This window comes from Struthio camelus, chromosome 3 (genome assembly GCF_040807025.1).
Source record: "Struthio camelus isolate bStrCam1 chromosome 3, bStrCam1.hap1, whole genome shotgun sequence".
In the NCBI taxonomy this organism is placed as follows: domain Eukaryota; kingdom Metazoa; phylum Chordata; class Aves; order Struthioniformes; family Struthionidae; genus Struthio; species Struthio camelus.
The window spans coordinates 11,106,208-11,244,896 of NC_090944.1; the positions used below are offsets into that span (position 1 = coordinate 11,106,208).

Sequence of the window (138,689 nt, forward strand, 5' to 3'; positions counted from 1 at the left end):
TGTTGTCTTCCTAGGCATATGAGACATGAGGGTGGCTGGACTGCTGTCACGCTAATATGGTCTTGATCTTGACTAGAGCACCTATGTTCCCCATAATCTAGCTAAACAACAACAAAATGATATGCGTCCTGCTCATCACTTTTGATGGGGTTCAGGATCTTCAGTGTCACAAAGGAAAACTGTTAGTAACCTGTATTTGAAAGGAAACCTGCCATAATGAGCATTTCTCTGCCTGAGACCTCCAGGAGCATGGCAGCCTGCCCCATCGCCCATGGGGGTCCCCTGGCTGAGGTGCCCCCAGGCACTGTGGGGACCAAGGGAGGTGAGCGGAGGGGGTCAGCTGGCTTTTCCAAGCTCTGAACTGTAAGCATCTATTAACAGTTAGCTTTTTGGTTCCACTAAGTGCACTCAGCCTGACTTGGTTTTATTGGCATCACCCATCTCCCAGTAAATGTGATAAGAGAGTCTGATTAGCCATAGCATTAGGACTAGGCTCTGACCTAGTCTCCAGCTTGGCTACTTACAACATGTGCTTTCCACACCACACTTCCAGGCCCGGGAGGGTCTAATGAAGATTGTTCCTGTACTTCATTGTTTACATTTAAGCAAGCATCAGAATTAAGACCAATTTAGCTTCCTCTTCTTTTCATTTTCTTTTTTACCAGGCTTAGTCTAAACATGCATCTCAAGAAAGAGACTTTTTTATTGCCAAGACAACACGTGATAAGAAAAGATCATCTGTCTGCGAAAAAATTACTTCAGTGGGGTTTGGAAAGTGGTCCCAAGGGTCTGATTCCAGCGCAGACTCAGCTCCTATTGAACATTAAAGAATTATAGCCCCATGATAAGGCACTTTCTTTTATAGTTTTTTATTTCATAGCAATAGTCACAGCTTAAAGATAAGAAGAACACACATTTTGTTTAACTAGGCTCTTGTTCCTTGGTTTGGGGCTCACTGTGAACTGGCATCCATCAAACTCTTTTGTGATTTACACGAATACCTGATTCATCTGATAAGGGAAAGTGTAAGTCAACACAGTTCTGTTGTAATTGGGTGTTACCTGTTTAGATACTGGACTGCTATCTCAGCATCAGTTCACCGGCCTTGCTTGACTTTACCTTTCCTTGCTAAGTGCAAAGAGAATGTCTCTTGGTTTTGTCTTGGCCCACAAGTGTTGCAACAAGCTGAGGAAATGCGTTTCTCTTCAGTCTAGTAGGGCAGGCCAGGAGAGGCTGTAGGTGCTAAAAATCAGAGTGCATTCAAACAGTAATGGAAAAAATTACAGAAGAACAATCCTCAGTGAATCCCGAAATCACCACTTGAGGTTCAGCACAATCCTTGACTGGTGGAGTCTGCAGGGTCTAGCAAAGAACTACTACCATATGCTCATCTTGCCGATATAATTAATCATTTCAATGTACATCATTTCATACTTCTAATGTGAAATAAAATTGTTACTGCTATGTGTATGATTGAAGCAATCTGTGATCCTCACCATGTCAAGACCTCTTTGCACTAGGTGGTACAGGTACTAAGACAGCCCCAAGCCTGACAACTTTGCAACAGAAGCAAACCAGAAAAGGGTCATGGTAGAGGAAATGAGGACTGCCATGCAGCAGGACTTCTGGGAAGAGAGTCCATGCCGCCTGCCTTGTCCTGTTCCACCTTTAAGTAGGTGCTAGTGTCCCAAGAGACGCCTACTTCCTTTACTTCTAACAAAATAAGAACACCTGATCTTCCAACACAAACGTGGCTGGAAACAAAAGAAGAAAGAAGGCAAGACAGCAAACAGCATGAATCTCTGTCTTGCAGTTTCTGAGGGTCAGAGGCTTATGGAAACGAGATGCAAATTGCTAACAAAAATGCTCATTTTGGATAAGAAATGCCCCAGCAGCTGCCCAGCGTTGGCTCTCCCTCTGTCTGATGTCTTTAGAAGAGCTGAGCTTAGGAACCTGAAGTGGAGAAGAAGCCTAGAAGAAGGTCATTAGCAGCAAGATGACCTCTTCTGCCTTCATGCTGAGTTTTAATATTAGCCCACAGCTTTCCATGGTTTCCTCTTGCTAAGCCAGTGCCCCACAAAACACCCTGGATCTGGAAGCAGGAACCGCAGTGCTATGGGCAGCAGCACAGGACTGCAAGGATCTCTCGGGGTGCTGTCAGAGGGGCCAGGAGACTGTTAGGCCAGAAAGATCCCATATCAGGGCTGTGGAGGGATGTTTGAATGCCACCTCCTTCCCAAAACAAAAGGTGAATCTGTGTGATTTGGCAGCTCCTTGCTAGGATAATACAGGAATGCCTGAAGGTCTTTTTTTAGGCCAAATTCTCCCATTGGTGTGAACCCACCTGGCTGAGCCCCGCTCATCCAGGTGCTGGGCTCTTTCACGCAACGGGTCTATGGCTCACCGGAAACATTGACTTGACAGTGCTGGGCCAAAGTCCCTCTCCATCTTGCAGGCTGCGAGTTGGGTGGGCACCTCCTGGCATGGAGAAATTGTGGCTGTGTTGGACGCAGGTGTCCTGAGAGGTCGGGAATGTTTGATGCTGAAAGAGGCCTGAAAAACGCCCCAGTCTAAGGAGATGAAAAGGCAGTGTTGTGTTGGCTTGGTTTTATGAGTTTAAAAGAATTTCTTGGCCAACACGCCGTCAGAAGACAAGCATTTTATGGTGGTGTATAGAGAGACAGATATATAGATATGTATATACATACAATGCTAAATATACATTTAGCACAGGAGGGCTGCGGTTTAAGAGGATATTTCCTGGCTTAGTCTAATTCTCTCACTAGACATTTTCCTTCACACTAAGTGAAATTCTGGCTGAATTAAAGAACCACTTTTGCTCTTATCTGTTGCTCCTGTTATCTAACTCCAAGGGAAAGGCTGGGAACTGAGAGAGCGCCAGGGCATACCATGTTACAGCTCGCCTTCCCACTGTTCCCCCAGGCCTGCATCAAACGCCCGGGAAGATCTGTGAAAAACCAGCCTCTCACTCTCACTCCAGCCGTACAGGGACAACAGCAACGGGACAGCCACAGAATAAGTCACTTTTCCAGAGATCTTGCTTCTCCCGGGGGGATGGGAGGGGTCTCAAATCCCCCCAGCCCCCAGGAGCACCGAGGGAGGACAGTCCACCTGGCCGAATCCAGCCTCAGATTCAGTTTGCGGGTGGGCTGAGCGTCCCCTCCACTTCTGCTCTCTTTCCAACCCAGGAGGTGTTGAGCTCTTGGCCATAAGTAGTCTGCAAATTCCTACCAAGTTTGAAGAACGTGCAAATACCTTTCAAATATGACCCAATACTCTTAAATTGGTTAGGCTAGTCCCAGGCTGTTTAATTTCCTAGGGTGACCATAGCTTCAGAGGAGAGATAGCAGCGCCAGAGATGACGTGGCCTGTTGGAGTTTATAAAGTGCTGCCCTGAGAGCTCTTCAGGCCACGGTGAGAACCATACCCACGCCTAGTCAAGGAAGCCCTTGACTAAGAAACCTCTTTAATCCTTGGCTTTTTTTATTAACGACTTGGCCTAGAGTTATTAACATATCTTTGGCCAGGTTGTCTCCAAGTCCTCCCTCAGCTCAAGGGATCAGCCCCATCCGGGCTTCTGGTTTTGTTAGTCTCAGACTTAGCGACAGTGTGAACTGTGCCAAGAGGGGCACTTCTCACTCAGGCCAGATTTGTTTATTGGGATTTGCATTGTTATTGCGTTACTTGTCCATTCCCTAAACTAAGGACACACTTCCCAAGCAAATATGTCTACAGGGGAAAGTTTTGTTGCTCTATGGCTGCATCTGCACTGCTGGGAACAGGGGTAGTTAGAGCTGCCTTGAGGCCAGATCAGCTACCAGTCCATTTTGCTCACATGCAGGGCCCTCAAAGGTATCCCTAACTCACCTGCAGCCCAGCACCCTGGAGCACCCCATGATCTCATCTGGCAGCGTCAGGCAAAAAAAAAACAAACAAGGTCCTTCCTTACAGGATCTAGACATCTTTCTAAAAAGGGCCCTGCTCCATGGACAGCAGCAGCTTGTAGCAACCCCAATTGCAAAGGCAGTGTGTATGGATGCCTGATACTGGGTGTCTGGAGAAGCAATAATTTCCAAGATTTTCCGGAAACGGACAGGACAACATTAATGTAGGTCTGTGGCAGACAGAGCATAACTTGCCATTATGCCACTGGGTAGTTCTGCCTGTAGAGAAGTGTCTGAGCAGGTATTTCCACAAGTGAAACATGGCTGTGGTCAGGCTTCCACAAGGGAAACAGATGTGGGTGGCTGAGATGGTGCTGTGAGTGCCCATGTTTTTGTTACTGCTCCTTTCCTCCTTTTCTCGCAACCCTCTTCCTCATTCATGCCAGTGCAATGCCAGCTAAGTCTAACCAGCCTTCTGCGGCGGGAAGAGAGGCACACAGTCCTGCATGTTGGACTGGGGTAGTTCTGCCTGTAGAGAAGTGTCTGAGCAGGTATTTCCACAAGTGAAACATGGCTGTGGTCAGGCTTCCACAAGGGAAACAGATGTGGGTGGCTGAGATGGTGCTGTGAGTGCCCATGTTTTTGTTACTACTCCTTTCCTCCTTTTCTCGCAACCCTCTTCCTCATTCATGCCAGTGCAATGCCAGCTAAGTCTAACCAGCCTTCTGCGGCGGGAAGAGAGGCACACAGTCCTGCATGTTGTCCCAGCTCTGCCCTTAGCCTCCTGGGAAATTTTAAGTCACCTGCTCCAATTTCTTCATCTATAAATCAGGGGTTTCCACTGTGTAAAACATCTACTTCCTCTCAGATCTGCTGATGAAAAGTGATATATAGTATAATACAATACAATCCAATACAATACAATACAGTACATACAATACAATGATGGTGATCAGAATGACATTCTTATTCCCATTTGAAATAGTTATAGATCTAGTCCAATCATTCAAAAAAAAAACAAAAACAAAAAACCTCACCTTTAATACACTGATCTGATTTAAAAAGAATCAGAAACTCTGAGTTAAAAAGCAGGTGGGTTTTATCACTTCTCTTTTATTATTTAATTTAGTTGGAATGTCTTTCTTTTCTTTTAAGATGAATGAACATTCTGCTGACAGCAACTCCCTTGCTTTTTGCTTTCAGACTAAAATTCAGGAGGTTTTTCTGGGATTTTCTGTTAAAAAAAAAATCTCAGAGCAGAAAGTGTGTTCAGTTGCTGCTATGGCCCTAAAAATATCTGGCTAGAAATCAAAGTATCCATTTGAGGAAGTTATGCCATGAGGGGAAGTTGCAGCCCAGAACATCTCTGGTCTTTCCTGCTATTGCAGATGCCCGGTCTTTCAAACATTCACGTAAATCTGGGCTATGGTAAGCACAACTTTAGGACCCCTGGTACCAGGCCAGCATCCCTAACAAAGTCCGGAATCGAGTGCCTGGGCCTCTTTAAAGTTATGCTGAATCAGGCCAAGTGTGCCCTGGCTAACTCAACCAAAGTGTGGTTTTGTGCTAGCTGATCAAACTTGTGCTGCTGGGAGATTAGCCAGGATAAACCACCGCCTTGTTTTGCTGAGAAATATTAACCTAACTGATTCTAGCATGACCACACCACCATGTTCATGGGACTATACCCTAAACTATGAGCAAAAGGGTAATTATCTTATCAAAAAATAGTGCCTTCCCCATTACATTTGAGCTCAAAGAAACCCTGTACAATCAAGGAAGGTAGGGTGTCAGCTGGAGAAATGTATACCCCCAGTCTGGGGAGTATTCATAATCTTAAGGAAAGTCTGAGAGCATACAAATCAGCTCCCAGGAAAGGAAAGTGTCAGAGATACAGAGCTGGCTGTACTCACATCATGGAGCTGGTGTCTTGTCAGCATGCACTTGCAGTACATCTTCAGCAAACTTTGTCTCTCAGACAAGGGTGGAGCGCAGAGCCTGCGCCTGCTAGCACAAAACTCCAGTTAATAAACCTTGACACAGCATATGTCTCCCTAAGACTGACCACTTGCTCACCCACTGCCCAAAGATACATATGTAACAGCACCCCCTGGTGATATCTGCCAAAGGCCTCAGTCGCATGAAGGTTCACCCTGTTCCATCCTCCCACGTGAATCCAGGGGGCTACTCACTGAAGTAAGACCAAATAGCTGTATATTCGGCTAAAAAATGAAGCCTTGCAGGGGTCTGGTTAGTATGGCTCTCATAAATATGTAGAGCAGAGAAATTGGCTTGTGTTGTTCCCGTCCTGCTTCCAAAGACATAACACTGCTGGTAAAACCTCAGGGCTTACTTTGTTTAGGTGAAGATGTAAACAAGTGATCACCGGCGAAAAATGACCTCAGCTATAGCTGAACAGGGCTAAACCTGTGGATATTCGATATTTGCTAGTAAAATCCTTTATAAGCAGGAAGCATGTGACGTTACCTCTAGACAAATATCCTCCTGAGCATGGTTGTGAGAGCTGAAAGCCCTCCAGCTAGCAGAGCACACGCTGCTTCTTGACAACAGGAGACCTCCCAAACTTCTCCAGGCAACCTTAGGTTATCCCATAAAAAAAAAAAAATACAGTCACTTCTCTTTTCTGAAAGCTCCTTGCATGGACCTGTCTGACCAGCCACGGTCAAGGCCTTCATCCCCTTCTTCTCTTGCTCTCCTCAGACTCCCCTCCCAGATCATTTTCCCCCACCTCCAATTTCTCACCCTCCCATCTCCTCTCTCCCATCACACCCAAGTCCTACCCCAGCCCCTCTCACCCTGGTCCCTGGCTCCCTCACTGTGAAGCGCTCCCTTGGAAGATGTCAAGGGACCTCATCCCACCCTGTCCTTCAGGGCAGCAACCTGCCAATCCGAACAAAAAATGGATCAAGCAGCTCAATCTTTTCTTTAGACAGAGCGGACTGTCCGTTGGTGCCAGTGAGAATCGGATCATGGACTTTCCTTCCTCTTTTGGTGGATTATGAAACTTTTTCTTGCTGTAGCCAGAGCCTATACTCTCTAGAATTAACCTCTGCATCTTTAGGTGCAACAGTCGTGGGCTCTGCCACTTAGCCAGGAAATGAATGCAATTTAAATTAAGAGCTGCTCCATTTTGCAGCTGTCTGATTATTTCTTTTGGTTTAGCGTAATCCAGGCGGAGTGCTCCTGATCTAATCACGGGAACTTGCACTTCACGATCCAACTACAGCCAAGTTTCTGCGCATTCATCTTACTCTGATGGAAACGTTCAGATGTGTGGACTGTGCACTTGGCTGAGAGCTCTGAGCTCAGGGATCTCAATCTAACCCAGCCTCCGTGCAAACGGGTGCAAATCGGTTCTCACAAGACGCGACCTTGTGAGAGCAGATTTCACCCAGTGGGGAAAGCTGAAATCTTTTTGTTTGGGGGAAAAAATAGTGTGATTTTCCACAGACTAAACCATCTACTCTGCCTTTAGTCGGTCTTACAACCTGTCCTCGGTTCAAACATGCAAACAGCTCCTAGCTCAGCACTGCTCCGAATCGGAGTCTCTCTGTGCTGTAGTTTGCACTAGCAGCAAGCTGGAATATGCAGGGTGCAAATACTGCAGGACGAGATATGTAGGTGTATCAGACAAACACTTCCACTGAACAAAAATTTGCCTACCTGCTCATTTCTGGTTTTAACTGATTCTGACTACTTACAAAGTCCCATTCAGGTGTCCTTTGCAAAAGCTCCTGAAGTGTCTAGGCAGGGAAATTAAAAGAAAAATAAAAAGGGCAGTTGACATTTGGCAGAAACTTTTCCTGAGAAACTGCTGGTAAAGGAACAAGTTACTCTGAGGGAGATTTGTGCAAAGCCTGGTTTAGCCTAGGTTCCCATTTCTAGTCTTGAATGGTGCATTTGCTGTCCCTAGAGACATTAGTCTAATGATCAGACTATAGCATCCGAGTGCCTTCCCCCTCCAATCACCTGAGCAACCACTTGTCCTTCTGCAAGGAAAAATTAGGGGTACTTTTCGCAGAAGTGCAGGAAATGCCACTTCACGAGCACAAAATACCCATTCCTACTTTTACTTAAAGATCTCAACCATCTGCCAAATCTGGTTCAACCTAATCAGTAAATTTAAATGCTCTCAGGATAAATGTGCTGCAGAGTTTCATTTTTAAAGAGCAGGCTGTAGATTCAGAACTAATACTAAGCCGATTGTCCAAAGCCAAAACTTGCACAAGTCTGGGCTGAGAACTGATGGTTTAAGGACAGTAAGTTAATACATTTTGATAAAAGAGTCCAAGACATCTGCTGCCTCTCTTGCAGGGAGGTTAGCTAGCACTGTCTCCCAAATGACCCCATCGCGTTGCACTCTCAGCAGCTCAGTTTTTCATTACCTGCAGGAATTGGCTACCTGCAGTAGCCAATTGCCTGCCAACACTTGCGGGGAGAGAAACCAGCTCGTGGGGTCTGTCTTGCATTGTCCTGGCTAGACAGCATCACCCCATCTGCTCCTGAAGCCTTCCTTGCAGCGCTGCTGCCCAGAGTTTGGTCACGTCCTTGGATTGTCCCCAACCCAGATAACTCCTCTGGTGGTTTTGTTGCCACAGTGGCACTACTGAGACATCACTCTGAGCATTTTGCTGAGCTCTAGCTACTGATAGATGTATCTGCAGGCTTGTTTAGGATACCCAGGCTTCTTTTGATCAATGGCTTGATCTTTGTTTGCACAGTCCGAAAGACTAACATCCCTCACCCCTTTCCCCGCATGGCCAGCAAATCCAGCTGGCCTTCAAGAGAGCTGTGAAAGGCCTCCGTAATCACGTCACAGGCTATTTGGGGCTGCACCTTGGAGGTGCCTGGGGCTGGGGTTGTTCATGCACAATCCAAGAGTGGTGGTAAATGCCCCATTACCTCCTCTGGCTTTGCTGGCGTGACCTAAGGCAAACCTCTCTTTGTTTTTTGCAAGCAGGGCATGGGGACGGTTGTCCCCTCAACTCGTGCCATCTCAGAGGCCAGCTAGGTGGACAACCTACTACACGCAGTCAGAGATTCACCACCCACACCCCAAAGCTGCCTCTTCAGAGCACCCGCAGGGGTTTTATTGCCCCTATTTTAGCAGAGTTTCTCATGGGCATGTAGTGGCCTCTCCAAGGTCTCAGGGTAATAGAGAGCTAAGGTTGCTTGAGCTGTCAGCTGTGGTCAAGTCATCCTTCCCCTCCAACAGCACTGTAAAGGCCTGGCTGAGTTAGAGCATTACTGTATTAACAGCTGAACACTGGAGTCTCAGCCTGAGACACCTTCCCACGTAAAGCCCTGATATCTTTTGAAGACATGAACATTTACTTAGCTTTATTTACCTAGCAATTCTCGTCTAGTCAATGGAGCAGAAATAGGCACATGCAGAGGTCTCCATGAGATCAGGATTAATCTGACAGGAAGGGAAATAGGTGTAGGAAAAAAAAAAGGACGAAGGGGAGAAAAACGTAAAAGTGAAGGCTCACTGATGGTCCGCGCTCCAAAATAGGCCAAATCTGAAGGGTAGAGTTCTTCCCCAAATAGACCTCTTTTTCAAAAATAACAGTGTACGGCACTGGGCTCAAGCACTGAATCACCAGCAGAGAAAAAAATGAGAGTAGGGAAAGAAACAACAAGAAAATTGAATACAAATCAGGAAAATCTCTACATGGAGGTTTTCACCTCCTTTTTTTTTCCAAACACGAAAAATTAGAAACTAGTCAAGAATTAAAAAAAAAAAAAATCCATGCCCAGCAAATGTTATTCTCACCCTCTGCCATGTGTTTAGCGTTGGTGACCAACTTTGTACAAAGAAAGGAAATAAAGCCCATTTTACAGAAGGGGCACCTGGTCCAAAGACTCAGCTAGACCCACCTAACTTCCTACTCTTCTCCATGGTGTCTAAACTATCGTCAGTAACCCAGAGAGAGGGACAGTACCTCCACCTGAGAGACACCCATCTCTCCGTAGTGACTGCAGATTTACTCAAAGCCCCCCAAGGCAGAGGAGTGGCCCTAGCATCCTCAACTATGTCTACACCTGTAAATTTATACCAGAGTCAGGGCTTGTTCCCTGGAAATGGCCACATCCATGCTATGAAACACCATCTTCCAAGGTGGAGTGGTCACATCCAAAGCGCTCTATGGTCTCAGTGTGCTCCCACAATCAGTTTGGGACATATCTGTCTATCTGTCTATCTGTCTTCAGCTGACGTCCATCACCATGCCCTTCCACGGCTGAACCTACGAGGAGAGATCCCGCCTCGACACCTGGCAGGAGACCTTTAGCAGTGAGATCATCCTTCCAGTTCATACTGGAGCGAAGCAGAATCGAAGCTGTTTGCTGCCACTGTCTCCTGGTGGGACTCTACCAGCTGCAGTCTACAGACCGCTGGAGACAGGGAAAGGACTAACTGCAGAAGATGAAGGGCCTGACCCTGGTCTTGCTGCCACCAGCTGCACATTAGCCCAGCTCCCCTGACTGCAGGTGACGTGGTGCATGTGTGACTGGATTTGATCCCGGCTAAAGATGAAATTGAGCCCTCCATTCTGCACTTCATAGGAGGTGTCTGGCCAGCAGAAGAAAGGAGTGGATAAGATAAGATTTCCATGGTTACAAATTACCCCTGAATTTTCTCATAGCCTTGAATGCCTGAGGAGCAGAATAGTGATGGCGGGAGCAAGTCTCCTTCCCCAGCAGCTGCAGACCCCAGCTGTGGCAAGCCAGGAACAACTGTTGCTCAGGCCTTCAGCCAGCGTAACGGAGCAGGTTGTGTTGCTTTATACAGCGTGAGCTCTGGTTTTCTGGGCACCTTTTAAAATGCTCGTACTGGTTTCCCTGATGGCAACCCAATTATCCAGCTCCAATGCATGGCTGCTGCCCAGCTCAGCCTGTAGACTGGAACAGATCCTGCTTCTGCCCCACCTGTATCTTGAATGACAGCACCTCCAGGAGCAGTTTATTGAGATGTGTAACTGTTCCTGATTCCCCTGCCTGCAGTTTAAAATATGGCATATTAACACAAGTCACCTCTGATTTTGGCGTGAGATCACAGGGATAGAGAAAGCAGGAAACCAGACACAGAGATAAGGCTCAGATACCCTTTTTTGAACAGTTAGTCAATGGAAAATGAAGCATTTTAGGGTGCTTTCAAATAAAATCTGTGATTTACTCCAGTCAACATATGAAGATGTGCAGAACAAAGGGCAAGAACTCTGTTCCTAAGTGCATCTCACCTAAAACTTTAAGGCCAGGGCTAATAGGAGCCAACTGCAATGGAGCTGGGATAAAGCTGAGATTTGCTGCAAGAACAGGTGAGTTCCAAAAAGCCTCTGCAAGGAGAGAGAATAGAAATGTGAATCCTGTGCAGGCGAGTGAGAAAAAAAACATCGGAAAATTCTTTGTTAAAACCTTGCCTGGGTGTTAGTGGAGGAGAGCTGTGACTCTCTCATACTTTCAATAACATTTGCCCTGGTAGATGAAAAGCTAGGAAATAAAGAGTTAAATTCTACAATGGCCCTGTTGTTCTTTTTGCCTGCAACAACAGAAAATGTAACATCTTTTGGCTATTCTGTATTCCTCCTGCTGCAGGCCATGGCTTTATAAAGCAAAGGGCATGCAATAAGAAGATATAAATTAAAAATTGTTCTCTATTCTCCGTACGAAACCCAAGAAGAGAAGGTTTTTGAAAGAAGAAATACATTTTTACCCCAAGCTAAGAAAAATATTTCCAGACTTTCTCAGCTAAAATTACCTCATCAGTGAGCTACCACAGCATATCTGAACTCATGCTCATGCTGCACTGTTCTTTCAAAAACAAAACCCAACCTTAAACATAGCTGAAAACAATTAAATATGTTTAAATTCTTTGCTTATTCAAATAAAGCTTTTTTAAATTGAGTTGAAACAGCAATTCATCCAGAAATGTCTTCAAATCTTCTTCTTCTTCAAAAAAAAAAGAGATCGTTGAAAAACAAGACTGAAAATTGAACCAAAATATTGCACTTTGGAGCTTTGTTCAGCCAGAAACAAGAAACATTGAACTTTCCCATTTGCTGATTTTATGAATTCTTCACCTTCCAGCTTGAACACAAAACACTCTTTTTCTTCATTCTTCGAGGGGAATTTCCACTGAACTAGGAAGTGCATTTCTGACTCAGCTCGACTTCTAACATATATATTTTCTAGGATGAACATCAGAGGTACAGCTCTATGGCAGTCTGCATAGAAAGGGGTTAAAAATTCTTCTCTTTGCACATCAGAAAAAGATGGCAAGTCAAAAGAGTGTATGTTGAAGAGGAGTCCTCCGCGGGTGCACGCAGCTAAAGCTCCACAGTGGTTTGCGAACCCTTGGGTGTTAACAACTGGAATATGCTCGGATGCCTCCAATGTCCCACTGGCATTAGAGTGATCCTTCACAGCTGTTCTGCCAAAAAAAAAAAAAAAGTCCGGCGTTAAGGCACAGGACTAAGTGCTCTGTGAGAGATGGGTCCTGTCCCGGATCTGCTATCCCCCACAAGCCTTTTAATCTTCCTTTCCCTTGTCTTCCCAGATAATAAGATCTACCTACCCCACAGTGTTGTTCTGAGGCTTAACTTGATAATCTTTATAAAGTGCCCAGGGATCCTTAGATGGAAGGAGCTGTAGAAGAGCGAAAAAAGAGAAAAGGAAAAAAAAAAAAGAGAGCCGGCCTGATTCTTCTCTCACATGCCCGGGGATGGACTCCCAGGGAGTTATAGCTGATTAACACAGGCAGGCACGAGATCAGGGTCAGGCCATCAGTGTTAGCTGCTTCTCTTGGAAGTATCATTGCAGAGCGCAGGAGCTGACTGGCGTTTACCCCATTCGGTTACCAGCAAGAGTGACGCTGGAGAGACCCAGGCTTTTGCAGCCCATGAGGCTTCTGCAATGCCTTTGCTGTTGCACACTGAACGAGAGCAAAGTCTCCTTTGCCCCCCTGGCTTTAAATGCTGTTAGCACGTCTCTTCACCAGTGCAATATTCCCCGTATAAGCAACAGTGGAGCTTGTGGCTACCTAGATGGGATGCCTCTGCCCAGGAGCCCTGAAAGATTAGGGAAGGGCCTCCCAGCTCGCTCTAAAAATGGTCAGAGTTGTGGGCAAAAGCACATACGGTTTTTCATAAAGGTATCAGTTGATCCAGCAAAAGATACACCTTCTCCCTACACACCTGCTCTTCTTTTTCTTACTACTGTTTTTACATTAATAGCAAGGAAGTTAAGCCAAACAAATCCCAGACTGGTTGGGGACATACAAGACCCCAGGAGCCAGAGCACAGGATGTTGTTCCGTGTCCAGTTACGGCAGATATTTCAGTTTCCTTGATGACAATTGATGAGGATCTCTGCCATCACATCCCTCTCTACTAAGGAGGGCCAAGGAGGCTCCAAGGCTGGTTAATTAGCCAGACCTTTGCACCTGGAAAGCCCTTTGACTTGTCAACGAGGTTGAGCCTGAGCTGCTCCCTCCCGCAAGGCAAGAGCTAAATACACCTAATCAAAGAGCTAAATACACCTAATCAAAGCACTGCCTTCAGTTAGGTACACTGTGAACTCGTGTGACTGCGTGTGCAAGTGTGTTGTGGTCTATAGATGGGTTTATCTTTACTTGTGTCTTCGCCATCTGGAGCAATAGATAGACAGACAGACAGGTGGATAGATAGAACCACAGAAACAGATAGATGGATCGACAGAACAACAGCAACATACAAGTCCAGACTTCCCTCTCCTCCAATTGGCTTTTTTTTTTTCTTTCCAGTAAAAACTTCTAAAACTCAAGCAGTGCCCAGGAGTCCCCCTCTCCTCTCCTACACTGTTAGTCCCACGGATTCAACGATATTTCTCCTGATTTGTGTGATCTTAATGGAGATGCTCCAGAAATTAGAGGTGCTTCTGTCTCCAAATGTGTTGCTTAACGGATATTACTGTTTATTAATAATATCATAATATTTATCATAATATTGAGAATAGTATTCTAATAGTGAATAAGAATGTGGGCTAATTGGTTTTATATTTGCCAACATACTAGAGTATTCCTTCCACGGAACTGGAGTTCTGCCTAATGATAACAATCTCATTTCATGATAAAACGCCCTCTCGTGTTTTGATACCTTTTATGATTACAGAGCGCTGCATATTTTCCTGCTTTTCCCCACTACAAGGCCTCAGACAACAAAAGGCTACTTTCACCCAAGATTTTCCAGTCTATACAGCACTCCCAGGTGGATGTGAATCTGACACTGATACGTCGAGATTAGAGCAGTACGAGCACTCTGCCGGGATTTGGGAGCTCTGCGTGTGTGTGTGCCACAAAAGCTCTGCCAGAGCCAGCCCGCGTTTCAGCAGAGTTAAGGGGCTGTCAGCTCTGCTGCTCTCGAGTAATCCCAGCGCATCGGCAATATTAACAGTAGGGGTTCCTTCGTTTAAATAGAAGAATCAAATAAACCCAAATGGGGAGAATCAGAACAGTGGGCGGGCCTCTGCTCTTCCTGATCTGAAATGCAAGTTTGAAGCTTTATTTGTACAGCCATAGGAATCTCCGTAACATATTCCGAATTCCTGCTGAGATGAGCTAATCTGGGGAAGTTTGCAATGTTCTTGGCTAGAGAACAGCAGCACGGGGGCGCAGGGGGAAGGGGGGAGATGAATATTTTTTATGGAATATTTATGGAAAGCTAGATGGACCTGTAATTAGGAAACAAAGAGGAAAACGCCCATGATATCACCTTGACTCCAGAAATCATTGTGTAGATCACATGCAGTTAATGTAATCCAAAGGATTTCTGGTAGGAACTTGGAGATTAATTATTTTATTAGCACCAGCTCTGCTTTTCCAGCCTCTGATCTAAACACCCCCGACGTCAAAGGAGCTGAGTCTTTCCTGGGTTCAGGTGTCATAACACCCCTTGAGATGTGCGAGGCTTTTAGGTCCCCAGTCCCTACGGCAGTTTGGGTGCTCCTTTCTTTTTCAAAGCTGAGGCTGAGGGGGATAAGGGGAGCCTGTGTGAGGATCTGCCGAGTCCCAGCCCAGTGCCCTGAGCCTTAGGGTGTTGCTTTGTGACAGATCCAGGTTGAAAGAGGAAGACTCCCAGAAAGCTCCCAGCTGCCTGTCCCTTGCTGGAGGACACAGCCAATGTCAGATCACACAGTAACTCTGCAAGGGAGGGTTTTATTCTTCCTCACTGGAAAAGACTAAACTTTTTTTTTAACGTTTTTTATTTAAAATGTTGTCAACATTTTGGTTTTTTGACTGCCAGTCACTCCAATGCAGTCCACTCCAAGGTCAAACCAACCTTCAGCACTACCACTCAGTCCTGCCAGCGCTACACGCACGTGCAGCCTTGTTCATTCTTTGCTCAAGCGAGAATGTTTCACACGGATTTGGCATTTGCCGGTTCAGCGCGTTGGGCGCTGACCATCAGTACGAAAAACTGATGTTTGGCTTTGGGGGCAGGAAAAACTACTGTTTAGCAGAGTAGGTGGATTAGCTCAAACCCTCGCCACTCCAAAGTTTCTCAGCGCCAAGAAAGAAATGGTTTTTCGGTCCAGGAGGAAAGCGTCCGATGGGGCACCGCATCCCTTTACAAAACACGGAGGATTTGGGCGAGGTTTGGCCGTTTCTGATAGTCAGCAACCCCAGTTCCACCCCCCCCCCCCCACACACACACCCCGCCGCCAAAGCAAAGCCCTGGGCTGGCCCCGAGGTGGCCGGTGCGCGGAGCCTGGGGCGGGCAGGGGGAAGCCTCGCCGGGCCCGGCCCTTCCCGGCGGCGGCGGCGGGGCGGCCCGGGGCGCTGACCCCAGCGCCGGGGAGTCTGGAGCGGAGCCGGCCCCGCCGCCTCGGGCCGCCCGCTCCGCGCCGTCAGCCCACACCTCATCAATAGGGGCTGACAGCCGGGGCCGGGGCCGCCCCCGCCGACGGCACCGCCGCCGCCGCTGCTGCTGCTGCCGCTGCTGCAGCCCCCGGCCCGGTCCGGCCCGGTGCGGAGCCCCCCGGCCGTCCCGGATCGGTGTGCCGGCAGCCCCATAGGCGCGGGGAGGGTGGTGGGGGGGAAACAGCCCCGGCAGCCCTATGGGTTGGGGGGCAGGCAGCGGTGTGGGTCAGAGCGCAGGCAACTCCGTGGGCCCAGAGGTACAGGCAGACCTGCGGGTCGGGGTGCAAGCATCCCCATGGGCCCGGGGGTGCAGGCAGCCCCGGAAGCGTGCAGTGCGGTCCGTGTGGGGGGGGTGAAGGCAGCTCTGTGGGTCAGGGGGTGCAGATAACCCCATGGGTCCGGGGGTCCAGGCAGTCCCACAAGCCCTGGGGTATAACATCCCCACAGGTCCCATCTACAGGCAGCACCACTTGTCGGGGGTACAAACAGCCCTGCGGGTCTGGGTTACAGAGTCCAGGCTACCGACAGCTCTGTGGGTCAGAGGGTTCAGATCAGGGGGTACAGACAGCACCGCTTGTCAGGGAGTGTAGGTAGCCCCGGTTACAGACAGCCCCATGGGTCAGGTCTTAACGGAGAGACCCACAAATAGATTTACACAGGGTACAGATAACACAGAACAGAGAAACAGCAACAGATATGGATGTGCAGAGAGAGAATTAATAGCCATAGGCACATCAGTAGATAGGCATGGACTCATAGGTGGATAGGTAGATACCATAGATAGACACATACAGGCATTTATGTTGGTAGACAGACATAAAGACATGCACAAATAGACACATAAATAATTAGAAAGATACATAGATAGATAAACAGATGGATAAATACAAATATCGACTAAAGTTTCGCACTGCAAGGGCTCTAGCCCACACATTCCCAAGCAGCTCAGCCTTTTACCTGGAGCTACAAGGCTATTTTAGTCCCTCCAACATAGGAAGTGGCTTTTTATTATCATTGTTATTATTATTATTCACCTATAAATCTCACCACCCTCAGACACCAATAGCTGTACTCCAGGCCTGAACTGTGAACCGATTTCTAAAAGCCAAGAAACCAATTTCTCCAGTTTGCTTAATAGTTTATTATATATGTATTTTACATACATTATTTTATTATTATTTGAAATCACCTCATAGTAAGAGTGGGCAATGCCATTCTGTGGGCTCCAGCTGGTACCCCACAGTGGCTCGGCGCCGGCGTGGGGACCCCAGCTAGGACACCAGTGGGCAGCCCCACGCAAAACACGAGGCTGCCCACGGGGTACGTGCCGCCGCGGGGGCTCCCTCCCCCCGACCGTGACGTGTGCCCATTCATCCCCTGGGTGCGCGCCGCCCCGGGGGCTCCCCCCACCCCCTCACGCACCTGGTGGTGACGTGTGCCCCATTCATCCCCCCCCCGCCGCGCCGGCGGCAGCAGGGGATCCCCCACCTGGCTGTGACGTGCGCCCGCCGGTTCCCACGCACTCGGGAGCGCCATTCATAACCCGACCAGCCGCAGCGGCGGGGCCCGCCGGCGTTTGGGGCGGCGCAACCCCTCTTTCCTGGAAAGGGCCCCACTCTGCGCGGGGCTTTCGCCACTCCTCGCAGGTTGCGCAGACCTCAGAGGGCAAATACGAGAGGCTCCCGGGCCGTGAAACGCCGAGCCCAGAGACTCCAGGCTCTGTTCGCCTGATTTGGACCGCAAAACTGAACAGAAATGTCCTCTCCCTGCGCCAGCCGCAGCACAGATCCCCTGCACGGCGCTGTATGCACGCGTGCACTCATGCGAGCCGCGATCTCGGCACACGCATCCCCATGCTGCAGCCCCTGGTTCCCTCTGGGCAGGGGAACATGCGTCCACTCCAAAAGTCGCAGTTCTGAACGGATTCCTGACCCTCATTTCCCCCAAATCCCCCAGGCGCTGTCCCTCGCCACTCTTAGCCTCTCTCCCCTCCTGCTGCTCCGGAGCACGAAACGCGGCTCCACACTCACCCTCTCCTCGGCACTCACTGTTTTCTCCTCCGAGGAAGTTGTCTGTATTTATTGCCCTCGGGGAAAAGGCAATAACATAACATTGCGGGGGAGGGAGGCGAAAAAGGGTTAAAATATGCCCCTGAATCATCGCTAAATCATGATGCGCTTTGGGCACCCCTCTCCAAAGCGGTTGTACCTGGCTGGAGGAGGCGGGGGGGGGGGGGACAGGGGAGAGGGGGAACATTTTAAGAGCGCTGTCGGCGTGTAAACAGATGTGACGTTTGTTTAGGAAAGTGTCTCTGAAGGTGTGACGAGAGACTGCGATAAGTGTGCGTGCGGGGGTAACTCTTCCCGCCAAGCCAGGGCCCCATGCAGCTCTGACACCATCCTGCCCACCCCTTGGTTGCTGGGGCGGGGGGATATTTTGGGTTTTACCCCCCCCCCCCCGATTCCGCCCTTCCCTCCAACTGTAGGGTACCTGCAGTAACATATGGGCTTTACTTGGGCTGGGCTGTCCTGGCATGTGTGTGTGGGCAGGGGTGCAAGCGGGTCCCTGGGTGCAAGGGGCTGCCGGAGCGAGGACTGCAAGGCTGGGGCGGGGTGGGGGGGGTGGGGGGGAGACCAGGCTGTCTTTGCCTCTCCCGGGTCCCAAAGTCCCCCGGCGTGGGAGGGTAGGGGTCTGCCCTGGGAGTCCTCCGCGGGGGTTTGGGAAGCACACACGGGCTATGCTCCGTGGGGCTTGTGGGGGGGGGAGGGGGCTGCACCCCTCCCTTTCCATCCGCAAATCCCCCAAAAAGGCCAAGGGAAGGGGCCGGGAGGTGGGTTGGCTCGGCGCAGCCGCCCGCGCCGGGCCGTGCTCCGGAGCCGGCGGGGAGCGGTGCCTCCCCGAGACATCTCCCGGGCTGGCCGGGCGCCTCGCCCCCGCCACGGCCGCCCTCCCGGCCCGGCCCGGAGGGGTCTTGCAAAGGCTGGGGTGAAACCAAGCGATTCTATTCGTTAGAGAGGAAAAAAAAAAAAAAAAAAGTAAAAAATTCTGAGCAGCTTTCGGGCTTTCAAGCCTACCCTGGATTGCATTTGGGATCCCCTCGCTAGATCGGATGCAAGGCATCCCCTTGCAAACCTCGCGGGTGATATCCCCGTAATCCCGACCCCCTATAGATATAGGCTGCCTGCCTGAACGCCGCCGCGTTGCGGGATCGGGCAAGGGCATCGGCCCGGCGCAGCCCGGTCCCCACACGCCGCAGGGGACGGAGGCGCCTCTGCTCCGCACGGGGCTCCGCGGGAGCGGCCGTCCGCGCCGGCGAGCCGCGCTCGGGGCGCGCACCCGCACCCCTTCCCGGGCTGCAGGCAACGCGCCTCATGAAGTCGTACCAAAACACCCGTGCACGCTTGGCAGCACAGCAGCTGTACTCATCCCTTTTGCTCTGCTAAAGTGATACTTTCCTGCCGCTTTTCTTTTTTTTTTTTTTGGACCGGTTATTTTTTTCATGATTTTTTTTTTAAATCCAATTCTCAGCGCGGTCCCGCGGAGAAACATGTAAATACACTTCTTTCTCTCTCCTTCTCTCCACCCCCAATTGCTAAAGTTTTTTTTTTTCGTTATTCACTGTCACTCACGGATGCATCAATCTACATTTACAGCTCTAACTCTAAATCTATTGAACAATTAATTTCGATGCAAGAAAAAAACGGCATCGTGTCGATTTATTTCCTTCCTCGGGGCGCAGGGGGGACTGGGAAGGAGAGTGGAAAGGACAAGATTTGTTTTGCAATGTTATATTTAACTTAATTTCGTTAGCCGGCTTGGTTTTCAGGAAAGTACATTTTGTAATCACAGGAAAGGGATTCTCCGAGCGGAGAGCAGTGATTTTTTTTCTGTTGTCGCCCCGCTGAACTCTCCTATATCCCATTCTCTGCTTTTTTGCACGTTTAGGAAATAAGGAGAAAAGCTGTCCCAGATGCATCAGTTCCCTCCTGTCTGTTAATTTGCGCGATTCGCACCACCGAGGGGTTCATCTCCTGGCTCCACGGCGGTGCTTTGCATCCGGGACTAATATTTCTCTGCCGAAAGTGGCTAGATCCAGCCACACACGCGCAAAACCTGTCACAGGAATTTCGCGATTATTCCTGAAATCCTCCCGGCCGTGCAGCTGACACATCGGGGATTCCTGGAAAAGGCTGTGCGATAAAGCGAAGGCAGGCAGGTCCTTGAAATGTTGTCTGCTCCTGGCAACGAAGACACAGGCTGCTTGGGCATTTTGAAATGGAATTAATTAATTTTTTTACTTTTTTTTTTTTTAAAAAAAAAAAGCGCTGGTTTTCTGTAGAATTTCAAGGAGCTTCAGAAAATCCGGTCATACTTCTTTGGTAGAGAAAAGAACGGCCAGAGATTTTGAAACGGATAGAGAGAAATATGTTTTGTCCCTTGGAAATGCGGCACTTCTGGATACACAGCTGCTTGAACAAAGATAACGATATATTGAATTCTCTCTTCCTTCTCTGTATGTCGATAGCCCTGTATTAATAGGCATATTTATAACACACAAACAGTGATATAAATTACACTGTGCATTTATATAGGGGCGCACATATATGCATATATGTATATACCTAGTGCATGTGCCTGAGTGTCTAACATGCATCATGTTCCATCTATATACAATATTTGTATTTGTATAACCACATACTTACTTGCCACGTTGATCTATTCAAATTATATATACCGTGTGCTTAAAATATAAATAGCTATAACGCACATAGTGTTGCCGTTGCTTATATTTATACCTGTGCTATATTTATGCGCCCGTATTTATAGATCCGTACAATATTTATATCCGCGCCCACGACTATATAGATGACTACATTTGTGTATTTGTCCGGATGTATTTCTAGCCGCGTTTTTAGCGTCTACGAGTGCCGGCAAGCATCCCCGGCGGGCAGGATCCCCCTCGCTGGTGTTTCCCGTCTGTAAACTCCCTGCCCATTCCCATGTGCTCCAGAAATACTGGATAAAAAGGGGAAAAGGCTGCGGGCGGCTCGGGGGACGAGGACGGGGCAAGCCCGTGTCCTGCGGGGAGCGGTTCCCACGGTGCCGGTGCAGCGCCGAGCGCTCGCTTCGCCTTCCAGCCCCGTTTCGATCAATCCCTTTCCCCCCTCCCCCCCCCCCCCCCGCTCCCTAAAGTCCGTCGGTTATTTTAGATGGAGCGAAAAAACCCTTCAGCCCGAGATTTCTAATTCCCCCGAAGATTTTTTTTCTTTCGGAGCCACAAAGCGGCCGCTGCCAACACTCCTGCCTCCCCCCCGCCCCCCCCAGTTAGGTCGGACCGCCAAATCTCTGGGCACTGCGGAGCACCCGGGAGGAGCCCAGAGGTGCCCATCAGCCCCGAGCGGGCAAACGCCTGGATGTGCCAAAACCCATGGAGAAGGGGAGGTTAACGTTATTAACGTTATTAACGTTATTAACCAGCATTATTCCGGGGCCGGGGGGCGGGTGCAGGACTGGCTCCGGTTGTGGGAACCCCCCCTGGCTTCGCAGACCCTCAGAGAAGGAGAGGTCGTGGCCACCCCAGGGTGAGATGTGCTCCCCGGGATGGGGGAAAAAGGGCGTTGTGGGGGGCAGAGCCGCCCTGGGGAGGAGGCATGGCAGCCCCACCTGGGATGCATCCTTGGGGGCAGACCCCACCAAGGGGCTGGCAGAGACCCCCCCCCCATAGCAGTGGGGTGCGGGTCCCTGCGAAGGCCTGGGCAGGGGCTGTCCCCATGTTACTCCATTAACCTTCAGACCTGATGGTCTTCTGCACCGCTGGGTTGGGGGGCAAAGCATGGGTGCCCAGCACGGGTGCCTTTGCGGGGGGGGGGGGGGAGAGGCAGCACCCCTAGAAAGGGTGGATGGAGAAAGAGGGGGGGGTGGCTGGGACCTGGCCACTCTGATTTTGTGCAGGAGCTTAGAGAAATCGCCCTGTGCCCCCAGTCTCCCTAGGGAAGGGGGCTGCCTCCAAAAGGCTGGGTGCCCCCCTGCTGAAAATGCTATGGTTTTTTTTTTTTGCAAGCTGGCCTCCCCCCAACAGGCACGGGTGTCCCTTCAGGTGTGCGAGGACGTGCAGAGCAGGGCTGCCCAGCTGGACTTTGCCTGCGGTGCGGGGCCGGCCGCGTGTGCATGCTCGGGGTGGTGGTTTAATTTTATTATTTCATTTATTTATTTATTTATTTCGCACGGCAATGAAACCTGGCGCCTGGCTGATGGTGCAACAGATACCAGCTCCCCCCCCCCCACCCCCACCCCGCACCGCCTTTTCCTCCCATCGCCGCCCACTTCCACGTGACGTGGGCAAACCAGTCAGCGAGTGGGACTGGGGAATCTGGCTGCACTGGGGAGTTGGGGGGGGGGGGCAGGCAGAGCCCCATTGACCAGCCCCATTGCTCCCTGTGCTTCCCCCCCCACACCCCATGGAGGAGGAGGGAGCCAGGGGGCTCAGACCCAGCAGCCCTCTGCCTTCCCCATGGAGCAGGGGCTGCGCTGCCCCACGGCCTTGGCCCCTGCCGCCCCTTGCCCCCCAGCACCGAAGGTGGGTAGCGCTTCTCTGTCGCCTGCACGCTCTTCTCCTGCTCGCCGCCGAGCCCCTTCCTACGGGCCTCCCCGAAAGCTTCCTCCTATTGTTTCCCCGGGCTTGAAAACTGCCTCGATTTTGCTTTATAGACAAATTAGTACTATTATTACTATTATTATTATTATTATTATTACTATTACTATTATTATTATTATGTTTAAGGTGCTCACCAACAGGAGGAAAATTCACTCCGTCTCTCTTTCTGCCCGTGCATTCTGCTCCTCTTTGGAGAGTCCCGTGGAAATGATCCATCCTAGGTTGGCAACCCGCACGCAGAGACACCTACACACGCGCGCACGGCACGCACACACGCGCCCGCTGCTCCTCCGTCCCCTGGGCTTCGTAGGCAGCAGAGCTCCCCTAAACGCCCTTTCTTCCCGGCTCGCTTCCATCCTTACCCGTTCCCAAAGCGCCACGGGACTCTGCCTCCGGCTTCTCCCCCTTCCCTCAGCCGCCTGCCGGTCTCCCGCTGTCCTCCCGGGTATCAGTCCTTATCTCCTGGTTATCTCTTCTGCTGCTAAATTCAGCCCGGTGGAGGGGGTTCAGCCTGGGGAATCTGCTAGTCAAATCTAAATCAGTTCCAAGAGTTATTTCTCTGGCCGTAATTCCCCCTGTCCAGGCCCACCCGAGCGTGAGACCCAAGGATCTGCGCCCAAAGCAGAGGCTCAGATCGTCTAATTCCTCCCTGGGCACTTGGCGCTCTTTGTGAAGGGTATTTCCCTCCCAGCTCCCTCAACAAGCGTTTTCCGGGGTCTCACCTTCACCCGCCGCATGAAGGCAACGCCAGGCCCCTGCCCGCATCCTGCGGCCTGCAAAACGCCTTAAAACCAATCCCTCCACCCCGAGCCAAGGTCTGCATCGGGCACCGCCAAGGGAGCCCAAATCAGAAACCAGCCGGCACAAGGAAAACAACCTCAGACACCCAACATGCCCGCTCCGTCTGGCAGCTCTAGGAAACGCTGCCCTGGCCCTGAGCCCCTGCCGGGCCCACGCTGAGCCCCTTCCTTGCAAACTCAGCGTTTCTAAGTTTATTACTTGCGCCATGACACTGGGGCTACTAAAAACACCCAGGGAAAGTAGTTGAGGGAACGTTTCCGCGGGGCTGGGTGGGCACCGCTTTCCCTCGGCACGGGCCCACTCCTGACACGCTCGTCCCCTCTCGAGCGGGGCAGGGGCGACGGCGTTGGGGCCGGGGGGGGCTCGTGGTTAGTGCCTCGTCCCCCTTCCAACCCACGCGTGTCCGTGACACCACGTGGGAACAGCTTAGTGGGGGGAACGGAGGGGACACGCGTGTGAAAGGGCACCCGGCAGGGGTGCGGACACGCGTGGGGGGCGTGTGCGGGGCCGGGCCAGCCCAGGTGCTAAGCTAGCCCGGTCGACACCCCCCCCCACCTCCACCCCGCGGCCTTCCTCCTCCTCCTCCCTATTGTATGCCTAATTTAATCCCCCCCCCCCACCTCGCTTTCCTCCGCAGCTTCAGACTCCGGGTCGCCTCCGATCAGCCCTGATGGCAGCCCACATCAAAAGCCGGCCTCGGCTCCATTAGCAACTTAAAGGACCGGTCGTACCTGCGGGACAAAGGTTTTGCTCCAGGGCCCGAGGCGAGCAGAGCCTCGCCGGTCTCTCACCTTCCCGGGCTCCCCCCACCCACCCTCTCCCCCCCTCCCCGCCCCACCAGCCCTGCTCTAACCTCCTTATCTCCTCCGCCCCGAGGTGGGCTCCCAGCCCCGCGGCCGCCTCCTGCATCCCCGGCAGCATCTCCCGTCCCCTCTGCCTGCCCGGGAGGTGTTGTTGGACGGGGAGGGGAGGAAAGGGGGGGGGGGACGGCTAGGAGGAGGGGAGGAGACTCGCCGAGGTTTTTAAGCAGCCCAGCCCCACTTGAGGGGGGGGGGGGAAATGGGGGAGCCGATGGATGGAGCCCGGTGGGAGAAGTTAATTCAAGGCGGGAGCTAAAAACTTTCTTCCGAAGGGACCACGAACTTCTTCTTGCTTTGGGGGCACCGAGAGGCCGGCCGGACCTGGTGAAGGTGGGGAAGGTGGGCGGCGGGGCGGCGGGGGGAGGTGGAGGAAAACCGCAAGCGCTGGTGGTTTGTCGGTGTTGGCTGGAAGGCAGTACCCACGCGAGACCGCTCGGCCACCGCTCGCCGCATCTCCGGCACGGGAAAGTGGAGGCCGGGTTTCCCACCCTCTGGCCAGCGCTCTGGATTGTGCCGGCGAGCCCGGCTGGGGTTTGGGGGGGCCCGTTGCGAGATGTACCAGAGTTTAGCCATGGCGGCTAACCCCGGCCCCCCGGCCTACGAGGGGGCAGGTGGCTTCATGCACAGTGCGGCCGCAGCGTCCCCCGTCTATGTGCCCACCACGAGGGTCACCTCGATGCTCCCCAGCCTGCCTTACCTCCAGAGCAGTGGCTCTTCCCAGCAAGGCAGCCCCGTCTCCAGCCACTCCATCTGGACTCAACCCGGAGCCGAAAGCGCCGCTTACAACCCCGGATCTTCTCACCCGCCTGTGTCACCTCGGTTCTCCTTCTCCACCAGCACCCCCATCCCTGCCACCTCTTCCCGGGAGGCCGCGGCGGCTTACAGCAGCTCCTTGAGCCTTTCTGCTAACGGGAGGGAGCAGTACGGCCGGGGCTTCAGCAGCTCCTACTCCAGCCCTTACCCGGCTTACATGAGCCCCGAAATGGCCACCACCTGGACTTCCTCGCCCTTCGACAGCCCCATGCTACACAACCTGCAGAACAGAGGGACGCCCGGAGCCGCCAGGCACGCCAACATCGGTGAGTGCGAGCCTCCAGGCAGGGCCGGGATTGCCGACGGAGGGTTTCACCCCAACGGCCCCCGCTAATTTTGCACCCGCACCCTTGCACGGGTAGGACCCGAGGCGCAAAGGGCAGGACGGAGAGCTGTGCTTTTGGCCAGCGCGGATTCGGTGAGAGGGGGACCGTCTCCGCCTGAGCCACCTTCCTGGCCGCAATACGCTCGGCTGCGAAATACTGGGGTGCCCACAGTGCTGTCGGTGCCCCCCTCCCGTGCACGCACGCTCTTCCCTTTCTCTGCAACACCTTGGCCGAAGAGCGGCCGTTTCGAACAAAAAGGCTGCAATTAAAAAGAGGGTAGGCCTGGGAAACTGCACGCCCAACGCCTGTGTAAGGGCCTGCTCCAGGTGGTGGGAGCCGGGCACGGAAATAACTCTGTGGGCATTTAGGGACCACGAAGGGGGTGACTGCGGTATATAGGAATTACGATGCTCCAGAGGTAGCCCCTTCCCAGAGCTGCTTGGGGTGTAAAAAGGGCTCCGTTAGGGATTGAGGGCAGAAGCGAAGTCTGGCCCGGACACCCCACATCTGCCTTTGAGTTGTTTTGTGTTACGTCCTTTTTCTTTATTTTATTTATTTATTTATTTATTTGGAAAGTTCGGTTAGGCGAGACCGGCTAGGAACAAGGGAAAGTGAAGGGCAAAGTGGCACCGAGGGGAAGAGACCGGAGAGAAGGGGAAAAAGAAACGGATCCGCATTTATCGCAGCGTCTTGCATAAGACAGCTTGGCCCGGCTTTGCCTTTCGGGGGGGGGGGGGGGGCGACTCACAGGTGGTTGAGCACGTTTGAGCGAGCCGGCCTTGAATTTCTCCCTGCCGCAAATCCCAACCCTAAACTCTCTCAGGCCGATCGAGATCTCGGAGCCGACGCGCTGATTTAATTAAGCGCTTCTGGTTCTACACCCAGAAATTGACCCAAAAGTGTTGCCTCTATATTTTGTACCACGGAGAAAGGGAGAAGCGGGGAGAACAGTGGCATTGTCAGGGAGAGAAATGTGGGGGCCACCTTCAGTTTGCGCTTTCCTAAATCATTTTTTGTTCCGCGCGCTCTTTCTATGGAAGCGTTTGCGCTTGCTTCAGAGTCGGAGTTAAAAAATAGAGAAGACAATGACTCAGATTTCTCTGCAAGTATCTTTTAAGATGCCACTTTTTAACCTGCATTTTGGAGTGTAATTTCTCCTTCTTGCCTGCACAGATTTTCTTTATCGTTATTTAAAGAAGCTACAGAAATGAAAGGTGAACGTTGGTGAAAGTCTGGCCCTCGCCGTGCCTTTTGCTTTTCTACGGGCATTAAGGTTTGCTTAAAATGGGGCACAGAGCACCTTTACGGAATAAGCTCAGGACAACCAGGCGATGTTTTTGAGAAGCGTTGCAAAAGCAGAACGTGTAGGAAAACCAGGAATTATTGAATATTATTGAGAAGGACAATTGCGTTTTCGTATTTGACTACCGCATAATCTCTTCCTTGGGAAAAAAATATAGACCTTTTCCCAGAGTCTCACATGGGCTCTTAATAATAAAAATGCTTGAAAATGAAATATCGCAAGGGAAGAACTACATCGACAGAAATACATGGCAGCTTTTAAGGCCTCGGCTATTTTACGTAGTGATTTTGGTGTCTCAAGCCCTGCGTTAAGCAGTGGTTTGTGCTGCAGGTCTCTCAATCAGATTGTGACTTTGGTGCCAAAGACCTTTTTTGTCTGGGCTCTTTTATAGCAGCAGGTAGTTTGTACGCATTGAGCCAATTCAGTAAATGTTAGCGGCTGCTTTTTTTGCTGTCAGCAGGGAGGACGGAGCCGGGACCTTTTCTAAAGCGAAGTCCCGATTCCGTTGCTGGATTCAAGGTGTTGCGTCCCGTCTCGCAGCGCCGAGGGAAGCGCAGCATAAGCGGGGGTTTTGTTTCGGTGGGTCTGCTTGAACAGACCCTGAACGTGGAAACAGCACTTGGGTTTTAAATAAAAAGTGCTCATAGTAAAACAAAAAACATTGCTCAAACAGAAAGCGGCTGAAAGCTGGAGCAATTCTGAATTCAGTGTTAAAATACTAATGGGCATTTTTTTAAAAGGCAGCTCCCCCGCTGGGTAGTTTAGGGCCCAAACCTGCCCCGTTCCCCTTTCTGCCCCCCCGAGTTTTGTCGGTGAGACTTGGCCACGGGTGTTGTGATGGAGCCGGGCTTGTTTCCAGGGGGTCTCTTTTCTAACCGGGGGGGACGCTTGGGGCATCGAGGTGCTCGGATGAAGCGCCCTGAGGGTGCCGCTTCTGAGCCCAGAGAGGGGATCCTTTGATGAGCAAGGGTGCAAACCCCGGTGGGGAGAGGCTCAGGACCACCTTAGTAGCACAGCCAGGTCCGGCTCCACGGCCGAGCAGAGCCCCGACTCCTTCCGTGGACTTTCTTTGGGATCGAAGATATTTTTATTCCCTCCACGATGAGGAATCTGCAGAAACACAGCCTCTCCTGCAAGGCTATAGTAAATCAAGGTCCTCTAGTGCTTTTGCTTCCTGGACAAACTCTTTGTAAAGAGCTAATTCTGGGGCGTCATGAGGACCGATGCAATATCCAAAATATTATTTTTTAATAATTAAGATCAAGTCTATGCAGGTGTAGCTGGATATACAAAGATACGTAGTCTGTGCAGTTGTGGACGGTGTTCATTCTCCGCTGAAAAGCTACGCCATGGGGAAAGAAGCTGAGACAATCTGTACTCAAAGATGATTAGAAAATGAGACTGAAAAAAAAATTATAAAGATCTTGCTTATCAAGCCAAATGATGGGAATTTTGGCCCGGGTTAAAAATTGCCAAATTTAGCTCTGTGGTATAAAATGCTGGGGAAGGTGGAAGCATAAATCACATGGGCCTATTTGAAAAGCTTTCCTTGGTGCGAGTTCAAAATGCCTCATTTGGGCTTTTCAAGGTACATTTGGTGAATGATTTCATACCCTGAAGGGCAGGATCAGACCCAGTGGCTGAGGCCATGAACTTGCTCTAGGCATTCGCTTAGACAGGGTTATAATGAATTCCCGACTTAATGATGCATGAAAAGAACCCGCTGTAAAGTCTCCTTCCAGGAGCCTTCCCTGCCCGCGCCAAAAGCCGTCTCCTCCGCGAGCGCCTCTTGAAACGCGTCCCAAAATCAGCGCAGACGGGACGTGCCCCTTCCCCCTTCGCCAGGCAGGAGGGAGTGTGGATTGAGGGAATCCACATTGGCTCAGGAGGGGGAATCTGCCCCAGCCCCATCCTGCCGGCAAGGGGCACCCGGTGCTTTTGGCCCGGTGCCGCTTGCTGCCTCCTGGAAAGGCTGTTTTACGTTGAGGATGGAGGGCCGGATCCTGCTTTTTCATCCTGACTCGCCGGGTTTTTACTTCTCGCTTGCCTGCTGGTGCAAACCTCGGGAAAGCAGAGCGTTTGCTGCTGCTGCGGGATCGCGCTGGGAGCGGGGGGAGCAATTTTGTCAGTCTGGTCGGGAGTCAATCAACACCCAGGTTTGTGGGCATTTCTGTTTGGTTTTTCCCTGCGAGGCTAAGTCGACGCCAGGGTCCCCGAACAGCCATGATTTGGACGCAGCAGCAGCATCTGGAAAGATCAAAGCCCTGAGCAGATATGGGGCTCGGTAGGAAAATGTCTTCTCTACTGCTGGTGGGGGAGAAAGGGGCGGCGGGGGCGGGGGGGGGGGGAGATTTTGAACCAGATCTGAAGGTTTCCCATAGGGATGCTAAGAGATTTGCCCTGTAGCATCCCCAGGCTGGCATTCCCGGTGACTCATCGGCATTTGTTACAATCCTCTGCCCTACCAACCAGCCCCATATCATTCCCCGCACACCTAAGGGCAAGGTATCTGCTCCCCGGAGCGCAGCCGCTCCGGGAGCACATGCCCTGGGGCAAACGTCCTGAAATACGTCTCTGGATAGACCAGAGCACCTCTGCTATCTCTGCTATCCGTGCGATGAGGCCAGAGGATAGATCTCTATTTCGCACGTGTGCGTAAAGGGTGAAACGCGCAGGGTATGGAGTAAGGAAAGCAGTCCCAGGATGCTCCGCTCCTGCCTCGTTTCCTGTTTGCAGAAAGAGCCGTTAAGGCAAAACGTATAGTTCATGGCCCTCGTTTTCCAAAATTAGAATCAAATGTTGCATGACTGACTCCTGTCACAGGGGCCAAGGACTGAAGTCACTGGGTCTGGTCCGTCACAGCTTTCCACAGGCCCTTCCAGACACCCATCAAGCCCCAGTTTAGAAGTGGCTGCATTTCTCACTTCGCGTCCGCCAGCGGGGAGGTTGGCCCAGGGCTTTGTTCCTCTGCGGGTTTAAAACTGCCTTCTGCTTTCCACCTAATTTAATTGTCACCAGTTAGTCTCATCCTGCCCCTCTCCCCCGTCAGCTCCCATCCCTCTGGACGGCTCCCGAGGGCGAAGCAGCTGGATTTGAGGGGCCTGATCCTAGCCCCGGTGCGTTTTGGGGGACAAAACGCATAGAATCAGGGCATGGGGATGCAAAACCTAGCTCAAACACGCAGCTGCTTTTTGCCCCAGAAAAACCCAAAGCGTGCGTTTTAAATTGTAAATTAAGCAACAGTAATAATAAAAATATGATCAAGAGCACTATGTTGCCTTTACTAATAACAATACCTTCACTGGCGACTGCACTTTATCCCCTACTACTCACCACAAGTGTGAGATATTACGTAAAACGGCTATGGGGTGGTATATAGCATATTACAAATGCTTTTTTTTTTTTTGGTAAAACAGTAATATTTAAAGCAATGGATAGTGGTAGTGAATCTAAGACCTTATTAAGCAAGGATTATTTATTTTTCTTCTCCGTACATATATGCATGTGCGTGCCTTTATTCCTATAACAATAACGACATTTTTTTTTAATTTAAGAGGGCAGCTTGTATTTTGCTCTCTCTATATTTATTCCCATCAGTTTGGGGAAAAGGGGCTAAATCCTTGGAAACAGATGAGTGTTTATCAGGCGGTGTTTACCAAAGGAAATTGGACCCGATCCTGCTGTCTCTGTGCTCTTCTGATGATGGAGAAATCTTGGCTCAGCAGACAGAGAGGTGCTTCTCAAGCCAGTTATCCCGAAGGCAGTGGGCTATTTTGAACAGGCAAATTATCTGACTCTCGATGGCTGTAAAATTAAGGATACTTTAAGAAGGATGTATTAAAAAAAAATCAAATAAAACCCCAAATCAGGTGAAAATATAGCAGAGGTGAAGTAAGACTAGCAAGCTTTTGTGCCTGGTGTTGGCAGCCTGGTGCCGCAGGGGAGATGTGTGCAGCAGCTGCTCAAACTAAGGGAAAAAAACATGCAATATTAAGGAAAATCCAATTTAAAAAAATCCTTGAAAACTCCAGTGCAGGCAGTGCAATCTGCTAATGTGCCGTCCCGAAACCTGCAGAGACCTTGCTTCTCAGCGATACAGGGCTCTGGACTGAAATTTTTGCTCCTCGAAACCGGCAGAGTTCCCTACCGGAGCTTTGCCCATGTAGGAGGAAGGGGTGAAAATGATCGTTTTTTTCTTGGGCTGTTGTAGGTTTTGTCCCCAAATTTCCTGCTTTGCCTACCAGTCTGCTACATCCTTCCCTCCCTATAATTTCCTTATTAAAAAGAGGATGGAGAAATGCGGCAGTCAGGACCCTCTCCCCGCTTTGAAACAGTCCCTTTGGGCACTGGGGAGAGGAAGGTGAAAGCGACCGAAGGTTTTGTGTGGAACACGGCTTTTGCGACCCTTTTATAAAAAATTCACAGGAAGTGTCTGCCTTCCTTTTTGGGGTCACTGGTACCTATGAAACCGGCTGATGACATGTGTCCGGAGCCCAGATCATGGGCTTAAATCGGCCAGTTTTGCCCACGTTCGGAGGGCAGATGCAGAAATGCCGATTTCTGCTGGGACGGTCGCGTCGGCCAGGATTGCAGCGACGCGTGATCCCCAACCAACTCAACCGCGCTGACAAAATCCCTCAGTTATAATGACAAGGCGGAACTGTTACTGGCACGACTTATTTTTGGGGGGAGATGTTTCATTTTGCCTGTAGAACTGAAGAAAGGGAGATTTGCTGTTTGGATATGCCAGATTCACCATCTCCTCCAAAATATTCATCTTGTAGATGGATCTTTAATTCACGTTGCCTTCTGACTGTCTAGCAGGAAGGTGTAAATATGCCTTTGTGTGTAATCGTGAAATACTTAAATAAGGAGGAAAATTTGGGAGAGCTTGTTCTTAAATCCAAAAATAAAACAAATTATGAAAGCAAATTTTGTCATAAGGTTGAGTGGAGGTCTTCTTACTTTGGGGATGAAAAAACCTTTTGAGACAAAGTTACCTTACAACTATATATTAATCATCCAGATGGCAAAATACTAAAATTGCTCTAACGTTAACGAGTCTTTCCCAGATGACCGGTCACGGTGGCTGGTCCTAGCTGTAAATACATCTGTAATGACAAATTAAAAACAATTATCTGCCATTCCAGAGCAGTGAGGTCTTTATAGTTGGGTGCTTGTATGTGCGTCACAGCAGTTGAAAAAAATTCCATCATCATTGCTTTCACAGTGATCGGTATAATTGTTATTAAAAATCTCTTTTGAAACTCCTGAATTTCTGCTATTAGCAATTGCTGTAATTGCCCTGATAGTAAGACTTGGCTTTTCTTTGCAGCGGGACAGTATTTCGGGAGGTCAGTTGTTGCTTGGAAAATCGGGGCTACGCGTAGTGTTCTTTGGAAAATCGAGTGTGCATTAGAGGTCCTTGCAGCACAGTCGAATTCACAATATTTCCCTTGTTATTTCACTTTTTTAAAACACTCAGTGCACTTGGTTATGATTTTTCTTTAAATATGATAAGATGGAGCTGGATTTTCTCATCCAGAAAACACAGGCAGCTGGACCCTCGGTAGAGCCAGCCGGCTACACTAGGAAAGAAGATCTGGGCAGAGATTTTCAAAGTTGGACGTAGATCTGACCCCGTCATCAGCTTTGAAATGTTTCAGCTTTCTGGTTTTAACAAGGCCTGGATTCTAAAGCCAAGTTCAGATAGTGTCAAATAGCAGTAAAAATATATTTTTTTTCCAAAGGTGCCCAGTGATTTTTTTTTTTCCAGTTATTTGCCTGCACAGAGACATTTTTGGTTAATTCACTTTGGCCAGTCTGTGCACCTAAAGCTCCTGTAGGATTCACCTTCTGTCTGAGGGACCAAGGTTGTGTCCTTCTCATATCTCTCTCCTACTGAAATAACCTTTAGTGGATACACATGAAAAATTGCGTTTTGGATGGAAAATGGAGCCGTTGCAGGATCGGGCCCATACAAGAAGCTTGCATAGGGAAGACACGTAGAGTAGAAACGCAGCCCCTTGCAAACTATTTGGAGATCTACAGCTTGCCTCTGGTAGGTAAATATCCCATTGCACAAGAAAGCCCCCAAAAGCCAGTGGATCCTTTTTTTTTTTCTTTTTTTGGAAGGTGGCCACCGGATTTATCAGTCACAGCATAAAGGGATTTGTTTTTTTTTTAATTGTTAGTGACCCGTAAAGCTGATGATCCCCTTATCATAGCCAGCTGGGCTCGAATACCTAGCACCAGTTTTGGGAAGGAGTCGGAAACTCCGTTTGTTCGTGGAGGAGGGAAAAATAATTCATGGAAAGTAAAAGGAAAAGCAACAGCTTTCCACTGGCAGTGGAGGTGGGGAAAAGGCAGCCAGATCAGACATCCGACGGGGCTGGTCTCCTGTCTCCACCAGGGACTGGTACTAGACACTTCTGAATCCTGGATAACGAAATAGCTGCATGGAAATGTTTCCTCCTAATCCCCAGGAATTAGGTTGGTGTCTGCCAGGGAGCATTTCGGGAGAGGTCCTGCAGCGGGATGCTGCTGCCTGCTCTTGTTCTCGCTTTCCCCTCCCAAGGCTCAGCAGAGCTTTCGGCACGGCCCAGTTGATGTTTATAGCCATAATGCCGTGTTTATGGTGTGCTGGCATATGGGGCCGTGTGCTTGTTGCCGTGCAAATACTGAACTGTCAGATGCTTCTAAAAGGTTAAAATCTGAGTAGAATAGAAGAGACAGTGGGCAGACAGCGGGCAGGAGCGGGCTGGGAAAAGGAGACAACAGCACTCCCACCGAGCAGTATTTTGCCAGTTCTTTCTTTTTCACAGCTTGTGCATGATGCTTGCCTGCTATGTCTATAATAGGAAATAAAACAGGCCCTGGACTGTCCTGTGGCCTTGAAGGCAGATAGGACAGTGTGGCATCCATGCAGCTCCAGGAGCTGGTGGCCTTGCCCCTGCTGCCCTTCAGGAACAGTCCCTGGTCGGAGCTGCAGCTGGGCCGGTGCCCTGGCCTTTTGGGCCAACAGAGACGGGCCTTTGGGGCTTGCGGTCTCTTCTGGCTCTGCATACATCTCCAGACAGCATTGGAGCCCTCCCTGTCTGTCCCTTAGCTGTCCACCTCCAGCAGCTGCTGGCCCTTGTGCTTTGGTGTGCCTTGGGTTTCCTTCAAGCTCCAGTTTCTGGAGTTATGTTACTATATATGCACCTCTGCTTTTGCTGGAGGGGGAGGAAAACAGCTCTTCTGGACAAGAGCAAAGCTGGGAAACCCTGATTCCTAAATGCTCAAACTCTAAAACAGACATAAAAATGATCCACCATTTATTATTTTAAATTCTATGAGTTTCAAAGCCAAGGCCTTGGGTCTGAAAGCTAGGGAGCCATCATGCAGGGCTTGCAGTGTTGGAGCTGTAAAAAACAGCTAGGAGGTGAGCCCCAGACATCAGGACTCCTCTGAATGATATGTTTGGCCCCAGATGTCTGAGATTATTTCAGGCAGGGAGTGCTGGTCCTGAGGGTTGGCTGCCCAGGGGACACGCTGCTGGGAAGGACGCTGAGTTGGGACATGCCTTGGTGAAGCGGAGCATAAGGAAGGCAGCTGCCTCGGGGAGCGTCTCCTCCTCACGCTCCTTTGGGCTGGGGGGATGCCCTGCTGCCCTGGATCCTGAGCAGGACCAAGGATTTTCTCACAGGCTTTCTATTCTCAGTCCTTATGTCTCAAGAGCAATGAGGTTGATCTTTGGTCTTGGGATTTACCCTGACTCTGTGGTTGTGAAGATCAGGCCCTGAAGGTTTTCCCTGTTCCCAGCACAAATGGAACCATAAGCAGAAGCCAGAGCAGCTCCCCTGGGTGGAATAACCCCAGTCGTGTCCCCTTTTCTTTTGCTCCCAGCCAGGAAAGAGCACGGTTAGCTGCATGCCTCTTTGCCTCCCCTCCCCAGCCATTTATATTTCTAAACCAACATCCAGTCAGACTCTGTCACCTCCCTTCATGCGAAATCAATAACAACGGGTGAGCAGGTTAATTATAATCACAGAATAAACGCCGCAGTCTCAAAGTTCACTCAACTTTAGCAGCGTTTCAAAATGAGTGGACAATGCCAAGAAACTTTCATTGATTCCTCCAGGGCAGGTGTGGGAGTTTGAACCTGTCCCCAAGCTGATCTGATTCAAGACTACTCAATTTTGTTCCTTATCTCGACTTTCGCCTATCTTATAATGTCTGTTATTTTAGATAAAAAGTCCAATCAATTGAGTTAGAAAAACTGCAAGTTATAGGTTGCCCTGATAAGTTTGGTACCTGCCGCTTTATTGGCCTGGGCTGCAGTTTCTGTGCTTGTCGAGATCTGAACTGACCTTTTCAGATACTTTATCAGTGGCTGGGAGAATCGCTCTATCCGCCCGCCCCTCTCGAGGGCCGAGTTGACTTATCGTTCAGAATAACTAATAAAACAGGGAAAAAGAACGGGCAGGGGTTAGACAAACCAACTGTCCTGTGTAACATGATGAACTGTAGTAAACACCTTTCTGTTTGTCTCTGGCTGTCTTCCTGTACACAAGCCAGAATCTAGCCTAACTTACTTTGGTGTAACTCCTCTCTCTGGAGTCTCTGAATGGTGTTTGCCAGCACAGCAACTCAGAAATGGACTCAGAGTTTATATCTAAATTTGAGAACTAATGAAAACCGGGGCAGGGGCTTGATTATGAACATAATTGTAAATATTATTTAGCGCCCTCAAGTTCAGAGATGGCTTTTAGGCATGTGGAGCTAAATATAACCTACATATTCCTATACATCATACATATTTATATGTGCTATATAGGTATATCTGTTATTTATGTATGTGTGTATAAATATATATTTATGCATTTACATATATATAGTTCTATACAACTATGTTCTGTATAGCCACAGAATAATTCCAATAGAAGCAAAGAGAATCAGTTTGAGAAGGCTCCTAGCTTGCTAAAATACCATTCCTTCTTAAGGACGCAATATATGCCTATCTAGGTACATACATGTTCAAGTATATATATAAAGTATACACACATACATACATATGAACAAGATAATAATAATACAAAAAATCGTATTTCTACAAGCAAGATTTTACCCATTTGGCTTGGATCTTTCCCTCTGATCTGCATCAGTCTGAGTCCAACCTCCTCAACCCTCCTGAATTTCTGGAGTTGTAGAATTGTGGAAATGGTGGTTAGAAGGGACACCTCCAGATCTTTAGTCCAGCCTCCTGCTTGAAACGGGGCTATTGCCAACACTAGGTGAGGTCAGTTGTGGCTTTGTCTAGCTGAGGCTTGGAAAGTCCCAGGGATGGAGATTCCTCCACCTCTCTGGGCACCCAGTCCAGTGCTGCGCCACCTCTTAATGTAAAAGCTTTTCCTAATTCCCAGCCTGCAGTTTGTGCTGTTGTCCCTTGTTGTATCATCTCCTGGCACCAAGAAGAATTTGGCTGTGTTGTCTGCATATACCTTGCTAGCTTCTCCCTGAAGTCTTTGCAATGATCCCAAGCAGCACCAGTTGCCTGAGCCCAGAGCTGGCACTGGCATTGGTCCATTTGGGTATTTGATGGTCCCCTGATCACTCATCTCTCAGATCAACTCTGTGCATGGGTAGGATACCACAACTGTATTCAGCAGTGGCTTCTGCATCCTACACAGAGCATGTGTGCCAAGAGAAGGTATGTGCCCTCCTTATTCTGCTTTGATGGCTTCAGGCCAGACTGGGCACACAAGACACATTGGCTCAGCTCCCACCTTTCTCTCTGAATTGCCCCCAATGGTGGGCAGGAGTATGAAACCTCGGGTAGGTGCAGAGGGACACATGCCAGGGAGAGGTATCTAGGCAGACAGACAATTGCTGTGGTAGGATCTGGGTATATGGACACAAACCATTGGGTTACTGTGGCTTGAGGAGTTACAGCCCATCAACTGTGTGGCAGTAGTCTGAGAGGGCCAAGAGCTCATGAAGGCTGTATCATGCTTGACGGTGAAATGTTGCCAGCTCCCAGGCAGTCGTTAGCATAGCTCCCTGCACAGTTTGGACCCAGACCAGCCCAACCTGACCCAAGCATTTCCTGGTGCAGGTCCTACGAAGCAGCTTGGATGTGATCACTGCAGTTTGGAGGCTGGGAGTGTCTGACTGTGGCCAGAATCTGCTTGCTGCGCTTAGTGTCAGAGAACAGGCCCCAGTTCACCAATTAACTGGTAGCCATATGGCCAGTTCCCATGGCTAAGCTGCAGAGCAGTGGGTTGGCATGCCTCCAGAGCATATCTGCTTGCAGTTCCCTGTGGCTACCTCCGACATGGCTGCTTGTGTGCCTCTCCTCAACTCAGAAACAGCCCAGGTGGGATCACAGCATCAGAAATCCCAATTTTTTCTTGCCTCTGACTCTCCACATTTCTCCCTGTAGCCCCTTCTCCTGCAGTCATCAAAGGAGAACCTCTTCTATGGGACCTCCATTTGGAGATGGGATACACTTCAGGGAGGAAAATGCTGTTGCTGTTTTTCCTTTGTCAAAGGAGAGAAAGACCAGTTCCAGGTCCCTGCTGCCAAACAGACCCCTAATTGTGGATGGCCGCTTCCTGGACATGCTCTGGGGTCTCCACGATAATCTGCGATTTGTTAAAAAAAATTTGGACAGTCAGTAAGTAGAGGAATCTCCTGTTTATCAGAAGAGCCTCGGATATTTATGACTGAAAGAATTGAAAGTATGAGTAAGAACGAGGAGGTCATCTTGGTGGGTGGGATCAAGCCTGCATCCCAGAAAAAAGAAAGCAGACCTTGGAGTTCACTTAAGTACAACTCTGCAGACAGAAGTTGCTCTAGAATGTGTTGCCACCAAAGGGGTGGCCAGCAAGTGCTCCAACCAAAAGCAAGTTTTGTTGTGTTTTTTTGGGTAAGCTTTCAGCAGGATCCATTCCCTGATCTGCTATACCACATGATCTCATGACTGCTAGTGCCACAGACACTGATGTCGCGGGAATAAGCGGCTAAGGACAGGTAGGGAGAAGGAATGGATCCTCCTCTTCTGACTGTAGCTTGGGGTTGTGTCAGATTCGGGGACTGGGGTGACTGTGGTGTAAAACTCTTGCTGTGTCTCTAGTCAGCTTGTCATCACAACAGCTCCCGACTTGCAAGTGTATGTATGTGAGTAACTTCTTATGTGTGACTGGTCTTCTTGTGGGGCATGAGAAAAGGATGGCATGTCTCTAAAGTAGCATGAGGAGTGCTTGTCAGACTCCCAACCCATGTGGAGATACAGGACCCTACACCCTCCCCTACATCCTCAAGGGTGCTTGTATGCCTGCTTCCTGTATAGCAGACTGTGTAGCTTGTGGATGTGGGCCACTGTACTTCAGTGTGTGAGTAGACAATCTCTCTACTCAGCTCTGGCACAACCATGGGCTCGATGGTTTCGGGCCTGGTAGTTTTGGACCTCTGGAGAGCTGTCTATGCATTTCCAAACGACCAGGTTGGCCAGTGCCCCGGTACTGTCTTCTGCCACTTCCCAAGACCATGCGTTAAGGTGTCCCCAGAGCACTGGGTCAGATGTTATCCACCTTCCCTTGCAGTGGCTGTGTGGGCTTAGGTTCTCCCATCACACCTCGCTCTGAGCACAGCCTGTCTGGAAGGTGCTTGGGTAGTACCTTTGTACTTTGATGCAGTTTGTCTGAATTTGCTTTAGAGGAATCAAGCCCATTTCCATGCACTCTGCTTCCATCCACTCCTTGTCACTACACATATAAAAGGCCTTTGAAAGTTTTCCTATTGCCTCCCTTCAGTGAGGCACAGAAGAGCCTTTTTCTCCTTCTTGTGGGGAAAGAATGGTGTCATAAGAAGATGAAATAACCTGCTCAAGGAAAGCCTGTAGCAGAATCAAGACTGCACTCAAATTCAGGGCCAAGATTTGACCAACCTTCCTGACACATCCCTCTTGCACACCTGTTTCCATGATCTCAGCTGGTCCCTTGGCTGCTTTTGCCTCCGCTGTCCTTCAAATGAGGGAAAACACACCCATGAAGGCAAAGAGTATGGTTGGCTGTTGGCAGTGGTGTGCGCCATAGGCCTTGGCTTGTTGCAGGCAGAGCAGAGAGCTTTGCAGGGCAGGGACACAATGTTCCCTCTGCCTTGATGTGAAACATTTGGCTTGCAGAGGGTTCCTCAGGGACAGTTTCGCCTGGGCCTTTCACGAGGCAAGGAGAAAACAGATTTCTTTGCCTTTTGAAAAGTGGCCTGCGGCTCAGCCAGATTATGGGTGAAATGTTTCCTAAACATTTGAAGTGGGAAAGTTGTTTGACCTGAGAAGCCAACTGAGTAACAACCATTTTTCGCACTGTAGATGTCATCCGATGTGTCAGAGGAAACCCAAAATACTCTAGGACATTATCAAGCCATTTCTGTGAAGCTATCATAATGATGCATTTGGTTAACAGTGGGGAATTTATCCCCCTTTCCTGAAGATCAAAATCATACAGGTGATGTCTTCTGTTCATCTGATCACAGGAGAGTGGGGAACGGCATTCCCACCAGCACCCAATTCAGTGACTATTCAAATGGGCATTGTCCTGCTCTCCTCTTGTCAACCATGTCCCGAGGTCCCATTAGCCTCTAAAATAATAGGGTCCTATATGAATTTCCCCAAGTTCTGTCAGAGGGGAAAATGGGCAGAAAAAAGGGAAAGAAAAGGAAACAAAGCCAAGGGGCAGAACCTGTCTTTACAGAAACGTCTTCAGCTCCAGTAGCTGATGGGTGAAATCGGGGGCATGGGCTTTCTGATCCAAGTATGCACTTCAAGTTGATGATGTCTCCATCAAGAAAGGAAAGACTCACAGACAACTTTCTCTTGGCTGTAGATCTTTCCAAAGCAATACATTTAGTCTTTTTTATATACAATCATTCCCTACCTTTTCTACTTTTGTGCTTCTCCGTGTTTTTCGTTGCCGTCTGTTTTGTTTTCCAGTTTAGCCCTGCTCTGCCACAGTATTGGAACAACCAGTACTTAAAACTGTTATGATCTGACCAGATACCTTTTAATATTTGGTGGGGTTTTCCCCTTAAAGCTTCTGCTCCTGGAGTCATGCAATTCATGGGAGAATATCAATTCTTTTAAAAGAAATAAAAGATGTGACTTTCAGCTCTGGTAGCTGCAGCAAAACGCTTACAAAAGGGACCACTAAAGGCCTGAACAGTAAGAAGGGTTTACAATTGTCACTTTATTGCTTTGGGATTTTGGAGATAATTTTGGGATTTGGGAGGCCCAGACAAACCGCCTTGAGCAGCTGGGAATGGTAAATCTCATTTTCCCCTGCCCTTCTGTCTTGGCTCTCTCTTGCAGCAGGAGGTGATGGTGTCTTGGGACCTTCTCAGCCCTTGGGGTGCCCACATGTTGGAGAAGCCAATGTCCTTTGCTTCAGCTGCGAGTACCCCTGAGAGTCCATTTGGGATTCATGTATACACAGGAACATGGCTCTCACCTCTTATCATAACAAATTGTTTTAGGAAACTGCTTCTCCAGAGGGAGAACTACTCTCAAGCTCTGTTTAGAGCCTGTAAGTGCCTGACTGTGTTTGAAGGACAGCTTCTCCTTTGCTGAGTTCCTTCACTAGGTTGAGAAGACACTTCTGCAGGGGGAAATGTTGATATTAAATATCCCTCCAGCTGTAAACAAAACTCCAGTGCTGTATTAATGGAAGTTTCTTTCTGTTCAGCAAATAGAGAGAGGGGGTGGAGGCAGGAGGGGGCTGGAGGGCAGAAGAAGGGAGGCAACCTTGTTGTTTCTCGTACATCAACAACTGCATCTGACCCAGATCAGGGCAGGAAGGGCTCTTTGTCCCCTTCTAGAGGGTGGTTTGAGAACGGAAACGTATAAATTGGCTGCTGGCTCTAAAATGAAGAACTCAATCGCTCTATCAGAAGTGCTTCTGTTGTTATCATGTTTTTGGGTCCCAAATCCTCAGGCTCACTCATTCAGGATGATCTCTTCAAGGTCGACAAATTTAAGGTCATTAAAGGAAAGCCCAAACAAATGCAGAAGGTCTGGACTTAGGAAAGGGTGTACTGTCAGGCTGGCAAGTTGTGCTTTGCAGAGGTGTGGGAAGAGTGTGGGAAGAGCAGGACCCAGCGAGGGGAGTCCAAGTCTTCCGTCAGAGTCAAGCCCTGGGCAACCTGCTTCTGATCCCCAGCTGACCTGATTGCAAGATGGTATCTGATCCTCCTGATTGGGAAGGTAAAGGTAGCCAGGCTTGAGGCTGGCCATGCCCTTGGCCACAGATGCTGTCATGCCGTAGCAATGCTGGAAGTCTGCCTGTAGGTGTGGGCTCACTGGTGGCCCTCAGATCCATTTGCTTGTTCAGCCTCGCATTATCCTTCCCAATTGATCTCTGTGGACCTGGCCAGTGATGTAAAGGACCACTCCCAATGACTAAGAGCCATGAAGGGCCATATCCAAGAATGCTTTTTCTCTGCTAGATCCCAGTGCCTCATTTGGGAGTTGTTCCTGGCTCCCTGGGGACTGAATGTCCCATTGTGGAAAGTATTTCTGAAATTAGCATGCTCAAGGCCTCACCCAAGATTAGGAAACTGCTGTGCAACGCACAAGTGACATTTCCTGCCCTGGGGACCTTGCAGTCCACATAAAGAGCAGCTGTGAGGGGAAAGAGGCCTTTTTTTACACAGTGAGCTGATGACCAGAACAGGGACAGGACCCACACCATCTTCTCCACCATCATCTTCTCTTCAGCGTGACTTCATGATGTGTTCTCATGTGAGATACTACTTAGTGGTTTAAGGGCATGGTCTTGTGAAGCACTAAGTTGAAAGCCATTAGCATTAGTCAGTGTCAGACCCAGGGACTCAACCCATAAAAAGAAGGACTGATCAAAAGACTGATACTATCTAAGATAAGGGCCGAGCAAAGTCTCTCAGGGGAGCTGTGTGTTCAAAGAGGAGCATGAGACCATTTAGCACATGCGGTGAAGTAGGCTGTTCCAACTGTGGGCCTGTTTCCTGCTTAACCTAACTGGCAAATGTTATTGTTTCCTCAAGTCTGTCTTAGTGCTGGCTATACCTGGCTTTAGGAGAAGGAGTAAATCTTCCCCTGATGCACCTCCCAGCAGAAAGGCTATTAAGGAGGTTACTGGATGGACCCATAAATCTCCATTATCAGGCAGTGGCTCCTGTGCCGTGGAACGGAAATTGTTGCCCTGAGTGCGACTGGGGGAGCCTTTCCTTCCATTCCCATTGTTCAGGGTCCCTCAGGGAGCTGTTCAGGCAATTTGCTGCCTGAATAAATGTTTCCTTTCTCTGCTGCTAGTGCAAGGTAAGGGAAAGAATAAGTGTCAAGGGATCTCATAATGCTGGGATTTAGAGCTCCAGCCCTGAGACAGAAGCCAAGAAAGCACTTTGTTGCTATTCCTGGGAAGTGTCCAGTCTCCAGTCTCCAGCCATGCTTTAATCCCTATTATTAATAACAAGGGCAAATTAAACCATCAGTGCACCCGAAACTCAGTGACTTCCGTGCCTGCTATAGTTCAGCGGGCTGGTGGCTCATGGTTACTGTGGGCTCTGAACATTGGGAATGAGCTTGGCTCGATGTGGACCTCGGAGATATTGCTACCTTCTGATGAGCACCCAGGCACAGGCAGGTAGCCTCAGCCTCAGTTATAACACTGGGGGAAGGAGGCAGGCCAAGGCCCAGATCTTCAAAAGTGAGCACCTATTTTGAGTGTTTGGGTTTCCTAGGTCTTGAGCGCTGGCTGTGCTCCTGTTGGACTTCACACGCTCCATATGGCTCAAGTGACCCTTACCCAATTCCTAACCTGGCCCTGTAGGCTTTGGTTGTTCAGTTTGTTTCTGCCAAGTTTTCCCAAGCAGGATTATTCAATACTGAAGTGGTCAAAGGTCAGGTCCTTTGGGAAAGATTGGCAGAAATCTGCAGCAGACGCAAAAGTAGAATTTACGTCTCTTGCAGTCCTGTGGGTCAGCTTAAGCCAAACTGGGGGGCAGGGGAGAAGATGGACGTAGGGTGCTGTTAGTCTATAAGGCCGGAGCAGATGTGACAGGGATGTGAAGCCAAGCCGCAGCTGTTAAGGTGATACTTTCTTGTTCTCTTATAGACCCCCAGCTTTTCAAGAGCATCTGGGATTGTCTCAGCTGTGTGGCCAGAAGGTTAGGTCAGAAAGTCACTTGGTGACTTCAATGCTGAGTTTAGCGACGCTTTGAAATTAGAGCACCTCTTTTAGAAATAAATACAGTCCCTTGTCTTCCGTTTCTCCATTAGTACCAAAATGAGTGATCCTTTTATTCACTAAAGGGCATGCTTTAAGCTTAAGTTGTCTTCTCTGAGTCAATTTATCTAAGCAGCGTCTAAGCCATGTCCTTCTAGAGAGCATCCCTGTTAAAAGGAATTTACCATCACCAAGCATACCCTGAAGCAGGAGAGAATATTTTTCCTTCAGGTGAGATCCCTCGAGGTCAAGGAGCTTGCTTTGCTCTAACAGGGCTCTAGGAATGGCTAGTGTTTTTATGAGATTACGCTCTGCAAATGTCATCTTCTGACTCAGCATTGGGTGGTGTAAACAGGTGACGCACCCAATCGGTATCAACTGGTAAGAGTTATGATTAGGTAGAGCCACCCGCTGCATGAAGCCTTAATGTGTCCTGGGAACAAAGTCTGTTCCTCACCAGTCCTGAGCACCAGTGATTCCCATTTATTAATGTGCACAAGGATCACCTTTGACTTCATCTGAGAGGAAATAATCACACAAATGTTAGTGCTATGGAAGCAAAAAGGTTGTTTTGGTTAATTCTTCTGGTAGAAAGTTAAATCGGTGAAAGCCCATCAAGGGATAGTTTCCAGTCCAAATACCTTGGCAGCTGGGAAAAAAAATAATGAAGAATATAGTGGAAACAAATACAACTGAAAGGGGAGGGCAAAGGGAGCAAGTCTCAAGGTGGCTTTGCACTGGGATTTCTGAGGGCAAATTACAAACCGACTGTATAAAAAGAGCGTGGAGAGTGGAGTTGAGTCTCACATAACTTAGGGAAGAATATTCAATATTCAGTAGCAAATTTGACTTTTATTAGAAAACAAAAACCTAATAACTTTTCTGGTTTCAACTCAACATCTTCTGTTTTTATCTTAAAAGAAAAGTATTTCCATACTTGACATTTCTTCTTATCATAGCCATTTGAGGGACCTTCATATTCAACAGCTACTGCAGCTTTTACCATTTCTGATGGTCTACTACAATTTTTTTTTTTCTTTCCTCATTGATTAAAAGCTTTCAAGGTGTGGTCTTCTGGTGGAAAAATCTCCAGGAAAAACAATATTCTATAATTAGACATAGACACAACTTATATTGGTCAGGAGTTTTAACTGTTACCTTTGGACTAACTCTACTCTTTTAAATTCTCCTAGATCTCGTCGACAACTTTTACTGAAGTATTTTCAAAGAAGAAGGGATTTTCTCATAGCATAAACATTACACTGAAAAAAGTTCATCTTTTTGAGGGAAAATGTTAATCGAAAATCTCAACAACTTCTAAAAAATAGTGAAATGTTCTCCTTTCTCGAGATTTTTCAAGGAAATGAGTTATTTCCTGACCAGCTGTTCCAATTCCTTCTCTTTTCAAAGGAAGTTTATTTGATCTAGACTTTGGCTGTGATTCAATGCTGATTTTAAAAAGGAAAGTGAGGTATTATGGCTACAGTATCACTGAGCCCACCTGTACAAATATCACCTGGAGGGACTCCCATTCTCCCTCAAACCATCAGAAGTGCTCAAAGGTAATGAGATTTATTTCTCTAAGCTGCTAAGAAGATACTGGTTTCCTCCTTTTTTTGGCTCCAGAGCCCTTTAGGTACACTCATTTCCTGTTTTCTAGTATTTCCCTGTCGCCACATGGTCTAATCTCTTGCCATTTTTAGCAGAGTTTTCTGGGGGAAACTAGGCTCACATGAATCTGTTTCTCTGAATCTCCATGAACCAACCACACTTCAGTAATTTTTTTTGCTCTTTGTTTCGTGGTTATTTGATTTCCTATAATTTTTCCAAAAATAGTCAGTAGTGCAGGAAAGGAGAGATAATAAGACTGATGTTTAAACATAATCATTACTAGTGTCAGAGAATCCACACAGCCTTGAGCCACAGATCTGCGGGAAGACAAATTTTGTTGGTTTGCTGTTTGGTGAACTACTTGGCTTCCAGGGGAAAGCTGAGATTCTTGTACGTCAAGGAGATGGGCAGGCACAAAATATAGCAAGATGAGCGCTAACCTTGCAAGAGCTAAGGTTACTCTGGTCTGTAATGGCTCAAGGCCCTGGTGCAGAGCTCTTGCCATCCTCTAAAATTCTCTTGTGTGCTACAGTATGTTGGGAATCAGGCTTTCCCAGCAGCCTGGTTTATTCTCAGCCCATGCTAGGTTGCAGAGTCCTTTGTTGTTATTTGTCCTTTTCTTCTCCTCCCCAGTTATTTTATCATCTGGTCTTCCTTTTATGGTGCCTACAATAGAATGTTTGCATGCCTTGGTTTCTGTCTTCGGGTAGAGAGGGAAGCCAGACAGAGGCAGGAACGGGTTTGTAACATAAGAAATACATTCCCAAACTGACTTCAGTAGGTGACATCCTTCGGGTGGGATCACCACTTGCAACATGCCTTTTCAAGATCCACATCAATGGGAGGCAGCTTTATTTACATCTCAGCAAGGCCCATATCAGATATTCCTATTATATTAGGTGCAACGCACCTGATTAAATCAGTCCTTGGCTTCTTGAGGGTTTTGTTTCCAAGGGTGAGCTGACCTGAGGTATCTCCAAACGATGACGCAGTCGCAAAACGTTGTGTTGACCTCTGCACTGCCTCGCAGATGATATGGACCTGTCATAGCCAGAGGGATCGGACTGCCCCAGTCCAGGGCAATTGTCCTCACCCTCACGTCACAGCTGCAGCTGGGCCCCAGTGGAGGGTGAACAGGGAGCGTGATGGGTGAACGCACCAGGCCCTGGAGCGTGACATCAGGAATGACGGGGATTTGCTTCAGGAAACTCAGTGTCTTTAACATCCCTGAATGTCCAAGGCCAATGTCTGATAGCATGACAGCTGACGGCATAGGCCTGAGGTTGCACATGTGGATTCTTGAAGATCAGAAGCTGCTTCTTGAGCAGGGAGTTGGCTGAAGGTGTGTGAATGTCTCTCCACCTTGGCTCCACAGTGTTTTCCCTCTGCAGAGGGGCTGGGGTGGGAGCCGGCATGGGCCAGATGAGGAGGACGGCCCTGTCCAGTCCTGTGGGGAGTGTGGTGCACAAGCACAGGCACATTTTTCTCTCCCCATGCTTGCTTGAGCTACAGCAAGAGATGCTTGGGCAACTGTCTGATCTCTGGGCAGTTCTGCTTTGTGGGTCCAAGCTTGTGTTTGTCTGTGGTCGCAGGCAATTTGTCTTGATTGTAAACATGGTGGTTTGCCTGCCTCAATCTGTTTGCCCTGGCTGTGCCTAGTCTTGAAAGTTGGATAATGTCAGAGCAGAAGGGAAGGTTTCTGTTACTATCTCCCTTGTATCTGTGTCCCAGCACATCCCTGCTGCTACATAAATCCTTCAGCCAACACTATATGGCAGGAAAAGGGATTCCTGTTCCCAATAATCTTGGAGGGGTGCTACTCTTCCTTTCACAGGGAAGAGCTGTTTCATACAGCATGTATGTGAAAATCTGAATGCTTATGATGTTTTTAGATGTTACTTCTGGGACTCAAATATTGAGAAGCAGACCAGAAATTAAATGTATGGATATGTAATTAACCAAGTATTTTCCCCTCTCTCCCGTCACGGCAGCAGAATTTTTTGATGATTATTCAGAGGGGCGAGAATGTGTCAACTGTGGGGCCATGTCCACCCCACTCTGGAGGAGAGATGGCACAGGGCACTACCTCTGCAACGCTTGTGGCCTCTACCACAAGATGAACGGCATCAACCGGCCCTTGTTCAAACCTCAGAGGAGGCTGGTAAGTGAAGATCACAAAGCACATGTGGGGCAAGGCTGCCGGCAAGGCTAAAGTGAAAAGGCCTTGGCTAAGTAGTGATGCTGTGTGGTATTTCAGCTCCTGGGGTTCACCATTCCCATCTGTCTAACCCAGGTGGCTTTAGCCTGCATCTCCAAAATAAGCCAGATGACCTTGTGCTTGATGCACTTCATGACCTTGTACTGTCCAGACTGATTCTGCTGAGTCATCTGGGCCAGGTGGAGGAAGGGGATGTAGGATGTAGGACACGAGCAGTACATACATGCTATTCATTGAGCAAAAGGCCAGTCTTTGCTTTAGGACCACTTTAGGCATATTCAGTCAAATGGAAACCATTTCCAGCTCCATCACACAACCAGTCTTTCTTCTCTTACCCTCAGGGTCCTTGTCCCCAAGGTCATCACTGGGTGATCCCTCCCACTTCACAGTGACCAATCACCTTTCCTGGAGACCCCGTGTCCTGCTCCCTCTGGCGAGCTGAAGCAGGCTGCGTAGGAGAAGGCAGTGGGGAAGTTCAGGGTGTACCAACGCCTATGGGGTCAGGATGGGGGACCTGGGACAGGGCTCTGGCTGAGGGATGGGTATAGCTCAGTCCCAGACTGCTTCAGGTGAGGGTTTCTGGGAAGGTCTCTGCAATGTCTGCCCATGCCTCAGGGACATGGGGCTGGTCATGACTGCCACCATCCCTAGGCAGCAAGGAGCCAGCAAGCCTTCCCTCAGTGCTGTGTTTTCCCACTGAACCCTTTGCCGTGTCTTCCATGATGTTCCATCTCCAAACTGCCCTGCTCTTCGCATAGTCCAGACCTGCCTGTGCTCAAACCCAGCCGTTCCCGTGCAAATGCCAAAAATGACACTGCTAGCCTCAGTGCTGCTGCCAGCCGCCAGCCGCAGCCACCCAGCGCCCTCTTGTGAAAATCTCTTCCCGGTTATGGACTGAGCTAGACTACATCGCCACCAGTCACTCTGCGACTGGACCAGGCTGGCCTGCTAGGGCTGCCCTTGGCTCCAAGGGGTCTGGGAGCTGGAGCTGCACACTTCTAATCTGCTCTGGAGGAGAACTAGTGCAGAGCAATGCTCCCACTGCTTTCCGGGGGAGACCTCTCCTGGGTGTCCACGGCAGAGGAGGCTGAATTCCTGCATAGTCTGCATTAATTCTGCAGGATATATGACATAGCTGGCCAGGAACAATGTACCACTCTCAACATCTGCACCCTGGCACAGACGTCTTTGCCCTGTTTCATTTATTGGTGTACCTGTTATCCCTGGGTACGTCTGTGTAGTCAGAAATTGCCCTTTAGGTACCATGGCTGGTGTTTTACAGAAAGCAGCAATGTATGTTTTTAAATCTGCACAGCCGTGGTTCAAGGCTCCTTGGAAGACCCTTGAGAAATACAAGCGGATGAGTTATGTGGATCTGTATGTGCGCTCTTGCCCTTTAGCTAGGCTTTTGGTGATCTGGAAATCTTGAAAAAATGGCCAAATAGCTGCTCTTTCTTCTGAGGCAGAATTTCCAAGTAAAGAAAGACATGTCTAGGGATACATTGTAAATGGATGGTTAAAGTAACAACAGTTTGTCTTCCTAAATATATATATGCAGTATAACAAATGGGATTAATCTGTCACTGAGTAACCCACTTCTATGATCCTGAGATATGCCAGAGAGCTCTGCAAGCAGAGATCCCATCTGCTCGTGGTGGGGATTGCATGGTATGTTGCACTCCTAGTGAGGCTGCATGGACACACCATCCCTTTGGAGTAGCTGGGGCAGCTGGAGATGTTATTGCCTTCTGCTGCTTCCTGCTACCCCTCTGGCTTCCTCTCCTGCATATAGCACAGCCAATAGAGAGGACCAGAGTAAGGTCCCTTATTCACTTTAGGGCCAAGGCAGCCACGTTGGTATGAAGCAGCCCCCTCTGCAATTTGAACTCCCTGACTCTGCAGTGAAGAGGAGTAAGGAGTGTTCATAGGTGGGCTGGGAAAAGACTGGGTGTTCATCCTCTGAATTTCGTATGCTTCTCCATGTGTTTGCATGGAAAGACATGCACAATGATCTTTGCTTTTGCTGCAAGCTCTCTTTTAAGATCTCTGTCCACTTACAAAGGCTGATGAGTGAAACTAATACACAGTGAGGTTGCAGCTAAAGGAGCAGTTGATTCCTCCACACCCAAGAGTTTTCTAGCTTTTGAAGTCTTAAGAAGTACTTGGATTTATCTTGTTATTGTCCTGCTGTGGTAGGACACCTTCATGCAAGTGTCTGCATGTGCAGTGGGTCTCTAAGCTGCTACTAGACCTGTTGCTGATCTGCAGCTCTGCCTAGAGGCATTTGAGATGCACCAGGATAGTGGAGACATCTGCACAGGACTGACAGGCTGGAGGCAGGGCCTATGGAAAGGCAGGCCCAGCTGAAGCAGAAGCTCAAAGGCAAGAGAGAAAAAAAAGCAGTCATGTTACACACTGCAGTAAGGTGAGAAAGAAAAGCAAATGACAGAGAAATGAGAAGAGAGACAAGAGGAGGGGAATACCAGAGGAGGGACAGAATAACAGCAACCTTGTGCCAGGCTGGTGCTGGGAGAGGGCCATGGACCTGCAGCAGAACTCCTTGGGATTTGAGTTGCTGCTACTGGTAGCGGAGGAGGGTTGATGTATTTTCTTCCTCTGTCTTTTCTCACAGTCAGCTTCCCGCCGCGTTGGCCTCTCTTGTGCCAATTGCCACACAACAACAACCACGCTCTGGCGCAGAAACGCCGAGGGAGAACCTGTCTGTAATGCCTGCGGACTCTACATGAAGCTGCATGGGGTAAAGCCTTTATTGACCTTACTCTTACGGGAAGGCCATTGATGATAGCACCAAGCTGGTGACTGGCTTTCCTCTACAATTTTTTGTGCTCTCCTGGAGTTGATTTTCCATCTGTCCCTCTGGGCCTTAATCCTTCCCCCCAGCATTAAGTCATGTTTATACTGCCAAGGGGTGATGTATGCAGGGCATTTCTCACACAGTAATTTGATACCCTTTGCATCAGAGCCTTAAAATCCAAAAAATTAGGCCCAGATTCATCTCAGCTAAATTCAGGCATTTCAGTGAAATACCTGAGTCAGAAGCACAAAGCAGGGCTGGGCCCCTCCAAATAGGGTGTCAGATCCCAGCTAAGATTTGGTTGTAGTCTCATCACTTTTCTGGCAGGGATCTCCAGATAGTGCTCTTCCTCTTGGTGAGGGCTTCAGGTCTGATATATCTAGAAGAGTCCTGCTGGAGTGCAGTACACATTTACACAGGTACACCAAGGCAAAACAGGACTTCAAGATGCAGCTTTGCAAATCTCCAGTCTTCTCCCATCACAATCAGTGGCAATGGGGCCACCCTCCATGGCAGACATGGAGGTGTTCATCATCCTGGCAACTGTAGTAACAAGCCCCAGTTCTGCTTCCCATTGCTACTCCTAGGATTTTTTTTTTAATATATATATTTACTTTATGATCTGAAGGATTTCTAGTGCGTCAGGGTAGATGGAGGAATATTCATGGGACAGGTCCAAGCCCAAAGACATGGTAGATGAGGTGAAGCACTAAGTCAACAAATTCCTTCTGGTAATCCCACGATGCTTCGGACTATGCGAGTGACTAGCTCAGTGGGATCAACGGCTAAGGGCGGTCTTCCCACCTTTCCCGACTTGGTACCTTTCCAGGAAATAGCCATTAGCCAGGAAGAAATTTTCTGCTTTGAATTATATAGGAAAGTAAGTTAGATGAGCTGTTGTTCCTTTCTGGCCTTAAAACTAGTACTCCTAGATGACTTTTTAAACCTACGGAAACCAACGTCTTTTGTATTTGGGTCCATAGGTTCCAAGGCCTTTAGCAATGAGAAAAGAAGGCATTCAAACGAGGAAGCGTAAGCCAAAGAACCTAAACAAATCAAAGACACCAGCAGGTAAGTGTTGAACAAGAAAGTTTATTCTGCATGTGGGCGCATGTGTGCACTTGCGTGTGTGGCCATTTAAAATGAAATTTGGACTTGTGCCCTATAAATCACACACCCTACCACAAAATGGACTGGTTCTTCAAAAATGGTGAATGTCTTTGAATGCCTACCAGCAGTAAGAAAGCCCTGCCCATTGATTTTTTTTACCTACACTAACTTTGGGTGGTTTGGTACTGAAAGCTCTTTGGGAAGAGCCTTGTTTACCAACTGCTTTCTCACAGGCCCATCCAGCAGCGAGAGTCTTACCCCAACCACCAGCTCCACCAGTAGCAGCAGCAGTGCCACGACCACTGAGGAAATGCGCCCCATAAAAACGGAACCGGGGCTCTCATCTCATTATGGGCACCCCAGCCCAATTTCTCAGGTACAGAGGGGAGATGCTGGAGATGTGACAAAGACGGGAACAGTACTATGGTAGACGTGGGGAGGAGAACATTCTGAAAACCTTCTACGTGGGGAAAAGCTGCCACTTTTCAACCTGGGATCTAGGAGTTCACAGCAGGAAATCTATCCTGTGAGATGGAGCGAAAATACATATTTTTGTCACCATGTGTTACAAGCACAATATGGATTTTTAATAATGTGCGGCAGTTACAAATAAGTGACAAGAGGCGGCCACCCTGTTGAAAACATGGAAGTCTTTCTAGCTGGGCAGCTATATAGGCACTGTAACAAGAAAATGCTGGTTCCCTTTGCATGACTTCCTGAGCAAGGCAACATTACTCTGCTTTCACTGCACTGGCTAGGCATGTGTTGAGTTGTATGTGAAGTGCAGCGTGAGGAGAATAAACCCACATAGCCCAAATGTAACTGAGCTAAGTCACACTGCAAAGGTAAAGCAAGCCAGCAAAACAGAAGAGAGCTGCAGGGTGAAGTCATGTTCTCTATATCATCTCCACCACTAGATGTCTTGGGACCAGCACTGCATCCAAGCAAGCTGCAATTTCTGCTAAAGAAATGTGGAAGCTGATCTGTGTGAATGTCTGCAGGTTTAATAATTGTGCCTCGGTTAAGGATCTCCATAATAAAGCAAGATTAGGAGGCAGCGGTATATGATAGTTTGTCTCCTCTTGAACTCAAACAGAGAATTCTAGCGTTTAAATAAGATGCCACACGACGAGAAAATATGTGCTTGAGTGTTGTGCTGGACTGATCTTGCATCTGCAGGCTTTTGCAGCACTGTTATGTGTCCTGCAATCCACAGGAAGCCATTTGTATGCTAGGAGAGCCCAAGGCCAATGATATCTCAAGCTTTGGGAGGTAAGATGATCATTTCTGTCATTAGGAAAGAACAATATTCCCCATATGCAGTAATAGGAAAGAGCAGGATGTAGAAGGAGGAAAGAGTCTGTCCGAATTATCACACCTAAACTGTAATTTGGAGCTTTGTAGCAAATCCTCAGCCACGTCCACAGCTCTCGTTATTAGAAAAGCATTAGCCTCACAACAGGAATTGCAGAGTCCTCTGTGTTTCAAAGTTTTGTTTACAGGATCTTCCTTTTTCTGCAGGCATTCTCGGTCTCTGCTATGTCTGGACATGGATCTTCTATTCATCCTGCGATTTCAGCCCTGAAGCTTTCCCCGCAGGCTTACCAGTCAGCCATCAGCCAGTCTCCACAGACCGGCTCCAAACAGGACTCCTGGAACAGCCTGGTCTTAGCTGAAAACCATGGGGACATCATAACTGCATAAGCTGGTCTTCCACCCACGGACTTTGGGCTGATCTGCTTGAGAGACAAAGAAGATGACACGTAATAATCAAGTCAATGTTGTTTCCTGCCCCCTCCTGCTCTCCTGACTTCCCTCCCCTTGTGAGATGTTCCAGGAAAGAGGTAAAGAGGACTTCTCGGAGGTGTAGGAGAGCTCTTACAAAACAGAGAAGACTCAAATCTCAGAGTAACTAATGGAACTGAAACATTTTTTCCCCTTTAAACAGTTGTCTCATTTGACTGTCACCACCTCCTAAGAAATAGTCAGAAGCAAAGATGTACAGTTGTTGAGTTTTGTTTAATAAACATCTGGCATTGACGATTCAGATGATGGTGGCACGGAGACACCTTTCTCTTCTTTCACCATCCATTAGTTTCCTGACTAGAAGAAAACATCATCATCTTCTCATTACCCAAACTCAGTGATCTTCCACCAAATGGAGCCAGTGCAGTTTCTTGCACAGATTTCACTAGACTTGCTGTGGCGGATTTACTAGATTTGATAAGACAATCTAGGGCAAAGAAGAAAGAGAAACCCCTCAAAAAACTCTCAGCTCACACATCTAGAGTGTGTCTTCATTTTCCTAAATGGTTTGAAAACCATAACGAATACCCATATTTAATAATAATTCCTTTTCTATTTATCATTACCAAATCATTGGATTGTATTTCCAAAAGGTTATTGGCTGAGCCTGTAGAAGGTGTGTCTGGAATCAGAAGGGGATTTTGGAAGGGGAAACCTCCTGGAAGAAGGTAGAAAAGACCCACATTGGTTATCAAATCCTGAAGGAAATTGTTTGGCTCTTCCCTTAGGGATGGCTACAAGCCAGGCTTGGAGATTATTCTAGAGCACAGCAAGTCAAAGTTGCTCTTCTAATGCTGCTGTGCTGTTGCTTTAGAGACAGTTAATTTAATTATTTTGCATTCTTTTCTGTTGTTTTTGATGCCATTGATGAAATGTGATTGCCATTTATTTTTAGGTGTACTATGAGTGCCCACTTTGCCCCCAGCAGCTGGGCCATGACCATCCCCCATGTCTAACCCTTAAGGATTTCACTCTCCACAACAAACAAAGGGATTCTTCATCTCTGGGATCTTCAGCTCTCTAATGGAGGCAAGCAAGGGCCATTTTCTTTATGAAGCAGGTGCATAGACTTGCTTGCCTACAAGAGGAGCATAACTCCATTTATGCATGAGTATTAAGCAAGAAACCAGTGTTCATTCTTGCTCATAAGGCTCTCAGCAACCAGGGGATCCTAGAAAATTGAGTTGGAAGGGATGCTGAGAGGTCACTGGCTTATTCTCTTGTCCCAAAAGGGTCAATTCTACCTAAGCTCTTCCTGGCTGCTATTTGTCTAGCATGTGCTCAACAAACCTTAGCAGTGCAGATGCCACAGTCCCCTGTGCAATCTTTCTCAGTGCTTCTCTGGATGCTTGCCAGGACGTTTTCATTAACCTCTCCAAGGAGGCCCAGACCTGCCTGTCTAGGCAGAGAATTTTTGGGAGACTTATTATCCTGCAGCATTCTCCACTCATGTTTCTGTCCACTCCCAGACTCTCTTATGCTTCCTCTTTCTCAGCTCTTCTCTTTCCTCCTTGCACCCAGAACTTGAGTATGGAACCACGAAGTGAAAATCTAGAGGAGGGATTGTGCGTCCCCCTGAAATGTGTTGACGTATATAAGGTGCTCTGTCTCTTGCTATTGAACATTTCCAGAAAGCATGTTCCCAACCAAATACCAAGGTACATGGCTTGGGGAGGAGGAAAGCCACACACACGACTGAAGCAAGAGAATGACACTGTATTATCTTTGTTTGAGCTCTCCCTTTTTCCCCTGATGGTAGAGATGCTTCTTTAAGGAGAAGCATTCAACTGGTCTGGCAGAGGCTGGGTCTATAGGGAGTGGAGTCACAGTGGAGGCTTGGACCCCTCCACGTTCTCTCTGCTCTGAGTAGTAACTCAGACTCACAGGGTTTTGGAGGGGTGACAATGTCTCTGTGCTTCCCAGAGGAGAAGAGCATGGCAGTGCTGCCATGGGACTGCAGGACAGTGTTTACGCCTTGAGGGTGTTCTGGTGGGCTTCCCTGTAGGAAACCTTATCCCGACATTGACAAGGAGTGACCTTCACTGGCTCATAGGAGTGGAATCCAAGTTCTAGGAGGCTTTTCAATCCCTCACTGCTAAGATGTCCACAGAGTTTCTGCTCTGTCTTGCTGAGACTAAGGCAGGATCGAGCCTCATTAGTGTGCTTATTACAGATAAGGAAGAGGTAGCCTATAAAATATGAATAAAATGTTATACTGAAATCCTGTGATGCTACTGGCAGGCCACTGAGAAGAGGCCAGGATAGTCTGTTGACTTACGTGAGCCTTGTATCTGGCCCTTGGAGACTTAAGTATGAGTACGAATAAAGGGAAGATAATGAAAAGAGACTCAGTTCAGAAAAGTTACAAGTTCAAACACCTGGGGAGAAATAACACCGAAGAATATGAATTTGAGGTGAGGACATAAAGGCTTTTCTCTCCAGGTGCGCTGGTTTTTAGCCAGCCTCCTGCTTCAACTATAGTCCTTAGTATCTGGCAATTGAGCTCTCTAGGGATCTGGCTGTGAATTCCTATCTGTGACAGAGAAGCACACCTGCCCCTAGATGCCACTTGGCTAATGCCCACATTTTGGGATACCTGAAACCACTGTGGGCAATCTGAGAGGGAGGGAAGAAGATAGCCTCAAGGAGAGGAGCTAAGATCCAGACCAAACACATGTAGCGTCTGTGTTCTCTTTCCATGCTGATGATGCCAGCTGCTCTGTCTACCTTGCCCTATTACTGCGCTCCTCCTACTTTCCTCAAAGCCAAATGCCGTGGCAGAAATTCTCTCCTGCCCTTAACACACACTCTGAGGTGCCATAAAGGAATCTTCTTGAAATGCAAGAGGAGAAAACCCCCACAGGACATAAGCCTGGCAGTTGCCTGGCTCATGCCCCCTCAGGTTATCTAGACAGCCATGGCAGAGCTTTATTAACCGGTTCTCACCTTCCTCAAAGACTTAAAAATGGTTCTTGGAAAACAGTGAGGAGCATTTACAAGGACCCTGATAACAAGACAGATATCTGCTTTGAAAAGGTGGGCCTCCGGGGCTGTAAGGACAGTCGGGTTTTCCTGAGTGATAGAAACAAGCTCTTTTGTCCCTCCTTTTCCACTGCATACAGCAGAAGCTCAGATACTCCAGATTCTGCCATTCTTTTCATTCACTCAAAACTGTTGTAGAGCTACTGTTGATCCAGGACCTTCGGCCACGCTCTGGCTAATACCGATATTAAGACGGTGAGAGACAGAACTCAGATGGAGTACCATTGTGCTAGGTACTATACAAACACACTGTAGTAGATGGTCCTGTCCTAGAGAGCTCATAGTCACAGAATTAAAGAGTAATGTGATTTGGAAGGGACTAGATCAGGTTGTTCAGAGCCTGATCAGTCAAGTTTTGAATATCTCCAAGGATGGAAATCCCACAGCCTCTGCAGGTTCCTATTCCAGTGTTTGACCACCCTCATGGCAGAAGTATTTTCCCAGATAAATGTTAGACACTGGCAAAAGGCAAAACTATTAAGAAATTAATTGCCTCAGACTGGGGACTCCCAAGTAATGAGCCCTCATTGCAGGAGGCTGAATATCGACTGCAAACCCAGGAGTCACATGGAGCCCCTTCTGCAGGTAGGAGCTGGAATGACCAACACGGGATGAGAAATACTAGAAGTGACAGATCTGGGGATACTCAGAGGACATATTATAAAGTGAGGGGATTAGAGTGCTACCATTTTCAGTGGATTCAGTTCATTCTAGCAAGAGGGTTCCCTTACAAAATTTAGGGTTACATTTGAGCACTTCTTTCCTTCAAATGATGGGGGAGCTGTTCAGAACCTGAGGCTTTGCTCATGCAATTAGATGCAATTATTAAAGACTCTTTGGGGCAAGATTATTACTGCTGTTGCTACTACTGTTACTGTAATAATTTATTTCCTTGCATTGTGGCTGGAGGTCCTAGTGAGGACCATACCGAGCCAGGTCCTATACAAATACAGAACTGAAAATCATCCCTGCCCTGAGGACTAAGAGGGAAGGGCCCAGTCCTACACAACACTTAAGCTCATATATAAATGTCCTTGAGAGAGTTTTTCCCTTAGAGGTCACCATTAATCACACATGTAAATGTTGATGCCTAAGGATTTTCAGCACAAGGCTTGACTGCGCAAATAGTCGAATGAGACCTTTGCTACAGACCAGTGGTCACCAGTGTGAGATAGGTAGATGAGAATCAGGATGGGGAGCCAGAGAGGTAGAAAGGTCATTTACCATTTCTAAATGTCTTTCCTCTTTGCAAAAGTGCAATATCTTGAATCGCTTCAGTTCTTTTTTTATATAAATTGATCAGAAGAGTTCCGTATTTCACTTGCAATCTTATGGGCTGATTGGACCCTCTCCAATCAGGAGGAGCTCAGGAATATTGTAAGGGAGCTTTAATACCGATCAACATTTCTTACTATAACTCTGAAGCTGTGACTATGTCAGGAGTAGTGTTTTGTTTTGTTTTGTTTTATTTTCATGTATAAAATTTGAAGCTTCCCAGATCAGCTGGGAAGGTCCCACAGAAACACTTATTTGTAAGGGGGAAGGGGGAAAACAACCAACCAACTGAACAAGCTGTAATTATTTAAAGATGTAAAAAAATATATATTACAAAGTAGTATGGCTACCAATCCACATAACTTCTACACCTTTAGAACTAATGGAAATAAAATAATAATAAAACTAGATGGCTTCTGCCTGACTCTGACTGAGCTGGTGGGCTTCTTGGGGTAGGTTAATGGTAAATGAACACATATTCAGTGCACAGAGTTGAAAGGAGGAGCCGGTGTGTTTTCATGCAGCAGGTAATTCCACTAATACAGCAGCAAGAGGAAAAGCTCCTCGCAGTGCCTTAATACCATTGTGTCTTATCTTTTTGCAATTCTCACTAACATAGTTTTGCTTGATGCACTGTTGATGTAGCCTAATTGCTTCCAGCTGAACTCCAAGACGCCACCCCCGAGCCAAAACCGCATTGCCAGCAAGGGCTGCCTTGAGCCACTTCTGCTTTCTGCAGGAGCGCAACGCTCGTACAAGCACCCAAGCTCCCCCCTAAGGTGCTCGGCCTCTTTCCCAGTTCGACCACTCCTTGAGCCCTTGGTGCAACTGGGCTCGAAACCCTGCCCGTTGCTCCCCTGCTATGGGTGGGGGGATGTCTCCTTCCCCTGTAAGAGCAGGTGGGGCGGCTGAGGGTTTTGGGTGCAGAACACGGCATGGCAGAGTTGGGTGTAGGAGGGGGGCTGGAGGATGAGGAGCCGGTGATGCGAGGCAGTTGGGGGTGCTGGAAGAGGGGTTAGGTACAAAGATGGGAAGGGCTCCGAAGCATGCAGGAGAAGCTGGGGCAATAAATTGCAGGGGAGGAGCAGGGCTGCCCCCTCCTCTATGTGCGTGCATATAGGAAGGGGGGTGGGCTGGGGCTGGCTGCAGGGGTTTGGGGGATGCCTGCTTTGGAAGCTCCGCAGCGGGCGTATAAGCCCCCCCCTGCTCCGTGCTCCCCGGTGCCAGCCCGCTGCCCTGCGGCCGGGGGCAGCGCGGGGCTCGATTGCTTTGGAGAGCTGCAACTCGGCGCTCGACTGAGGGGTCCTGGGAAGTGGATACAATTTGGGAGGGGGCGGGGGGGGGAAACTGGCAGGGTCCCACCGCCCCCTCCATTCCCCCCGCCCGGTGCGTGTCGGCAGCGGGTGCTGCAGGGGCTCGAGGACCCCTCGGTAGGTAACAGCAGGGACTCGGAGCAGACTGGGAAGAACATGCCTTTCGTAGGGTGTTTCTTCCCCTGAGGGGGTAGGGAGAGGAGCTGGGGTGGGTGGGGAGTAGAGCTGCCCAACTGCTAATTGCAATTAGCCCTTGCCTAATTGCACGTGGAGGGGGTCCGGGCTGCGTGTTTACATCGCCGCGGGAGCGTCGCGCCGGGTTGTGAAGCTCTCCTGGGGCGCAGGTGGTCCGGCTTTGCCCTCTCTCTGCTGATCCCCATCGCTCTGGGGTGTGGGACCGGCGCTGCTCCAAGCAGGTGAGCTGGCGGCTCAGGGCATGGGTTAAAGCTGGGCTGAGGTGGAGGAACCCAGCAGCCTGGTAGTTTATTATCCCCTGTAGAAGCTGGCTCGATGAGAGAGCGATACCGGTTTTGTGGGATGCTTGTGCGGAGGGTTTGTGCGGAGTGTGAGCATGTCCCAGTGGAGTGCAGATGCTTGGCTTTGACTGCAGGGACTGAAGGAGCCCAACCAAAATGAATGTATATGTGGGAAGGGTTTCTTCTGGAAGCCTGGTGGCTGTGGTGGTGCCAGCTTGGGGTTGGAGACCAACTGTAGTCTATGCCTTGGAATAGAAACAGGCAATAGTAATAGGAGATAACAGCTCTGAGGGTTTCCCCCATCTCCTGGTGGGGCCACCAGGGTTTTTTTTTTTTTTTTTAGTTTTTGTGGGTCTTTTGTTTGTTTTGATTCTCCCATCTAGAGGGCTTGATTGCTAAGAAGACTATAGAAATGCTGTGGGGCAGCCTCCTGTTGCTGCTGCACGTGGCTGGTCCCAGCGGGCTGGATTTGTAGCCCAAGAGGCTAGCAAAGACAGGCTTGAGGGTACAGTGGTGGTCCCTTTAGGGAGAAGGAGTGATTTGCCCTGCAGAGCGCTGGGAGCTGTGATCCTCCTTGGAGGAGGGAGACAGCTCTTTTAGAAGAGACTGAAGTGGCCGTGAGTGAAAAGATGAACTCGGGAGATACTTCCAGCTAGTCCATGGAGAGATGAGGGGGGACCAGGGAAAATAGATACTGTTCTTTCTGAAGCCATGGGGTAAAGGGTAGGGCCTCTCACTAGAGAGCTAAGAGCATTACGCTTCTGGCCAAACTGGCTGCAGTTGGGTGAACGTGTGCATGTGTGCATTAAGACCTTAGGAAGTGCTAAGCACTTGCATCCTCTGAGGACCAGCCCTCTGTGAACTGAATGAGAGGCAATCAGAGCTGTGCAGCTCTGCAGGTAATGTGGGAGTCTGAACTCTGAGCTGCATGAGCTGTCCTGGGGCTCACTTTGTGCCCCCTAATATTACGTGGGTGCCAGAATAGTCCAGGAGGAAGGCCCAGAAGGCCTGGGATGTAGGTAGACCTCTTGGTTGATCCCAGGGATCCAGGTTGCTGATGGCACTTTTGACAGCAGAAATACCTCTTTGGATGACTCTTGATCTGTTACTGGCTGAACTAAAGTCTGAACCCAACATGTCTCTAATCTGAAGCTCAGAATAGAGAAATGTGTCTCTGTGGTCTGGGAAGGCTTGAGACATCTTCCTAGAATAATGTATGGTAGCAAAACGAAGGCTTTGGAGCCTTTGAAAATGCAGCGTATGTGGGTGAAACTGGAATAGGCCTATATATAACTATCCCATGACCTGGGCAGTACAGGAATAAAGCTTGGTCTTTTACTTCCATTGAGCCTTTTCCAGCTTATATGAAACAAGTAATATTAGTTGCTCCTATCTTGGATCCTGGTAATGTTTGTTCCCTGGTGTGCTTTCCTGCTGGAGCTCTTGGCAGGTCTGTGACTGCTGTGTGTGGCAGCACAGGAAGGTTTTTACAGCTGTGCTGTCTTGTCTGCCCCTGTTGCAGGTATGTCCACACCTCACTGGTGTTCGTAGTGCTGTGTTCTAATTGGAATGGAGGTTGCTGGTTGCTTAAATGTCTCTGCTGAGAGCTTCAGTGAACAAAGATGTCCCTTTGTTGTGGCAAAGGGCGGCTTGGAGAGGTGAGGCAGCAGCAGGTAGTGCTGAAGGCTCAGGTTTTACGGTTACTCTGTGCTGATGGGCCGTTCCTGGCCTGCTGCCTCTTTTCCCTGTTCTTTCTTTGGCGTGAGTGTTTCTGTAGCAGTTCAGGGATCAGCGTCTGGGAGCTGCTGTATCTGAGTTAGCCCAGCCAGCAGAAAAGATGAGATGCTAGCATGAGGTAGGAATGTGTCTTCTGGTAGAAGCCTCTGCATAGGGTAGCTTGACATGAAGGTGAACAGCAGTCTCAGAGCCGTGCCAGGTAGCTTGGAGCCTTGTACTGAGCACTGTGGAGTCTGCAGCAGAGCTGGTGGTCAGTGCTGGGTTTCTGGGATCAATCTTCTTGTGGAATTGCCACTGCAGGGTGAAAGCCAAAGCATATTCTTCACACCCTGGAGCGTGCTGTCTTGTGTACCTGGTCCTGGCAGATCTCTTCAAAAGAACTGCAAGTAACATGTCTGGGATCTTGGGCCAGAAATAACACCTTTGTACTGGTATAACTCCTGTAAGTGAGCTACAGGGTGTTGTGGAATGGCACTACTTTGTCTGCCATTCTTGCCAGAGACTGCTGACCCTAGATGTCGCTGGCAGAGCGTACAAATGCTCTGTAATCTGCCTCATGCTGTTAGAGTCAGTGGCACTGTAGCAAGCAGCTGAAGAAGCAAGGAGGATGAGCTAACTCCAGGGCTAATCATGGAGCAGCGCTTTCCTTGGTGGTGCGGCTATATCAGGAAGATGATGGTTGACTGCGGCCTGAGTTGGTTCAGGTTTAGTAACATCTCTATAAGGTTGTGTTCCCACATTATTCTGGGACATTAAGGCTGTGAACGATGATTTGGAGTCATATGAGCTCTTGTTTCTGGTGAGGAGAGTTTCTGAACAGTCTAATTGAAGAGCCTTTCCAACTGGTGGAGAAGCTTCCTTTGGAAAGGACTTCTGGAGGGCCCCAGGCCAAATTCCTGCTTGAAGCAGGAATTTTAACGGTGAATTTTAACATCAGGGCAGGTTATTTGGGGCTTTGTTCAGTCTCATGAATATCTTCAGGATAAAGGTTCCTCTACTGCCCTGGGCCTGAAAGGAGCCTGTCTCTGTCCATGGACTTTGCCACAGGGATTGAAGGGAAGTGAGGTGAAGGGACTATTTTGAGCCTTTCAGAGCCTGAACTCACGTCCACATGACTGGCTTGTCCCTTCAGTTTTAGGGTGCCAAACGTGAGAAGCGTCTGCCGTTCTATTGACAGCTGCCAGAGATGCCGGAGGGCCCATCGGTGAAGAAGTTCCAGCTGCTGACCTCCCCTTTTGTGGGACAAGTAGTGACAAAGGTGGGGGGAAGCAGTCGGAAGATCAATGTAAGTGAACTGAAAGCGCTGAGGCTCCAGGACTCTCGGGTGAGCTATAAAAGACAACCTTATCGCTATGTGGTAGGTCTGAGGGAAAACACCATTGCCTTGCACCTGGATCGCGGGTGGTATACAACCTTAGCGACACCAGGCTTGTGCTTGAGGTGGACCATAGGCTTCGTTTATAACCACAATGTAGGGGCACGTGGCCACAGAGATGTGAATGCACCTTGTGGGGTACTGCTCTGTGTAGCAGTAACCTTAACCCTAAACTTTGCAAGGAGAGGCTGTGGCAGGGATGTGGCTAGGCACATGGGCTCCCAGAGCTATTTGGAGTTTTGGTCAATTGTGCTTATGCACTAGTTGTGTGTGCTTCAAGGGAAGAGGAGCTGGTGATGTCAACGGCTGCTTTTAGGAGATGGAGAGTTGGTTTCTCCATTATGTGGATGTCGGGAGCAGCAGCCTTGTTTCTCTCAGCTGTGAACTTGCACCGTTGCATCTCTTGTACCAAAGAACAGTTTCACTTGGCTAAATTAAAATACCTACACTGTGGACACTTGTGGCTGAGATAGTCACACTGGGCTGTGTGTCTCCAAGGGAGAACAGTCCTGGTGGGGGTTTGAAGCACCTGACCTCTCTCAGATGGTGACTTGTACTTGACTGATGAAACACTGAAATCTAGGTGCAGTTCATGTGCTGGTGCAGCCTCATCTCTGATTACATGATGGTCTTAGCCGGGCACACAGACATAAGCTGCTCAAGAAGTCACTTGTGGCCAGCCTGTGGCTTCAGAGCCCCTGTTGGGTTAGGTCACCTCAGCCTGAAACACTCCAGGGCCCCACAAAGTGAGGAAGGAAATGAGAGGCATTGATGACAGATTCTGAAATCCTGAGCCTCTCTTCTGATGCGTCTCTTGGGCCAGTTGGAAGTCTGTGAGAGGGCTTTGCACTGGAGTTGCATTTGAACACCTTCTGCTTCATGCTGATAAAGAAGGGATGCTAAGGGGGGTGGGGGGTGACTGCAGCTCTGCTGGGACTGGCTCAGATCCTAGGGAATCCTTCTGTGTTTAGAGTGGTGTGATGTGCCCTCTGCCTAAAGGAGAGATTGAAGAAGATAACCTCTGGCTGCTTTCATATAAGTGACTATCTGGATCCTCAGCACGTTCTACCTCTTTTCTCAGGTTCATGGGAAGAATTTGTTCTTGGCATTTGTGGCAGCTGGAGGTCTGCTAGGACGAACTGCAGAAGAGCTAGCGTTGCAAAGAGTGGCTCATAGTGGGGCAAGTTCTCCTGCCCAGGAGGGAGAGGAGCAGGTTTGTGCTCCACAAATAGGCCTTCCAGAAGAGGAAGTGCAGGAACTCCCACACTCCAGATCTGATGCTCCAGATGCAGGGGGTCTGGACAACTGGTTGCGTGTCCATTTTGGCTTGTTTGGCAGCATTCGGGCAAATGAATTCTCAAGAGCAAACAAAGCCAATAAGAGAGGGGACTGGAAGGATCCTATACCCAGGTATTGGCTGAGTCCTCTTCTAGCAAACTCGGTCTTCCTGCTTTCATCCTGGAGAGGCACTCTTCTGTCTCTCGAGCTAAACTTATGTGGGGATGCTTTTAGTTTTGTCCTTTCTTTCTAATAATTCTTAAACCTGTGAAAACGAGTGGGCATGAGAGATGCCATTGGTGTGTATTGAGTAGGAGGATATGGGGTGTGATCAATCCCATATTAGACATCAGGAAGTGCACAGTAGACTGCTGTCTGGGTACTACCATTCTGTAGGTATCTGGCAAGTCTCCCAACAATATCAGTTGGTCATGGTTTCCTTGGACACATCCTATTTCAGCACCACATGTTCTTCTGCCTTTAGTGAGAAGTTAAGTTGTTTTTGGTTGGGTTTTCTGTTCTTTTGCTGTCTTCTGCCTTCTCTAATGCTTTTCCTTTCCTGCTGCCTCTGTGCATATTTCATCCCTCTTTGTTTTATCTGATTGGAAAATTAACTGATTGCAACTGTAGGATTCATGTTGCCTGCCAGCCTGGGAATTATAGTACCAGTTTAGACTAGACAACTATCCAAAGAGAACTTCTGGGATGCCAGATGGAATCATGGTCTAAAAATGGCAGTTTTTCCCAGTTATAAAGAAGCTTTGGGTAAATAGCATGCCTCCAGGGCAGCTGAAGTCACTGGCTGGAGTGATGTTAAAGGCAGTGCTGGAGGGAAAACAATCCTGTTGGAGTCAGTTATGGATTGTATCCTAAGGCCCACTGGAAGGGGTATTTAACAAAGGGTAAATCCTGATAAATAGTGTGTACTTTGCTCTTACTGATTACTCAGGTGAAGTATCTCACAAGTTGGGTCTCTGGCATGTGCGTATGTGGTGGACTTGATGGAAGAGAGGAAGAAAGTCTGTTCGCACCTTGCAGTCGTTTGAAGGATGGCTTTGTTTCAACACAAGGAAGGCCCATTTGGAATTAAATCTGGCAAGGGATGTCAAGGACAACAAGAAGGGGTTCTTCAAATACATCAATAGCAAAAGGAAGACTAGGGAAAATGTGGGCCTGCTGCTGAATGGGGCGGGTGCCCTGATAACTAAGGATATAGAGAAAGCAGAGTTATTGAATGCTGCCTTTGCTTCAGTCTTTACTGCTAAGGCCAGTCCTCAGGAATCCCAGACCCTGGGCACAAGAGAGGAAGTCTGGAGAAAGGAAGACTCTCCCTTGGTGGAGGAGGATCAGGTTAGAGATCTTTTGTCCAAACTTGACATCCATAAATCCATGGGCCCCGATGGGATGCACCCGCGAGTGCTGAGGGAGCTGGCAGATGTCATCGCAGGGCCCCTCTCCATCATCTTGGAAAGGTCCTGGAGATCAGCAGAGGTGCCTGAGGACTGGAAGAAAGCCAGTGTCACCCCAGTCTTCCAAAAGGGCAAGAAGGAGGAGCCAGGAAACTACAGGCCTGTCAGCCTCACCTCCATCCCTGGCAAGGTGATGGAACAGCTCCTCCTGGAGGTCATCACTAAGCATCTGGAGGACAAGCAGGTGATCAGGGGTAGTCAGCATGGATTCACCAAAGGGAAATCATGCTTGACCAACCTGACAGCCTTCTATGATGGGATGACTGGCTGGGTAGAGGAGGGCAGAGCACTGGATGTTGTCTCCTTGGACTTCAGCAAGGTTTTGGACGCTGTCTCCCATCACATCCTCCTAGGTAAGCTCAGGAAGTGTGGGCTAGATGAGTGGACGGTGAGGTGGATTGAGGTGGATCTGGCTAGGTGGCAGAGCTCAGAGGGTTGTGGTCAGTGGTGCAGAGTCTAGTTAGAGGCCTGTAGCTAGTGGTGTCCCCCAGGGCTCAGTCCTGGGTGCAGTCTTGTTCAATGTATTCATCAATGACCTGGATGGAGGCACAGAGTGCACCCTCAGCAAGTTTGCTGAGGATACTAAACTGGGGAGAGTGGCTGACACACCAGAAGACTGTGTTGCCATTCCGAGGGACCTGGACAGGCTGGAGAGCTAGGCGGAGAGGAACCTCCTGAAGTTCAACCAAGGCAAGTGCAAGGTCCTGCACCTAGGCAGGAATAACCCCACGCAGCAGTACAGGCTGGGGGTTGACCTGATGGAAAGCAGCTCTGCAGAGAAGGACCTGGGAGTGCTGGTGGACAACAAGTTGACCATGAGCCAGCAGTGTGCCCTTGTGGCCAAGAAGGCCAATGGTCTCCTGGGGTGCATTAGGCAGAGTGTTGCCAGCAGGACGAGGGAGGTGATGCTGCCCCTCTCCTCAGCCCTGGGGAGGCCACACCTGGAGTACTGTGTCCAGTTCTGGGCTCCCCACTACAAGAGAGACATGGCACTACTGGAGAGAGTCCAGCAGAGGGCTACAAAGAGGATGAGCATATCTCCTATGAAGAAAGGCTGAGAGAGCTGGGCCTGTTCATGAGAGGCGATCTGATCAATGTGTACAAGTATCTGAGTGGGGGGTGTCAGAGGATGGGGCCAGGCTCTTCTCCGTGGTGCCCAGCAACAGGACAAGAGGCAATGGGCAGAAACTGAACCATAGGAAGTTCCACCTAAACCTGAGGAAAAATTTCTTGACTGTGAGGGTGACAGAGCATTGGAACAGGTTGCCCAGAGAGGTAGTGGAGTCTCCTTCCCTGGAGATATTCAAAACCCACCAGGACATGATCCTGGGCAATGTGCTCTAGAGGACCCTGCTTGAGCAGGGAGGTTGGACTAGATGATCTCCGGGGGTCCCTTCCAACCTAAACCATTCTGTGATTCAAGCAGTTTCAGACATGCAGTCCGTTTTTTGTGTGTTGTTTTTAGCATCAGTCTCACTGATTATAGACCCTATTGCTGGAGACTTTGGTCAGCTGGCTTACCTGCCGGAGGTGGCCAAGATGCTAATGCTGTCATCCCGTGGCTATAGGCCACAGGTCAGCAGAAGGAACAACTATCCATGAGTTATGCTGGTTCACAGTCAAGCTTCTTGACTGAGAGCACTAGAGGAGACTGGCTTGCTTTAAGATAGTGGACTGGTATGTTGGAGCGCCTGCTGTCCCCTTGTGCATGCATATTTGTGGAGCGATGAGTGTGGGGAAGGAATAGCTTAATTGAGACACCGTGCAATTTTCAATTCCTGCTTCTTGAACTGTGGTAGTGCCCCTGCCTGAGGGGGGACTGGTACCTTAAGAACTAGTAGGCATCTGCTTTCCATGGGGGCTGGTGCCTCAGCATGGAGTCTCCTTCTCTGTAAGCTTATGTCATGTACAGGCTCTTCTGTGTCTTCTGGTGACTTTCCACTCCATTCCGTAGCTGCTATCTCTGTCTACACTCTCCTCTCCATTAAGTCTTTTTAGCCAGAGCCGAATATAACAAATGGTTTGGGGTGTTTTTGGCTAAAGATTTTAACTTCTCTGCCTCTCCCAGGCTGGTTCTGCACTTTGAGAGCGGGGGCTTCCTTGTTTTCTACAACTGCCGAATGCACTGGTGCTCTTCTCCGATGGCTGATCCTGCTTCTGACATCCTGTCTGTGGAGTTCCACCGTGGTCGGGCGCTGGATGCCCTCAGGACATCCAATCCTGTCTGCTACACCCTGTTAGACCAGAGATATTTTTCAGGGCTGGGTGAGTTCCAGGGCATGGTGGCAGAACAACAAAGGGAGGTGGATGGGATGTCTGTGGGTCCACGCTTACTCTGAGCCTCCAACTCCAACTTAGCCTTATGGCAAAGCAAGCTCCTAGCTGATTCAGCTGAGTGTATATGGTCTTCTCACTGAGAATAAGCTTTGCAGGCTGTACCCCTTGGCTTCAGATGCTTAAGTGCATCATGCGAGTCCAGTGAACTGTCTTGGTGGGGGGGGGGAGGGGAGACTACTGATTGGCTTGTCCTTGTGAAAGAAAGGAAGGTTTCCTTGAAGGGTGGTGGGAAGAGACTCATCAGATCTATTCCCAGGTGTAAGCCTGCTCCTTGTATGCTACCTCTGATATGGGGAATGGCATTGCTACCTGCGTCTCCTTTAGGCGGAAGTCACAGGGACTGCAGCCACAGGTCTGCACAATTTTATGTACAAATTAAGTCTGGAGGGAGTTGCTCTCAGTTGGTCTCAAATGCTGATCGCAGAACTGGCATTGAACTCCTTCATTCTGTGTCGTCTTGATAAGCAGTATTCTTACAGTCTCCTTATTTCTGACCCTTTCCAGGCAACATCATTAAGAATGAGATTTTGTACCTGGCAAAGATCCATCCATTAACACAAGGCTCTCTCTTGGCTCTTTCGGATCTGGAGCGTCTGCTTGACTATGCAATTCAGTTCAGCTCTGACTGGCTGGAGAGCAAGCTGCATGGGAAAGGGTTGCACCCTCAGATCTATCAGAAGGAGCAGTGTCCCCTTGGGCATGCAGTGATGAAGGGAACCCTTGGACCCTTGGGTGGCTTGAAGAGACTGACTTGGTGGTGTCCTCAGTGCCAGCCTGCAGTGCTCTCAGGGAGCGGGAGTCCTTCCCTGGTCACTAAGTGAGCTGCCTTTCTTATTCCTCCTCTCCTGGAGGATGTCCAGATAGTTTGTTATTGTGAGAAGGACTTTATGGTTTCTATAGAGCTGTTAAGCCTGTTCCTTAGGAACAGTGAGTTGGCAGAGGTAAGTGTTCTCTAGAGGTTACAGGAGTCTCCAAAGTCCAAAGTACCTCATACCTCTGCATGCAAGAAGGAAAGTGGTTGTACGCTTCTACTTTTTTTTTTTTTTTGGTAGCAGTAACACAACAGCATAAATAGTTTAATCAGTTCTGAGGTGTCTTGGTCCCTGTGTGCAGACTGGGAACTGCAGGTTTTTGCTTGGGCAAGCTTCTTGGCAAACCAGCTTGTTGGGGAGAAATGAGTTCAGAAGAAATGGAGCCTGCCTTCTTGGGGTGTGACTACCTTACACCTGTCCTCTGAGTAGAGGAGGTTTGTATGATCACGGGGCTATCAAACAGGACCAAGGTTTTCCTGTTTTCAGTTGGATGTTTAGGGATGTGAGGCACCTCTGTTAGTTGTGCCAATGCCCTGCTGTCTTGACCCCAAGGACAGAGGATGCCTGTGGAGCCTATTTTTTTTCCCCTCTACTCTTTGGCCCATGACAATGTATGGAAAGGTTAGGATTTTGGGCAGGTGGCTACTGTGATTTACAGTGGCTGTGTGTTGACCCTACTGCAGATGGCTGTAATTCCTGGGAAACAGAAGGAAATATAGCCCTGTACCTAAACAGCTTCATCTTGATTCAGTATATTGGATAATCCTGCCTCTGTAATTATAGCTGAGCATCAGCATGCTGGGCTGGGAATAGGTGTGTTGTCAGCTCTTACGGGAACGGGCTGCTGCTTTCTGAGAGGTGAAAATAAAACCACTGCAGTAGGGCTTGGTACAGCTCACTTCTGCGTGCTTGTCACAGTCTGTCCTGAGAAGCTGTGTTTTTGTCACAAACTTTGCCAATCCCATCCCTCCATGTCATAGAAAATATTAACCAGCTTTTACAGATTATGACGTGGCTCTTAAGGGAGAACTGTGAAGCCTCGGTGAAGTCACAAGTAACAACTAAGATCACAAGTCTGACAACTGTGGTGGGTGTCTAGCAATGTTTATAAGGGGGGGATGCATGAAACTCATCTGTAAAGTAAATGGAAAGCAGGAAAGTACAAACAAGGGACAGTAACATCACCATTTCCAGAGTTGTGCATCTCTATCTGGTAGGCAAAAGCTGTTGCTGTCCTCTCTCCCTGCATCTCCGATTTTTTTTTTTTTTTTTAAACAGCTGATTGTTGTCCTGGAAGTGAAAAGTAAAACCTGGAGTTAACAGAATTGGCTGTATTCAGCCTTATAACTGCAGTATGTCTCTTGTGATGGTGCTTATACCGCAGTTTTAAACTGAGAGGCTAATGGGGAAGCTCCAGAGCTTTGTGCCTCCCTCTAGACGACTGTACCAGCAGCTTCCCTCAACTGTCAGGATGTGGAAGGAGGGACAATTTTTGTGAGGGGACTAGACCTAAAGATGGACTGTGAATAAGCTGTAAATGCTGGAGTTCAGCACCCCTGTGGTCAGTTGTTTCTCAAACAGCAAGCCTTGCCCAGCCTCATCCCTTTGAACCGTGATGGCCCTGAGTGGTTGCAGGGTGTATGCTTGGTGAACAATCCTGCTGATGGGGTATGGTGACAGGAAAAGCTGGTTAATGCTGCTTTTGAGTATATCCTGCAAGGTGGCTTTCAGCTTAGGTCCAGGCCTGAGAGGCTCTTTATTGGAGGAGAAGTTGTTAGCTGAAATGGAGGCTGGATGAAATTGGCCTGGAAATGAGGCATGATATGTTTAGTACTTCTTTTTTTTTTTTTTTATTACTTTGGAGGAAGAGGGGTTTCCAGGGAGGTTTCCAGAGACGATTGAGTCAAAAGGTGAAGAGCTGGCTGTGTTAGCAGGGCAGCTGGATGAAATCGTGGGTCTGGAGACAGCACCATCTCGGCTGACGAGCGAATAGTGAGCTCAAAGGAGAAGTGCCAGTAGCAAAAAGATGGGAGATGGCGTAACAGAAGCAAACAACAACAAAGCAAAAGCTGCCTACCCACAGCTGAGGTTTGAAGGCTGCTGCTGATGCAAGGGAGGGGGGCCACCGTGGTGGGGCTGCTGGAGGAAATGGGCAGAAAGCCCCCTTCCTGCCTGGCACTTCTGCTATGGTGTGGGGCTGGGAGCCCAGAGGAGGAGAGATGGGCTCTCGTTTCCTGGGACCCCATGGTGGTTGAGGTGGGGGGGGGGCACGAAATGGCGGTTGGGGGGGGCACGAAATGGCGGTTGAGGGTCTCTGAGGTGTGTGGTGCCACTGCGGGACTGTGTGGTGAGGGGAAGGCAGTGGGTTTAGACAGGGGGTGGTGAGCAGGGGGGGGCTATGCTGGGGGAGGGTCTGTGTGCGGTGGAGGTGTTGGCGCGGCGGTGCGTGAGGAGACGGTGGGGGGGGGGGCGCCATGACGGCCCTGCTGCCGCGGCGCCACCCCTTGCCTTTCCCCGCTCCGCGGCCCCTTTAAGAAAGCCGGCTCTTCGCGTGTTGTGATGGGCGCCGTCGCCCAGTCAGCACCGGCCGGCGGCCGTCACACCAGCCGTGCCGCCCGCCCATTGGCTGGCGTTCTCCTGGTACGAGGGCACGCCGCCCAATAGGCACCGCCGTGCGCTCACCGAGCCATGGGCTGAGCGGGCCGATTGGTGGAGCGGCGTAAGGGAGGCGGGGCCCACTCTGGCCACGCCCTCCCTCGTTTATTAAGCTGCTGGGCGGGCGGTGGCACGCGTGGGGGGGGTTGTCGCGCGTGGCGGCGGAGGCGGCGGGAGCGCGCGCGTGTGGCGGGAGCAGCCGCAGCCCCCATGGAGCTGGTGAAGAAATGGCTGGGCCACCCCACGGACATCTATCACCTGCTGCGGTTCAAGATGGGCGGCTACCGCGTCGTCATGGCGCGGCTCGACCCGGTGAGCGGGAAGGGGGTTGCAACGAGGGAAGCATCCCCTTCCCCCTGCCCCCCACGCGTGCGCGCGCCCACACAGTTTTTAAAATTTTTATTTATGGGGTGATGCTCGGCGGCGGGGGGCTGTTGGAGCAGCGTGCGGGGGGGGGGGCCGCGGGTGACAGCGCCACGCACGGAGGATGATGGGGGGGGGGTGCGCGGCGCCCCGTTTGCGTGGGGCGCACTGGTCCCTGGCGCGTTGCGCCAGCCCTGAGCACCGCACGGCCTCGGCCCTTCGCACCGGCTCTGGGTTTCCCGTGCACCGCCGGGGCCCAGTGCGTTGCGCGGGCTCCGGGCTCTGCCTGCCCCCCACGCACCCCGGTGCCTTGCAGGGGCTCTGCCTGCCCCCCACGCACCCCGGTGCATTGCACGGGCTCCGGGCTCTGCCAGCCCCCCACGCACCCCGGTGCGTTGCACAGGCTCTGCCAGTCCCCCACGCACCCCGGTGCATTAAACCGGCTCCGGGCTCCGCCGGCCCCCCCACGCACCCCGGTGCATTAAACCGGCTCCGGGCTCTGCCAGCCCCCCACGCACCCCGGTGCATTAAACCGGCTCCGGGCTCTGCCAGCCCCCCACGCACCCCGGTGCATTGCACTGGCTCCGGGCTCTGCCAGTCCCCCACGCACCCCGGTGCATTGCACGGGCTCCGGGCTCCGCCTGCCCCCCCACGCACCCCGGTACCTTGCAGGGGCTCTGCCAGTCCCCCACGCACCCCGGTGCATTGCACGGGCTCCGGGCTCCGCCTGCCCCCCCACGCACCCCGGTACCTTGCAGGGGCTCTGCCAGTCCCCCACGCACCCCGGTGCATTGCACGGGCTCCGGGCTCCGCCTGCCCCCCCACGCACCCCGGTACCTTGCAGGGGCTCTGCCAGTCCCCCACGCACCCCGGTGCATTGCACGGGCTCTGGGCTCCGCCTGCCCCCCCACGCACCCCGGTGCCTTGCAGGGGCTCTGCCAGTCCCCCACGCACCCCGGTGCATTGCACGGGCTCTGGGCTCCGCCTGCCCCCCCACGCACCCCGGTGCCTTGCAGGGGCTCCGGGCTCTGCGCGCCCCGGTGCACGGCAGGGGCGGGCGGGTGGGCGGGCGCCGATCGGGTTAAGGGGGCGGGCGGCGGGGAGGGGGGCGGAGCGGGCCGCGGTCCTCCCCCCTCCAACCGCCCCCCCCCCCCCCGCCCGCCGCCGCGCCCCCATGGCGGCCAGCACCAAAGCCGTGTCGCTGCTCAAGCGCACGCTGGCGCTGTCCCCGCCGCGGGGCCCCCCCGCCGGTGGCGGCGGCGGCTGCTCCTCGCCGCGGGGCGCGGGGCGGCTGCGGAGCGGCGGGCGCGGGGCGCAGCGCGGCGCCGCCCCGGGACCCCCCCCGCCGCCGCCGCCGCCGCCCGCCGCCGCCGCCCGCCTCCAGCCGCCGCGCCGCGCCGCGCTCTGCCCGCAGGACTCGCTGGGAGCCGGGCTGCGCGCCTGCTACCGCTACCTCAACCAGACCAGCCGGAGCTTCGCCGCCGTCATCCAGGCGCTCGACGGCGAGCTGCGGTGAGCGGGGCTGCGCCGGGCTGGGCTGGGTTGGGGGGTGGTCGCTGCAACCCTCGCCCCACGCAGGGGGATGTGGGGGGTTGGTCGGGGGTGGTGGATGCAACCCCTGCCCCGTGCAGCGGGATATGGGGTGGTGGATGCAACCCCTGCCCCGTGCGGTGGGACGGGGGGGGGGGGTCACTGCAACTCCTATTCTGTGCAGCGGGATAGAGGATGGTCACTGCAACCCCCGCCCCGTGCAGCGGGACATGGGGTGGTGGATGCAACCCCCGCCCCGTGCAGCGGGACATGGGGTGGTGGATGCAACCCCCGCCCCGTGCAGCGGGACATGGGGTGGTGACTGCAACCCCCGCCCCGTGCAGCGGGACATGGGGTGGTGACTGCAACCCCCACCCCGTGCAGTGGGATATGGGGTGCCAGGCTGGGCTGGCTGAGGGTGGTGGATGCAGCGCCCACCCCGTGCAGCAGGACAGGAGGTACTGGGCTGGGTGGGAAGGGGATGGTCAATGCAACACCCACCCTGTGCAGCAGGACATGGGGTGGTGGATGCAACCCCCGCCCCGTGCAGTAGGACAGAGGGTGCTGGGCTGGGTGGAAGAGGGATGGTCAATGCAACCCCTGCCCCATGCAGCAGGGCAGGGGGTGGTTATTGCCACCCCCAATCCATGCAGTGGGACATGAGGTGGCGAATGCAACCCCTACCTTATGCAGCAGGACAGAGTGTGTTCACTGTAACTCCCATCCCATGCAGTGGGACATGGGGTGCTGGGCTGGCTGGGGGAGGTCAATGCAACCCCCACCCCATGCAGCAGGGTAAGGGGTGCTGGGCTGGGTTGTGTAGGGGTGGTCAATGCATCAGCAACCCCATGCAGCAGGAAGGGGATCTTCAATGCAATCCCCACCCCGTGCAGCAGGACCCAGGAGATCCTGCCCTGAGCTGGCCAGGGGTGCTCAATCTAGCACAGCCCAGACACTGATGTTCTTCACCTGAACTGTCCGGGAAGTGCTCGGTAGCCTCCCCCTGCCCAGACCCTGCAGCAGGACATCAGGCCTGCTCGGCTGAGCTGAGCAGGACTCACGTGTTACTGCATGACAGCAGGACTCCTGGGTCCTTTGGCTGAGCGGGGTGCGGGGATGGTTAATGCAAGCCCCGCAGGCGCTGGGCGCCGGCATCTTTGGCCAGGAGATGGTTAAAGGCAGCACCAGCCTACGTGCTGTTTGTGACACCCTGGGAATGCGTGCGCTGGCAGTGCTGGGGTTTGAGCTGGCCTTTGGGTGTCTGGCCAGCCGGGACGGGCGGAGGGAGGCCTCGCTCCGCCGGAGAGGCGAAAAACCAGTGCTAACCGAACGTCTGGGCCGCGTCTGAAAGGCGCGTTTGTGAGCGGCTGCCTCAAAAACCTGCGCTTTCCTCTGGGTGGTCCTCTGACGTTTGCCCCACGGTGATTTTGTGGTGCTTGACAACTCTTACAAGCCAGCTCAGGACGTTTTTCAGATGCTAACAATAACGGAGGATGCATAATAAGCTTGCCCAAGGTCTTGTGCATATGCAGACAGCTACTTTTTTTTTTAATATTTACTTACATTCACACAGAAATTACCAATTTCAATATGCAGATCTTTCTCCAGTTAATCCCAACCCAGGTAGCAGTTATAACTAGGGGTTCCTGTAAGTTTAACTAGATTTTTCAGGTTGTGACTCCACTGATAAGTCAGATTTGTGCAGTTCCAATGCCAGCTTGAACGCTGGCTTATCCGTTGGGTTTGTGAGCCCTGGTTTGGGGCGTTGGACCATGTCCTGTAGTTCTCGTCTAACGTTTGTGAAACGGTTGTCTGCAGCCTGTTTTGCAGGAGAAGCAAAAAAATCCAGTGGCTTGGCCGGGGTTGCATGGAATAATATAAGTGGGGCCAAGAATTGAACATTTTCCTTGCTTGGTATTCCTGTGGATATTAGCTAATGTAGAGATTAACAGAAAATATCGGTTAGTAAAGCATGCTGAAACCTATTAGCGATGTCTGCATGTGGTGCGCTTGGCTTGATCTTCCTGTGGTTATCTTCCTTGTCTGTCTTGTCTTTTCGGTCCTTAACTCGGATTATACCACCTCCCTACCTTCAGGCCATGGGAATTTTTTCTGGCATTCAAAAAAAGCTATTGCCAGATCTTTGCAACATATGGCTGCACAGGGATTGCTGCTGAATTACAGCCAGCTCTGTAATGCATCAAAAGAAGTTCATTTTCAAAGCAAAATAACTGCTGAAGAGCTTAGGGACGGAAGAGGGAAGTGCAAAATAGGCAGAATGTGATTTATGGCACGTAAGCATGGCTGGAACAGCAAGGTTGCCAAAGAACTTAATTCTTAAGCATCATGTCAGAAGGGTGCTTGCGTTGACGCTGTAACAGGAGTTCAGCTGAACGCCAGGCCCACTTCTAGACCTGTGTGTTAAAATGAAATGATGCAAAATAACTGCTGAAGCCCTCACACTCGTAAGGCTAGTCTCCTGCCTGGTGGTGTGAGTCTTGCACTGCGATTTCGTTCGGAATTTCTTTGGGGTGAAATCTTGTTTAAAGGATGGGGAAACGTGAATCTCTTGCTTACTGGTGAGCAGAGTCCCTGGTTCTCATGTCTGCTGCTCCCAGGAGAGTTTCCGTGCTTTCTCCGAGGACTACTGAAGGGAAAACGGAGCTTCTGGACTGGTGCTTGGACCCAAGGGTCTCCAGGCTAGGGCATTGGAAGTTGTGCTAGAAATGAATGCTTTGCCCACCAGACAGTTTTATGAAGGGGAAGTATGCCAGTGTCTCCCCTTGTTGAAGAAAACGACGGAGATGTTTTCTGGCGAGGACCCTGCTGCCTTGTTGGTTTGATTGACCCACTGGATGCCCGTGGGATTGAAGTCCAGCATCAAGAGGCTTAGACCGTGGTGTCTCTGCATGCCTGGGAACCTTGCAGTGAAACTGGGACATTCACTGTGCCCTCCCTTGCCTTTTCTTTTGATCATACCTTGCTTTTGGTCAAATTAATGCAGAGCTGAATTCAGTAAGTGATGAAAGCTGGGCATGCAGATTGAAGGCTCGGTGGTGAAAGATTAAAGACGTGTTTTAACCACGTTGGGCTTTGCAGTTATTGCCGAATTTTCCGTTGGGTATGGAATAGATGTGTGTAGCTGTTTCCAAGATGGCATTTCAACTTCTGCTCTGCTTTTCTTGGTTACTGTTGGTGGAAGTTAGCCTGGGACCTGCCAAAAAGGCACAGGAGTCTCGAGCGCTTGCAACAAGTTGGATGAATGTTTGCACCCTCGTTGAAATGGAAAAACTGTCTTGCAGGGAAACAGGAAGACAGGAGGGAACTGCTGGTGAACACTTGGATGCGTGGTAATAGGGAAGTGTGCCCAGACAGCTTTTGGATAAACCTTGGCAGTTATTCCTAAATGAAGACTTGCTTTACCGTTGTTCTGCTTTTTTTTCCCCTCCTTTTTCTATCTAGTAGAGTTCAGCTAATTCTCTATCCCAGATTGTACTTTACTAAACACCCTATAATTAAAAGAAAAAGCTGCGTTTAACAGTGTTGGTTCTGAGAGCCAGTCAGTTTTTCCTGGGTGCCTAATCATTCCCTGCACGCTTTCATCCCAGGAGATCAGCGCTTTCACCTAATAATTAAGGCTCAAGCAGTACAAACTAGTTACGATTTGCTAAATAATTAATAAGCGCATCCTCTCTTTGAAGTCTTATTGTGCTCACTTAGAGCTAGGGGATTCTCTGTATAAATCCTGGAGTCAGAGCCAGTATTTGTCAAAATCGGGATTTTTTTGCTTCAGCTGCAGGAATCTGGAAGTTGGGCGAACAAGGAGGGAGTGACAGGACTTCTGCAGCCGGGCCGGGTAGATTTCCACGGTGGTGCTTAAACACGTGGGCTGGGGTATGCCAAGATCTTGGCTCCTGTATTTTGTTGCAAGGAGATAGGAGAGAAGCACGATCTGTCTCTTTTGTGCTTCTAGTTGCTTGCCCTAACGTTTCTGCTGCACAGTAAAGGGCCTCCTTATTCCTCCCTGCAAAATAGCCTGAAAGGGCACTGGGTGCAGAGAGTGAGAAATGGTAGGAATAGTCCACCTGCTTTATTCTCCCCCTGCTTTATTCTGCATTTGTTTTTTCCTGTAAACAGACTTCAGCCTCTATCCCCCTGGGTCCTAGCGAGCGCTGGCTGAAGAGACTTGGGTTATGCCTGCAGATTTGGCTCTCGCAGTGCAGCGCGCTGCCCGGAGAGCTCTTACGAGCCTTTTCTTTCACTGATACGTATGTTAGAAGCCATGCAGTAATTCTCGGTGTGAAGGAAAAATACGGGGTTCCTAATCCAGGTCTTGCATGCTGCAGCTTTGACAGAGCTCAGCGTGTTATAAGTTTGTGTGGAGGCTCATAAATAACCCAAGTCAGTAAAGGTTCAAGGTGACTGAATAATGCAGATTGGAAGTGTTGCTGTTAGTGCCTAATGCAGGGAGAATGCTCATTTATTGTCCTGAGAAGTCTCTCCTTTCTGTCTCTAATCTGCAAGCTCATGTTAGGCTGAGATCTGAGCAACTCCTGCCTAATGCATTTATTTCTAATAAATTCTAATGCATGGTAGGGGACAGCCATTGTCCTCAGAATAGGGGTGGGGAAGCAGATGCACCGCGTGTCCATGGCGAAGGAAGGATTGGGCATGGGTCTGCCTTGACAGAAACTTGGCTTCCAAGCCATAGCATGGACTTTCTGATTTTAGGGTCGGGGGGACAGTGGGATCAATAAATTTTGGGAAATGGGAAATTACCCATTTCTTTTATGCTCACCGGCTGAAATACTGTGGGCTCGTATCGCTTGAAATGTGTGTGAGTTGTGCTGGTAGTGCATGTTATGTTGTTCCAAAGGCATCAACAACCTGGCAGGGTCTGGCTGTATCATGTTGAGCTGGAAATGCCTCTGGCAGAGGCTGCACAATTAACTTAAGCTGTTCATCCTGTGTAATAGGTGGTCCTGATTAAGGGATGATTGTTTCTTCCCCCCCTAGACATGCCGTGTGTATATTCTACCTAGTTCTCCGTGCCCTGGACACCATAGAGGACGACATGACCATCAGCTTGGACATAAAGATCCCAATGCTGCATGAGTTCCACTCCTATCTCTATCAACCGGAGTGGAAATACATGGAGAGCAAGGAGAAGGACCGGCAGGTGCTTGAGGACTTCCCAACGGTAAGGCATCCACCTCCTTGCTTCAGCGCTTCCTCAGCCCATTTAGTCCCTGATGACCCAATAGCTCTTCAGAAAAAGGAGGAAGCAGGAGACAAGTTTTTGGGTGGTGGAGCTCATGTGGTTGCTAAATGTTAGGGAGTGCTCTGAAGCAAGTTGCAAAACTAGTTGCAAAATCTCTTACTGGCCTTAGTGAAGGAGTGGGAGTTGGTGATGTTTGCTTGGGAGTTAGCTAGTACTCTGCATGCCCAAACTTGGGAAGCAGAGCAGAAGATTGTTAATTATCTCTACAGCTAAACAACTGGAATAGAGTGTTTCTCAGCTATTACGTGGAGAGCAGTGTTTTAAATAAGAGCCTGTGCGTTTTTCTACCCAAGAAGCTCTGTAGCCACTGCAATAGCGTGTCTGAGTTGTATGTGTGGAGGGCAAGTTGTGTGCACGTGGGGCAGGAAGCACAGCTGGAGTAAACAAAACAAACTGTGCAACTCTGTATATGAGCCAGAAATACCTGACTATCTGAAAGTGAAAACTCTAAAAGTGGCATTTTGCCTCTGCTGCTGGAAGCATAAATGACTGTCACATTGCAGAGAATGATTTATTTTGTTGCCCAGGGCTGTAGAGCCTGTGTATTTTAGGGGTTTGCTATCCTATTACCCATCATAGGTAGGGGGATGAGGAAAGCTTATTTGGCATCCAGCTGCAGAGAGGGCAGTGTTTGCAGTGATCCTGCAGGTCCTGTGGTATAGTGTATCAAATAAAAAAACTTCTTCCCTGTTCATAACTACGTAGGATCCTTCCATTTAGCACAGAAAGTCTACCTCTCTACTAGTGAACTAAATAGCATTAAGGTCCTTTCTCTGACCCTTAGGCCAGCTGGCACAGTGTGGCTGTGTCCAAACTGTTAAACTCTCTTTGCTTCCAGAACAGCATGGCTGAATCCCAAACTATCCTTGAGAAATGCTTTCTGGCCCATGCTAATCCCTACACTCCGCCTGGGGAATGTTTGAGTCAGTGCTAGTTGACCTGGGTCAAAAGCACATCGGGGGGCTACGCTAACAACGACCTGTGTAGGTGATTGAGCCTGTGCTCTGTAATTATTCAATTTACTAGTCTAGATGTAGCTGTAGGGTTGTGGACCTGTGCTGAATGGGCCGAAGATGGCATGCAGCAGCGCTGGGACAGCACCACTTGTCCCAGGTCTCAGTCCCAGCAGGAGCCCAGTTCCTGCCTCTGAGCAAACGGCATGATCAGAGTCTTGCTGTTCTGAGATGCACCATTTTCCAGCCCCTCTGAGTTTCTGCAGGGGTGCTTTACCCACAGAGGGGAAAGAGAGTAGTCTGGCCAGTCACCCTAGAGGAGAACGATTGAGCTGACAGCCAAAAAAGAGATGCTGTGACTGAACGACAAGGCTAGGCTCTGTCAGGTGGGGATTCATACATCTGGTTTTAGCGAAGGCACGGGGACTGACCATCGGTGGACACTGCAGCTTTGCTATGGCTCATGTTAATCAAGAAAAGCTGTTTTTTAAAAGTTCGGTTTAAGGAGCAGCAGAATTATCATGAGGAACGCTTTGTCTTCTGAGGAAGTTCTGTTTTGATCAGCTTTTTGTCATTTTAAATTTAATCTGCCGTTAACAGGCTTTCCCTAGTGGAAGGGGACAGTTATTTAAAAAAATAGAGGTGTGTTGGAAGTTTGATGCTCAGCCTGGACTACCTGGAGATGAAGGGTTGAGATTTTTCTGTTGCTTCCACAAGCGAAGGAATTTGGGAATCTGTGATGTGGAGCTGGAATTTCAGAGGATCGAGTAACACCTGGGGCAGCCAGCAGCAGCTGTGTCCTGTCTGGGAAGGGTGCGTGCTGTAGGGGGTCGCTGTATCAGGGGATTCTCAATAAATAGCAACAGAGACATGATAGGTTTGCCAGTGGTTTGTTACTTCAGTAGAGCTTTTCTACTGGAAAGGTATTTAGAGAACTTCATTGTTGCCTCTTGGTTTGTATGTGTCACCAACTCTGACAATCTGAGTTCCTATTCAGGTTTGAGTTTAGTAATATTTAGCAGAGATGTATTCACAGTCAGTGCTTCTCCATTGAGTGGATTCAAGCCGCTGAGGCCGAAGCAGAGTCAACGTTCTCTTTTTACAGACAGGGAGACTGAGACGCAGGGCAAGGACATGCTAGCAGCAATGGATGGAGTTGGGAGTAGAGCTTGGAGCTGTGGTGGCATTTGTATCTCAGCTGCAGTCGTTCAGATCTCTCCCTTTATGAGACAGACACCGCTTGAGCTGGCCGTAGTTACCCACTGATGGAGAAGAGAGTTCAGGAGATGAAGGCCCAATGAAACCTGATGACCAGATGCTCTGCAGTTTTGGCAGCGGGGAGGATGCGCTTTTTTTTAGTGTGAGAATAACTGAGTCACTGAATTATGTTACTGGAGATGCAGAAGAAGAATCTCCTGCATCCTCTGTTGCTTGATGCCTTCCTGACTGAGCAAAGGGCACCCGTGTGCCCGCCAGAGCTGGAAAAGGCTAGGGAGAACAGAGCACCTCTGCTTTCTTTCCCAGTGGTTGGTTGAATGAGGCTCACTCATAAATAGCAAAAAAAAACCCCAAAACTCTGTGCACCAAATGTAACTAGTTTTGTCCTGTAAATCCCAGATGATACCAGTCCAAGGCCACAGAGTCTTACCAAAGATACTGCCACGTCTGATGTACTGCCAAAGATGATACTTTTTAGATTCAGAACATAATGAGCCTGTACTTTAAGGGCCTTGAAATTGCTCTCTTTGTGGGAGTTGTCCTAGATCTCCAGCCAGAGCAGGATAAGAGCCTGGTAAACAGTCGTCTTCTGGCCTGTTAATAAATGTTGAGATCTGCTTTTTCTCCTGACAGCTGTCTTTGTTTTCTCTCGGTGGTTTGTGCTGCAGATTTCCTCAGAGTTTCGGAACCTGTCAAAGGTGTACCAGGATGTGATTTCAGATATTTGTTACAAGATGGGCATCGGGATGGCAGAGTTCTTGGAGAAGAAGGTGGACTCTCAGCACGAGTGGGATAAGGTAAGTCAACCTGGACACGAGAACAGACAGAACATGAATAGGATGGTAGCCTAGTTGAAGCCTGCAGGTTTTCATGTACATCTTCGCTTCCCATAGTGAGCTGTTTGATCTCAGCTGCCCTGGATTAAGGAAGGCAGGTGTGGAAGAGCCTTACTGGTAGCTTGGCAGTGTTTGTGGTGTTCGTTTCCGTCACAGAGTAGGCTGGAGAGGGAGCAGTGTCATGAATGAAGGATCAGTAGGACATCCCAAGATACGAGGTCTCAGGCAACTTTGAGGAGTGGGGTTGGCTCCAGGCTGGGTGGAAATGCCTTCTCCAACAAAGAATGCACGTCCAGAAACCTGAAACTCGATATTTTTCAGGTTCATGCTTTCTGTGGAGGAAGAGGTGACAGTGCCTAGCAGTTAGAGCCTTCCTGTGGGAAGGTGGTTCAGCTGGGTAAGGGAGGCTGTGTGGGTTTGGACAGGTTTTGAGAGACTGCGGCTGCTGGTCCTGCGGATAACGTGATGATCATATGGATTATTGCTAGGTCCTCTCTTGGCTCTGGAGCTCATTAAATGAGGATGCAGATGTTCCTGCATTCCTCTGCTTTGCTGGCCCAGCTGCTCATTGAAATGCAGTGAGTCTTCCCTCTCCTCTGTCGTTTTGATGTTGCCCACTAGCACATGTTCTGGGCAACCTGTCATTTTAGCAGCTGTTCCCCTGTGGGCAATTTGGAAGCTTTTTGGAATTTGACTGCTGGAAGCAGAGTGTCACTAACGTTGGCAGGGACAAATCCTTGGTGATGTTTGCTGGGCTTGGGAAAGCTGAGACATTGCAAGGAGAAATCACACATTAAATTACACCTGGGTGTTAATTCCCTGAAAGGTATGTGGTACACAGACAGGTATTTTGTAACTGCTTATTTTACATTGTTTTTCGTCCTCTTCCCCTCTTGGTGCCTCACAGTATTGTCACTACGTTGCTGGGCTGGTGGGGATAGGCCTCTCCCATCTCTTCTCTGCATCAGAACTAGAAGATCCTGTCGTTGGACAAGACACAGAGCTGGCAAATTCCATGGGCCTCTTCCTGCAGAAAACCAACATCATTCGGGACTATTTGGAGGATCAGCTGGAGGGAAGGGAATTCTGGCCAAGAGAGGTAAGTGAAAACACTGCTTTTGGACAGGCATTTCTGCTGTGCCTCCTTAGGGAATGCCTGTACTGTGCTAAGAACAGCTCATGTGCAAAGACTGAAGGTACTGTTGTTGCTGGGACAGTTAGTTGCAGCATCTTGTTGTGAGAGTTCCTCCTAGAAGTTCCTTTGGAAAAACCCTGACTGTGGGGATTCCACGGCTTTTGTGAGTTCGTTCGTGTTCCTTGGCAGTCTTTGTACTTCTATCTGAGATCTCTAATGGATGTAGCTAACCGGCTGTGCTTTCCAGGACCCCTGTCTCAGAAATGCACAAGGTGCACAGCTACAGTTGTAGCCTCTGTCATGTCCCTTTAAAATGAAAGTTAACAGGAGAGATTCGACTGTCTAGTTTAATTTCATTAAGACTGTACAGGAGAGCTGTGTTACATGACAAACAGTAACAAAGCCATGCATCTCCTTAATGATAAGAGTTTTTCAAATGACAGCTGACTGACAAGTTTCACATCTATTTACAGCTTTATGGGTACAGATATAGTGATGAGATGATGTTCCTCCACGCTGTCAAGAGCTTGTTAGGTAGCTTGTTTCCCCTCTGTTAAGTTCTAGGAATGAGGGAGAGTAAGACTGAGTGAGATCTCAAGAGGTTACTTAGTCCATTTCCAAAGACAGGGTCAGCTCTGCCTGTGCCTGACAGATGCTTGTCCAACTGTTCTGAAAACCCTACAAGGAGAGCAATTCTCATTCCTTCCCCACATGATGTATTCCAGGGCTGACCTATCTCATAAAACATGTCTTATGTCCGGTGTGATGTGTGAACTGTCTTTTCTTTGCCCTACCTAGAGAACATGGGAAGATGAGTTGCTTCCTTCTTTACTGTTTGTATGTATGAAGGCCTCTGTTATGTCTCTGGAGACCTTCTTTCCTTCTTTAGCCTAATAAGCCTTGGTTCCTCAAGCCTTTTGTGGATCTGTGGTTCTTTTTGATATCCCTAGACCTCAAACTGTGCTGTTGTCTGTCTTAATGGCATGAACGTACCTTCCAACTTGTGAGTCTTTGTCTCGGTGCTCAGGTTTGGAGCAGATATGCAAAGAAGCTCTCAGATCTTGCCAAACCAGAGAACATCGATATGGCCGTCCAGTGTCTGAATGAGCTGATCACCAACGCTCTCCACCATGTCCCTGATGTTATCACGTACTTATCTCGCCTGAAAAACCAAAGTGTCTTCAACTTCTGTGCTATCCCTCAAGTAAGTTACTGCTTTCGGGTGGCTTAATGGGATCTCTTCATGTTCTGCAGCCCTGCTGATGAGAACTTGGGGGCGGGAGTATGTGTCATGTCAGTATTAGCCTGTTCTGTTCTCCTCTCTGTTTCTCTTTCGTAATACCTGCTGTTTCTGCTGTAGGTGAGATCTTGGCTCTGCTCCGGAGTGTTTTGCCTTTGATTTTACTAGGACCAAGATTACTCCCTTTGTGAATTCCTTGCAAAGTAATAAGGGCTCTTCTTTGTGGTATTCCTTAGGTGATGGCTATTGCCACTCTGGCTGCCTGCTATAACAACAAGCAGGTGTTCAGGGGTGTAGTGAAGATCCGGAAGGGACAAGCTGTCACTCTAGTGATGGATGCCACAAACATACAGGCTGTCAGAGCCATCATGTACCAGTATGTGGAAGAGGTAGGTTGAATAGTTTGTTTTGAACAACTTCTGGCTGTACCTGTTCTTGGTGTGGATTTGGTAGTCCCTTGAAGGCCCTTAGTGCCTGTCGTTTTGCTTCAGCTGCAATTGCAGAAAGTGACCAAAACCAGGAGGTCCTGGGTAAAGAACAAGGTCACTTGGGTCTGGGAGACTCTGGGGTAGGATTTGTCCTTGAATCTGTCAGTTCTTAGGTTGTGTCTATACAAGTCAATTCAGTGATGCTGAGGCACAATAATCCCTGACATGGGTTTCACCTGGACCAACTAGGTGGTGCTTCAAGACAATTCAGGAGTTAGGACATATTAAGGGCCATTGCCAATAGGCAGTTTAGATGCGACTGCCATATTTCAGAGGGTGACTTTGCTAGTGTGGATGTGACCAGATCCTGCTGGTTAACCTTGAGTCAGAAAATGGTCCCAGGTGGTTTAATTTTCCAGTGTGGAGGTAGGCCCAGGGCACTCTTACTAGGCCTGTAAATGTAAGTCCCACTAGAGTTACAGCTAGATGCGTTACTGTTTCTGACATGGTCTTGAGTTTCTAGGAGTGCCGGTGCAGCTTCAGCTTTCCTTGACTCTCATGAGGAAGCCTATGGTCCCATTGAACAGGTTTAGCATAAAGTAAGACAGGACACAAAGTTGGCATGCCGTGGCAGCAGTAGGGAAATATAGGAGGACACTTTCAAAAAGCAATCTCTAGGCTGAGTTATGAAGCAGCTGAGTAGTTGCAGTCAGCTTTTGGAGGTGGCTCCTTTCATTTCCCACCACCGAGGAAGAGCAAGCATGAGTATGGGGTGCTTAGCATCCTAGTCGGTGCACTGGTGCGTTCCCTTAAATTACCCTTATTGCCTGTGTTAGGAGGCAGTGACTGAGGTCATATTTTCCTTCCGGTCCAGAACAAGATGAGCCAACTTTCACAGAGCCAGGCTTTCGCCACCTGGACTGAAGCAGGCACAAAAAACTGTTCTAGCAATATAGTTCTTCTAAGCAAGTTGCATCATATCCCCACAGACAGCTCCATAGCAGCGGTCTTTTTATTGCTGTGTCCATAGTTGCAGCTAGCAACGTGATGTGCTTTCTGTTTCCTTGCACTGTATGGTGAAGAGTAAAAGAAGGTGGCTCTTCACAGGCTGTTCAAGCAGTGTGACTGCTGGCTTCAGGGTGCTGTGAATGCTAAAAGTTCACAAGCAGAAACAACTGCTGGATGGATTCATGGGAAAAAAATATTTCCGTGAGGGCTGTTAAATGAAAAGACATCACTTCTACCTCAGGCAGACCCCAAGTCATGGGTTATTAGAGCTCCTTTTGTGGGCAGGCTGACCGCTGTGATGAATGACAGTGATGCTAAGCCCTGAGGAAGGCCCTGCTGAGAAGCTCAGACAGCTGTTGTTCTCTTAGATGGTGGTGTCTCCAGAGGGCTGACGCTCAGTAACCATGGGGATTGTGGGGATACCTGCTTTTCCTTGCATGCCATCTGTTGACACAGAGATCAGCTCAAAGATGGAGTCACCACAGTGGATCTTAGAGAAGCCCTAGAGGAGCACTGGTGGGAGATCAACTCCTGCTGTTGGGGTGGATAGATTTGCTTTGGGAGGGGTGAGGTTCTCTCCTCTTGTGTAAGCCTACTCTAAGGCTCATGCAAATGTATTGAAAGCCGTGAAGTTATCTTTTGGCAGTCACGGTAATTGCTGGTAACACTGAAGTGTCCTCACTGGTTTGGAGTGGGTCACAGCACATCAGCCCTGAGGATTGCTGGGCAAGAACCACTCATCCCAGCAACACCAGTTGTGGCTGATAGCCCAGGGGTTGGGCGTGGGGCTATGTGTGGTCCATCTCCCATCATGGGGTGCCCTCAAGAGGCTGCCTGGCTTAATGCACTTCTCAAGGGAAATGGGCAGCTGCCCTTGCTGGACTGAGACATCTTTTTCAGCTGGATCTTGCTCCACATGTAGGTTTCTGGCACTCCATCAGTGAGACTACTCTTGAAGAGATGGTGCTGTGCGGCCCCTGAGGCTTCCTCATCCATGTGGTGGTCCCATTCCCCTCTTCAACCTTAGGTCGAAATGGTTGTTTCTCTTTCCCTCTCCTCAGATCTACCAGAAGATCCCGAGCACGGACCCTTCGTCCAACAAAACGCAGCAGATCATCGCCTCCATCCGCGCCATGAGCTTGCCCAACGGCCCCATGGCATCGCGTCACCACTACTCCCCCATCTATCTGTCGTGTGCTATGCTCCTGGCAGCCCTCAGCTGGCAATATTTGAGCACCATGTCAAAGGCTGCTGAGGAGTACATCCAGACGGGCGAGAACTGAGGGCGGGCTGGTGGTGGGAGAGATGTTCGGCGGATGGGCAGCAGAGAGAGGATGCTCTTTCTTTGTCCCCTTCCTGTGGGGATGGCCAAGCAGCGGGATACCAGTGGGCCTGCATGCTGCGAAGAGGACAGGACGTTGGCAGGCTGCGCTGGAGCCCCCACAGTCGTGGTGTGGCATTGCCGGACTCTGCTCCTGACCTCTCTTGCTGTCTGGTTGGATGGTTACAAACGCCAATTGTAGTCTTACTGTTTGGGGTTGATTTTTTTTTTTCTGTTGTTTTTTTTTTCTCCTTTCCTGTTGGACAGTTTACCTGAATTTTTGGTTAGGATGGTTTTAAATAGAAAATCCAGTTGCCTCTTTTCTTGCTTGGGATTTGATGCCCCCCCCCCCAGTTCAAAGCAGCATGATGGAGCCTTTGGGTTTTGCCTCCCCTTCTGATGCAGCCTCCTCCCTATTGCCTCTGCACTGGAAGGACACAGAGTGCTGGCATCAGCCAGGAAATGAACATGCTTCCTTATGCAAGGGAAGGTGCTTGCTGTTTTCTAGCTCCTGGCCTAGGCTGGTTACAATCATGCAGCCAGGAAATGAGCAGAGGCAATCTTTATATTGCTATTCTTGAGCTGAAGACAGCTGCTAGGCTTGAAAGAGAAGCTCTTTTATGTTTGCTACCTTGGAGGTGCGATGACTCTAGCTAGCCCCTTCTTAATGTGCTCCTGGCTGATGGCCATCTGTTCCATCTCCTGCCATCAAACAGGTAGCACTGTGCAATTGCAAAGCTTTGCATTTAGCAGCTGTGGAGGTGGTGACATGGAGGAGGTGAAGAAGGCCGGTATGGCTCTGAGCTAACAATTGTGTGCCCAACTTGAGCACAGCCCCATACCCTCCCTTGTGTAGTCTGGACTTTGTACCACTCCTTCAGTCCACCCCACGGTTCAGGCAAGGTTGGGGGGGGGGGGGTCGGGTCCCTGGCCTGCTGCAGCTGGGGCAGAGTGGAGCAGGGAGATGCTGCCCATACCATCGCAGCAGAGCTGGGTGCCTCTGCAAAGTAGGGGGAGGAAGAGTCACACCATGTCCTGCATGGACAGAAGGGAAGCTTTCAGGGGGCTTGTGGCACTGGCTGCCTTGAAAGCCAGCTGTGGTTGTTACAGGGCTGGGGATGCTGGCAACACCAAGGTGGGGCTGGGGCAGGTTCCCTGGCTTGCTTGGCTCCAGCTTATGATGCTTGGGGTGAGTCTGACCTATAAAACTGGAAGACCCTCCCACTGCTATTTGAAACAGATCAGGCTGGTTTTACTTGAAACAGGCCCTATTCCTTTCAGGAATAGCAGGGGTGGGAAGACTAAACATGTCTTTAAAGGGAAGTCTTGTTTTTCTTGGGGAGGATTTTTTTTGTCTCCAGTGTCCTTTACTCCCTCCCACTGCTGCTTTGACTTTGTGTAAGGGAGAGCAGCCTGTGTCCTGGTGTAGGACAGAGCTCAACCTACCCCATCAAGTTAGCTGGCCTTTGCAAGGCCAAGCCCTCCGTGAACAGACTGTTACTCAAAGGGAGGGGACCCCCTACTCCACAACTACTGGTGTAGATAGTTTTAAGATGTTGTTCAAAAAAAAAAAAAAAAAAGCTGCTGTCTTGTTAAAATTAAAGTTTTTGTTGGAAATAAAACCTCAAGCAATTTTTTTTTCAGCTGTAATTTCCTCTAGTGGTGGTACCTAGCAGGGCAGTAGCAGTAACAACTTTGTGTCATCACTTTCCTGGTTCTGGAGCTGTCACAATATGAAGCCACAAGTCCATACTAGGAAATCAAGCAGGGCCTGTATCTCTCCTTATCATCAATAAGCAGCACAGCTGCAGGCCTACAGGCACCCAGCACTCATTCAGCATGTTGGTGCATCCTTTAAACAGACCCTCTGCTAATCTGCAGAGATGGCAAGTGCAGTCCTGGCTTCATCCTGGTCCCTGCTGGAGCACCTTCCACCTCACTGAGGTCGTGCAGGTGGACATGGCCCAGAGGCTGCCTAGGAGATAGCACCAGTCAAAGGCAGCAGCTGCAGCCCCCTGCTTAACAGCAACCTTGTGACTGCTATGGTGAGAAGACAGGGCTGGGACTAGCTGTACTTGCATGAAGACAGAAGGCACCACAGAGGCACTGATGAGCCTGCCTTGCAAGCTATGCAAGGCACCATGAGCAGCCACTTGATTTTCTTTCTCCCATATTCCCAAGGGCCAGGACACAAGACACTGGAGAAATCATTTATTGGCACAGTTGTTCCATTCATATACACCAAAGCTCTGTCTCACTGTGGTCTGAACAAGCAGAGGTAAGGGGCTATTTATACAGTACCAGGGAGGGCCTGCTTCACATGTCAGGCTTGTTGCCATATACCTTGTGCTTTAAAAGAAAAAAGCTATTCTGCTTTATTAGTGTTTACAAATCACATGATTCCTCCTACACAGCTATTAAACCTCCCATCAGTAACAAAAATAAGTTCATTCATTCTTAATACCTGTGGCTCAAAAAAAAAAAAAGCTTTGTGTGCAAGACAGCAAGATACCTCTAAGCTGCTGCATGAGCTCCCTAAACTAGATTTAGAAAGCATCCCTCATCTCCACTCACAGTTCAGCATCTTCAGCCCCAAAGCACTCCACCACACTCCCTTCACCTGCAGCATCCTTCCAGAGGCATGATCCAAAGCATGCCAAGCTGCACAGGCCACTCCACCATGGACAAGCATGGCATGGTTTGCCCCTTTTCAGCATGTGCTTGGAGCACTGCAGAACATTTGATCAAGGGCTCAGGGAGCTCTGGCTAGGCCCTTCCCTAAGATGAATAACCCCATGCTACAGCAGTGAAAACAAACAGCTGAGAAACAAGTGGTTAAAAAATAAAAATAAAAAACAGCCAAATGGGGCAGAGCAAGCAATTCACAAAGGACTTGTCACAGGCAGGAAGAGCTTTATTCAGCTCCAGCCCCACATCAAAACAGTCAGTGTTTTGTCATTAATGGGTCCAAGTTTAGCCAATTCAACAAGGCACAAGTTATCTAACATGCCCTGCTTGCTCTGGGCACTGAACAGACAGACCACTCCAGCCAGGCATGCACAAATCATGCCTGGAAGCAGCCTGAGTTTCCTGGCACGTTTGGTCTCCACTGCCCTACCACTGCTGCTCCCTACCCTCCCAATATCTGCCATATTGGGCTGGATGGCTGCAAGAGATTCAAGCTAACCAAACAGTGTGGCACAAGATGCCAGCAACCCCCATAGCAGTCCTCTGAGCAGGGAATGCCCCACAGCTGTGACCAGCCCCATACACACCAGGAGCAAGGGGCTTGCAGAGAGCAACTCACATATCAGTACAGGACCTGCTGCCTCCAGCTCCACCATACAATTTAAAAAACAAAACCCCCCCAAAAAAGATAAAAGCTTTAATAAAGTAACCTCAACTATAGTCTTAGAGTGGGGGCTCTGCACCCAATCTATCAGTTAAAAGCATCAGAGACTCAGGATTATTTGTGAATTGATCAACTCAGCAGCAGTGCAAGAGGAGCCTTACATCTTCTTCCGGTACTGCTGTGTACTGGGGAGGCCAGCCACAACCTCTGACTCGATGCCACAGTGGTCCTCTCCTCGGAGGATTTTGAAGAAGCCTAGAAGTACATGAAGGGCAAGTTAGTCTCCCCATTGCAGCTAGGGCCACACTGAGGCTCAAAGAACCAAGGCCCCCTCAGACTAGCCTCCTGAAGGCAGTGACCTCCAGTGCCTCACCATTATCACCCCAGTCAGTATTCCAGGAGTTTGCAGCCAGCCAGTAAGGAGTGCCGTTTTCAACCCCCCAGCCAAGGATCCGGATGGCGTGGCCTCCGACCTGCTCCCCAGACACATGCTGGTACACCCCTGCAAGACAACACACCAACTCACCAAGGGCCCCTGTCTTTCCATGTACACTACCAGCTTTAAGACACTTAACATCAAAATCCCAAGAGACCATCTGAGAAGAGCTGTTTTTTGGTTAAGCTTCTGATTTGAGTGTATTTAACTTGAGCAATGAAGCTTTTGGAGGAATGACAACTGCAAGAGTGCTCTTGTACCTCCCTCACCCAATGCAGACATGCCCTGAGGGCAACAGCAATGAGGGAAGGACTAATGCCATGTCAGCTCCTCATACCACACACCCAGAGACACCCAAGTAAGAGATCCAAAGGCAGCACATCCCAAGCAGTTCAGAACTGGGGTCCAAGCCAGGAGAACCATCTTCCAGGATTTTACTGCAAATCCCAGCATTGTTCTTAGCTGCAATTTTGAGAGGTCCCTTTTGGGCCTTCCCCTAAGCACCTATTCCCCTTGCTATAGCTTCATTTGTTCATTGGTTTATCTGCCCATGTTCTTGCACTGGGCAGGTTACAGCCTAGTACTGAAGTATTAAGGTCTTCTTCTGGACTGATGTAGAAGGACAAAGCTACACAAGACAGGTCCATGGATGAAGGCCACACTTCATTCACGTCTGAATATTTTGGGAAACCAGGCCATACCAAATCTCCTCAGGAAAAACGCAGCAGGAAACAGGGCTTCCAAGTCCCCTTGTGCTGCCACATCAGTACACATCACTCACCAGACTTGTACATGAGGAAGTCCTCGTAGACAATAAAGGCTCCTTCCACTGGGCCGTTCTTGTAGATCTCAGCCATGATTTCCTTCTCACTGCGAGGGACACCGTAGGATGTGATGCCTGCAGAGGAAAAGAAAGTCCTACTGTCAGCATGACATCGTCAGGCTACCCAGATTTTGGGACAGCTACACTTACTGCTTAACGTGACTGCGGAAAAGGGCTTCTCCAGTTAAGGATCAAATTCAAACACAACTGCTCAAGTCTGCTTATCCCTTTTCCAGAAGGAAGGACTGAACGTAAGAGTCCCGTACCCAAACATCTATTCCAGATAGCTTCAGCAGGAGGCAAAGTTCTCCTTGTACAGCCTTATTTCCAAAATGGAAACTCACCAGCACCGTTCAGAAGAGAACAAACATATAACCCAGGAGAAGATTTCTTATACGGGAGGTGAAGGGCCAAGCTTTCACTCTGTGAATTCAAAAAGCCTCTCCATGCACTGAGGTGCCCTCTGCCCTTTCCACCACTCTGCTTTCACCACCAGACCAAGCCAGAGCAAACAGTATGCACCCAGGCACCAAGGCCTTCAGACAAACCAAATCATCTCCAACAAGCAGCCAGATTATCCTAGCCAGTCCCAGCAACTGCCAAGGGGGGAAGGAGGGAAAAGGCTTCGAGGTCAGACTCCCATAGGAGTCAGCACTCTGCTCCTTTGTACACTGTCAGAGCAGCTGCTGGAGTTATAGCTGCAGTGCTATAGCTATGAGGTCTCACACCAGTGGAGCGTCTGGGAATCTGAGCTGAATGATGGTAATTGCTCCAGCTCAAGTCTAACTATCCAGGCAGAACACCAAAGCTTGAAACAAGCACTGGCAGCACCAAAAGGGTTTCCCTTGTCAGCAAAGACAAAATATGCATCTGCCCAGCTCACACAGGCTCCAGGAACACTGGAGCTCCCATGCATCAGGAACAAGGCTCAAGCAGAGGCCACCTCCCTTACCATAATGTTTGTCCTCCTTGTATGAGGGAGAGTAGCCAGGTTCACAGCGTCGCTCACACCTGGGGGTGTCCCCCCCTTCACCCGTGCATGGTGGCCGGGAGCCATTGACATGGTGCTCACAGGGAGGGATGGAGTAGGGACGGCAGCCTGTTGAGAGCAGAGGTGTGAAGTGCCTGTCCCCAAGCCCACCCTGACACACACCATCCCCAACAGCCGTGCCAGAGCAGTGACCAGATCATGTTGGCGATGGGTTTCTCTTCAAACCCAGTTTCCATCAGCTCAGTCTTGACAACGCCAAGGAAGAAATAGAAACAAACAGCTTACGGCCACACTGTGAGGAGTTTCCAATCTCAGAAGGTGCTTTTTGAGGGAGAAACATGGCAGAAACACTCCTTCCCTCATCCACAGTTCACTAAATTGGGCCAAAAGTCCACAAAAATTCACAGGCTGATTCAGGCCTGCTGTGGCTGCTCCTACTGAAAGGAGCAGCCTTGTGCTGTTTGTAGGTTTGACTACTGTGCTCTATTCTGGATAGGTTCCCTGCAATTAGGCACTGCTTGGGGCCCCTTGTCCCAAAGGGTCATCAGAAAGAGCCATGGCTGCTCCTGTCCCCGTGAGGATGCAGACCCGCACTCTGAAGAAGGGCACAAAAGGTACAGCTGACTAACCACACAGAGATGGTTACCATCCTTTCATGATGGTTCCTGCCAGGACTTACCCACATGGGAGTCATAGAGACCACCAGACACAAGGCCCCTCTCTGTCCAGTACCTCCATGCACCAGAGGGATAGCCACCATTGCACCTGCAGAAAGGGACAGCTGTCTCAGCTCAAGCCTGCTCAGAGCCTTTCCCTTTTGAGGGAAGCTTTCTCCAGGCAAGTCCTTCAAGTCCATCTCCCCCCTCTCCAGGATTTCTAGGCCTTGACACAGCAAGGGCTGGATCTCAGGGGAGAAAGCAGCTAAGAGCATCCATGCCTCCAAATCCCAAAGTAGTGGTGCCTCCTTTTCTAAGAGTCTCCTCACCAGGTCCTTGTTCAGCCTGTGCCCCCAGGAATAGCAGAAACCCAAAGACAACCTGGAGCCCTGATTCCCAGTACTGCTCCCTGCTGGGAGAACACTTGCACCTGAAGATCAAGATTTGGGGCTACTAGAAGATCCCTCCTTTCACTTAGGCAACCACCAACTGTGAGCCTAGGAGAATGAGAGAGCATCTCTTTGTACTTGCTCTCTCTCAACCAGCCATCATTATCCAACCACTGCTAGAGGCAGGATGTGGCCCAGCTGGACCTGCAGTCCGTAGATGGGAACATATAAAGGCGACTAATTCCAGCACCTACAGCTTTAGCCACTGGCTGAGCTTCCTGCCAATTAGGGAGTTAGAGGCCCAGGGCTAGGAAGACGGGGCTGAAACAGTACCAACATTTTTGGTTTGTGTCCTCTCACCTCCCACTCCCCTTTTAAGGGCACAAACATCAGTAGTAACTCACCCCATGCCACATTCAAAGCCACAACACGACAGCAAGTCCTCTGCCGAGACCTCCACGTTCACCTTGGCATTCGTGTGAACACAGATTCTGTCCGAAATGGCCTCTACAGCCCCAAATGCCTGTGGACAGTCCCAAAAACAAGCAGAGACCATTACATGCTGGTCATGGGAAAGACAAAAATACACCTCAGGTTCATGGTCCACAGGGGCTCAATGGCAGGAGGGGAAATAAGTGCAGAGTCTAGCCAGGAGAAATCCACATGCAATAAGCTTGGACACTGCACCCACCCCCTACCACTCATGCCCCAAGGCTTTGAAGGTCACTGCTGGACTAGAACAGACACTCTGTCCTGCACAGAAGGGTGCCACATTGAAGCAGTTAGATCCAAGCCTTGGTGGACAACAGGATGAGAAACTCAGACCTGCAAGGAAACTCATACAGCAGCAGAACCAATGGCTGCTATCTCCTTGCACTGGAGGAAGTCTCACTTCCTCCACAGACACTGTGAGGAAGGGAAATGCAGCCTGCAATCTATGCAGTGCAGTAGCAAACTCAGCAGCTTACTTTTTCTGGCAAGTGTGCTCTGTACCAAAGCAGCCATAACCATGCAGCAGCAGCCGCCGCCAAAGTGATCTTACCCAGCAAGAGCCACAGGAGCCCTGATCTCTTATCTCATTGATGGTTGGGCAGTTGGGCCACTGCTTCCGTGAGTCAAAGTTATCTGGCAAGTCCATATCTGCAGCAAAATCTACCCTGTAAGTGAGAAGAGATGAGGCTTACATCAGGGTAACAGGACTGGGTGCAGAGGCCTCTCCAACCTCCTCTGAAGAGGACCTGGAAGACAAGTGAATCTGGGCAGCCAGAACACTTATTTGCTTACTAAAGGAAAATAAATATTTCTGAAGTCCTCAGGCCAGGTCAACAACTCTCCAGTGTGTTCTAGTTCAAGGATTAGGAGTTAGAGGATTGCTCCAACAACCTGCAGGATACAGGGCAGAAGTTCCCCCTGACACATGCTCCCATGCTCAACCCTGTGCAAGATGCACACTAAGAACCAAGGAGCAAGCTGTGGAAACTACACCCCCAAGCAGCTGCTATTTGGGTGTTACGACATAAGAGACAGGATCAAGCCTCTCTGCAGGCTCTGAGGCTCACTCTTGGCCTCTCTGTCCTGCCGTCAGGCTGCTGGCTCCCACAACAGGGGAAGAGAACCCTTTCAGAAACTGTCCCCCTTTGGGTAGGCTCTGACCTCAGGCAGCTTTTTGAAGCCCTGAACTCTTCTGTGGGTGGGATTTACCTTGTTTGCTCTCTGGCTCACCCTAGGTATCAGCTCTCTACATGGTCAGCTCTGGCAGCTTGCAGGAACAACCATATTGTACCCTCTTCACACCCTCTTCTTGCAAATCAAGCATCCAGTCCCAGAGCACCCCATGCAGAAGCATGCAGGGGGACCCAGCTCAGAGCCTGTTGGGAAAGGGCCCTCACCCACTGCAGACTTGCACAGGAGCATCCACACAAGCTTTTGCAGGGCCATCATCTTCCTTTCTCCGATTACTCACCTGATGGGGAGCTTGGGCCCACCCAGGAATGTGCCACAGAGCTTCTTCACATAACTCATGTCAGTGTTGTGGAAGTTGTGCCCTGCCTGGGAAGAGACAGAGTGACTGAACATGACTCTACAGCCACTACGTGCAGTCCGCAGCCACAGCATGACTAGCCTGGGGCTCCAGATCTTCCTCGAACCCAACCTGTATCTGATACTTGCTTTTAAAACCCAGAGGCCAAGAGCCAAGCTGCTTACGGTGACAGGACAACACAGCCCCTTCCAGGAACAGGGCACTGTGGCCAGTAAGCTCAGGTCCAACTCTAAGCTTTGGCCACAGCAGCATGGCAAAGCCAGGTTTGGCCAGGTTGGCAATATACTTCTACACTTGCTGTTTGTTTCCACTGCCCTGCAGAGTTCCCTCTCCTCTCAGCATTACTCCTAGTCTATGAATTCATCAGTGCTCTGCTCTAAGGAGGAGGTGCACAATCATTGTCACTGCAGGAATCCCTGATGGCATCAACTCATTGGGGAGGCCAGCTGGGACCCAAGGCTGGTTGGAGGCAAGCACTGTGATGAGACTCCCAAATCACAGCTGTTGAGTCCTATGGAGAGGAGGTCCCACAATCTGTCCAAAAAATCCCCTGCACTCACCTTCCAGGTGGTGTTGAGCTTGTTTATGTGGTTGACCAAGTCACTGGAGAGGGGAGGGTAGTGAGGAATGCTACGGGCATTGGCAAAAGCCACCAGGACACACAGGACAGACACAGACTTCCACATCTTGGCTTCAGAACAGGTTCCTTCACCTGCAACACAATTTGGTTATCATTTGCCTGAACACCAGCAGGAAACCATCCCAACCTGAGGTCAGACTGCTCTGCTGCAAGGAGGATCTGGCAGGGCTTGGCAGAAGGACTGCTAGCAGCTGTTTACCAGCAACACACAGGAGGATAAAACACATGCCTGCACAAAATCCCTCCCAATCCTGATTTACCTAGAAGGTCAGGAGCAATGCAAGAGTGTGCTAATAACTCCCTTCCTGCAGCCCAGAAGAAGTCAGACAGGGCAATGCTGTTTGGTCAACTGCTGCAGGATTAACAGCAGCAGGAAACTTGCTTTTGAAGCAGGTCCAAGGGTTTGTGTTTGGAGGGTCTCACAAGCTGTTTACTTCCAAGAAACAGAAGAGCTAAGGACTAAGAGGGATTAAATGATCTACCCCACATCAGATCCCAGCAGAGCTGTAGCCCCCGTGTACTTGCTAGCCCACTATCCTAACACAGCACTCTTCCCTTTGAGGGCCTCCCTCCCACAGCTCCCCTCCAAATCACATTTCTGGGCTCTACAGCCTCATTTGGCCAGTCTATCACCCTCAGGACCCTAAACACAGTCACATCCCCTGAGGGAAGGGATTCCTGCCCACAGAGAGGAGGCCTAAGCCCTATAGGAACAGTCCATCACTACAGCCTATACTCCCCTCCCGTGTGGGACTTTTCCACAACGGAGGTTTGACACTGCATCCCTTGGCACAGGGCACCAGGAAAGTTCCAGGCTGAGGAAGAGAGTCACAGCAGGGGGAAATCCAAGAGCACAGCAAGAGTCAGCCACAGGCCTCCTGCCTCCCACATGGAAGCACAACCACAACATAGGTACAGGTTCAGTTTTGCCACCTGTGTACTCCTCAGCTCAATCAAATCCTTTAAGCAACTTGACCCTCAGTTTAAAGCTTGCTAGTGCCAAGAGGAGATGCTCCAGCCTCACCTCCACACCGCCTTGCACCACCTAGGCATCAGTTCAGCTCACTCATCCAGCAGAAAGCTAGTCTGCTGGACAATGGTTTGGAGGACAGGCAGTCACACCACCACTCCATTTCTTCCTGCCTAGTTTTAACCTAATTTAAACCACCCTGCTCCATTTTAACCCTTTTATACACCTACAGCCGAAGCAGCAACCCTTCACACTTCTCAGCACCTCTGCACCCAACTCAGATTGGTTGGACGGGATCAGACATCCAGCCGCGTTATGAGCCAATCAGCCTTTGCAAACATGCTGCGGTATCCTCCTCCACCCACAACCTCCTGGCTCACTTTAACAAAGCTCCATCAGCCCCAAGCTCCAAGCCTGACTAGCAACCCAAGACCTCAGATACTCAGCAAAGCCCCAAACAGCAGAGACACTTAGGCCCCAATTCCAACTCATCTCAGCGAGTTAAACATGTAATCATCTCTCAGAGGCTGCACTTAAGCCCTTCTGGGCTAATATGCCTAAGCAGCCAAATAACTACCAGCAGCAGCTGTGCAGTCTCATGGCAGCAAAGCTTTCTGAACAGCCAGGTTCAAGCTGACGACGGACAGAGGCACACACATCTCCACGCATGTTGCCTCCACCCACTCACAGCCAAGTTTAGCCTTCCCAGAGAAGAAAACCCAGCAGGACTGTCCTACTTTCTGCCAGCTACAAGCCTGGGCAGTTGCAGCTAACCATATAAAAGGGCTTTTATTTTTCCCCTGCCACCATTCACTTTAATGTGGCCTCTTTGTGCTTTCAGCAGGACGCTCTGCTGGAAAGCTAGTCAAGTTTCAGAAATACACTGTCCCTCCTTCAAATCTCACTTCTTTGAAGAGGTTTTACATGTATTTGTGTGCTTAGAGGTTTCTCACAGACAACCAACTTGGTGGTACTGCCAGAGGACAGGTCTCCAAAGCCTCCAAACCTTCTCTTCTTGCCATGTTTTCCTGCTTAGCCAGCAAAAAGGTTACACTCAAAGAAAATGCACTTTTCCAATGCTAACATGGTTTTTGACTACTGACCCTTAAACACAACTATAGAAAGCCTACAGGCGACCATCTTGGGCTGAAGTGGTGCAAAGCAACTTCTTCAGGATCCCTGCCAGCTCCTTGGGCTAAGCCACATCACAGGCTTTGCTGCATGGAAAACAGGTCCACGGTGTGTTATTAGCGCTGCTGGCAAGTCCCCAGAAGCCAGTTAGTGAAGGGAGAGGGTCTACCATAACTTTATTGGCTCCCACTGGGAAGAGGGCTCCTCGTTTCTGTTACATGGGTCTAAAAAAAGGCCTTGCCTGCTCTGCTGGAAAGTCACAACATCCAAAATGACCAAAACACATGCTGGAAAGCCACAGGCTTATCTTCCTATATCTACACACAGCCAGAACAAACTGAACTAGCAACAGCTGAGCTGGGTCCAGAGCACTTAAACCCCCACCCAACACACACTCCTTTCTGCCCTCCCCAGGCTTTAGGGGCCTGGTACATATTTAACCAGAGTTTAGTCAAATCCCTCTGCACTCACAAGATGTTCCCTCACCACCCCATACCACGACCATTATAACACCACAGGGCATCCATTCCCTCAGCAAGGTCACTCAGATGGTGCAACAACCTGGCCACATTCAGGGGAAGGTGTCAGGCCACATCTCCCTGCAAGGCTCCTGGTGAGCAACCAGTAGAGACAAACTTCCACTACCACCAGCATACTGAGCATAGCTCAGCTCTGAGACTAAAAACTTCCTCTACAGTCTTTAAAACCCTCTACCTTCCAGCTGTAAAGTTTCTATCTTCCGTAGCACAGAAAGGAGGCACTTTTGAAGCCAGGATCCATTTGATACAGGTTTGTTTTCATTCGGACACTTGTGGATTTGATGACATGCCAAAAACCTATTCTGCAAAGCCTCCTGCACCTATAAGGCTGCTTGCCCAGAGCTCCTGACAGACAGCCTCAGGAGAGCTCACATCCTCAGGTTACAAGATCACAGCCACTGTCAACTGGGAGCTCCAGTCAACCCGAGACTGAGCTGAAAAGAGATACCCTCTTTGCAATGCAATCCCCCCTCTGACAGACACCTATATTTTAAGCAGGCTGCATGCTTGCTGCATTGCATTTGCCCCACAGAGTGGCTCACAGCCAGCAAACCCAGCAGGAGAAAGCAGCTTCATCTCCCAGTGCAACTCATTAGCTGGGAGCTGGTCAGTCATTTTAATAGAAAAAGTCTCTTGCCAAATCTCCTGTGGGCTCAGTGCCAGAAGTTTTGGGGGGCTCCAACTCAAAGCAAGAATCAGTTGTCAGGTTACTGCTGGATTACATGGACTATCCCAAGATTTGGGTGGAGAAGGAAGGGGAAACCCTTTGATCTCATGTGATTTGTCCCTCTATTATGCCACAGCTAAAGCAAGTACCCTGTGTATAACAAATCTATATATAGAGCAAGAGCAGGCACAGGACTTGCGGGACCAATTTCTGCAGACGACTGCAAGATATTGAGTCACGTGCACCTGACAAGTCAGAGGCAGTCATCAGGCAGCTTAAAGGCATTTGAGAGGCAAAGCAGAAGTAAAAGCAAGGCCGCTAGCTTCTGTGATCATTCCCTTTCCCTACAGATAAGGCCAAGTAAGACTCATGCAAGATAAAGCTGCCACGTGAAGTATTTCCCCATCGTCACTATCTCTTCTGCACATGCTGTTGCTCTGCAGGCAGTTGGCACCTCATGTCTTTCCGTCTCAAAGCTTCATAGCAAATTCAAATACCAAAGGAGCCCAAAGAGCAGCACCAAAACCAAGCCTGAGTAGAGACATACAACATGGGCAGCTAAAGCTCGCGATTCAAGCAGCAGTTCCCTATCACTAAATCCCCTTGTCCACTACCCCACTGGCTCCATTGTATGTCCTACCAAGCACAGGACATGGCACCTTCTTCAGGCACAGGCTCAGCCTTCCAGCCCTGCTTCCCTCCAGGTAGCCAAGTGTATTCAGGAATCAACTGCTGCAGCACTTGCTCACACACCAGGACAACCAACCTATGCACACAAGATGCCGAAGCTCAAAAGACAGCAAATCTAGCCTGGCCACACACACACAGAGCACACGCAAGGCCCAAGGCCTCACAGTTTGAGGATGACTCTAGCAGAGGTTGTCTTCACAGGCCAAACCCCATCACAACCTCTTAGCTTGTGAAAAGGCAGCTGAGCAGGTTAAAAAAAAAAAAAAAAAAAACAAACTTATCTGTTTGACTTCTTCGGACACAGCAACTTCATCTCAGCAACCCCATCAGGTCCCAGGGAGACATTTGGGGCTTGCAGTCAGCCCTCAAGACCTGTTCCATCTCCTCTTGGGCTGGACCTGAGAGGAAGTACCCCACCAAGGGCTTTAGGATCCAAAGCATCTTAGTGCAGTCTCTCAAAAAGAAAATGAGAAATTACCTCCAAGAAGTAGCTACCCACAAGCAAGCTCACACCTGGCCCAGAGCAGGACCCACACAACTAGCCTTCTAGCAGCTAGATGCTCACTAAGAGGAACTTGGGCCATATGAGCACAGGCCTCAAGTTGTCAGCCAGGGAGAAGAGCCTCAGAGGCAGCACAGAGGCCGAATGCGCTCCAATGCAAGCCATTAAGAACAGCTCCAGCACATGAGGGAGGAGAGCACCTGCACTGAGATGGTGGCTGCTCATGCTGCACCACCTACACACAGGTCCTCTGCATTTCCTGCTGCTGTTTGCAATCATACAAACAGAGGGAAGGAGGTAAGGAGCTGACTTATCACCCAGGTCCCTCACTATCCCTGGGAGATTGAGGCTAGAGGCAGCTCCCTGCCTGCTTTCCCAGGGACAGGCCCACAAACACTCAAACCATGTTAAACCAGAGAGAAGAGCACGTCTGAGGGTCACGTAACCTTCTCCCATACTGCTGAAGCAGCCAAGGGAGATGTACCTGTACTCCTGAAGAGCAACAGGGGACCCTTTGCAGTTCACAGCAGCCCTAGCTGCAGAGGCCCACCAGTAGACTCTTCCACACATTGCCCAAAGATCTAAGAGCACAAGCCCCAGTTAACTAGGAATTTCTCTCCACTCCTTTCCCCCATGTTGCCTGTGCAACCAAAGGGGCAGGAGATGGGCTAGTCAAAGCACAGCTCACATGACCCAGTTTAGGCAGGCTAGGCCACAAGGAGAGTCACACCCAGAAGCACCTCTCAGCTGGTTCACAGCACCTGGGCCAAACCCCTCCAGGCACAGATAGAGGCACCCACCCACTCTATGTCTGAGAAAGATAAAAGCTGTCTCACTGTCACAGCCATAGTGCACCATCCCTCCAGGGTTAGAAGTACTCAGCAAAACTCAAGTCATGTGGCCTCCTCTAGCAACAGCCTTCTTCCCAAGATGAGCTTTGTCCTTTGTTCGGGCCAGCACTACACTGGCTGCCAGTATTTGTGCATGACTCTAAGCCACAATAAAGCAAGTGTATAAATAAAGCAACCCTGCTTAGCTTGATGCACTGAAAGTTTAGCTTGGTGGCCAACATGCACGCAGTAAATCTATAGCCAGGTGACTTCATTACAGCCATTACAAAGCTCAAACCACTGTCATCCTCCCCTCCTCTTTTTTTTTTTTTAAAAATATGCATGATCCCCACCCCCATTCCTTTTCAGGAAAGCCAAGCCTTTAGTACAGTCTGGATAACTAACAAAAAACCCTAACAGCAAACAAAAAAACATGACTGCATCTTGAGACAAGTTGCCCTAACAGAAAATGAAACTTCCAAATTCCTCCTTAATGGAACTGCACCGATTTTTCTTTTTTTGGAGAACAACTTCTTAGAGACTGATCCATAAACCAGAGTCTTACATAAGACCTCAGTTGCTGTAAAAGATACTGTAATAGCAATATTCTAGTTCACTGCCCTCATCAACACCCTCAACTTTGTGACCTGGAGGGAAACATAACAAGGAAGTGCTCTTTGCTCTATCAGTGCACTTCTTAGAGCACAGTATCTGGACCATTGCACCATAGGCTGGCATGAAACAGCCTTTCTTCTGCACCATCCCCAAGCCAGAGCCGTGTGCATCACGGGATGTTCCCAGAAGCACTTCGGCAGGTGCCAACCCGACCTCCCTAGCGTCAGCTGACGAGCAGGCCTGTTTTGTTTCAGTCTTCATTATGAGAAGAAGATTTCCTCTCTCCTCCCCCTCCACTTCCAGGAAGGTTAGTTGCTTCTCCAAGACACACGGAGGGTTAAGGGAATCTCCCCTGCAACAAAACATCACGCAGAGCCCAAAACACACCACAGCACCCCTCTCCAGCCTGTGACAGCTAAAAAAAAAAAAAAAAAAAAACAAGATGCACCCAAAAACCAAGGGAGAGACTACCCCAACGGCTCCACCGCTCGCACCCTCGCTGCCTGCAGGGGGGCTGGAGGGCAGTGCAGGGCTGCGGCCAGCCGAGAGGCATCGCCCCAGCAGACGCCCCGCAGCAAAGCCGGGATGCCCTCGGGGCGCCACCGCCTGCAGCCCCCCTCCCCCGACAGCAGCGAGCCGCGACCCGGCGCCGGCTCTTGCCCTGCCCCTTGCCGATGCAGCCGAGCGGGGGAAAAGGGAGGAGGAAAGACCCCTTCCAACAACCCCAGCGGGCTTGCCCCGGGGGTGCAACCCACCGCGCACGGCTCCGGCAAAGCAAAGCAGGGAAGGCCTCGGCCGTTTTTCCGGATGGCAGGGCCCGAGGTGTGCATCCCGCCCCCGGCACACAAATGCGCACCGGACTTTGCAGCACGGCGACCCCCCCGCCGCCGCCGCCGCCGCCGCCGCCGCCGCCGCCGCCGCCGCCGCCGCCGCCCGCACCCACGGGCCGCCCTTACCTGCCCCCGCCGCCGCGCTGCACCGCGCCCGGGCCCCCGCCGCGCTCCTTATGCGCCGCTGCGGCTCCGCTGCGGCCCGCCCCGCGGCGACTCACCGCCCCGCGCCCGCCCCGAGCCGCCTCTGCGGCCGCCAAAGGGGGCAGCTCCCAGCAGCTGAGTCATCCCGGCTCCGTCCCGCCTCCATGCCCTCGCCAACCCACCAGCATCTCGCTTCCACCCCGACTGCAGCGCGCGTCCACCCCGCCTCCATCCTGCTTGCATCCTGCCGCCTTCCCGTCTGCATCCCACCCCCATCCCACCTTCGTTCCACCTTGCGTTCCTCCTCCGTCCCGCCTGCATCCTTTCTCCGTCCCGTCTTCACCCTACCAGCGTCCCATCAGCACCTACCTCCATCCCTCCTCCCTCCTGCCAGCGTCCTCTGAGGTTTTAGGCTGGGAAGCCCAGCAAGTTTTGACTCCAACCCATCTCCATCCCACCTTCATCCTACCAGCAGCTATCTCCATTGCTCCTCCATCCTGCCAACATCCCGTGAGGTTTTAGGCTGGGAAGTCCAGAAAGTGTTTACTATGCATTTGTTAATAGACTTTTTTTTTCCTCCCGTTTGGGCTTATTTTCACAGGAAGGGTACACTGCCCAGAAAGGTCATCCTAAGAGTTGATCAGCCAAGGTCATCCAAGATTCATGTCCTTTTCTAAACCACAGGGATGCTAAAACTTCTCTTAATAAGAAAGATCATGTATTTTTCTCTTTTCTTTCTCCAGTCTGAGAGGACATGAGGATAAAATGTATTTTCCACCAGCTTGAGGAATAGATGCACAGTTTTGGCAGAAAATAATAGAAATAGAATAGAACTAGAATAGAAATATAGAATATAAATAATAGAAAAAAAAATATGCCTAATCAGTCAGCTGAAATCCAGCAGCCAACATGGAAAATACTTGGAAAAGGCTGGAAAGGGAAGCACCTGGGACTTATTTCAGGCACCAAAAAGGGGAACCTTGAGGGCTCGCTAGCGGGGAAAAAAGAGCTGCAGGAACGGCCCTGGCCCTGCAGCGTTACGGGCTGCATGGACAGAACAGAAAGGCTGTCTCATTCCTGCCAGCCTGGAGGGATGCAACAGTGCTAGCAGGCGTCTCTATGTCTTCAGGAGGTTTTAGGATGCTTTAAAAGAGCTCATGCTTTATGTTAGGAGAGAAGAAGACACCAAACGGGACAGAAAAAAAGGAATGATTTTCCTCCCTTTTTCTCACCTTAATCTGTGGACGCTGGGCTATTCCAGACTCGCCAGCCACCTGAGAGCATTTCTACACCGTATCAAGTACATCCACTTGCAGTTAGTGAGATCCCTTTCTCTCTGTGTGGTTTTTAAAAGTATTATGCCACATATATGTAATTTTACAAGTAGCATTTGCACATTTAGGAGGATTTAGTATTTATTTCCTGTAGGAATGAATGGATATATATAGTCCTTCCTGCTGCCACTTATAACCAATCACAGGTTTTGGTCACATTCATATTTTAACAACTGATTTCAGTTTAGAAGGATTCCAAGCAAAATGTTCAAAATAATCAGAGAGATCATAGTTGATATGCTTAACTATATATACAAGTATTTATGCAGCAAAAGTGGAGCTACTGTTTCTGTATTTAACCGAATGCTTTGACACACTGTGCGCAGAGGCACTTGGACGGTTACGTATTTGCAGATATAACCTTTTACCCACAAACAATAAAGCCCTCTACTATTTTTTTATTTATGCTTTGGTGAGTAAAATAAAAATATACAAGAAAATAAATCTCTTGTAGCTTGCGTAACCTCTCTCTGACTCCAACTCCCACAGGATTCCCTCTCTGTGCTCCGTACTGGCTCCTGGTTTTGCAATTTTCCGTGTTGCCTGTGAACTTTTTGTTGACAAAAAAACACAGGCAAAGGAACCTGATTGTTGTCCTGGACTTTGTACAGTCTAGTTCAGAAATACTCAACATTATGGCTGTGTGGACATGGCATTTAATGCCAGGGAACGGAAGTCAGGAAATTATTAATGTTCGTTTTTCCAGTAATTTGCTGCAGGTAACTCTTTGTTTTCCAATACAGTTTTTGGGCCTTGCTTAAGCTCACACCTAGTTTTCTGCTGATTATACTAAAATACCATCTTTCAATATTTGGATGAAGCTCAAAAGCACATTTACCACTTCGCTGCGGTCAAGCGGAGACCCGTTTCCAAATAAATTCCTCAGGACAGTTTTATTTCTGTTCGTATTGAACTTCATCCTGAAAACAGTACTTTTTTTTTTTTTTAAAGTGCATTTTTAAACTCATACACTTCCTATAAAGCATCTTTTGTTTTGCCCCAGCACTGGGTAATACTGCGCATTGTAGAGTTCTTCCTTTTGGTTGTGACAATATTCTCCACTTTTTGTCGGTGGGGAACAGCTGCCCATTTTTCTGTGAATGCTCCATGAGTTTTTCAAGAACTGAAAGCATAAACTCAAACTTTGTGTAGATTTCTCCTAGTCTTTTTGTTCTCTTTGAGAGGCTATCAAAATTGCCATCTCTTTTTCATGCATTTTGAGCAAAGGAAGTGACAGTTTTTGAGGAGGGTTGTGTATATAAGAAGCTGGATTCAGCCAGAAAAATTTCCCCTTTAGAAATGCTCGAGGAAGCCTGTAAATCCCTTGTGTGCCCAACCCAAGCGTGAAACAAAACCTTTTATTGGTTTTGTATGAGATTTTAATATATTGGAGAAATAAACAGTGCTTGTTCAGCCCAAGCTTCAGCCTTTGGAGCAAAATCCACAGCTACACGAGCAAGATAAGACAAACAGCCACGAGGCCTTGGGCAACCCTCCCTTATCTCTTGTTGAATCCCTGATGATTGAATCATGGATTCCCTGGCTCAACATTACTCAGCAAATAGCTCCTAACCAAGGCACTGCAAAATTCACTTCCTTAAATTTAGAAAACCAATTTCTATGCACATTAATTTCACACAGGAAAAAAATGCAGATATTAAGAGCTGGATGTCTTTGCATAGCCAGGATTTCAAAATCTGATGACTCTCAAAAGGGTCTGCTATCACTTTCTGATGATGGTTAAATACTTCATTTAGATACTTTTTTTGTCAATCGTTATTGCTCAGGACAAGGGTATGAGATAGGTGCACGTTTATTTAAGAAAGCAAATAGCTTTGGTTTAGGACAGGAGCTTCGTTTAGGATAGGAATGAAATGGGCTCCTCTCCAAAGCTTGCACTGTGCAGTTGGGCTGCAAGATTTCCTTCTAGCTGCATGCAGCCTAAACACATCTCCATCCTGGTTAGTATAGATTTTTCCTTGTTCACCCTAACTGGACACTTTTAAACACTAAAGTTTTACTACCTAAACAGTACTGCAGTATTTCCTCTAGAAGATCTTAACATTTTTGCCCTCACTTCTTTTCTTCACATTTTTAACCATGATTTCATGTCCGTGCAGCCCTCTTCTAGCATCTTCTTTTCACGATACGTCCTTGAAAGCTAACACTGCCTTTCTCAGGGCCGGTTTTCTTCTCCCTGGCTGTTATATTGCGCTATATCGAACCACTTAATCTACAAAATGTTGCAGGTTACCCAACATGTGAAATTCAGGGATACTGAATATTGATTTAATGAGATAAAAATACATTTTTGGCCCAAGAAAGATTGCTTTAATGGTGCATATCAGGATTTATTGTTTTAAATTGAGAATTAGCCAGCCTAGATTGGTCTCCTGTGTCAGTTTTGACAAGTTGTCTGGGTTCTTCACCTGTAAAATAGAAAACCAGTGTTTCAGCGCTTTGAAAGGGTGCCCCAAAAGTACATCTTGTACTCAGACGTGCAGCAACCTACCTAGCTTCAGTGTGAGTTACATGCACATCTCTAAGAGTGATCTATGTCTCATGCATATTTTGTAGCCGACTTGCACTTCCTCCCAACGGCAGATCGTCTCACCTGACTAATCCCTTGGGTTTTGATGAGGACAGTAAAAGTTATTATGGTTGGACCAAAATAAATGACTTGTCCAAGGCAACTGGGAAGCAGGGTTTTATACAGCTATAGCCTTGACCACTAAACCCTTGCTGTAAAAGCTGGACACCGACCTAACTCTCACCTCCGCAATGGGAACTGGGACACCCTGAGTTCAAATCCTCACTCTGGGTCAGGAAGCTTTCAAGAGCTGCCCAGGCTATTGGTGGCTTCTGAGCCTTTAAAAAACTCACCAGAATGTGGCATTGTATTGAGTATTGGCTAATTCTGCTGGATTTAGCCTTGTCCAGCAGCAGCTGATGGTTTGTTGACTAGGCTTTGCTGCTCAGATAGAAAATTAGCTTTGCTGTCCCTATTGAGCAAGAGGCCAGACAGCCTGTGGGGCGAGGGGGCTGTGTGGTCCTGCTGGGTTGCAGATAGGAGATAAGACAGGGAATGGCCCCCTGGCAGGCAAAACGAAGGGCAGAGCTTGGCTTTGCTCCTTCTCACCGAAAAAAAAGGCACAGCAGGAACGACCAGCGCTCAGCTGTGTGATGCAGGCGTGAGGAGAGATAAATCCAAGCTCGTGCCTGGATATCCATCAACCCAGCATGGGCAAACCCAGCAATGTGGGCAGCAGGGGGGGCTTGGTGTCCTTAAACACCTGCCTGCGAACCCCCTGCTTTTGTCTTGCATTGCCAATGCTGCCTATAAGGCTAAAGTAAGGCTAGAGGTGCCCTCTGGTAATTTTTCTTTTTTCTTTTTTTTTTTTTTTATTCAGGGTTGCCTCCTGGGCTCATGTTGCAGCATCCTCCCCCTTGCCCCTGGCAAATCCTTGCAAACAGGGAACTCCAGTTATGCAACTCCACGGCCTCTGTCAACTCAGCCAAGCTCACGAGGGAGCGGGTGACTTAGCTGGAAGATGACTCAGGAATCGGTCACATCAGCACGAAGCTCCTTCCCACCATTGCTGGCCCAGACTGCATCCAAATCTAGGTGAGCAGAGGGACAGAGATGGCAGAGCCCGCCGGCCTCAGCTGCATGGAAGGAGGTGATGCGAAGGCCATCGTTTGCTCCTGCAAAGTTTTTGTGCTTTCCACGTGGGAAAAGGGGCAGGATGAAGGGAGAAACAGCTTGGGAATCCCTTCCCAGTTTATTCCAGCTGCCACTGTGCCAGAGGGACTGCAGTTTGCCTGGGGCTGAGGACTAATTGTGCCCCGCAGCCCCCTTTGCTCAAACTCCCCCTTTCACCACATCAGGTGACAAGGCTACTGTGTCCAGACATATGTCCTTTTTCTCATATTGGCATGTCAGAGAGGTTGAGAGTAAAATTTGTCCTACATCTGATTTAAGATAGACCTTTGCATCATCCAAGTGTGAAAGCTACTGGTCAATTATTAAACCTTGCCTCAACTCCCATGCCAGCTCTCCTAGCAATTTTTGGCCAGGGTCTCTTTGCGGCAGAGGAGGGCCTGTGTGTTTAGCAGACTGGGACTGATTTTTCTTCCCTGACTCTGGATGATTTTGGAATCCATAGGAAGTTTTGCCATCGACTCAGTCCCACACTGAGGGGGCTTCCGCCCTGGCTCTTTGGGCTGGGTCCTCAGCGCTGCCTCCCTCCAGACGTGGTGCCTACTCGGCTTTGGGAGCTGATACGGACTGGTCCCAAACAGACTGACATACTTGGGAGCGTGCGGGAAACACACTGACCCCAGGGCACCTTTCTGCCCTCCGCATGTGGGGAGTCAGGTGTCTTCAGACCCCTCGGGGCAGCTGCTGTGGCCTCATCATGGTACCCTCCTGACTTTGGTGTTGCTCCCACTTGTACAACTCAGGTCTTGCAGTGAGTAAAGAGAGGTAATAAGTGGGGGCCAAGCTCAGATGCTCAGCTTTTCTCCTCAGAGCATCTATTCTTGACCTCCTTCCTCCAGCGTTTGCTGAGGCTGGGCTTTCAAACCTCCCCTCCCCCGGCTGTAATCTCTGTGCTTCCTCCCAGCATGTGACCGAAAGCTCAGGGCTGACTTCCCCTGCCAGCGCTCCCGTGGCCACTCTGCGCTCAGATGACAAGTTTACGTAAGAAAAGCCAGATGCCAAAGTCCGGGTTGCGGACAGCTCTTGTGTTTCAAAAAGAAACCTCCAGCCGGCCCTGGAGGAGGAAATCTGCTGGAAAGAGGAAGTGAGAGGAAGGCTGGGACACGGACAGATACCGCAAAAATTTGCATTCAGAGTGTTTTTCTGCTTCTACTCAGAATCGGGCAGGGGGACGGTTAAACCAACCCCCTTCTCATTTCCTTGGCTTTCCTGCAGAACCTGCTTGTCAGTGTCTTCCACTACAAGAGCAACTTTCACACTGTCTTTATGGTGAAAGTTATAATCACAGCTTTTCTGAGGGGTGTATAATTATTTCGCCTTCCTTTTCAGGATCAGAGGTTGGCCGTGGCTGAGGACAGGACCCTGAGCAAGGTGGCCCTAAGTCTCTCAGCTAATGGGGCTTGCTGCTACCTTTAAGCAACTCTTCCCTCCTGATATGGATCTGCTTTCCCAGAGGGGCTGTCATCCCCTGTGGTCCCTCTCTTTGAAGAGACCTCTGAACTCTTATCTGTAGTTATCTCAATCTCTTGGTCCCTCCTGCTCTGTATGCAGTTCCTTAGGCCAAAATACTTGGCCTATATTGTCTTTGGTTTTGGTAGATGACATAGAGTTGAAGATGGATGGCTTGTATATACCAAACTCAGACCCAGGGAGCTGCTGGTCCCTTTGTGGAGACATTATCAACTTCCCCTTTGCAGAAGGGAAACTGAGTTATAAACGGTCAGTCCCACGGTGAGTTGGGATGGAGAAAGCAGTAGTCTTGGCCTGTGAAGAGCCCTGCTACAACAGCTCAGCACCGCCGCCTCCCACTTCATGCCTGGAAAGCGAGAAGGGTTACTGGCTCCTGGCTAGCAATGGAAAGCTCCCAGGATTTCTTGCAGCCAGGTGTTTTTTGATGCTCCAGGGGAAAGGTTATCTCATAAGGCACCATGCCAGCTGCTCAGTAACATGTGCAGGTGCTTCGCACCCCCTGGCAGCCTAGGACCCTATCTCTCTTGGTAATCCCTTTCCTTGTGTTGTTATTGTTTTTTGGCCTCTGAGGGGCAGTGGAAAACAGGGAAGATATGCTGGGATTCAAAATCAGGGTCATTCATAAGGAGCTAGGGCAGGAGGGACAACATGCTAGGAGAGTTTTCTGAGTGTCAGAGGAGAGGGACCATGGGCAGGGCATCTTTGGGGAGAGATGGGGTGCCTAAGCACCAACCTGGGCCTGTTTTGGATAGAGCACAAACCAGAAGCAAACTTTATTTTATTTTAATTTATTTAGAAAAGCTGTTCTGCCAGAGAGGGAAGCCAATAGGGAGTTTCCCATGGTAGAAAGGATGCCCATGCGAGGACAGAGCCCGCTGCTCCTTCTGTCCCAGATGCGAGGAGCAGGATCAGTTTGCTGGACACAGCCAGGCCAGAGGGGAAAACAGCCTGGCTCAGGCCGCACTAGGTTTTGATGCCATCTCGTGGTCCTGGATGGCTTTGCAAAGCACTGGAGGGATACGAACATAGCAGAGCTGTTTCCTTGGCGGAAGCAGAAAACAGCTAGGAGCACATCCAGCTCCCTCCTCCTGGAGGATAATTCTTGTCACCTCGTCCCACAGTCCCTAGCCGTCCTCTAGATGTGTTCATGGCCCTCTGTCCCTACAAAGTGGGCTCAGGTGATGACCTCCTCTTCCTAACCCTCCTTGAAATGAGACAATGGCAGCTCCCCTTTACAGGTGAGGAAAATCAGGAGGTGATGAGATGCTGGAGTTGCAGGAGCCTTATTTTTTCCATACAAGGGAGACTGAATCAAATCTCAGCCCTGTGACAGACACCCTGTCTGTTGCTCAGGCTGGAACAGCCTCCTTGCACAGCTTCTAGTAAATATTGACCCTTGCAGAAATTGGTGGGAACACTTAAAATGCCTGTGGCAACTCAATGAGGTAACTGGAGAGCCCTACCTCATCACACCATAGAGAGAAAAAAACACAGGTGATCAATATGCAAGGGAATGTATTGCTATGCATTGGCAATACAGAGCAAGCTGAGCACCATAAAATATCCATGGCAAAGGGAACTGAACGTCTGTTCCTGCAAGCCTTAGGACAGCTGCCCAACAGGAGTCCCTGTGCTGGGGTGAACAGCAGAGATTGCTTGCTCAAAGGCTTGCTCAAAGTCTGTAGCTGCAAAGATTTGGGCAAGTATCTCCTGGCTGGGGAAGTCATGGCTTCCAGCCGGAAGCAGGACTTACCAGAAGATGCAAAGAGGTGGAGAGTAATAGGCGGCTGCATGCTCTCTTTCTTCAGCTTGAGGGTTTCAGAGAGGTTTCATGTGTAATTCCCTTGTGGTCTCACTGCCACAGGATACCATGGAGTCATCAAAACTTGTTTTGGTGTTTAAAGGTACTAATCTCACTTTCGTTAGCAAGAATTCCCATTTACAGAGAAAATGGATTACACACTTCAGGCAGACTATCCTTGAGGGAGCAGACGGACACCATCATGGGACAGGGAAGAGCAGATAGCTGGAACGATGCTGTGTTCTGGATCATCTCCTGGGCGGAGGAAAAGTGGCACCAGCTCATCCCGGAAATCTCTGATTGGAGATGAAGTTCTGAAGGCTTGAGAGGCAAACAGCTGTCTTGCACAAAGACAGTGAGCACAGCTGGTCACAAACAAGGTTGCTAAAGAATTAAAAGTGACCTGCAAAGCATGAGCAATACAGCTAACGACTATCAACCTCCTTGCTTTGAATTGGAATTGCCTGGGGAGGGGAGAAATAAGAGCATCTTGCAAGAGCCATATTAGGACAGAGTAGGGAAGGGGGGAAGCTGCAGGTTTTCTCCCACAGCTGATTTTCAAGCTCACTCCACCCCCACTGCCTCCCTAAGCACTTTCCTTCCAGCTAAATCATTCTGTTAAATATAGCAGGAGAAAGGTGGTTGGTTCAGCTTGGGAAGAGAGCTGGCTCTGAGACAGCAAGTATGTTTTGCTTTAGGCAGATGATTAGTACTAATTGCAATGGAGTCACATGCATGTATTTAAACTGAGGCCTGAGCGTAAACTTATGCTGTGCTAGGGCTTTAGAGAAGTCTGAGCTGAGTTGCTTCCTAGCCGATTAGATGGGAAGTCAGTTAGATTTAAATGGATCTTCTTTAGCCACAAGAAGGCATTTTTCTTTGGGGGGAAAGCGAAGCAGATGCCTCAGTGCAGAGCCCAGGCAGGCCTCACATGCAGTCCAGTTGGTATCTCCAGTTATGCCCCTGCAGCGGTGGCTCAGGGCTGGCCTCCAGGCTGTGTCACTCCAGGGATATCACTTGGGTGCAGGCAGCTCCTGGGGGCTATTGTCCCTGCTGGGATAGGGAAAGAAGGGGTGGTGATTTCTGGCTGCACCTTTGACCATGCTGACGGCCTAGTCACCCACTCAGGGGATGGATCCCAGTACGCACTGGCTGCAAAGCACTCTGTGGTCTTCCCCAGAGGAACTTCACTGCTGTGCTCCAGCTGCAGAGAGAATCCACAGCCTTTCTGAGGAGTCGTGGCTATGGAATGGGCTCCAGCCCACTCCTGGGACTGACCTGCTAAGGTGCAAGGTGGACATCATCTATGGTAGGCATGCTGCTTGCATGAGGCAAGCAGCTGCCCCATGGGAAAGGACTGTGTGACCTTGGCCCCAAGCATGCACCAAGTGCTTGGAGGTCTCACCTGAGAGGCAAAGGGTGGCCCCATCTCTTAGGCCTGCGTCTTTCCAGCTGCAGGCACGGTGAGGTCCTAACCCTGAGCTGGCATCCACCCAAAGGAACAAACATGAAAACAGAAGGGACCCTCTGCTAGGAACTGCTGTGTCAGGGCCTGGCTTTCTTAATATAGTCCCTGTGGCCTTTAGCATCTTCTTCCCCTCTGCACTGCTGAACTGCATGTTCCAAGGTGAGCAGAGGCTGAATAAACAATTGCCCCCACTCTGAAAAGGATGCTGGCAATGCTGGGAAAGCAAGGGCTGATGTTTATGCCAGAAGACATACAAACATGTCAGATAAACAGCCCTGACCTCCTCCTCCTTCCCCCAAAACCTTAGGCTTTTTGCTTATCTCTGCATCCCTGGGGTAGCCCATTGCGGAGATATTCTGGGATTCCAGTGCCTTCAACTTCCTCCTCACGCCATTTCCTTGGCTGTGGGGTCAACGCCACCACCCTCTTCTGAGAGGGCCCTGTGGGCTGCCCGTGCGACACGGCGCTATCCCTGGATGTCTGGCCTCAGACTCCATGTCTGGGGCTATATCTGGGAAGACATTAGTCGAAGGAGGAAGTGCTTCGACATGAACCAATGGTCAAGGAGCCGGGGAGGCTGGAGGGTGCTGGGTGAGGAAGAAAAACAGGAAAGTGGTAGCAGATAAGGAAAAGGCCCTGGAAGAGGAATATGCAGGAATAATGGAGGGAAGAAGGGAAATGAAAATCCTGGCTTCTCCTTCGGCAGACATTGTGCTGTGAGAGGAAGCTGCCAAGACAAAGGCGGCCCAGAAAAATCTTTTTTGTCGTATTAGAAAAACAGCCCTCAAAGTCAGATGCCTGGGTCTCAGTCTCCACGGCAAGGAGGCAGCTGGGGACCTTCCAGCAGGTATCTGGAGGGTTTGTCACACACTTTCTGAGTGCTTCCAGGCCAGAAGACTCCAAGGGCAGCCCTATGTGAAACTGTTAATTAATGTGTTTTGAAACCCTGTGAATTATTCTGTTAGTGGCAAGCTTCCCACAGTGTTTCAACTGAGTCACTGCCTTGCTATAGGGAGAGACAGTCTTAGAGAAGAGATATCTTGGGGGCAGGATTTGAGGTGAACCCAGAACCTTATTATCCTGCAGGGATGAAACATCCCTCAATGTTCTATAGCAGAGGTGCAGCAAGGGAGCTTGCGTCCATGTCCTAGGTCTGTCCTGCACCCTGTCTGTACCCTTTGCAGGTATCTTGGTGTTTAATCTTGTCGTTATGCTAGAATAAAATAACTGTGTGTCTCCTTGCTGATTTCTGTTGATACCACTGCTTTCCTAGTGATTCCTCAGGCCTTTATGCTCTCGATATCCTTTGAGCAGGTTTCTCCTACTCGTGCCACATGAAAATCTTGTCAGTTTGCATAATTTCTCCAAGATACAGCCTTTCTTTTATACCAGTGTGAGTAAAACCCATGCTTACCGTCTTGTGTCCTGATTATGGCTGTATCCCTTGCTGTAGCCCTCCCCAAAAGGGAGATGCTTATGATGGAAGGACACCTAATCTGGTGGTCCTTAAGAATTGTTTCTCTGCACATGGATTACAGAGAGTGTGTCAGGTCTGAGACCCCATTGTTGCAGGAGAGGTAATAGTAATGCCATCTGGAAGGGACAAGCACAAGTCCCGGGAAGAAGATTTGCAGCTGGATGCTGCCTGGGTCAAGAGGAGATGAGAAAGGGGCCCGGGAGAATCCAAACCATGAGGTATAGGAGAGGAAGGCATTGATGGGGCTGAACATCTGGGCAATAGCGACTGCATCTATACCAGGAAAGGAACTAGTCCAAGGGCCTTTTTGCCTGCCCTGAGGTCACCTACCTGGTCTGTTGCGTTTGTACTACCAAACTCTCCTAGCCTTTGAGGCGAAGTGGCCGTATCCATGTTGCTTGTTGGCAATGGTCTCTAGCATGTATGTACTGACTCCCAAACTGTGCCCAGGAGTTGTTTGGGTCAGTTCTTGATGGTCAGGGTAAAAGCAAGGACCGAGTAATTTAATAGTGTAGGCAAGGGTGCTTATTTAATTCCTTCTTTGGCAGGAGGGTTCATCTGGGTCCTGCCAGCATATCCTGCCAACAGTTAGGGTCTAGTAGATGATAACCCCAGAAGCCAAGAAGTTAATCCTTCAGATATACTAGAGAATAAAGAGACCTGCTGGGCGACTGCACCCCACTCCGTGATGACATGAGCCGTAGCATGTCTGCCCACACTGTCAGACGTGGGATGCAGCCAGACGGGGCCAAGAAGAATTACCTTGGTAACTTGATCCAGGAGCTGTCACTGATAGTGCTGGGGATGGAAACCAACAGCCCAAACTGAGAATGACAACCACGACCACACTGAGACATGGCCAGCTTGGCTGGGATATGGCTGGTGTCCACAGGCAGTGGTCTCCACCGAAGCCAGGATCAGTTTCTCTTGCACCTGGGAAGTGGGATGTGGACCAAAAGGAAAGGCGATAAAGTGTCTGAGGACTGAATCTCCCCATCCGTGCCATGAGGACATCTTCTAAAGTGTGGCCATGACCATGTTATTGTTTTCTTTGTGTTTCCCAGGGGCTCCTAATCTCTCTGATGCAGGATGAGATATGATGTGATGATAACAGCTGGTAATTGTAGCTGAACTCCCCTAGCCTTTCCAGATATTTCTTGGACAGCCTTGAGAAGGGGGCACGAGGGAAGAGCTTGGCTGCAGGCGCTCTCTAGAGAGAGTCCACCTTATCCCAGCACTAATATCAGAAACATGCTGAAGCTGAGCTGGTGCTCGTGAAGCTGCTGACAAGTCTCCAGCAGGCATCAAGGGGAGAGAGTCAGACCACAGACACTTGGTGGTGGAGCCCGGTCAGATCACGGCGGGAAGGCAAGGAGGCAACCCTTGTGGATCGTGCAATCTGTCCCTCAGCGTCCTACTGCCGATGCAGGTATCTCCAAGGATGCTTTAGAAATGGGTGCCGCACATCCTTGTCTGATGGGGCCAGAGACAGATACGTGATCATATCTCAGGCATGACATGAAGAAGGGGCAAAGAAAAGGTTGTGCCTGATGGGTCATGACAAGGAAGAACCATAGTCCTCAACTGCATCTAGTGAGCCAAAGATAGGTGGGCTCAGTGAGTCTTCTGAGTGTGGGCTGCATGAAGGAACAGCCCCTATTTTCCTTTCCAATGTAAAGAGAGTGAGTATCATACAGTGCTCTGTCACATTGGCACTGGAGCGTCTTGACCAAAGAGGCCAGATCAGCTTCTCCACCTGATCAGAAAGCCAGACAGCCTCTGGAGGGAGGGCTAAGCTCCCTCACGGCCTGTTAGAAGGCAAAATGCCTCCTAAAAGAAAGTCTGTCTAACTCCTCGTGTGAAAGCAGCAATTCCCAAAGCTAGGGCAGGTCCAAGATTGCAATCTGGGAATCGGTGGGCCCAGAATTGGGTTCGTCTCCTTTGCCAAACTGCCAAAAGGGCAGCACCACCCTAAAAGAGAAAGAAGCAAGGCACAGCAGAAGCCTGCTCATGAGACACATTGTTCCTGCAGCGGCTTTGCTTCCTCCGTATAAAGTAAAATACAACTGATCTCCAGTCTGCCTCAGCAAAGACCATTATGAACCTCGTCCCACCTGTGAGTTTCGGAGAGAGCTTTGTAATATCACAGCCTCCAGCTCTGCCACAGACGGTCTGTGTGACCTTGGTCACATCACTGTACCTCTTTTCCCTATCTATGAGGCCGGGAGGGAGAGCCTGGAGACGAAGGTACTGGAGATACATGGGAGAAAAGCCTTTGCTTGGGCTCTATCCTGCCCTGAGGGAGATGAGGGGTGATGGTACTCGGGGTGGTTGTCCTCCCCGAGGCAGTGGGGAGGCTGGTTTTCTGAATGGAAATTCATCGCCATAGCCCTGTCTGGGGCAGTTATCTGTGTTGCTATTTCAGTCAGCCAGAGTGAAGCCTTCCCCAAGCCCATGCCAGACACCGGACAGGGGCTGGGAGGGGAGGAAAAGAGTCAACGGGAGAGGACTGGGAGGTGGTGCAGCTCCTCTGTCGTCAGAAAATGTGAGCTCCTGCCAAGGTTTCAGCCAGTGCTGGAGATAGCACGGGTCCTCTGGAGACAGGGCTCACCTCGGGGTCGGCACTTGGTCATTGAGCTAAGTGGGATCAGTGACAGGCTGTGCATTAGTGCTGATAAGAGCAGGATAACGGTAGCCAAACTCCCACGGCCTCTTCAGGCATCGCCGGGCACCCTGGAGACCGACAGAGGGGGGAGAGGCCGGTCGGGGCCCTCATGCCTCCGAGCCTGCTGCTGCCGGCTTCGGGCAGCCTCGCTAATGGTGGCTGCATGACCCTCCGCCGATCTGTCTTCCCTGGGGACGGTGTGGGTGGGGAGGAGGGTCCTTTTCAGAGCTGTTTGGAAAAAAGGTCCTTTTTTTAATCCAGAAGGAATGTTTCATAGTAAAAAGTGAAAACCAAGCCCCACTATTTTAGATTTTTTTTTTTTTTGGAAAATCTCCCAAAGTTGTGACTGTAGACTGAGGAATTTTCATACTGAAAGCTTTTGTTTTTAATTTGCTCAAGAAAAAAAAAAATTATCAGGGTCACATGATGTTTAATGCTGTCAAAAATCACTTTCTTCAGTATAATTTTCCTTACCATGTCCCAGGATAGCCTTTACACCGTCTTAAAAATCTAATTAACAGCATTTGACATCCTGAGGCTCCTCTTTCAGCTTTCCCTAAAAGCAAGGTGATCTAGATTGATCCTGCTTAGAGCAGAGGGTGGATCAGAGACTTCCTGAGGTCCCTCCCAACCTCACTTACTCAATGACTTTGTGAGTAGTTCTCCAGCATTCATTTCTTTGGGAAACAGCATTATCTCAGTCTCCATCTTATAGATGGGTAAACTGAGGCAGGAAAGCTTGCAAAGATGCACAGGGGCAAGAATAGAAATCAGCTCTCCATGTGCCAGATCACGCGCTCTAGGAAAAACTCTACCCTGAAGCTGAACGAGTGCCAAGCTTTAAATACAGCTACACCGCTCATTGTTGTTTCCCACAGTGAGCCGTTGCTGAATTCCTGTTTGCCAGGACAGGCTCTGCCTAGAGAAAAAGCACTGATCTCTCTTGACTTCAGGGCTTTTGTCACTGTCTGGGAGGTACCTCCAGCACCAGGGACATTTCTGGACTAATGCATGTACCTATCATGAATGCAAACAGACGGACCAGCGCTTGAAAATAAATGTTATTGGCAGCTAGTTTGCTGAGTGCGTTTATTGATAGTGGGGCCAAATGAGTAAAAAGGGATCTGGTTTAGTCTTGAGATTTCTCCCAGTAGATAAACCACGGGGGAATGCTCCTGTCTGATCTGCAGCAAAACGGGAGTGTTATAGTCACTTTTGCCCATTTTCTCTGTCCGTCCAGCCATTCTGTGCTGAGGGATCCAGGAACGCCTCTTCTACTACTGGGTCCAGCACAGTGCAGCCCGATTTCAGCCATTGCCGTAGTTCTGGTGTGTTGTGGGACGTGGGAGGGCTGCGAGGCTGGGCTGAGAGTGAAGGAATGCGCTTTCCTCTTTGCTCATGCAAACGATTCCCCTGGCTAGTCGGTTCATGGCTGAGTCTGGGGTCTGTCTGCCTTCAGAAACGTACCAGCAGGGTCAGCCAATGCTGCCCTATGTGATTTTGGCAAAGCAATGACATGGACAGTCCAGATTCTTCTTATCCCCACCGCTTTTTTGTATATTCTGCATAGTTATGTCTATAGTGGGTGATGAAGCAGTGCCAGGGCACAGGCCCACTTGTTGGAGCTTATTTGTCTGTGCTGTTAAATTGTCCCCAGTGCTGGAGGAGGAAGAAGATTTAATAGTATTAAACGCTGCCAGACTGTGCTGGACCTCGGGGCTAGAGAGCAGGCCCCGGCACTGCTTAACTAACTACAGCAGACACAGCCTGAGTCATCAAAAAGTTTGTAGTTATTAATATGGCTATAACCCTGGAAGCCTGCTGTTGTATCGTGTTGCATGATGCTCTTAGAAGTGTAGCCAGTGTGATTTAAGAGAATAACTCCTCTTTTTGCTTGTGCTTTTTTTGCACACTATGGGGTTGGGTCCGCAGCAGCCTAACCTCTCACTGATTGTTGCATGATCCAACGCAGGACAGGTCCACGAGTGTGGATTCACAGAAGGCTTTGTGGGGTGTAGGTGCCTTGATTTTCCCACCTGTTGCATCAGTTTTGCCAGGACAATGGAAAACCTTCCCCGTATCCCTTAAAAATCAGTTTAATCTAGTTTGACCCTTCCCCATGCAGATAACGTAAGCCTATCTGACTACTCAGTGCCTCACTTCGGTGGGGCAGAATTAAGAGGATTTGCTCCTTTATTGTGTGTCACCAGTCTTTGACCTGTTTGGATTTTGTAACTTCAAACTTAAGTGTGGGCTTTTGGGATTACAGAGATAGGTTCTGCCCTCTGATCTTATTAAAACTTGAGTTCCTGATTCATATTTTCAGCCTCAACTTTATTAACACAGAGTTTGTTTTGCATATGGTTTGTAGGTTTACTGTGAGGCTGGAGCAAGAAGAAAAAGAGAGAGAAAGGTCTGCAGACTCCTCCTCCCACTGCTTCCTGTGCACTCCAGATGTTCGCCCATACCTGGGATGTTCAGATCCAGGCAGTGGGCAGGTGTGCTACATCCCAGTCTGAGCCCTGCACACTGTGTCTCTGCGTTTGACCTCTTGAGCTCCAGGGGCAGTCCCAGCTGCAGTGAGCAAAGCCCCCAGGCCCGTAATGTGACCCTGGAGGACAGCAGGGAGCTCACATAGATGCACGCACATGCTAAGTTGAAAAATACCATATTTTCTAGGAAATAGGATTGCTCTGTTGCTTTGTGTGTGAGATCTGGCTTCTTTCTGTTCCTTAATAGCCTGTGGTGGTTTGTCCTCTGACACTTGGCCAATATGTTCCTGTCCTGTTTCTAGTTCCTTGTGTTTTTTCACAGATAAGGGACAGTTGTGTGCATACGTGTGTAAAGGGCTTTCTGTTAGCATCTGAAACAGGGGATTATGTGAAGGTGAATTTGGGAAGTTTTGTAGTAGGGGTGTGCGGCATGGCTTTAGTCCGTGGTTCACATGCGTTATCCAGCCTAGGACTCCAGCAGCGGAGCCCCCACCTCCAGTACCATTAGCTCACCTTCTTTCCTGATGTAGATACCACTCTTCCAGAGCAGGTCCCCATCACACACTTTGGTGACCCTACGATAAAGACAGAGAACAGCAAAGAACTCACCCGGATGAGGAAATAACCGGAGGTATCCCTGACCTCTTCTGGGTTGCTACCTCTGCAGTTGAGCTGGACTCGTTGGCTGGCAGCACCTATAATTTGATTGATCAAGTTTGAAAAATCTTCTGGGGCCCTAAAAGAAACTCTTCACCCGCTCAGTTGACTAGACAGTGAAAGGGTCTGCTGGTATAGAGTCTTCTATTCCCAAGAGCAGCACAACATAAGGGTGCATTGTGCTTATGAACAAATACAAGAGAGCTTCCAAAAATCCAAGGCACCTTCTCCTTCCCCTACCCTACCCAAGGATATTTGTTGGCCTTATAACACGACCTTCCTTCACAAACCTCATTTACATCCTTAGACCACTGCACTCATGTGAACATTACTGATGGAAATAGACTCACGCATGCAAAACCCACTCATCCCTGTACCATGCCTGAATCACCGAAGCCCTCCATAGATGTTGGGAGAATCAGTTTCATCTCAGGATGGTCCAGTTGGTGGCTTGTGGGCTGACAGTGGCTGGTGAGATGATTATGCCTGGCCTCTGAAGGGATTTTGAAGACTTTAACCACCTGACTGGTGAGTGGAGGGGCTGTTGTGTGCAGGCGTGAGAGCTGGACTAGCTCAAGCCAAAGCTGCTTGCGTGCACACTCAGAGGCACCTTGGTTCCACCGCATTATGTCACCTCACAAAATGGCAGGGACTCTTTTCCAATCTGTGCTTAACCTACCACGGTTACCCCCTTGCTAGGGAACTGTGCTAATGAGCACATCATCTCCCAGCGGATAGCTCCCAGCTTGAAGACCATCATCTCCCAGCGGACAGCACCTGCCCCAAGGAACGAGCAGCTGGGGAGTGATGGTGCTAGTGGTGAAATCTCCCATTAATCACAGAAACGCAGCCACCACCCCCCAGGCCAGCTACCAGAAATAATCACTTCACTGAACAGACAAAACATCCCCCTTTATGTACTCTTGTTCCTCCCAGGTGCTCTCATGTGTTTTCTCTCCCGTGTGCTCAGTATCAGGCAATGTCTGGTGCTCAGACCGGGCTGCCTCTTGACTGTGGACCATATGTTAAAAGACTATACTGTCATCCAGGCTAGGCCATGGTTCCATCCTCAGAAACACAAGCCCAGAGCGTTCATAAGGCACTTAACAAGCATCACGCTTCCTGGCAGGGCATATCCATAACTGTCCTCCCCAGAGAGATAAACCTATTAACATTCCAGCGAGGGGGACCCCAACTTCACCTCTGCATTCAGAGCAGTGCTCCTTTGGGCAATTTTCTCCCAGTGGCCTCAAGATAGCACTGCCAAACTGCTTGCCTTAAACTAAAACCAGTGCAGCGCTGTCTCTGGCTTTCCTCGGAAGCAGCATTTTGATGGAAGAGGTTTTTTATCTAGTTTTTTGCCCCAGGAATCATGTTTTATTTGAGGTGGGACAGCCTGTAGCTGCTTCCAAGGGCTCCTATTAGCCAAGCAGAAGTCTATCACTTAGGAGTAAAGGGGCTAATGGTAGACTTGTGGTATGTTTGAACTTGCCTACCTTGGAATAAGCCTAATGGTTTCTAGTGCAAACACAATATTGATATTTTTTCTGCTAGTTGGAGCTTTCCCACCGTCCTGGGAAGGGTCAGTCTGTTGCATGGAGGGGTCATTTCTCTTGAGGTCTTTCTAGCCCAGCCACTATCACTGCAGAAGGTCTCAGTTTCTGTTACACCCATATGAATTAAGAGATAGGATTTCAGGAAGAGGATTTTAGGATCTTACCCAAGGAATTTAGGACTGTCTCTACTGGCCCAGGAGGTTGTAGGTCTGATACAACTAGTTTGCCAACACATTCCTCCAAAACCCTTCTTTCTTCTCTGTCTTTCACAGATGTGGGGAGCTTTGGGTGGGTGAAGGGACATGGTGGATGGGAATTTGTGCCCATGTGTCTCCCCTCCTTCCCTGCTTCTCCCTGTTGCCCTTTCCAGCCCCTTCTCCTTTTCTAAGCAACGATAAGCTCACCAATGGAAAAAATGTTGTCACACATATCTCACTTCCAGTGTGTGGGAGTCGCTGATAACGGCGCGAAGATCTGGACAATGAAGCCTCCTGACAGCTTTCGCGTCAGTCTCAGGCATGAGGATCTGGGCCCTTGCACAGGCAGCCCAAAGGATGGGCCGCACGCCTGCGGTGCTTGAGGAAGGGTCCTGCCAAGCAGCTCTGTAGCTTTGAATGCTCGCTGTCACAAAAGTGCTGCTTGGTGAGGTGGGCTGGCTCCTGTAATAGCGTCTAGGTGGTCCCAGGACACTGCAGAGCTCTTCGGTCTGGTGAACCCACAGCCCCTGGCTGAAGTGGGCCTGGAAAGGGAGGATGGAGGTGGGGGAGATGTTCATTTATTTGCCCTCCCTTGGAGTGCAAAGCCTTTCCCCTGCATCTTCCCCAGAACTGGGATTGCTTCTCATCCCGGGGTGTCTCCTCTCACTCCCCTGTGAGCAAGAACCACAAGTTTTCAGCAATGTATGCTTGAAGCCAGCCTGAAAGCCCAGCAGCGAGCAGTAGTCTTGATTTTGCAGACACGTTGCAGAACAATCCGGCAGCTGTTTGCTCGAGTGTTTGTTTTGGAGTCTTCCCACCAGCCAGTGCTTCATCCCGGGAGAAATAGGGGTTTCATTGCTCCAGTTCTGTTATTATTCCACGTAGTGCTCCTGAAAGAGCCCAGAGCACCTTGCCAGGAGAATGAAGTCATTTATTTGTGCCGAGAAAATGTACTTTTTAATGTGGCATCTGAGACATTAACACTGACCAACTGGCATGCTTTTACTCTGACTTGGAAAGTTGAGGGCAGCACGGAGCTGTCTCTACATCTGCCTCTTCTCTTAGTTTCCTTGCAGGGGGATCCAAACAGTGTGCTCATTTCTTGATGTGAAAAAGGGCCAGGGTTTTGCTGGCAAAGGTATAGGATTCATTTGACCAATATAATGTCTCTGTGATGGCTCGTCACCCCAGGCTTCCTTCACAGTCTGCAGAGATAAGAAAGATTTTCTAAGACACAATACCTTGCTGTACAAGAGCTCGTTCCTTTGGCTCTCAGCAGCCATGGAGGGCTGGAGGAAATGGAGACCTCTGCTTTGGAGACATTCAGATTACTTACCTTCAGCTTGACGATTTGACTTTGCCTGAGATCATTGGGGCCTGGACACTGAAGCAGGAGTTAGGTGTGAAAGGTTCCCTGAAGGTGACCCTGATTTTAAAGCATTCCTGACTTTTCAGTGTCTACTTTATGCTATTTTCCCACTGTAAGTGCAGCAAGTAAGAATGTTTTTTACAGAAAATACTATTTTTTCCACTCCAAAAATCAAGCCTGCAAATTTTATAGCTGGAAACAGAAACACTCAGTGTTTAAATCTTTGCTCTATGCCTTGCATGGGCTGTGGTTCCTGTCCCTGATGGTCCCATCTCCTCTAGAGCTGTCTCTCTTCTTGGCCTCACATGTCCCATAGGAATTTACCCTCCTAGGGGCTGTGCTGTAGGAGGGAGGAAGCACAGTTTTTTTCTGGCCTTAGCCAAAAATATTTCATTCTTTTCTGACCAAACAGTATTGTTGGAAGGGGGCAGCATTATGGGTTATTACTGTTTTATTGAAAGTGAAGATTTTCCATTTGAAGTTGGAAAAAAATTGCCAAAAATAGTTAGCTGAGGGCCCAGTGCTCCATCTCAAAACCATGCCCACAGTAAATCTGTAGCAAGCCATGCTTGAAAGCACTTTTCACCCCAAGCTCAAGGCGAAGGGCAGAAGCAATCACCTCCCTCCCTCTGCCCTCAGGGCTAGGCCTACCCATTTGATGGAAAGGGAGACATTTTAACCCTTTGTGGACTGTCATGCAAGATTTTCCAGGCTGCTTGCCTGGGATGTGAGAGGTTAAACTCCCACTGGCCTTAGCAGGAGGAGAGTGAAGCGAGAAAATTGCCCATCCTTCCTCAACTTGCTGACTCCGGCTCGGCTGCGGCATAGAGACGCTTTCTTCTCTGCAGCAGCTGATAGCTGGCTCCATCCTGCTGGGAGCAATTTCCCTCTGTGTCTCCTGCCAGGAACTGTTTGCAGCAACACACAACACACACACACACACACACACACAGAGGCATGTGTGCTTCTCACAAGGCTCACATTCAGGGGCTCACAGCATGCAGCCTCCTTTCCCTTGCAACCCCGGCAGCTCGCTCAGCTCGGCGCGGTCCTGAAGATGTCATCCTGCCCCTGATAAGGCGCAGAGGCAGCTGCAAAAGGAAGGCTCCCAGTTGCTCCTGGCGCCAGGCTGGGTAGAAGCAGACGTGTCGAACCCTTGCCTTCTCTGGCAGCGCCTTTCTCCTCCGCAGGGTCAAAAACAGATGACATCACCTCCCTCAACCCCCAGCATCCCTATCAGCCCCACAGAGAGGTGTGTGCATGGATGAGTGAGGAGAAAGAGGGAAGGGGGGGAAGGAGGCAGAGGGAGTATAGGAGGATGGGGAAAAGAAGGGAAGAAGAAGGCTGGGACTGGAAGTTGGTTACTTTGGCAAAAAGACAAAGCTCTGCAAAACTTCACCAACCAGACTTCAAAAGGGTGGAAAACTGGAGGCTTGTTTCTGGCAGGTCTTGTTATCAAGGGGAGCCTTATCTGCTCGATGGGACTGATGGTTCGAGTGAGCCCGAGTGGCTGCTAACCCCTGGCTGAGCTTTCCGAAGCCCCTGAGGAGCTGGACTGCCACTCAAAGGAGAGGAGCAGCATCCAGGAGAAGGGACTGTGTGAAGGTGCTGCTGTGTTATTTCAAGCCTGTAGAGCAAGAGAAGCAAGGCTGGGAATATTCCCAGCCCAGGAGCTTACTGGAGCCAGCTCCCTCGCTGAGTTAATCCACAGTGTTAGGAGGAGCAGGGGAATTTATTCCCCCTCAGCTTAGGAGTTTCAAGCACAGAGTCTAGACAGAGGGGCAAAGAGGAAGAGGGAACCAATCTCTATTGGGTGTCAACCCCCACAGCTGAGTCACTGGAGTGAAGCCAACTCACCACTCTGTGTAAATCACTCCAGCTAAATTGCTGGCTCCGTGGTAAGGCCCCTCTCAGCCGCTGGGGCAGCTCCAGGGAAAGCTTTTTGCCCAAAAGTGGCCCAGAAATCCCTTCTTTCCCCGTTTTCCCACCAGGACAGGACTACTCCCTCTGGAGGAGATAGCCAAATGGGTTGTCCAGTTTAGGTCAGGTCTCCCAAGAACATGCAAGGATCTCGTTCCAATAGTGGTATCCCTGAAGGGCTGGTTATTCCTGGCTGTGCTCCCCAGCTGAAAGCTCCTTCCCCATTTCCTGATCCTGAATGAGGACCAAGAGATGTGAACTTAACTCACATGTCACTTGTAGGACTCGGAGCACTACTCCCACGTCTCCTGATGAGGAGCCAGGCCGTGCTGGTGTGGGCAACAGGCGACCCAGAACCCCAAGAACCTCTCCCAGGAAGCAGTTTGTGTGCAGCCACCTTGTTTTGAAGGCCAAGAGAATTAAATAATTTGGACACGGCCATACAAGGCTGGAGCTGAAGAACAGGCCTTGGCACTGGTTAGTTCACTAGTAGAGATAGTGGACTCTTGTCCTCTGCGGATACAATCAACTACTGGGTCTCCCGCTATGGTCAGCTTCTCGGGTACGGGGAGCTCTGCAGTGATTTTTGGTGGTTCATCCACACCTTTCCTGAGACACCAAGATTGACATCCTGCCTTTACGGTCCTGCAATGCCAAGCAGCAGCAAGGGATAAGATCAGACGTCCTTGACCCCAGGGAAGAGCTGTGGGTGTTGCCCTCTCCTGTTATGGCTCTGGCTGTGGTGTGTACTTAAGGGTCTTGCAGTCATAGGAAGGGAATGATGTCCCTTATGTGATTTTGGCATATGCTCTGAAATACCAGAATTTATCCTGTTTTACCTCCCAAATGCATGGATGAGGCATATGTGAGACAGTCTCCAGGCTGCATCTAAGCAACCTTGGGGTGCAGGACTGAGAGGTGGCGCTTCCTCCCCAACATTGTTAAGCTGTTATTGTGCTCTTTGGAAAGCTTTTGGTTTGTGCCAGCTGTCCGTCCTCCAGACACTACCCTGCCATGGATGGGGGACAGCACAGCCTGGGGACTCAACAGGCAGTTTGCATTCAGACATCTTGCTTTGGGGTGGCCAGGAGAGAGTTTAGCCGCCTACACCATGCTGGTGCAAGCCCTAGCTTACTGCTCGGTCTCCAGGCCAGTCAAAGTCCTAGTTTGTTTTATTTTTGACTCATCTCATCCTAAAGTAGACTTCTAAAACAGGCCAAATGAATCACATCTTCAGAGTGCCTGTTTCTAAGGGTGGTGGAAAGAGCCCAGGATGACCAGCTCCATTGGAGGCCTGTCTGCACAGATAACTAAAGCTGGGTCAGCTGGGTCCCACCACGTCTGGGATTACCAGCGGCTGCTCTGGCCATGAAAGCACATCCCAGCCTTAGGCAGAGCTACCCATTTCCAGCACCATGCCAGCCTAATATAGTAATTTCTTGCAGGATCCCCAGTTGGAACAATGTTGACACACACTGTGTATGTTTCTGGTGGGCAACTGGTCTACGCCAGATAGCTGGCTTTCATCTACTTCTGGTTTTGCTGGTCTGCGCTGCAGCCTTGCAAGGGGTGAGGGAAATACTACCTCTGCCATAACTGGTTAAGATAAACAAGAATTTGAGCCACACACTGAACTCTTTCTGGGTCTCTAAAATACCTGAGCCTGCCTCATGTCTAAGCTCTTCAGAACATTGATGTCTTTGGGGTAAGCTGGCTGCTTTGAGCCCACTGCTGTGCTTTGGCTCGAGTAGGAGCTTGTAAAACTTCTCTTTCATTGAAGTCTCTCACTGGTAGAAGGCTGGAGTATCAGCAAGGTACGAACACTGCCTGGTCGCTGGAAGGTTGCAGAATACCCTAATATTGAGGACTTAATATTCAGCCCTTGTAAGCCTCAGCCCCTAGTCTTACTATTTTGTAACTTTGTCCCTCCCTCTCTTCCTCCCTCTCCTATGAGGGTGACTGAGCACTGGCACAGGGTGCCCAGAGAGGTTGTGGAGTCTCCTTCCTTGGAGATATTCAAAACCCGCCTGGATGCGATCTTGGGCAATGTGCTCTAGAGGACCCTGATTGAGCAGGGAGGTTGGACTAGATGATCTCCGGAGGTCCCTTCCAGCCTCGGCCGTTCTGTGATTCTGTGACTCCCTCCCTTCTGTCATTCCCTCCATCCTTTTCTTCTTTTCCCTTTCCTCCTTCCCTCCATTCCTCTCCCCTCCGTTTCCTTTCCTTTCCTTTCCTCTCCTCTCCTCTCCTTTCCTTTCCTTTCCTTTCCTTTCCTTTCCTTTCCTTTCCTTTCCTTTCCTTTCCTTTCCTTTCCTTTCCTTTCCTTTCCTTTCCTTTCCTTTCCTTTCCTTTCCTTTCCTTTCCTTTCCTTTCCTTTCCTCTCCTCTCCTCTCCTCTCCTCTCCTCTCCTCTCCTCTCCTCTCCTCTCCTCTCCTCTCCTCTCCTCTCCTCTCCTCTCCTCTCCTCTCCTCTCCTCTCCTCTCCTCTCCTCTCCTCTCTTCTCCTCTCCTCTCCTCTCCTCTCCTCTCCTCTCCTCTCCTCTCCTCTCCTCTCCTCTCCTCTCCTCTCCTCTCCTCTCCTCTCCTCTCTCCCCTCCTCTCCCCTCCTCTCCCCTCCTCTCCTTCCTTCCCCCTCCCCCATCCAATTTTTAAGTCAGTTTTGTAATTTCTGTCAAAAATATTTCTCTCACCTTATGATTTTAAACACGTAGCAGGTGAGACTGCAGTTCCCCTCGTTGCACGTCCCCTCTCCTTACAAAGCCGGCCTCTGCCCGGCGCTGCAAACGTGTCTGGCATGACAGCAGCGCATGTGCGCGATGACACACACACCAGACCTCCTTGTGCCGGGGATCCTGGGGCAGCGGGGTTTTTGGGAGGGATGCTCACACCTCGGTTTTGGCCTGCACCCCGTGAAGCGCTGGGAGCGGGCTGGGACTGCCACCTGCCGTCGCGAAGCCAGATATAGCCAGAGCCTTTTCCTGGCCCTGAGCCAGGGTGGCGGTTTCTTGGCTGTTACATCTCTTTCTCCTCTTTCATGTACTCATTCATCATGTCTCCTCTGGAAGAAATTTTCTCCCTGCTCCCCCCTCCCCTTAATTTTTTTTTTTTTGCTAAGTAAATTGCATTTATTCATCTATTTTACAGACACCCCAAAAGCAATTGCTTTATAATTGTCAGCACCCAGGGCACTTCCAAAGTCATGTCAGCTGTTTGAATCCTCTTCTGTCCCCGTACCTGCAATCACACTCAGCCCTGAGTATCCCTTGCCAGCAAAGAGCAGTGAGACCATAAAAGCTCTTGCAGCTTTTATCATCATATGAGGTCATATGATGCGTTTCTCTTTTTTTTAGATCTCCCACTGTGCAAGCAAGAGGTCAGGTGATAATTGCTCCATGCAGGAAACTAGGCAGGTGCACACTATATCACACTTGCCGTGTGACTGCTTGATGAACCGTTCTGCACATGGGACTGGGATTTCTCTGCCTCACTCATCCTTGCCTCATCTCAAAGGGAGGTGGCTAACCTGAGCCACTCGCCTGGGTTCACCTCGTAGTTAGTTTCTGGGGAAGAAAAGGCATTTCTGGAGAGCAAATCTCCCATCTGTCTTGGAGATCTCTTAGGAGAGGAAGGTAGTTTCCTGCAGTGATTTCTTTTGTAATCAGTACAGAGATAGAGATAGATAGATAGATGGGCTAGAAGAGAGCCTGCACAATTGCTCAGACAAGCACAGCAGATCCCTCTCTGGCTGCCACTCTGGATGGGGGCAGGTCTCCCTTGAGTCCTGTGCCACATCTGCCAGATCTGTGCAGACTTTTCAGGTAACTCAGTGCACCTCAAGCAGCTATAAATGCCTCTATGTAGCCAAGTGACTCAAACCCCGAATGTCAGGCAGGATGGTCCACCTCACAGGGAAATATGGCTGCAGTCTGGACCCAGAAGGTTATATAAAACTGCCAGATTTATTGGTGATGGATAAGCCGAACTGTGGGTGTAGACACAAGTGGTGTCCAAAAGCCACTCCTACATACAGTTCTGGTTTCAGGCTGGTGTCCCTGGGGTGCTCCCACTCGGCGTGGCCTCTTTCACTTGCAGCAGCGCTGGCGACCGTTGCTGCAGCTCCCTGCCCACCGCTCCATGTGGAAGCAAAGCCTCCGGCAGTGTCCGTGGTTGTTCCTGCACTGCTGGCTGTCCGGAAGACCTCTGGCTGCATGGGGAAAAGAGAGAGGAGACATAGGAACCCATTCAGAGCCCCACTGGTGTCATCACTGGCTGAGCAATAAAACACTTGCAGTAGGCAACAGGGAAATTCAGTTGCCTTCATGGTGAAGGTCAGACGTGCTTGAGAGGAACACCTCTTTCCACCAAGCACTGGAAGCCTCTTAACAACCAGCCTAGACAAGATGCCAGACTTTGGGATGGCTGAGTCAGGTGAGGTGAATCCCTCGGGCAACATCAAAAGTCAGAAAAGGGTCCTTTTGGAGCAAATATTTTATTTATTCATTTAATCTTCTTAATCTTCTGAATTTACTAAAAACTCAGTGTGCTGCTTTTCTTGACACATAGCAGGAACACCAAGCTTTGGGGTTTTTCGGAAGGTTCATGGGCATAGCCGTGGAATATTAGCCACCATCAGTGGAGTGGGCAAACCCTTCTCTCTCCTGTCTTTGTCCCTAGCATTTGAGTTAGCTAGATAAGAGCGTAAATAGGCTGAGCAGGTAAGTCTCCGCTTCTTGTTTGTTAGAGTTGATTTCCATTGTAGTTATGCTACCGTAGTCCTAATAACACCATAATGATCTTACAGCTGGATGAGACCTGAATGCCTAATATATGTGGAAGCAGCCAGTGAAAAAATCATGACAAGAGTGATATTTCTATTAAAACAGAACCCCAGAAGAAAAGAGACGGACAAAAAACAAACAAATAAACAAACAGTCCTTCCTCCCACCTTCCCCTACAGCTCATTCTCTTTTACAGATAAACCTTTGAATTAATCTTTGATTGCTTTACACAAAGGATATAGGTGTGCTATTCTTTGTCTAAACTTGGCCTAAATATCAGTCAGACAAAGGTAGTCATCCACTTTTGTATTATTTAATAGCTTGAGTTAGTTTAATTTCGATCTGGCTACTAAGGTTAATTAGACTGAATGGATTTTAATTTTCCATTTGGCTTTGCAGCTCACTGGCAGTTTCTGTTCCTTGCAGTGCACACATGTCCTGTGGCATCAAGTAATAGCTGATGCACACCCAAACATACACCTGTTTCTGCCAGAAAGCACGTGTAAGGTGCCTAAAAGAACCCTACCTCGTCATCAAGCATTATTTTATTGTCACCCTTGGTAGTCCCAAAGGCTGTCCTCTACACCTGGTGACTACACAGATCTTTTGAATTCAGGGGCATCTCCATATTTTGCAGAGAGATTTGCAGAGAGATTTGTTTCTTGGTCAGGGTCAGAGCTCCTTGCTCAGACTCGGCATCTTTGGGGGGGTTTTGAGGTGATGGAGAGAAGGGGACACACTGTCTGTGAGCCCAGGAAACCTTCTCTTACTGCCAAGGGTCTGCATCCAGGAACTCCTTGGAGACTATGTTTCATAAGTTACTTGTTCTTTGGAAGCAAGAGTCAGGTCAGCCTTGGTTTGACTTGAGGACCCTATCTTGTCCTTGCCTACCTCGGGGTGGGAATCTATCTTGTCTTTCTATAGAAACACCTGCAAGTATTTTATCCTTACCGGGAACATCCTGGAAGAAGAGCATGACAATGATTGCAAAGAGCAGCTGGAGGATCCGCATGGCTGAGCCTTGGTGGGGATTCCACCATGAAGAGGAGTGAAGGGCCGTAAAGAGATGGGGAACAGGGAAATCCTGGATTTATAGGTCCCAGGGATTGTGTAATGTTCCTGGAGTGGAGGGAACTTTGTCAATCTCAGATACATTTCAACATTCCAGCAAACAGTTGCGCTGGGATGTTCCCAGTCTTAGATACACTGTGTTACAGCAGAAAAGCAGGATTTTGTCAACAAATTGCACTGAGCACTGGGGAGTCTGCTACTGGTTACTGTTGGAGACAGGATGTTGGGGCTGACCCAGTTTGGCTGTTCTTGTGCTTGTAGGCTCAAGCACGTGCTGTTAAAAGCCTGTTTTTATTTCCAGCTCCCAGTCTCTATGCTTAACCTTGACAAGTTAAAGCATGAAAAAATCCAGTCTCCTCCTCGGCACTCCCAAACATCACAAAGTTGGCTGAAAAAATCATTAAAAATCAAAACTCTGTTTGTATTTCCCAACTTCTGGCTTGCCAAGAGATCATTTTCCAAGCTTTTGTTTACAACTGTCAGGAAAAATGTAATTCAACAACTTGTTTATGTATTTATTAAGTAGGAAAGCTGGGATACCTCCTAGTAATTATTAGGAGCAGGAGCTTTAGGAAAAACTTGTTTATTACAGATCTCCCAAGAAAGCTGGCAAGCTTTATGGTTTGTATTAGTTCTCCAGCTCAGTTCCAGGAAATCAGGAAAGGTGGGACCTGAGTTTCAGTGCTGGAAAACAACACAAAACAAAGAACAAACAGAAATCTCCCCTAAACAACAGTGAGAAGTGCAAGAGGAAATAGAAACCTTCTAAAAGTTTCTTTTTGCAGCGGTGAAGCAGCAAAGGGTCTTTCATTTTCCCTTTGCGAGTCACCTTGATGTCCTTTTATTTGCAGGCTGGATGCCAGCCAGTACTGAAAAAAGTAAAGCCACTGGCCTTCAGACTGCTTGAACAGAACAAGGATTAATTTCATCAAACAGTGCAGATAAGGGACCCTTCACCAGCTAGACTTTGGATCACGGGACGTTGAGCATCAAACAGGGTGTCATGCACACAGGCCACACGACCAGGGGAAAGAAAATGGGGTCTTAACCTAATCTGTGGGAGGGATGGTTTCTAGGATGTATGTAGAGCCTCTCTAGAAGTGTTTGCATTTTGTATTTCTAGTAGAACTCTTTTGTGCAGTTGGTGGAAGACCATAACCCACTACATACAGCTGAGGATCTATATCTTCGGTGTGAGAAATGGTGCAACAGGGGTGACTTGTTACAAGGCTTATCTAGCATGTGGGCTGTTGTGGTGTTGTACCCAAGACAGCAGCTGGTGGTTCAGCCCGTGCAGCTGTGTTCAGAACATGGAGAGAGAGAGCAGAAAAGAGATTACAACTCTGTCTTGAGATACAACCCCAGCAGGGAGGAGTGTGCAGTGGAGGTCAGTCATATGAGTATCTTGTTCCAGCTGTGTGGGTCTAAACATGTCTGTGAAGCCAGCTGGATACGCTCTAGAGACTAGGTCTAGAGCCATGATACCAGGTGGCCACTGCATTGCTGCTGGTGGATGGCAAAAAGGCATGTTTTGTCTCTAGCTCAGTTGCTCTCCCTTGGTAGGAGCAGGAGCCACTACTCAGAGGATGAGCTGCATCTGGATCAGTGCAAATGCTGCAGGCTCTACAGGGAGCCGCACGAAGGTGATCAGGATGCATCCTCCAAGTCACTGCAACTCCCTGCTTTGCAGCTGTGGTGCATGAGTCGAGTTCAACAATTCACTTTGGGAAAGACAGCTATTCTGCTAGGGTAGAAAGACCAGCCCTGTCATCAATATAAGCCAGAAAAGAGCCAAAAACAGACAATACCAACACAAACCAGATTTCCCCAGAAGTCAGGAGCAGGAAGTCTTTGTCTCCTGGGCAACTGCTCTGATTGCAGCTGGGCTGGCTCCCTCTTGGGTGGTCCCTATACTGTCTTGGCCTTAGCCTCTGGTGAGCGTCCTTCCTTGATGAACTGCATCGGGTGCAGTTGGCCCTGCCCTTTCCTGCACCCAAACTGACACCAGCTGTTTTTTTTTCAGATCCCACAGTGGACAGAGGGCATCTCTGCTTGGTGACTCGCAACCTAGAAATTAGCTCCTGGGTGCCCTTGGGGTTTTTGAGGCTGCAGAGGAGTTTAAGTCAATCCACATCTGACCTGTAGCCTGAAATGGCATTGGACCTCTTCACTAACTTCATCTAGCTTTGGGTCAGGATCCAAGCAGCTGGATTTTTAAAATCTGGCTGCTTGTCTCAGCAGCTTGGGACAAATTTACACTGGCCGCAGCAAGGATGACTATAGGAGGGAAGCCATAGGGGCAAATCTTGCAGCAATTTGAAGGCCTCCTAGAGCCGCTTTGCCAGCCACTTCTCAGATCACGTACTTGCTCTGGCAGCCTACATCCTCACCTTCCCTGTTACTTTTTACCAAACCCTCTAAATCTCTGCAGTTCAACATGGGAAGAAGGGCCCTGACGTTGGGGAGTGCTGCTGCCTTTCTGCTTTGCCACAGAACAGCACACCGGGCTCACAGTTGGCATGTTTTCTGCTCTGGGGAGGTCCCAGTCTGCTTCCTGCCTGTCTATTAAGTAACTCCCTACAAATTTCCCTTCCAAGTACTTGTGCAGTCTCTCTTTGAAACCATTTACAAGTTTTACATGACAATACCCTTTGGCAAGACGTTCCGCATGTCTGCAGTCTGTTACATAGAGGAGCAATTTTCATTTGTTTTACTTGAGGCTCCCCCTACTCCCCCTAGTTTCCCAAGAGTTCTTGTGCAGGAAGAGACTGTAAACAGTTCAGGCCCCCATTCACCCTCGGCGTATTTCTATAGGCTTTCATGATCCTCTAAACTTCTGTCATGTCCCCCTAAATCACCTGATGCTAGTGCTGCATCCTCTGGAGTGAAGCTGTGCTCAGCATGCTCTGCTGGGCCTCCTCTTGACTCTCCGGAGTGGGAAAAGGTTTCCTTTTACATGGTGTGAATCTGCAAGTCTGTCCTTTCTCCCCATTTGTTGCAAAATGCTGCTCTTTGCCCTATGGCAAGCTAACACAGCACAATTCCTGTCTGCATAGCTAAGCTCTTCCCTCCCTCTGGTTGCATGGCCACATCCAGATGTTCATTACAAGTGGTCTCTGGCATGCACCAAGCTCCAAATTGTGCCAAGCAATTGTCTGGGAAAGTGCAAGCCAAAACTGCACCAGGGATAGTGCTAATGATTCGATAGCATGCATGGGCATCTGTGAATATTCGAGCATGAGCCTCACAGTGTTAACTTACTTATGCAGATACAGCCTCTGAGTTTAGACCCATTTTAGCCTCCTAACATGCCCTTGTATCTGGGCTGTTGCGGGATGACTATCTATCTCCTTCACTCAGCCTGGCTTGTGGAAAGAGCAGCCAAGTGCAAAGACTGAATATGACCCTCTTTTTCCTGAGCTGAAGGAAGAGTCATGCAGACAGCTGGCTGCATTGCTTTGCATGGGGTTGCTGCAGACGTAAAGGACATCCTGAATGCAAGAGGTTTGCCCAAGATTATGAGAGCTCAGCTTCCCCGAACAGGAGCCTGTTTGACCGTCATTCCAGTTCTGATCGTACAGCTCAGTTTACATTGGTGTTTACAGACCACAAGCAGAGGATTTCATTTTAGTCTGGCTATCTCTGCCAAACAAACACTGGCTTGTTGCCTGGGAACAGCAAACAAACTACAGCGAGGGGGACATTCAGGTCTTGTTTTGATGAACTAACATCTCCAGTTATTCATGAGGCTTGTGCTGATTAACAGACCAGACATGAGAGCAGGCCTCTACCCTGGCCGAATCCTTGGGCTGTCCCTGTGGCTGCAGGAGCTGAAATGGCTGCAGATATATATATATATCTCCCAAGATGTCTGCATGTTTTCTATGTCTCCTTCAGAAGGTGGCATAGGACTGCTAAGGAGGCACTGAAGAACCTTTATTTCTGTAGCCATACGAGCTCTGTTAGCTATGGGCAGCTAGAGATAAGGGAACTCCCAAGCCTTTCCTACTATTTTCTTTTTCCTCATTTGGTTTTCTCCAATTAGGTCAAGAAATTCAGCCTAATCTCTTTTCAGAGAGGTCCTCTAGTCTGATTTAAATTCTCATCAGCCTACATCTCTTAAAGGATAGTATTCTTCACCTTCTTATTTCTTCTGCTATTCTGGCTTCCCCGTTAGCTTGCCTGACTGCCCACTCTATTTCTACATGCAGTAATGCAGGTGTGATGTCAGGATGGGTTCAGAGTAGCTCCACTGACTCCACTGGGGTTTACACTCATGGAAATGGTGCAGCGCAGGCAGGGTTGCTCTCCACAGAAGGAATTCCTGCAGTTGGAGCACATGCTGGAGATGTCCTTTGCTGAGTGCCTCCAATGAGAAATACTGTTTTGCTTTTGGATATAAAGGGATGGAAAAGGATATTTGAGTTTTGTCCAATGCCAAATGAAAATATACAGATCTGGGTTGAGTGGAAGAAAGTGAGCACTTCCTTCTCCCTAGGGCTGTATGATGCACCACCCTGGGGGTCACGAATTTCTCTTGATGCTGATGGTCTTTACCTGAATTTCCTTATTTTCTGTGGAAGCAGCATTCCACATCATATACTTACACCAAAACATCTTATACTGCTATTATACTGTTGTTTCATTCACACAGCAGTTACTGATGTGGTGGACATGGCCTCTACATAAAAGAGAGGATTTATCTTTTGCAAATATAGAGCCACACAGGAGACTGTGCGATTTGCTGAATGGAAAACATGATCCTGACTCAGAGCAACTCATTTGCCATGGAGAGGGAATAAAGATGAACAATTTTTGAGGGAGACAACACGGGCAATTGGCAAAGGGGAATAGATCAAAACCTAGCTGAGAGCTCAGAGGTCCACAGTAAAATAGCAGTGAGTGAAAAGTCAGAGTGAGAGCAAAGCGAAAGCCTGTTTTTTTCACAGGGTAGGGACACTAGCTTTAAAAGAGCTGTCCTGGTGATTGAGTGCTGTGCTCCAGACTCCAGGTGAGTTTTTGGGTCAAGAAACCATGGGAAATAGTAGCCTGCATGTATTGGAGAGCACAGTTCTCCACCCTCCCTCCCTCCGTGTCCTCAGTGCTCTCTCCTCTCTGTTTGTCATAGTGAATGATCAGGTAGCCAGAAAGGAAACCAGTTCATCTTGCTAATCTGGTGGAAATAATAATGGATTTTTGTTCTTTTTTCTTTTCGAAAGGCTATTTTTCAACCAGCTCGCTAAGCAAAGGAACGCATAGCCAGCGGAGCGTGGGACAGCGTCTTGCAGCAGCACCTTGCACTTACTGTCATACTACTGCCAGAGGGACAATGTGAAACTACCAGACAGTTAGTTAACCATAAGCTGGCTGAGCATTTCCACCTTATCCCAGTCAAAATTCAACTGCCCAACAGGTTCAAAATATATAGGGGGGCTGAGGGTCCAACAACTGGCGGAGAGATTTACAAGATGAGCTGCATGAGCTCATATGCTTCACTTTCTTAGGAAAGCAGGCTATAAACATGCTGGCTAACAGTCATCCAGATAAGAGGCGTGAATCATGAACTTTGTGGATGAATGTGAGAAATAAACTGATTTGAAAAGGCTCCTTGATTTACACGCTTGTCCATGCCGAGTTCCTGTATCAGCGTGCATCGGAGAGTCCGACGCCTAGAGTCCTTAGGACATGGGGAGGAATTTGGCTCTGGGCTCAGGCCCATCTCTGTTTTCAGCCGCGGTTCCCAAGCCAACGGCCAGCTCTGTGTAATTAGGCTCTCCTGTCAGCTCATCTAACTTCAGAGGATCTCCAGGGAAGTGCTGGCATCTCCCTGTGTGCGTTCAAGTCCCAGACTGTGCTCTGTGTGTGTTATGATAACCCAAAGAAAATAGCTGGGCTGCTCATGGGCGGCCTCAGAATCACCCAGAGAATCAAGTCACTCAAATGAGTTCATCTTTGAACCTCTTATGACGGCTCCTGACCCTAGTGAAGTCAATGGGAATTTTCCTGTTTGATTCACTAGAGAGAGAATTTCATCTCCTAGGGAGGACTTTTCCCTGGCTCTGAGCAATGCCTGAGCTAATTGGCATAGCTCTCTCATTAGATCATTGTTTTCTTGCTTGTACAGTTGTGATTACCCTGGAGAGAGGCATTTTACTGGGATGGGAACACCAGGAGCAAACTGGCAAGTGGTGGTGGTGGGGGGGGCATCAAAATTCTTCAGGCTGAAAGGTCAAAGGAAGAGAAAGAAATAGAGAAGGGCTGAGAGTGCATCTGGAGACCTATTGGATTTAGGCTGAGACATCTCATAGGCAGAAAGGTATTAGGTGCAAACAAGCTAATTGCATTGGGTTTATTGCCTGGGGATTACGGAGGAAAGCAGAAGTAACAGAAATGCAGCCCATGGATGAAGAGAGAGGTCTGTCAAAGCCAATGTTTTGCACAGCCTTTAGATCCATCTCCCAGTTTAAACCAAATGACCCTGGGCTCTTCCTTCTTCTCGCTGTGCTGTGGAAGAAGAATGAACAGGGGACTGCCCTACCAGGCTTTGCACTGCCTGATCTAGCTGGGGGAGGTATGGCTGATTGACAGCACATTCACCACTGCTATAAATCCTGCCCAAGAGCAGGGTATGTGTGGGTGTGCCCAAAGGTATTCGTGTGGGGAATTCCTGCTCCCTCTCCATGTCTTAACCCTTTAGCAAGCCTTTCCTAGTGCCTATAAGAACCTGGCACAGCCTGGAAAGGAAGACTAGATATGCGCATGGGACTTGCCTTAGATATATGGACCACACTTGGCCTTGTGTCAAAACAGATAGCTTTTGCACCAGAAGTGATGGCAAAGAGGGCTGCTCCATTGCAACTGTTTTCTCTGGGAAGGGAAAGGAAGAGATAGAGCCAGCTTGCTCTGCTGAGAAATGGGTCACTGTGCTCACTCCTGGTTAATGGGAGACAGCACACCCCATCACCAGCAATTTTGATGAGAGTAAGCAGGAGTCACAGAAGGGCATTTGCTATTCTGTTGAACTTCAGGTTTATTGCTTTCAGGTAAGAACAAAAGCAATTTCTCATCTGGAATAACAGATAACTGCCAGATGTCAAAAGGGGCGATACACAAGTGATTGGAAGGCCCCAGTTTCTTCCTATTGCAGCATTTTCTAGAAAGTCACAGAAAAAGCAAAAAGCGATATGTTCAGAAGTCCACTAGTCAATCCAAGTCCTCTGACGATTGGAGCAAAAGTTCTCCCAGAGAAGCAACAGTCACAGAAAGACAAAACATTTCCTTCCCAAGAGACAGAACTCAACCGCAGCCTGTTCCTTGTTGACGGATGCTGAAGCTCTCCACATGCTGCAGTTTGCTCCTTCGGAAATCTTCAGCTTTTTATGGTAGTCAGTGACAAACTTTTACAACACAAAATGATAGGTTCAAAGCAGTACCCAGACAGATATTCACCAGGGATGCAGTTTCCAACTCGGCACAAGCCCCCTTCATGGTTACAGCTATCTGGTCCGTGAGCATTTCCTGTACAAAGAAGCAGCAAGTTGGTAGGTAAAATACATGGAGTTTCCTCTGACACAGTGTGCCCAGTCAGCCAAGGAGAACTGAGAGCACGCATGGCGCCTGGGCATGCACAGCTGCAGTTCTCAAAGAGCACGCCCAGGGTCCCTGTCTCAAGGACAGCTTCAGACATTTGTATTTACTAGAAAAACCCAAGATTCAGAGCCAATCAACAATCAACATTTTGTCAAGCAATCATTTTTTCAGGATATTGTCAAAGACCTTACACAGGAGGTTGGAACGATTATCCTCGCCCTACAAGAAAACAATTGCAGTCTGAGAAAAGGCAGAAACACTTTCCCAGAGCCTCCAAAAATGAGTACCAGAGCAGAGGTAAAAGACATCTCCTCTAAGGTTTGCCCAAATACTCTGCTCTTAGAAAGACAGAGCAATGTCCCATTTTCACAGCTATTTCCCTCCTCATTCCTGCATTGCCGCTAGGGGTGGAATTACGCATGTACCCAAAGTGCCTGACCCACTTTTTCATCCAGAAACCTAAGGACATGTCTCCTCGCCCAGTACCTGTAACACATTGATTTGACTGTTCGGCTATGAAAGCTTATTCCTATTCCCAGCTGTCTCTGTTTACCACCCTTGGCCTTCCTGGTCTTACCGTGAGTGGTCAGGGAGATGAAGATTAAAATGAACCAAAGGATCCCCATTGCTTTGGTTCTGCTGGAAAGCAGCAAGGCTGAGCGTGAGATTTTGCAGAAGCCTCCGTATGCTGTTGGCATGCTGGGTAGCATCCTGGAAGAGGGAGGGAGGGAGCAGGCAGGAATTAGTTATAATTCAGTCTCCAGTGTAACATTCACTGCTCAGAAATTCTGCTCTGTGTCGTTCTGACCCAGTGCTGCCGTTCCAAACAATGTTGACTCGTTTCACATTCACTGATTATCGGCTTCCCCGCTTCCTGTTCCTGGCAGTTGACATTTTTCACTGGTAGATTGCCAACTGTAGACAGCTCAGTGGGCAGAGAGGTGCAGGGGATCCCTCTGTCCTTCTCTGACAGCCAGCGAAGTGCCTGGGGAGCTGATGAACCAAAGGGTGGCAACCTGCAAAGAAAGACTCCTGAGGAGCTGCAATGAGGAGAACCACACAGGCTAGGAGTGATTCATTTTTGCCTGAGCTCCTGTGAATTTTTCTTCCAGCTGAAACCTGGATGTGATTTTCCTGCCAAAAAAGTCATTCCAGCTTTGGCTTCCAAGGAATTTGGGAGGCCTCATTCCTGAGCATGATGACCACACAGCGCTTCTCCACAACACTGGTGGAGGAGGTAGCCAGTGAGCTCAGCAGCGCACCACTTGGTGGCAATTATGTGATAGATATGCAGCTTTTGCTGTAAAATTAGCATCAGATATTCCAGCTACCCTCACTTGGCTGCTGTCCCTGCTGTTTGCTGACCCTTCAGCTGTGTTAATGCAATTGTTTCTGTGGATACTTCCTAAACTGGATAGC

The 138,689-nt window shown here is 49.5% G+C and overlaps 6 protein-coding genes and 1 long non-coding RNA gene across 28 annotated transcripts; 3 read left to right on the forward strand and 4 right to left on the reverse strand.

The window, feature by feature from the left end:
* Window positions 1-19,593: 19,593 nt before the first annotated feature.
* On the reverse strand, window positions 19,594-24,231 carry LOC104138992 (uncharacterized). 2 transcript variants are annotated; one of them, XR_011139958.1, is made up of 4 exons: window positions 24,131-24,231; window positions 23,898-24,008; window positions 22,611-23,009; window positions 19,594-20,348 (listed from the first exon to the last, which is right to left on the reverse strand). It is a non-coding gene; the product is annotated as an uncharacterized lncRNA (long non-coding RNA). The 2 variants fall into 2 exon arrangements; XR_011139959.1 differs by lacking the exon at window positions 23,898-24,008 and having other exon boundaries at window positions 24,131-24,212.
* GATA4 (GATA binding protein 4) lies at window positions 22,185-57,102 on the forward strand. Of its 16 annotated transcripts, none has more exons than XM_068936907.1 (10): window positions 22,214-22,398; window positions 22,603-22,697; window positions 23,915-24,021; window positions 24,410-24,467; window positions 24,825-25,216; window positions 46,420-46,589; window positions 49,279-49,404; window positions 50,445-50,532; window positions 50,805-50,947; window positions 52,093-57,102. In XM_068936907.1, the coding sequence occupies exons 5-10, from the start codon at window positions 25,108-25,110 to the stop codon at window positions 52,273-52,275; spliced, it is 819 nt and encodes a 272-aa protein (XP_068793008.1). In that variant the 5' UTR covers window positions 22,214-22,398; window positions 22,603-22,697; window positions 23,915-24,021; window positions 24,410-24,467; window positions 24,825-25,107; the 3' UTR covers window positions 52,276-57,102. The 16 variants fall into 16 exon arrangements, with proteins under 16 accessions (XP_068793009.1, XP_068793004.1, XP_068793003.1 ...); XM_068936915.1 differs by having other exon boundaries at window positions 24,975-25,216; window positions 46,423-46,589; XM_068936902.1 differs by lacking the exon at window positions 24,410-24,467 and having other exon boundaries at window positions 22,211-22,398; window positions 24,749-25,216.
* A 750-nt stretch (window positions 57,103-57,852) lies between these two features.
* On the forward strand, window positions 57,853-68,498 carry NEIL2 (nei like DNA glycosylase 2). 2 transcript variants are annotated; one of them, XM_068936920.1, is made up of 5 exons: window positions 57,986-58,124; window positions 61,353-61,544; window positions 62,677-63,005; window positions 66,411-66,607; window positions 67,184-68,498. In XM_068936920.1, the coding sequence occupies exons 2-5, from the start codon at window positions 61,407-61,409 to the stop codon at window positions 67,498-67,500; spliced, it is 981 nt and encodes a 326-aa protein (XP_068793021.1). In that variant the 5' UTR covers window positions 57,986-58,124; window positions 61,353-61,406; the 3' UTR covers window positions 67,501-68,498. The 2 variants fall into 2 exon arrangements, with proteins under 2 accessions (XP_068793020.1, XP_068793021.1); XM_068936919.1 differs by lacking the exon at window positions 61,353-61,544 and having other exon boundaries at window positions 57,853-58,124.
* Window positions 68,499-70,228: 1,730 nt separating this feature from the next.
* FDFT1 (farnesyl-diphosphate farnesyltransferase 1) lies at window positions 70,229-85,782 on the forward strand. The gene is made up of 8 exons (XM_068936918.1): window positions 70,229-70,458; window positions 71,924-72,021; window positions 77,056-77,239; window positions 80,160-80,288; window positions 81,235-81,426; window positions 82,490-82,666; window positions 82,939-83,091; window positions 85,200-85,782. The coding sequence occupies exons 1-8, from the start codon at window positions 70,357-70,359 to the stop codon at window positions 85,419-85,421; spliced, it is 1,257 nt and encodes a 418-aa protein (XP_068793019.1). The 5' UTR covers window positions 70,229-70,356; the 3' UTR covers window positions 85,422-85,782.
* A 1,873-nt stretch (window positions 85,783-87,655) lies between these two features.
* CTSB (cathepsin B) lies at window positions 87,656-101,818 on the reverse strand. Of its 5 annotated transcripts, none has more exons than XM_068936922.1 (10): window positions 101,688-101,818; window positions 94,708-94,859; window positions 94,070-94,155; window positions 93,149-93,263; window positions 92,511-92,629; window positions 91,741-91,826; window positions 91,023-91,169; window positions 90,029-90,145; window positions 89,185-89,313; window positions 87,656-89,066 (listed from the first exon to the last, which is right to left on the reverse strand). In XM_068936922.1, the coding sequence occupies exons 2-10, from the start codon at window positions 94,831-94,833 to the stop codon at window positions 88,969-88,971; spliced, it is 1,023 nt and encodes a 340-aa protein (XP_068793023.1). In that variant the 5' UTR covers window positions 94,834-94,859; window positions 101,688-101,818; the 3' UTR covers window positions 87,656-88,968. The 5 variants fall into 5 exon arrangements, with proteins under 5 accessions (XP_068793023.1, XP_068793027.1, XP_068793025.1 ...); XM_068936926.1 differs by having other exon boundaries at window positions 101,487-101,706; XM_068936924.1 differs by lacking the exon at window positions 101,688-101,818 and adding an exon at window positions 101,119-101,141.
* A 26,059-nt stretch (window positions 101,819-127,877) lies between these two features.
* On the reverse strand, window positions 127,878-129,694 carry DEFB125 (defensin beta 125). The gene is made up of 2 exons (XM_068936927.1): window positions 129,561-129,694; window positions 127,878-128,029 (listed from the first exon to the last, which is right to left on the reverse strand). The coding sequence occupies exons 1-2, from the start codon at window positions 129,619-129,621 to the stop codon at window positions 127,914-127,916; spliced, it is 177 nt and encodes a 58-aa protein (XP_068793028.1). The 5' UTR covers window positions 129,622-129,694; the 3' UTR covers window positions 127,878-127,913.
* Window positions 129,695-137,049: 7,355 nt separating this feature from the next.
* Window positions 137,050-138,365, reverse strand: LOC138066543 (gallinacin-12-like). The gene is made up of 2 exons (XM_068936424.1): window positions 137,848-138,365; window positions 137,050-137,198 (listed from the first exon to the last, which is right to left on the reverse strand). Exons 1-2 carry the CDS (start codon window positions 137,978-137,980, stop codon window positions 137,050-137,052), a joined length of 282 nt encoding a protein of 93 aa, XP_068792525.1. The 5' UTR covers window positions 137,981-138,365.
* Between the last annotated feature and the right edge of the window lie 324 nt (window positions 138,366-138,689).

What these genes read in the sequence shown, in the direction of transcription:
- CTSB (XM_068936921.1), bottom strand. Translation starts at nt 96,897, where the DNA reads ATGGTCGCCTGTAGGCTTTCTATAGTTGTGTTTAAGG. An exon ending in TTCTATAGTTGTGTTTAAGG is followed by an intron (nt 94,860 to 96,860) that starts GTCAGTAGTCAA and finishes ATTGTGTTGCAG; the next exon opens with GTGAAGGAACCTGTTCTGAA. An exon ending in CAAGGAGGACAAACATTATG is followed by an intron (nt 90,146 to 91,022) that starts GTAAGGGAGGTG and finishes TTTCCTCTGCAG; the next exon opens with GCATCACATCCTACGGTGTC.
- GATA4 (XM_068936899.1), top strand. Translation starts at nt 24,691, where the DNA reads ATGTACCAGAGTTTAGCCATGGCGGCTAACCCCGGCCCCCCGGCCTAC. An exon ending in TCAAACCTCAGAGGAGGCTG is followed by an intron (nt 46,590 to 49,278) that starts GTAAGTGAAGAT and finishes CTTTTCTCACAG; the next exon opens with TCAGCTTCCCGCCGCGTTGG. An exon ending in TCTACATGAAGCTGCATGGG is followed by an intron (nt 49,405 to 50,444) that starts GTAAAGCCTTTA and finishes TTGGGTCCATAG; the next exon opens with GTTCCAAGGCCTTTAGCAAT.
- LOC138066543 (XM_068936424.1), bottom strand. Translation starts at nt 137,980, where the DNA reads ATGCTACCCAGCATGCCAACAGCATACGGAGGCTTCTGCAAAATCTCA. An exon ending in CATCTCCCTGACCACTCACG is followed by an intron (nt 137,199 to 137,847) that starts GTAAGACCAGGA and finishes TTCTTTGTACAG; the next exon opens with GAAATGCTCACGGACCAGAT.
- NEIL2 (XM_068936919.1), top strand. Translation starts at nt 57,855, where the DNA reads ATGCCTGCTTTGGAAGCTCCGCAGCGGGCGTATAAGCCCCCCCCTGCT. An exon ending in TGGAAGGATCCTATACCCAG is followed by an intron (nt 63,006 to 66,410) that starts GTATTGGCTGAG and finishes TGCCTCTCCCAG; the next exon opens with GCTGGTTCTGCACTTTGAGA. An exon ending in GAGATATTTTTCAGGGCTGG is followed by an intron (nt 66,608 to 67,183) that starts GTGAGTTCCAGG and finishes GACCCTTTCCAG; the next exon opens with GCAACATCATTAAGAATGAG.
- FDFT1 (XM_068936918.1), top strand. Translation starts at nt 70,357, where the DNA reads ATGGAGCTGGTGAAGAAATGGCTGGGCCACCCCACGGACATCTATCAC. An exon ending in CTCAGCACGAGTGGGATAAG is followed by an intron (nt 80,289 to 81,234) that starts GTAAGTCAACCT and finishes GGTGCCTCACAG; the next exon opens with TATTGTCACTACGTTGCTGG. An exon ending in TGTACCAGTATGTGGAAGAG is followed by an intron (nt 83,092 to 85,199) that starts GTAGGTTGAATA and finishes CCCTCTCCTCAG; the next exon opens with ATCTACCAGAAGATCCCGAG.
- DEFB125 (XM_068936927.1), bottom strand. Translation starts at nt 129,621, where the DNA reads ATGCGGATCCTCCAGCTGCTCTTTGCAATCATTGTCATGCTCTTCTTC. An exon ending in CTTCTTCCAGGATGTTCCCG is followed by an intron (nt 128,030 to 129,560) that starts GTAAGGATAAAA and finishes ATGCAGCCAGAG; the next exon opens with GTCTTCCGGACAGCCAGCAG.